Source organism: Myxocyprinus asiaticus, chromosome 16 (assembly GCF_019703515.2).
Source record: "Myxocyprinus asiaticus isolate MX2 ecotype Aquarium Trade chromosome 16, UBuf_Myxa_2, whole genome shotgun sequence".
Lineage (NCBI taxonomy): Eukaryota > Metazoa > Chordata > Actinopteri > Cypriniformes > Catostomidae > Myxocyprinus > Myxocyprinus asiaticus.
The window spans coordinates 32,480,957-32,609,563 of NC_059359.1; the positions used below are offsets into that span (position 1 = coordinate 32,480,957).

A 128,607-nucleotide genomic window follows, 5' to 3' on the forward strand; every position below is an offset into this window, starting at 1 on the left:
TACTACATTTCCACAATGGCATCTGAAACTGAAAACTATTGATTTTAAATTATGCTGCATCCAAGCCGCTAGGTGTCAGTGTAAGTCCAAGATGACACAAAGACTTAAGTTACTGAGTGCACCTTTAATAACAATATTCCATCAGTTGAAAGGCAAAATATGAACATATTAAATGTCAGTGACGTAATGGAGGCCTTGTTTGGCAAGCGTAAAGAATTAGTTACGGAATAGAACAAGTTATTATTCTGTTTATATTTACAGAATACAAGTAGTTTGTACAACAATTATTGAGTAAAATAAACTTATTCAGATGCAGCAGTGTGTGTGTGTGTGTGTGTGTATGGCTGACCATGACATGTAACCAGATGTATCGTAAGAGCCAGAACTGTATCTGGTTTTGGCAGCTTCTTGAATCCAATATTATGTCATAATTCATAATGGATTTCACATGAACTCTAATGCAACTAAAAGTTCTAAAATGCACATCTCAAAGAAAACATTCATGGTTGTTCGAATTCTAACTCCAGCTTTGTTTAAACCACATTTTGTCCCAGGTTTGAAGAGTTTGAAGAGTTGAAGGTTTTGAGGAATGATCATTGAATATGGAGCAAGGAAACAGATTGGCTGTTTTATCTTAACAGAATGTTCCATCTTCACTTTACTTTAAAGTGCCTGCAGGGATGGAAATTTTGAAATGCTGAAATGCAGCCTTGTATAATAACATATGCCATCTCCCCAACAAAGCTCATTGTTTGGCTCAAAAAGGTGGTCTACCACAGTCCACAAGCAAAGACAATTCAAGGGAAACTGCACTGTATCCTAGTATAACTGATGTCAATGCAACTGTGTCAGTGGACACTATGAGGTCATCTATAAAATCTGAAGCCAGCTGAAATTCCATTTTCCCAGAAATTTCATAAGCAATCAGGAAAAAATAAAAGCTGAGGACTTGCAAGTTATCTTAAAACTTCAAGTGTTTATAAAACAAAGGATATTATGATACTGTTACTATAAAGAAAGTATCATTGTGAAATTCTTTTAAGTGGAACAATGTAGCCATTGCATAATAATTAACCTAACAAACTGACTGACAACATTTCTGAGTAGTTTACAGTATGACTGCAGTGGTGAGGACATGATGCCATGTGCGTCGTAGTCCTATATTTCCCGCTGCCAACAAGGGAAGGCCAGTATTTGTAATAGTTATATGTCTGAACATTATGATCTCATTTAAGTCCTTAACGGGGTCTGGGGATTTGTTATTGGTAGCGTTAGGAGATCAAATTACACTTTGAGGAGCTTTGGAATATGCAAAGTATTCAAAACCAGTGCCTTTACCCTATCAATCATCACAGAGATGAAAAAAGCCATTCTCAGAAGTTTTATTGGACCATGAGACTGCTATTTAAAGGGATATTTCACTCAAAAATGAAAATTCTGTCATAATTTACTGATTTTACTCACCCTCATTTTGTTCCAAACCCATAGGACTTTCTTTCCTTCATAGAACATAAAAGGAAATGTTAGGCAAAATGTTAGCTTCAGTCACCATTCACTTTTAGCGCATCTTTTTCCCATACAATGAAAGTGAATGGTGACTAAACCTCTCAGCCCTTACCATTCTGCTTAAAATCTCTTTTGTGTTCCATGGAGAAAAAAAGGTCATATGGGTCTGGAACAACATAAATACATAACTTCAGTTGCCAGAAAACATTTGCATCATTATCAAATTTAGGCCAACTACTTCCTGCTGATGCCACATGCAAAGTGTATAAATTATCTGCAAATAAAGAAAACATCCAGATTCTTTGTTTGTTTCTGAGATACTTAAATGCAAAATTTACTTTTGGAATAGAGGACTTAAAACATTAGTGAGCATGAGTATCTGTATTGCATCAAAAATCATAAAGCCTCAGGTTGATGGCTGACCATCTAATCAAATTTGATCATTAAAGAAAATATATTGAAGGATAACAGAACTGAAGGTAAGACTGAAGGCCATAAGTTCTGGAGAGCCTCAAAACAGAGTGAGTCAGTGATGTAATGCTTTCACAGACATGTCCCACAGTGTGTTCCAACACTACTGGAAAAAGCATGCCGATCGGGGCGCACAGCTGCCCATGCTGCACTCTGCTGTGGTGAGTAAATGGGGCCCAACCCAGTGAGGTTCCCTTACACAGTACCGGGCATGACACCAGCACTGATGACTTCTGCCAAGTGCCAACAAATGTGAACAGGAAATCATGGAAAAACAGAGGAGGAGGGAGAGCGGGAGAGAGAGAGAGAGATGAAGCACATGGATGTTAACGCGAGTAAAAGGAAAGAAAGCAGCCATAATGTTCTCCTCATCACTGGAGCTCTCTATTACTGAGAGAGAAACACAGTTGTGATCAGGTCATCTGCTACCACACTGCTATTTAAGGCCTTTATGCCTCAAGAAGTTAATTTATATGTGGCTTACTGTATGGGATAAGATATGGATTTTTTACTTTACATTCTGCAGTTATGCATACTATGCAAACATGACAACGCTTTGAACAGAGTGACAAGCTTGATCATACAAACCAGCAGTGATGTCTAAAGGGCTTGTTAAATGTTAAGTAAAATAAGTTAGTCATCACCAATAGCTGGTGTGTGTGGTGAGTGTACTGGCACTTAACATGCCCTGCTATATGATGTTTGCATTATTATTTTTAGTTTTTTTTTGTTTTTTTTTTTTTTTTTTTATTATTCTTTTTTCTTTTCTTTGTTTTTTTTTTTCTTTTATCAGTAGCAAAAAAAAAAAAAAAAAAAAATACCAAAAAAAAAAAAAAAAAAATTGGTATTGCCATTATTTTTGGACATGGTAGGCCTGTTATACAACGTTTTGTTTCTGGACATGTACCACGGTTTTGTTTGTTAGTTTGCATATCCATACTAGTAGCTTATCATGGGATTCAAGGTCCTTATGCAAATTTCATGGTACATAAATCTTTTAATCATTCAGTAACACGGTGTATATCAAAGTACTATAGTACTGTCATCTGATACCGTACTTTTATTTTAGGATTGTCTTGCCTTACTATGTAGTAAAAGCGGTTTTCTTACTCGCATTAAGGAACAGTAGCCTACAGTTTTTAATTTCATACTGCCATCATGTGGACATCTAATGCACTGCATTGTACTTCCTAAAAACAGTTATTTACAGTTACCTCACATTTAGCAAATACTTTTTATTTCAATTAGAATCATCATATGTTACACAGAAGAGATCATGATGAGATACACATGCAAAAACACAACATAAGACATTATACACTTAAAAAATTAATAAATAAAATGAAACTTGGATCTCTTGGATAGATCATAAAAACTTTACATTTGATCATGTCTATTTAATTGGCCCTACTTGTTTCCTAATTTTAAAGAGTGTAGAAAGGCTATTTACAATTTGCCAGATTCCTCAATTTTGGGCTTGTCACCCACCCAAACGTTTTAATTTCCCCACTATAATACATTTATAAAAAGTGTTCTATAATTTATAAAAATGTATAAATAGTTTTCTTTAAAAACAAAAATTCTATTTTTTTTTAAATTTCCTAAGAAAAAAATTAAATAAAAAAAATCATATTTACAATTCAATTTTTTAATTTTTTTATTCGTATTTATGTGTACAGGTGAGCACACCACTGTCAAAGGTGCAGAGTGAAAATTTAAAGATCAGAAATTTGATAGATTTTAAGATTTTATTATTGTGATCTCAGAGTAGCCTAGTTTAGGGTAGCATTACCAAATTAATTTTTAACATTTAACATTTTAATTCTTTCTTTCTTTCTTTATTTCTTTTAGAAATTGTAATTTTATTGGCTGCTAGCTAACTCTGTCCAAATCCAAGGCTTATCCAACTTTTACTCCAAAACGTTAGAAGTGCCATTACCATCACACACAAACAGGCACACACGCAGAACTAGAGTATCTTATTTAATATCAACAGGTATGACGTGTGTGCTAGTGGACCCTCCTCTCTCTCCTACTGCGCTCTCACCCTGTGCTACTCCAGCTGCTGCTGCCACTGTCTGTCGTGCAGTGCGTGCGTGTGCGAGTGAGCGCGTGCGTGCGTGCAATCTCTTTTCCGCTTGCCCTGCGCTGCTGCTATTCAATGTAGCAAAGACCATGACAGGCATCGCGGCCGCCTCCTTCTTTTCCAACATCTGCCAGTTCGGGGGCTGCGGACTGCACTTCGAGTCGCTGGCCGAGCTCATCGTGCACATCGAGGATAACCACATCGGTAAGTGCGCTCGCGGAAACACAATCTGTGCCGCTGTTGCTCGCGCAGCAATGGCCGGGCTCGCGCGCACTTCCTGCGTCGCCGCGGCGCTGTTGCTAGGTGTGGTGAAGCGATGAAACGAAGCGCTTCGTTTTGCTCGATCTCATGACGCTTGTACGTGTCGACTGCACAACTCATTCGGGGTTCGTTATGTCCCTTCAAAATAGTACTTGATCTGAACGTGTAAACAAACGCGGTAGTATTACATTGTTGTTATTTTCTGCGCAAGGCCCGCACAGACACAGAGCTGCTGCTGCGCTCATGGAGATGTATGTTCATTTCATCCACTCGGAGCAGCTCATAAACACTTAATGCATGGTTAGATCAGACCTGTCTGCAATTAAAGTCCCAAAGAAGTTGATTCAAAACGTGTTACAGTAGCTAATGCAGCATAAAAGCTTTCCTGAGATAGCTAAAGGAGACGTGTTCATGGAGATGTCACTGATCATGATTATTATGTGTTATAATAACATAATAACAATATGCTATGATCATGATATAACATGTAGGTACACCTACACTAATAGGTTAAATGGCCATATGCACACAATTCAGAGCAGTTGCATATCAAAATCAGGTGACTGTGAAAGTGTTTGTATGTATTCGAATATTAATAGAATGTTACCTAGCCTAAATGTGACACTATGATGGATTCAGTTTAGATATTATCAGCTGTCATACCTCTTCTCCCAAAAAATTACAATATTACAGATCTGATGTTTTCTCAGGTGTTTAAAACAGGTTAAATTGCTCAACTCAGGCACAGTATGGTGGCATTTTAATTTGTCAATGCATGATACTCTTAACATTACAGTATTGTTGATAAGTTCTTGTCTTGTGGATTGGTCTACTTTTTGTGCAAGTTGTGCGAGCTGATTTGGACTGCAGCACAGGTGGTTACATTTAGACATGCCCACTTGTAGTTGTTTAATATTTCGGTTTTGGAGTGAATTTTTGCACTCTATGTAAATAGCACCTGCCACACTGTGTGGATATTTGCACTCAAATAGTCTGGTTGAAACACAGAAATGGAAGACTAACTGCACTCCTAAGTGTCACTGCAATGGTGTAGTGTGTTAAGATGGTTGTGGATGTGCTTTTTTTGTGTGCGGACATCCCGGGTTCGATTCTCCCTTTTGTCCCACTTTTTCCCATCCTGTTTCCTGTCTCCACTCTTAATATTTCCTTTAATACTTCTAATAATAAATAAATAATAATTCAAAGGTTGATTTCCTCACAGTGATTTGTTCACAGTGACGGTCGAAGAGATGAGAGAAAGGTTAAAATTAACCATGGTTTTACTATAGTAATATTGTAGTACCCATGTGTTTTGGCGGAAGCCATAGCTTTAATGCAATTCGTTATGGTGTTACTACAGTAATATGGTGTCAATATAGTAACCATGTTTAATTTTGTGGGTACTATGATTTTACTACAAAATACCATGGTGATACTATGTTATTGTAGTAAAACCATGGTACATTTTTGTAAGGGAAGGTTAGAGTTAGGTTTAGGGGTTGGTGTAGGGTGTCTGTGGGACTCTAAATAAACACAACAAACATTCTGCAGTAATACTGTATGTTAGTATTTAATTAGGGGTGCAAATAGCATCTAACACTATATGCACTCAGTGCAAAGATGCTATTTGTTGCTATTTACACTTAGTGCAAAGAGCCTCTGCCTTAATATTTACAGGTGCAGGTCATAGGGTTGCCCTGGAGCCTAACAGGGCCTGATTTGTTGTCATTCTAAGGAGGAGGTCACTCTGGGTTCAGGAATCCCTTTGAGTCCCAGCCTGCAGAAATCTTATCCTATATAACAGATGCATAGATAGGATCAAGGCTCTCTGTTTTGTTTTTCTGTATCACTATAGTGCTTAGGTTATTTTAAATGAAGAAATAACTGCATCGGTTTGTGCTTGTAAATGTGTGATAAATGAAATGGGTTTTGCTGGGTTACTCATAGGATTGCCATTAAAGGGATAGTTCACCCAAATATGAAAATTCTCTTATCTTTTGTTCACCATCATGTTGGTTCATACCCGTATAACTTTTTATTTCTCTGTGGTACACAAAAGGAGATGTTAGGCAGAATGACAGCCTCAGTCACCATTCACTTTTATTGTATGAAGAAAAGATGCAATGAAAGTGAATGGTGACTGAGGCTGTCTGACCCTAACATCATCTGTTTTTCTTTCCCACAGAAGTAAGCAAGCCATAAGGGTTTGGGACAACATGGGGGTAAGTACAGTAAATGATGACAGAAAAGGTATTGCATACCTTTTTGTCATGATCAAAATGCTCTCTGTAGGAGGTCATGATATCTGCGTATTTCAGTATGGTGGCCTAGTCTCTATATGGATATCTCAGTCAAGAGGACTAGATTTGGAATCTGTGCTGCTGTAATTTAACACCACGGCTACCTGTCCAATAGACTCTGGAAAGAGCCTGCATGGAAAGGATTTGTAAGGAGAAACCTGACTTCTAAAGACAAAGCGCCCCCCTCTTTTCCCCACTGTCTGACATTCCTGGTTAGCTCAGCTGGCCTTTGGGAGGGAGATCAGTGAGTAGCTGTCTGGAGAGCTGGTGGAAACCACCAGTCCAGTCGACAATTCTTGCCTGAGGCAGTTTTTGCCATGCATACACACTCAAAACTCATTACTAATCAGTGTAGAGACAACTATAAATAATCCATATGTAGGTTGATTTTCACAAAGTGTAAGTACTGTCTTTGTGGCTAAATCAAAGCTTACTCTGCTTGTTTGAGTATCCCGACCAGCTTAACATAGCAAAAATGGCTCAACCAGTTATGACAAAAGCAGAAGCTTTGTGTGAACAAATTACTAAAATGGGATGACCAAACCGAAACCAGAAGCTACAATGTACTATTTAAAAGCACAAAAATTTGCAGCCTGATCTAATGAAATTTACGTGACAATGGCAACATTTTTGTAAACCAAAATGATGTGCTTCATTACACATTTGGCTGCAGTTTCCCAGGGAAATGTCCAGCGGGGGGCGCCAAAAGCAAGTAAAATGATGTTGTAATCAGACAAGGTTTTTAAAGAGGCCCTATTATGCTTTTTTGGATTTTACCTTTCCTTTAGTGTGTAATATAGCGGTTTGTATGTAAAAGGTCTGCAAAGTTACAAAGCACAATGTCCATGCCAAAGGGAGTTACTCTCTCCCACAGAAAACACTGCTCCTGAACTGCCTGAAACGCCTAGTTTGCAGTCCAGCCATTACTTCCGTGACATAGCTACGTCACTATATAACACATTTGCATAATGCCCACCTAAGGGCTACTTTGGCCCACCCTCAAACAAAGGTAGTTATAGCCGAGGCCAGGATGAGTTGGGTTAGTGTTGTCGCCATGTCGAGAAGATGCTGTTTTCTTCACTGCGAAAGCAAAACCTCTTTGTATGGATTTCCAATGGCAGACGAATTGAAGTATCAGTGGTTAAAATTAATTTTTACCACAATTCCTCAGCAGTACAACCACAACCACAACAATAACAAAATTGTTGATCTCAAGAGTCTTTATCAGTGGTAAAGTGAGGAGGTTTACTTATAATTACAAGTTGTAATGTTACGGCCCTTATCCACGGTAGTTCACGGCTAACTTGCTCACTATCTCCCTAATGCCCCCGGTAATGTCCAACCGGGAGTAAGACTCTGTTCTCCGTTCATAGTTCTGGTGACAAAAGTTTGGCTACACCCATTCCAGCAAAAGATGACTAACTTAGATGCACTACGTGTCTTTTACTTGAAGCTTTGTAAGGTTCACGATAATCAACAGTGTACTTGGTCCCGAGTTACACTAACGGTGTTTCGTGATGTAGAGAAATGACAAAGTTATAACATCACATCTGCAATGTAAGAAAGCTACAAAATAAAAACTTAACACTGTGAAACGTCCTGCTCAAGTCGTGCTTGCGAAGGTGGTTTGGGTCGTTCTGCTTGTTCTTCCAAACGTTCATGATCGGACTCGGGCTCTAACTGGTACAGCAAAACCGATGCCACTGTTACCATTTTTACAATAGTGTTTACAGAGCTGCTCACTAAGCTTTGGGGAGCTGAAACTCAGTTATGGTAAGGGGCGTTACATTTCCGACACATGCTCTAAGTGGTTGACCAGTCACAACAGACTGGGCCAGCTGACCAATCAGAGCAGACTGGGCTTTTCGGAAAGGGGGGCTTTAAAAAGGCAGGAGCTAAAACAGCATTTCAGACAGAGGGTGAAAAGAGGTGCTGCAGCAATGTGCAGTATGAGAAAAATAATGTGTTTTTTGAACATTAAAGCATGTAAACCTGTTCTAGTAGACCCCCAAATTAAAATTATGAACCTGTAAATTATCATAATATGGGCTCTTTAATGAGTAAAATGTACTTCCCTAACCTGAAACTTTAACCTAAACCTTACAAATAGTGTCTTAAAAGATAAATGAGAGGTGAACAAAATAGACTCACCACGATGTCATAATTTTCGTACCGGTGCGTATCTGCGTTCAAAACTGGTTATACTGGTAATACCGTTGGTTGGACACACAGTTGTGCTATGGTGTAATTTTCGTTGCTCATTAGCCTACACAATAATACAAGGCAGCTTGATTTCAAACTTGAGCAGTGATTTTTTTTAGTGGGGTCACTTCATTCCCTGCCGTTTTAGACGCAGTGCTTGTTGCGCAAATGCACAAATAGCCTTTTTTTTTTTTGCCACATTTGCCAGCAGGGTATAACGTGGCTCAATGTCTTTCCACGGGAGATATCACTCTTTTATGGGAATTCGTTCATTCCGATAATGGTCTTCTTGCCGCCGAACATGGCCTTGAGCTAAAACAACGCAAGATGCAACAAGCAGAATACAGGTGTATCGAGATGCGTTTTGAAGTTCTTTTTTAAATGACAAGGTTTCAGCTGTCAAAGAGGTCCAACTAGAACATAATTACATTGGAAAGTAATTGAAAAACACCACTGATGGATGCAAATATGCGTTCGTTGTGAACAGTCACAACAAATATAATGAAAAATGCTACGACCAGGGAGAAAGAAAAAAATTCTATCCAAGTTTCCTTCTAATAAACACTACCTTTCCCAAAAGAACGAATCAATGTAGCAAGTATTTTTTTCCATTAAGGGTTTTCTTCCCCGTAATTAATATGCCATTTTTAAAACCCAACGAAAAGCGCTCTCCATTTAAAATTGGGTTCATCCGTCTATAGTATTTGACTAACGTGCTAAAATGGTGTCACTAAAAATAAATGTGTTTTTATTTTATTTTTTGTAGAAAACTCTGTACATGAAAGTAGTGTATTTCTCCTTATATTACAGTTTTTTAAAAGTGCTGCAGTTTTTCCTCAGCCATTTGAGTCTCTCTCTGTCTTCCATCATCAATATATGTTTACTGGTGTTTTGGAATCACAAAGATGGAAAACAATTATAATGCACTCGAATGCTGTATTTTGGATTCAATATTTGACAAAATTCTTTTGATGGAAACATGACAGAAGACGTGCGCAGAATGGCTTTGATCTTACTTGATCTTCCCTCCGCAGCCGCTGCGGTCATGCAGAATCTGTGTTATCTCACACAACTCACCAATAGTTGAACCTGATGCAAGTATGCACCTGGATGCATCTCACGCTGAAGTTGGCTGTGTTTCATCTAAATTTATTTACATTTGTGACAGTTTGGGTGCGTATGAGTTGCTAAAACACAGGGCAAACCCCATCCCGCCTCGCACAGTTGTTGCTGTCAACTAAAAGTATTGACATGTCGATAAAGAACATCTGGCTTTCAGTGCGTTCATTAAAGGTGCAGTATGTAACAATTTTCATGCCAATATGTGAACGGCTTGTAACGCAACTTAAAAAATGTGCCCTTCCCGGACTTCCTAGGTTGCCTATTAAAGCCTGTAGACTGATTTTCATGCGAAGGGAGCAGGTCGCTTTTGCCGGGAAAATCCAAAGGATGTGACATTTATGGGCGCACCAGAGATCCTTGCCTCAGTGCTTCTCTTCTGCTATTCAACAGTGACAACAAACTGCAACACTAGGTAATGTTATCTTAGAGGTGGAATCCAGTAAACGTCCGGCTCCCAGCACAACACCGACTCCTACACAAACTCAGAGTAAGCCAAAAAAAAAAAAAAACATTTATCTACTGAATCCCGTCTGGCTAAGCGGGAACATGTTCGTGGTCAAGTGAAAACTAGAGTGAACATCGGCAGGACATTTGATTCCTGGAGGGACCTGCGTTCGGTTTTGGGGATCAGAACCGACCCTGAATTGGCATTCCTCTTATTGGACAGGTAAGCTTACATAACTGCAAAGCATGTGAAATACAGTGCCATAAGGACTGATCTGTGTAATTTTAGCTAAACTACAATAACACATGAAATGAATGCTAGACAATGTTCAAGATAATGCAAAAAGCTCCATATAACTTGGTTATGCAGAAAATATATACATTCTATTATTATAAAACAATAGCGTATCGATATATCAAAATGACAGTTGTGATGGAATCACATCAATACTGAATTGTGTTAACATATTTATAATGTACAGTCTATTTTATAAACAACTACTGTCATCATCCACCAAATTTAGCTAACAGCTATTGATAAAGCTGGCTTGCTAGCAAACGCCGACATAGGCTATCATATAAATGCAGTCAATGTATCATGCAAAGAAAAGTGATTACTTCAAACTACAGTCTCACATAGTCAGACCAATATCCACACTTTGTTTTAGCCCTGTTCCAGCACTGGAGAGTCAAATATAATATACAGTCTCAAAGTTTGTAGTAAAACAATCATAACTGTAATTTTAATTATGCTGCCTCATCTGTCAGGATGATGCCGGTGATCACGTTCAGCTTCTGTACGTTACGTCATTGTTTTGGCCAGATGCTCGCTCGCTTGCATCCCTATTGAGTGTGTGCACAAGCACGAGCAACAGGTAGCTGGCTGCAGTTCACTTAACGGCCACAGGTGTCATTAATAACAAGGGTTTCTGAATCTTACATACTGCACCTTTAAGGTTTATTTATGAGTCGCAAACTCATTAGGTGACTTTATATAGGCAATTATATTCATTTGGCTATTGATATAGGAACTCCTGTCATTAAGTTTCTTTCATAATGTTTACCCATTTTACTGGTATAAAATTGCGCACCGATGTCGTCCTATGTACCGAGTATAACCGGCAACACCATATACTGTGGCAAGCCTAGAACAAAACAGACATCCTTACCCTAAATCAACACCTAAACCTAACAGATAGTGTCCTAAAAGCAAATGAGAGGAAAACAAAACAGATATCCTTGCCCTAAACCAATTCTTAAATCCTTACCCTTAAAAGCAAATTTGACATAAAAAACACATTTACTGAAACAACCACATCATATCGTGTCCCTTCTATGGCACTTTTGCTTCACTTTAAGTTTCATCCTTGGCTGGGCTCGAGACTGTGTCTCCAAGTCCAAAGTCCAACACTCTTTCGGGTTTACAGAGTAAAAGTGTTTTGATATAATAACATAGCAGTGTGTGAGTAATATAAAAAAAAAGTGTTTTAAAAGTGTTCCTAAACAGCCATAGTGCCCGTGATTAGTGTGAAAGTGAATGAAACGCACAGGTGTTATAGCACTTCTAGTGTTCATTTCACTAGGAAACTGCTTCAAAACATAGAAAGTTGCAAAGATTTAGTTATTGTAACATTCATTCTATGAGACTAGGTTGCAAATTTGACTTTATTTTATTTTTTTATGACGTTTAAGTTTTTGTGTGAAATTTAGTAAATATTATGCTGAAAGTGCATTTTTAGCAATTTCATGTAACAATCATTTACTGTCATATTAAATTTTTATTACTGTCATGATTAAATATTTCAGTTTGCTCTCTAGATATCGGCATATTCCGTTAAAACACCCATGTTGGTTGATCACTACAAACAGTGGCGGAAGTTTGGGGTGGGACTTTTAGTTTATCGGACCAGTGGCAAAGAATGTAAGCGTTTGGGAAACCTGTTTGAAAACAAACGTTCCTTTTGGCGACGCTAGTGGCGCAGAAACTATACACTTCAGCTTTAAATGTAGAGTTTCTGTATTATTACATGTAAGACTCATTTTCAGAATTATGTGGCCCTAAATTTTACAGATGAATGTAACAGGTTTTCTTTTTTTTTTTTTTTTTTTTACAATAACGTTTTTGATCATTTGGCTTTGATGTGATCTGGGTGTTTCCTGTGGTTTGATTGCTCAAAGTGCCAGATGCAGACCCTAAAGGCTTGTTTTCAAATGAGACATTTTACATGCATGTTTGTCAGGTCATTAAGATTTTACAGAAGATACAGTGAGGGAACACTATGCATACTTTGCATAGGCCTTTATAATCAACTTTTAAAATCCATCTGAATCACCTTAACATTATGATTGACTCAGTTCACAAGACACACTGAGATTGCAAATTTAATATTCACCTTTAAATGGCTGTGAACTAATCTAATCTGAACTAAACTAACAGTGAGGGAACACTATGCATACTTTGCATAGGCCTTTATAATCAACTTTTAAAATCCATCTGAATCACCTTAACATTATGATTGACTCAGTTCACAAGACACACTGAGATTGCAAATTTAATATTCACCTTTAAATGGCTGTGAACTAATCTAAATTCATCTACAGCCCTAATGCAGCATTAATAATCACATTGTGACTAGATGTTTATTGTATAGATAATGTCACTGTCTTCTGTTGTGTTTTCTTGTGAATTGACTCCCAACTAGCCAACAGAGAAGGATAAACACACTCTTTCTACACAACACCATATTACTTCATTAGTACATTAATACATGTGTTGTAGGTTTAAAGGAGACATTACATTTCAATGCAGGACAGACTTGGTGTCACTGATTTGATTTGCATGTTTGCTGTGATATTGATGTAAACCACAACTGCACAGGTCTGCTCAATATAAAAGTTGGTAAAGACTTGCATGTACTCATAGCTGATTGTGAGGACAGGCTTGTTTAAGTATGACACAAAAAATGGAGATCTGGTTGCCACAAAAGCACCACTCTAACCAAATGAAATGACCCAGAAAAACATTGAGTGGTGTTCCACTCAGCAGTCTTAAACCTGTCCTCCTGAAAACTGTTAGCTAGCCTTTGTCTGCCTGCCTTTGTTCAGTTTATTTTCACCAGATTATTTTTGTGCTGGGTAAAAATGCCCTCAGGACCATCATGTTTTCATACAAACTAAATGTGTCAGCACATTTTGTCTCAAATGGATGAGATGAATTAGAGGTTGATCAACTCCAGACAGCTGACTTGAGCTGAGCTTGTTTGAATACCTCCTCTGCTTTCTGATTGCATGTCTCAGATGTGTTCGGGGTGTTAGCTGAAGGAGAGCGTGGCTAAAGTGACTTATTGGGCAGTAATGAGGCAATTAGTGTCCCATGGAACCCCTCCCTCGCCCACAGCCCTGCTCTTGGCGAGGTGTGAAATCTGGCCTGGCCCCATGTAGCTCTGGGGGAAGCTAATTACAAAGTGGGATGGTGGATTTTGGCCTCTCTTCCTCCTCATCTGGGGAGCTGCTGCTAAAAACATTCTCTGCTTTGATTAACACCAGGCTAAACAAGGCTCACATTCTAGTGGGTGAGGTGGGTTCATTGACAGGCACTGTTGTGGTGTGTGACCAAAAGGGGGCGACGGCACACTATCAGAAAAGCTGCTTGAGGATTGAAGAGCTCCGGCGCTGAAATGGTGGCGATAAGGCTCATTGCATACAGCAAATGGGCTTGTGAAATTTTAAGGTTGTAATATTTTATCACCTTCAAATTTTATTCCATGTTCAAGTAAAGTCTTGTTTGTGGTTACAACGTTTTCTGGGGTTTGATTGTTACACGTTACGAAGGCAACAGAGTAAATATGGAGAAAAGAAGTAGGGGTGTGTCTGAACCTTTCACTGTTTGTACTTCTGTGTGTGGAGGTTCTTCACGGTCACGTGAAAACTGTGTAAGCAACGTGTTGTTCTTAAAAGATTCCTCCCAGTCCTTCGCTGGATGTGACAATTTATGTGATTCTTTTTCAATTTCCAGCTCTTAAAATTGTGCATTTAAAACTGCTAGACTGCAGCCTCCAAGGGTTTCACTTTAAAAGTGTTAGTCTGATGTTGACATGATTTAGGAAGTGGAATGGGTAATAGTGCTTAGAAATATTTTCATAACGACTTCAGCGTTTAACGTGCTTAAATCCTCTTGGTCATCAGAGACGTACAAATTTTTTTTTTACCCTATATGCCCATATGCTTTCCAGAGTTCTTTTTTAACAAACACTTGATCTTTAGTTCAAAAGTATCAGCACAGTGATTTAATAAAAAGTGCCATCGTATGGCTTTTAAAGGCTTTAGCTCCAGTGTGTTGGACAGAGGTCTTCTGCTTTCAAGATGTCGGTGCTACAGGGGTGATCTCCATGCCTCGGGACAATGAACCTCTCTCAGCTTCACTGCACAGAGCGCACACAGAGGGCTCCTGAAATGGCCTGGAAAAAAAATTCTCAACGGAAATAATAAATTTGAGCAGTGGTGACTGGTGCCCCCAGAGCTGCACCTGGTGGACCTAATTACCTCAAACCAACACCCCCCATCACCCCCCTGCCCCAATGTGCTCCATCCAAACCCTGACACAGCCCAGCTAATGACAGGAAGAGCTGATATTACCTGGATTAACCATGGCAGGGGGTTGACGCTGATTTCAAACGTGTGTGTCTGTATGGTTTGGATGTATATATGTGTGTGCTTTGATCTTCACATGTATTTGACCACCCATGAAGATTTCATGTGTAAATGAGCAGGTAAATGTCTTGAAATGTTGTGTCTTCTGATTGACATAATGCAGTAACACATTAAACTGTTTCCAAACAAGTCGGCACACACACAAAAAAAATGAAAATTGATAAATGCCATCTCTTCAGTGTTTTTTGCTGCGTCATGCAGGCTGGCCCCACCCACTGCAAAATTTAATAGGTTAAAAATCCGCTCCTCATAACTGTACATTAAACATCAAATATCTTCTGGCTGTGATTGTCACTTCACATAGTTTCATGTTCAGTGTTGACAGACAAATTGCTTGCCGCAAAATGTTAGGAAACAACTACTCTACTACACTATGTGGTTCTTGTGGGGTTTTTGTTGATGTACTCTTTGATGACTTATCTCTCCACGGTTCCATGAAGGGTCACATGCAACAGTTCTGCACATCATATACATATATCCCAATATTAGCAACATGGTTTCCCATAATGCATGTAGAAAAAAGAGGTGCAGTTTTTATTTTTATTTATCTAACCGTTTGGTAGAGTAAAAGGAGGATTGTGGGTGGGGAAAAAGAGTGAATGTGTGGGGAATACACTAATGACTAGATCTCCAGCTGACCTGAGGAATGCAGTCAATGGAAGACTTCACTGCACAAACAGACATTCACACAATCACACACTAAATGTCTTATCCCACAGGGCTGTTTCATGGCGCTTAATGGTGCATACTGCATAGTGTAGGGACCTCAAAGTCTTGCTCAGATCAATGCACTAAATCACACGGGCTGTCTCAATTCATTTTATTGTTTAATTTGGGCTTGGAAATTTAACATGTTAATTTCTGTGATTAATAGTTGAATATTTAACGTGTTAAAAAATTAACGCAATTAATGCAGTATCCTTTTAGGTTCACTTTCTGAAACTTCACTAATGTTTTTCCCCACTTCCTGTGACTAAAATTGGCATATTTAAATTTCAAGAAGGTTCACGGTCGACTCGACTGCATACTTATTTATTATGGGCATAATAAACACACGAGCGGATTTACTGTACAGAGAATGGAGACTTTACCCGCAAGTGATGAGCCAGGTGTAGGAGAGATACGGGCAAGCTGCCGTATCTCTTTGCATCGCCCAAAAATGCTCGTTCACTGTCATCTGAACCAGTGTCAAAGCGAAACCGCGCGAGAGAGACCCAGCGTGTGTAGTAATATTTTTGAGATTTTAAACTTCAGCAAGTTAAACATCATTCAGTTCATTTTATGCCTGTATGTTTAGTTTAATGCATTGGCAATGTACACTTAAGTTTATCTTGCCAATAAAGCATGATGTGAATTGAATCTGCCCATTTGATCCTATTATTATAAACGTCCACTGGAAAACGCAGAAGATTTTGCCCAAATTTTAATTACAGAATGTCCACTGATTTTATGGGATGTAAACATATACTTGTATCAGAGATTTGTACCTGAAAAAAAAATTCTCATTTACTCGGAACATTTTAGCATGTACATATTTAAATAATTAAAATTAGTGATGACTAAACAATTTTTTGCTAGTTCTTTGAGACAAGATATGGGTTTTTTAATGACTGATGCTGAATCTAGAGAGCAGGGTGGCCGATGGTCGGCATAATGCAAATATATACATAAAGAAATTTGATGATGACAAAATTGCTGAAACCAAACAAACGCTTATGTGACAAACTCTGTGGCCTTTTAAAACAATACAAGTTAAGCTCAATTAAAAGCATTTTTGGCATAAAGATTACCATAAAAATTATTTTGACTCGTCCGTTCTTTTCTTTAAAAAAAAATCGAGGGTACATTGAGGCATTTACTAATGGTGAATGGGTAAATTGCGGGTTTGAAGGCTGAAATGTGAAGCTTATAATTTTATAAAAGCACTTACATTTATTCTTCTGTTAAAACTTGTGTATTATTTTAGCTTTCAATTTATTTAAATAGTTGCTTTTTCAGTCGTTTTAGGGTTTTGGGGTTACATCATTATGGCAACAAAATTGTAAAATTGTCTGTAACTTTACACGTAAAAGGTTAGTAAGCAATTTTATCAAACTAAAATCATGTTTACATGCATATTGTTAATGTCTTGTGGCTGTACTTTTGAAACAGTATTGTAACGTTTACGGCTTTGGCCCCATTCGTTTCCATTATAAGTGCCTCACTGGAACCAACATTTTTGCTTTTTTTTAAAGAAAAGGAGGGATGAGTCGAAATTAAATTTTGTGGTTAACAACATTATGCCACAAATGCTGTCGACTGAGCTCAAATTTAACATTTAACCCAGAATATTCCTTTAAGCAGCCCTTCAACAGAATACAGCAAATTTGGCTCAACCAATGGCGTGAGTTTGGGGTGGGACTATCAGTTTTCTGAGGGGGTGTTCAGAAACATGTTTCTGAACCTGTTAATAATTAAAGATTCTGAGCTCATGCCCATAATCTAAAATTGACTTTTTTTTTTCTTCATTTCTTGGGTTTGGAATGTGGAAGTAAAATATTAATGGGTAACTTCTATAGGGGTGAATGGGAGTTACCATTTGCTGCAACAGCTAAAGAAAGAATCCACTATTGCAATTCAATGACTTTCCAAAAGAGGAGTGGATTACAACAGTCAGAAAAGAGAAATATGCCAAATTTACAGTCCCTCAAATGCTATTGCAGCAGTGGTGATTAGTTTTAGTAATTAATGCAAGGGTAATTTTATACAAAATATAATGTTATAAAATTAGACTAAATAATAAAAAAAATGTAAGTTTACTAGATTTACAGGACGTTGCTAAATAAGGCAGTAATGCATCATAGTTTTTAAAAAGGGTCCATTGGCAGATTAATCATTTGTTGCTATTATGTTTCACTCTCTGATATGACTGGAGATATATGCCTCTTACTCAACCTATCTATCTTTTTCTTTGCTCTTATCAAACTCTGAAAGACTGTGGTCTTATTCTGAGTCCTACCCTTAAGGTATAATGGAATAGAGTATGTGTGTGTGTATGAGATTGAGAGAGACCACCATGGTAGACCACCTATTTGTGTACTTGTGGACCACCTTTCCTCTGTAATGGGGTTCTGGTAGGCAGCAGCTCTGAGGCCCCGTGTGGCTTTAGGCCCTAAGAAACCTGGGCAGGGCCTCAAGATGCTTGCGTGTGATTTACGGAGTGCGTGTGCGACGATTGATCCATGTGTGTGTGACTGTGTGCAGTTCTTCTTGTTTCTCCACTTTTGGGTCATATGCATACATACAAAACTCCCTTTTTCTTGGCACAGGAACAGTGCAATGCCTAATGCATCTTGTTTGTGTTTGGCAGAAAGGTGTGGGGTCTTTCTCACAGTAGTTAAATCAATGCTAATGAAACACTTCAGCTGAGGCACAGACCGAGCTGAAAGCTTGAAACATCCTACCTGCCTCCAAAAGAAGACCTGCGTGCAGATGGCAACAGAAATGCCAACCCCATACTGGCCCAGTGCCTCATATACATATACTGCACTGTGAAGCAAGTGTGCGTTGCCATGGTGACAACCAGGCGGCAGCATCTGCATGCCTCTGTAATTATGAGGTGGCAGAGCCACAGTGTGTGTGATGCCACGTTGGCCGGATTCATAGTTCCTACACACACACACACGCTATGGGGTGCTGCACGGTTTCAGAGAGCGGAGACAAATATGGTTCGGGTTAAACAGGGCAGAAAGAAATGTGTTTACTCACAGCAGAGGCATAAAAAGAGGCATTGGGATGCGTCAGGGAGGGGGGAGGCTCATTAGATGAAACAGAGTTTTGGCAATGCTTGTGTTAATGGTTTTGGAGAATGCTCTAAGAGACAGGCATCTGAAAACTATTACCTTGGCAAAGCCGCTGGTATGCGGGCACAGACAACCACAGAGAGGACGTTATAGTTGCTGGGATGTTAAGGAGAGTTTCATGCTCACAGGCATGTGGGACATAGTTAAGGGATGTGTTTTGGGTCAGTTTGTGTTTAAATGGATCTTAAAATAACAGGAAGTGAGGAGACTAATCTAATAATGTAAGCACAGATTAAGCACACCATTTTAAGATACTTTCTCCTATCCCAGTTTAATATGCAGAGATCACTATAGGCAATCAATTTGTAGGTTCATTTTCGGGAGAAGTGTAAACACTACAGTATATAAACAATGCTTTCTTTGCTATTTTCGCCACAAGGTGGCAGTCTACTCCACATGGGTGCATTAGGGACGCGTCGTTACTGCATTTACCATAGAGAATCGACGCGGTTTCGACAGAACAGCCCAATATTAGATATCTTAACTTTTGAAGTCAGCTCTAATATGTACAACTAAAGACCTATGGAAAATATAAATCCATCCCTGCCATGGCTTGTGGGGCATTTGGAGTGGGATCTAAGTGTCTCTGGAGTGCAGAAAATGAGCCTTGTTCAGCAGAGAGTCTCCAGACATCTGGGAGAAATGTTACAGAGCTCGTTGAGTGTGGTGTGGTGTGACACTAACCAAATGGCTGTCTTGCATTTTACTAAACAGCTTTTAGATACATGCTCCCCTACCTCAGTCCACTCCCTCTCCCATACGCACAAAGGCTGATTTATTCTGTCATTAAGTAGAGTTTAATAAAGAAGAAGAAAAAAAAACTTGATTAATGGAGTTAATTGCCATCTGCAAGTGATTGTGGACGTGTTGTGTGGCAGAAGCTAGTATTGAGTTTGAAAGTCAGTGACTTGAACAATAAATGTCTTCCACAAACTCACGACTCAGTACAAAATTACAAACAGGTAAACAGCATTTCTTTCACATGAAGAGATTTGTTGTCATTTTTTTTTTTTTTCATTTTTTTTTTGTTTAGAGTGCATCAAAAGAAAACCTAAAGGGATAGTTCACCCAAAAATAAAATTATCTCATAATTTACTCACCCTCATGCCATCCCAGATGTGTGTGACTTTCTTTCTTCTGCAGAACACAATTTAATATGTTTAGAAGAATATCTCATCTCTGTGCTGTAGGTCCAATGCAAGTGAATCGTGGCCAGAACTTTGAAGATTCAAAAAGCACACAAAGGCAGCATAAAAGTAACCCAAAAGACTCCAGTGGTTAAATCAGTGTCTTCCAAAGTGATATGATTGTTGTGGGTGAGAAATCAGATCAATATTTAAGTCCTTTTTACTATAAATCTCCACTTTCACATTAACTTTTGTGTTTGGCGATTTGCATTCTCTGTTCATATCACCACCTACTGGGCAGGGAGGAGAATTTATTTAAATATTGATCTGTTTCTCACCCACACCTATCATATCACTTCTGAAGACATGGATTTAACCACTGTAGTCGTATGGATTACTTTTATGCTGCCTTTAATGCTTTTTGGACCTTCAAAGTTCTGGCCACCTTTCACTTGCATTGTATGGACCACCAGAGCTGAGATATTCTTCTAAAAGTTTTTGTTTGTGTTCAGCAGAAGAAAGAAAGTCATAAATATCTGGGATGGCAAGAGGGTGAGTAAATGATGTGAGAATTTTACATTTTGGGTGAACTATCCCTTTAAAGCCACATAGCAATCTTGGCTGTTCTTTTGTGGTGTGCTTGTTTTTGTCCTTCTCTGTCCAGTGAATTATCTGTCTCTCTGCTTTGTTTAGACACAGATCCTCGCATGTTGGAGAAACAGGAACTTCAGCAGCCCACATACGTCGCACTCAGCTACATTAACAGGTACATTTAGATTCTCAGTCAATCCCTGCATTCCAAATGGGATAAATCAGTCTCTGAAGGGCACTTTGAAGGGAAAACAATCATGATAGCCATGCTGTGAGATCTATTCAAACTGAATTTTAAATAAAAATGACTTGGAGGTAAAAGGTGAGTTCCAAATAAATTTTATTTTTTGAGCCCAACACCTTTCAGCCCTCCAAAGCTGACATAGTGGATTGTAAAGTCTTCTAAGGGAATAGGGCATAGGGATGATAACTTCTGAAATGAACGCACCCCAATTCACCTTGAGCCATTATCCTCTACCTCATTACATTGCTATATGTTTAAACAAACTTTATCCTGAAAGATTAATTGTTAACACTTTACAATAAGGTTCCATTCATTAACATTAGTTGATGTATTAGGTATCATGAACTAACAATGAACAATATATATACAGTACTGTGCAAAAGTTTTATGCACTTGGGAAAAATGTTGCATAGTGAGGATGTCTTCAAAAATAATGCCAGAAATAGTTTTCATTTATCAATTAATGTCATACAAAGTCCAGTATACATAAAAAAGCTAAATCAATATTCGGTGTGACCACCTTTGCCTTCAGAACAGCACCAATTCTCTTAGGTACACCTGGACACAGTTTTTCTTGGTTGTTGGCAGATAGGATGTTCCAAGCTTCTTGGAGAATTTTCCACAGTTCTTTTATCTATTTCGGCTGTCTCAATTGCTTCTGTCTCTTCTTGTAATCCCAGACTGACTCAATATTCAGTGGGGGGCTCTGTGGGGGCTATGACATCTGTTGCAGTGCTCTCTGCTCTTGTATTTGAATCTATTCTATTTGCAAAATAAATGTTTGGGAGTCTAAAATTTATATTTCCTATTGACACACTAAAGCTGAAAATATAAATAACCATCTTAAGACAAATGCTTTTGTGAAACATCTTATGTGCCTAAGACTTTTGCACAGTACTGTGTGTATATATATATATATATATATATATATATATATATATATATATATATATATATATATATATAGTGTATATTTACACACACTCTCTGGCCAAAAGAAAAAAGTCGCTGATTGGATTTAAATAATGGTTATGATCTTGGGTTGCTTCAGTTGGTCAGGTCTAGGCTCAGCAACGTTATGCAGCAATAAAATAAAGTCAGCTGAGTACCTGAATGTCCTGAATGACCAGGTTATCCCATCAATTGATTTTGTTTCTTCCCTGACATCATGGGCATATTCCAGGATGACAATGCCAAGATTCAATGGGCTCAAAATGTGAGAGAGTGGTTCAGGGAGCATGAAGAATAATTTTCACACATGAATAGGCCACCACAGAGTCCCAACCTTAACCCCATTGAAAGTCTTTGGGATGTGCTGGAGAAGACATTACGGAGTGGTTCGACTCTCCCATTATAAATACAAGATCTCGGCCAAACATTAATGCAACTTTGGATGGAAATAAATGTTTTTCTCCAGCACATCCCAAAGACTTTCAATGGGGTTAAGGTTGGGACTCTGTGGTGGCCTATTCATGTGTGAAAATTATTCTTCATGCTCCCTGAACCACTCTTTCACATTTTGAGCCCACTGAATCTTGGCTTTGTCATCCAATTGATGGGATAACCTGGTCATTCAGTACAGTCAGGTACCCAGCTGAGTTCATTTTATTGCCCCATAACGTTGCTGAGCCTAGACCTGACCAATTGAAGGAACCCCAGATTATAACCCATTATTTAAAAACAAACAGCCAGGCAGTATATATATATATATATATATATATATATATATATATATATATATATATATATATATATATAAAATGCTGGTGACCAAAAGTTTGGAATAATGTACAGATTTTGCTGTTTCGGAAGGAAATTGGTACTTTAATTCACCAAAGTGGCATTCAACTGATCACAGATATAGTCAGGACATTACTGATGTAAAAAACAACACCATCGCTATTTGAAAAAAGTCATTTTTGATCAAATCTAGACAGGCCCCATTTCCAGCAACCATCACTCCAACACCTTATCCTGGAGTAATCATGCTAAATTTCTAATTTGGTACTAGAAAATCACTTGCCATTATATCAAACACTGCTGAAAGATATTTCTAATTGATCTTGTTTTAAGGATTTTTAGATATTTTTACAGGAAAACAATACAAAAATTATGATCAAGAATACGATTTTTGCCCTAATATCGAAGGTCTTACCAGAAAAAAAGAAATTATTATCCAACGTGAATTTTCTTGATAAAAAAAAATATGGTTGTGCATGGTAACGTGCATGTAAAATGGCTAGAAATAGCATTTTATCTTAGCGTAAAGCTGACGCTATTTCTATTTCTTCTGCTCCAAACTTATTTCAAACTTACTTCTCTGTCTGCTTGTATGAATGTAACACATCATAAGAAAGTGTTTCACCGCTGTTCAAATGCACTTTGGATCGCATCATTTATATGTATAAATGTTTTCCATCTGAAAGGACTAAATATTAAATGAAACAAATGACAATAAAATGCAAAGTAATCTCTTCAGTAATCAAAATACTTTTTGAATGTAACTGTATTCTAATTACCAATTATTTAAATTGTAACTGTAGTGGAATACAGTTACTTATATTTTGTATTTTAAATATGTAATCCCATTACATGTATTCTGTTACTCCCCAACCCTATATATATATATATATATATATTACAGCATTTTGTTAATGTTAGTTAAAAAAAATACAGTTGTTCATTGTTAGTTCATATTGCATTAACTAATGTTAAGAAGCACAACTTTTGATTTTAAATTTATTACAGTATGTTGAAATTAACATTAACCAAGATTAATAAATGCTGTAAAAGTATTGTTCATTGTTAGTTTATGTTAACTAATGTAAACAAATGGAACCTTATTGTAAAGTGTTGCCGTTATATTCAGGTGTTACTATTACCATTACATTGCATTCATTCGTAAACATTACAATAACCATGACATTCTTTACATTTGTCCAATTAACTGAATTTAATAAAAATGTATAACTTTAAAACTTAAAAGTAAAGTGTTTAATTTCTGCGGCACTACTGTCACCAAACAAATTAGTTTTCACACAGGTTTCCCGACTTCCATTAATCAGAGGAAGAGACTACTCATGCTGTTTGTTGAGCCAATGTTGTTGTGTCGGGCTGATCAGGATGCTCAAACGATATTTTCAAAGTAAAAGTTTTGAAAGTGTCAAACGCGTGCTTACACTTGGGATAGTTGGGAAAATCAGCCTGGGAATTATTGTCAGCTACTTAAAGTTGGTTATTGATTATTAATTACAATTAAAAGAAAAATTCACCATGGTTTTGTGTATGCTAATCACACAGATTTTTTCAATTAAATAACAAATAGAAAAACAGGTAGTCAAGCATTTTTCTTAATTGGATTCAGTTGTTTGTAGAAAACATTCTTGTGTGGGATCTGGTCAGTTTAGGAAGCTATAATGAACTTAAAACCAGCATCCAAGTCTTCATATACACCGATCAGCCACAACATTAAAACCACCTGCCTAATATCGTGTAGGTCTCCTTCGTGCCACCAAAACAGCTCTGACCCGTTGAGGCATGGACTTCACAAGACCTCTGAAGGTGTCCTCTGGTATCTGGCACCAAGACGTTAGCAGCAGATCCTTTTTTCCCCAATTTGGAATGCCCAATTCCCAATGCGCTCTAAGTCCTCGGGTTGGCATAGTGACACGCTTCAGTCTGGGTGGCGGAGGACGAGTCTCAGTTGCCTCCGTGTCTGAGACCGTCAATCCGTGCATCTTATCACGTGGCTTGTTGAGCGCGTTACCACGGAGACATAGCGCGTATGGAGACTTCACGCTATTCTCTGCGGCATCCACGCACAACACACCACGTGCCCCACAGAGAGCGAGAATCACATTATAGCGACCACGAGGAGGTTACCTGATGTGACTCTACCCTCCCTAGCAACCAGGCCAATTTGGTTGCTTAGGAGACCAGGCTGGAATCACTCAGCATGCCCTGGATTCGAACTCACGACTCCAGGGGTGGTAGTCAGCGTCTTTACTCGCTGAGCTACCCAGGCCCCCAGCAGCAGATCCTTTAAGTCCTGTAAGTTGCGAGGTGGGGCCTCCATGGATCGGACTTGTTGGTCCAGCACATCCCATAAATGCTCAGTCGGATTGAGATCTGGTGAACTTGGAGGCCAAGTCAACACCTTGAACTCTTTGTCATGTTCCTCAAACTATTCCTGAACAATTTTTGCAGTGTGGCAGGGTGCATTATCCTGCTGAATCAGCCCACTGCCATCAGGGAATACCTTTGCTATGAAGGGGTGTACGTGGTCTGTAACAATCCAGTTAGGTAGGTGGTACATGTCAAAGTAACATCCACATGAATGCCAGGACCCAAGGTTTCCCAGCAGAACATTGCCCAGAGCATAACACTGCCTCCGCCGGCCTGCCTTCTTCCCATAGTTCATCCTGCTTCCATCTCTTCCTAAGGTAAACGACCATCCACATGATCTAAAAGAAAAAGAAGTGATTCATCAGACCAGGCCACCTTCTTCCATTCCTCCATTGTCCAGTTCTGATGCTCACGTGCCCATTATAGGCATTTTCGGCAGTGGTTTGAAGCTACGCAGCCCCATACACAGCAAGCTGTGATGCACTGTGTGTTCTGACATGGCCAGCATAAAGTTTTTCAGCAATTTGTGCTACATTAGCTCTTCTGTGGGATTGGACAAGAAGACGGACCAGCCTTCGCTCCTCACGCGCATTAATAAACCTTGGGCACCCATGACTCTGTCGCCGGTTCACCGGTTGTCCTTCCTCGGACCATTTTTGGTAGGTACTATCCACTGCAGACCGGGAACTACTAGAGAAAGAAGCCAGTTCCGGTGTTTTAAATGGATTTAATAGGCTGAATTGTGATGGAAATTCTTGTATAACGAAGAGGAGACACTTTTGTCTTACTCTGTCTGCTTTATGTGGCTTCTACTGGCGATCTGTTAATTCCACGGCAGGTTTAATAATGTCTGTGCGAACATTTCTGTTTTATTACATACATTTACTGACGGTTTTATAACGCAACAAAATAACTTTGACCGAAACGCGTGTTTTAATATAGGATAGACCACAATTGTATTTGCTGTGGTTTAATCTGTTTGAGTTAAGAGTCCTATCCTATTCAGTTCACTTTCATCTCTTTCTGTAGGTTTATGACAGATGCAGCACGGCGAGAGCATGAAACTCTGAAGAAGAAGGTCCAACCAAAGCTTTCACTCTCATTGACGGGCAGCCTTTCACGCAACAGTGTGGCCACACCCCCTCGCCACAACAGTGGCAACCTGACCCCGCCTGTCACCCCACCCATCACACCCTCGTCTTCATTCAGAAGCAGCACCCCCACAGGTACTCCCTCCAAACACACACACACTTCTTTATTCAGGGCATGTGCCTGAACAAGTACATGACTTACACACACAGACAATCTTACTAAAACATAGTAAGCATAAAACAAACCTTCCCAGTAATGGTTTGTTTTATGCTTACTATGTTTTAGTAAGATTAAGATTAATTCTGGGCAATAAACTCACGAAACCCGCAGTGCTTGTCTGATGTTCTGTTGCAATAGATAATCAAATAATCAAATTATTAGTCACTCACTTTTTTTGTTCTCTGGAACTGTTACTGCTGTTTCCCATGGCCTTTTCTAGAGCAACATGTGCTCTCTTTCTCCCACAATTAGAAGTTTTAGACATTTTATTTGTGTGGGTTTGGAACGCAAACTAAATTGTCTCCAAATTGCTGGTATCATACTATTACTGTTCATTAACCCTTTTTATGCTTTCCAGTTTCTTTCTCATAAAACAAAGCCAATGCTTTGCAGACTGGGCACAGTACTCTGATTCTTTCATACCCTCATAGGTGTTGGTGTTGCATGGGGGATAAATATATGGGATGGTAGCCGATAGATGGTTGGTTTGAGTCATCGGCATCATGCCCAAGTACCACTTGAGAAGACACTTGAAGAATTTCATCCAAAAATTAAAATTCTGTCATTATTTACTCACCTTCATTACGTTCCAAACTTGTATGATTTTATCTTACGATTTTATCTTCCCTTCCGCTGAAGCTTGCATTTAGCCCGTGTTTCAGTCTAGAATTCAAAAACAGCATTGATTTGCACATGCTAGGGCTGGGTAAAAATATTGATTTTCCAATGCATCGCGATCTTTGTTTAAACGATGTCAATATCGATTCTTAAATCCAAAGATCGATCTTTCACTCCATGTGGCAAACCTTTATAATGCAAGTAAATCACTCACATGTGCAACTAGATCTCATGCTATTCGACAAAAAATGTCTGTGATTAGCCACTGGCTAGTAAATGTTCACATTTCACTTACCAGTGATTGAGTAGTATAGTGGTGAGGAAGTTATTAGCGCAGAGGTCCTTTCACTGCATGTTGAGAGTAAAAGTTTGGTTTACATCGTTCTGTGTGTCCAAAAATGAGATCCACAGATCCATATGTCACTGCAAAATGTCTATTTTAACATCCTTTCGGTTCTTTATAGTCAGTTGTTGATTAAAAACAACAAAAAAGAAACATATAATTCACACTTATTCTACACTAAAGAAACCACGCACATCTTCTCACTTATATGTGCCCACTGGCTAATGCCGCTAGTCTTAAAGAGACAGTACCGATTAAGCATGTGTTCTACATATCAATGTAAATACTTGTAAATAGTACAAATTATGCAAGTAAACAATAAAAATTTAACAAATATATACGTATATGCATCATAATTTATGCAATTTTATGACATTAATTGGTGGAATAGACTGAATTTGAACAAAAGCTAAAATGTGACCAATTTGATGAAAAACTAATGATAAAATATAATTTTCAAATTGTACCTAGAAGGGTTGCCTAGAATTTATTTTATATGTGAGCAAAATGGACATTGGAACAGAAAAGTATCCATATGAATCGAATCAAATCAAGATCGAGAGCTGTATCAATACCCAACCCTAGCACATGTGCAGTAACCAAACATGATGTGCCATTGTTAATTCTGTGCACGGACGCAGGCTAGACGCAAGCTTTATCCCACTTTTTTAGCTGTTTTGTACTTTTGGAGTTTGACGGGTAATTACTATAGTTGCTAAAGGGAGACTGTCCCTGTAAAAAGCGTATTGTAAGCATCTATTAAATGATTCCTTGCTAAATGAGTACTTGCTACTTTCTCTCAGGTAGCGAGTATGATGAGGAGGAAGCGGAATACGAAGAGTCCGACAGTGACGAGTCGTGGACCACCGAAAGTGCCATTAGTTCTGAATCCATCCTAAGTTCTATGTGCATGAACGGAGGTGATGAAAAACCCTTCGCCTGTCCCGTCCCTGGATGCAAAAAGAGATACAAGGTACATACACTTAATTTATGGAGCACTAAAATGTGCCCTTAAAAAAATAGATTTGAGAAACCCTGGTAGCTAGAAAATCATCCAGCACAAAAGCCTGCTTATAAACCCAGATGTATTAGAACCATTATTTAAGGTATTTATTTAGGTTGTCATTTACCATAAAACAAGATTACAGCACATCTGTGTGTCCATGAACAATAGCAACCACCAGTTTCACAAATGTAATCAAGCAGTAAATGCTGGACTCTTAGTTTAGCTGTCAGAGAGTTTATTAATTCTAAGAGCTTTAATGGGGAGAAGGCTGGACACTTTAGAGAGTCAGTTGCATACATTTTAAACGCATACATGCAGTCCACAACAAGGCCTGTGTGTTTTATGAGATTTTCCACTGCCATCTGGTTCTGTGTGCTGAGATAAATGATGTGCAGCCTGTGAGAGCTGTGTTCAATAAGAAGGAGAGGAAATGGATGATGACAGCCATGAGGGTGTCTTTGCATGTTCAGATGTTCTGTTTGATGTGCGTGTGATTTGGGTTCAGTCAGTGTCTGGCCTTCACTGCTGTCTGACAGCTGAAAAAGCTGCATGTTTTATGTGTCACAAATTAAGACATTTCATATTGTATACCACACGATCAATGCTAATACATATTACAATGTCAATACAGTATAATACATAGGAGAGTGTCGAGTGCTAGTGATATTCATATAAATGGTAACACTTTACAACAAGGTTCCATTCGTTACCATTATACAATGAACAATATATTTTTCACAGTAATTAATAATCTTTGTTAATGCTAGTTAATAAAATACAATTGTTCATCGTTAGTTCATGTTAGTTTATAGTGCATTAACTAATGTTAACATATACAACTTTTGATTTTAAAAATGTATTACTATAAGTTAAAATTTACATAAACCAATATGCTGTAAGTTCATGTTAACTAATCATGTCAAACTAATCATTTAAGTCATGTTAAAAAATGGAACCTTATTGTAAAGTGTTACCAAATTAATGTAGCATTGTTAGTCAGTAGTGATGTTACATTACTGCTACATTTGTGAGTAGTTAGAATTGACCCTTTGCTAAGCCTTGACCCCCTTAGTGTTGCTAACTAAAGTTTTTCTAGTAGTTTTTGACTTCCTACTAGCTGTTTTATTTTATTTGGAACTTGACGGGCACCACGAAAAAGATAATTTCATTCATAACAAATAATTCCATATTATAAAATGTATATTGGTTGAGCCACATCCCAAAGGTGTTCTATTGGATTCAGATCCGGTGACTGGGAAGGCCACTGAAGAACAGTGAACTCATTGTCATGTTCATGAAACCAGTTTGAGACGAATTTTGCTTTGTGACATGGTGCATTATCATGTTGGAAGTAGCCAAAGATGGGTAAATTGTGGCCATGAAGGGATGTGCATGGTCACAACAATTCTCAAATAGGCTGTGGCATTCAAGCAATGATTTATTGGTATTAACGGGCCCAAAGTGTGCCAGTAAAACATTACCCACACCATTAAACCACCGCCACCAGCCTGGAATTTTGACACAAGGCAGGTTGGATCCGTGGATTCATGCTGTTGGCACCAAATTCTGACCCTACCATCTGTGTGCCTCAGCAGAAATTGAGATTCTACGTTTTTCCAGTCTTCAACTGTCCAGTTTTGGTGAGCCTGTGCCCACTGCAGCCTCAGCTGTTCATGGCTGACAGAAGTGAAACCAACGTGGTCTTCTGCTGTTGTGGCCCATCTGCCGCAAGGTTCGACATGTTGTGCATTCTGAGATGCTATATTCTGCTCACTACAATTGTACAGAGTGGTTATCTGAGTTACCGTAGACTTTCTATCAGCTCGAACCAGTCTGGCCATTCTCCGTTGACCTCTCTCATCAATAATGTGTTTCCATCTGCTGAACTGCTGCTCACTGGATTTTTTTTGTTTTTGGCACCATTCAGACTGTTGTGCGTGAAATCTCAGGAGATCAGCAGTTACAGAAATACTCAAACCAGCCCATCTGGCACCAACAATCATGCCACGGTTAAAATCACTGAGATCACATTTTTCCCCCATTCTGATGGTTGACTCCTGAACTATATCTGGATGATTTTATGCATTGCACTGCTGCCACACGATTGGCTGATAGATAATCACATGAACAAGTAGGTGTACAGGTGTTCCTAATAAAGTGCTCAGTGAGTGTATATCTACCTTGGAATAAACAGTATAGCAAAATCTCTGCTAGATGACATATTGCCACAGTTGCACATTATAAATAACATCATTCTGCCAAGGCTTAAGACAAACGTTTTGAAAGAAGCAATCAAGTTAATGGTAAATACCATCTGAATAAACGGTGAGATATGTTTTGTCATTATGCATTGTTATCTAAAAGGTTTCCAGAATGCCATTGAAGACTACCTCCAAAATGTGAAATAGAGCAAAGAAATATGCGAAAGAAAGGATTGGTCAGTTATGTTTTTAAGGCAGGGCTTAGCTTGTTTTGGATACGTGACAATTTTCTGTTCCTGAATTTCATCTTTGTTTCTTGTTTTTTTCTTTTAGAATGTGAATGGTATCAAGTACCATGCCAAGAATGGTCATCGCACCCAGATTCGTGTTCGTAAGCCCTTCAAGTGCCGTTGTGGGAAAAGCTACAAAAGCTCTCAGGGGCTTCGACACCACACTATCAACTTCCACCCACCCGTCTCTGCTGACATCATTCGCAAGATGCAGCAGTAGAGAGTGCCAATTTCTTCCTCCATATTCACACTTACACATATACATGTATATAAAATACAAAACACACACATACACCAATGCATGTATATAGAGTACAAACAGATCACCTCCATATCCTTCTTCACCAGCAGCTGTGGCTGTCCATTAACTCTGACCCATCTTATCCTAGTGTCCTATGTTTTTGGAGGACATCCAAAAAATATTTTCTCATTAATGTATATTACTCTTTCAAGAGTAAGACTCTTTCACCCCCCTTGTCATTCCACTCCTCTATTCCTCTTCTTCAAGAAAGACACCCTGTACCTCCATGAGGAAGATTTGGTTCTGCTTATTTTCATACTTCATACTCAAGACACTACACTCTGAATTTCATGCTTTAATTCTATTATTTTTTTTATTTCCTCTGCTTACATGTTATTAGAGTTCAATTTTGTATTTTTGCACATTCAGCTATCATTCTATTTTTCATTGTATTATTTTTAAGTAAGGTGCTTATTGTAAAATAATGATGGTATGCTTAAAGATAAGAGGATTGTGTGTTGTTTCGGTTAGAAAAGCTAACTGTAATTCACAGTTCTGAAGGAGAGTTTGCATATGGAACCAGCCTCACTCCAAACCGAGGAAAAGCTTAAGGATTCGGGCTCTTCAACTATGAGTTTGAACCAAAACCGAAAGACAGGAAAGGCTTAAAATGTCTGAATGTTTGTAATATCTACCCATAAATAAGCAACATTCATAGCTATAGATTGTGTATATAAATATATTCTATAAACTTCCATAGTCAGATCTAAAGTCTATAGTTTACTCCCAAGTATTTTGTATATTTCCATCTGAACTTCAGATTATTGATCGATTATGGATGTGCAGTTTTTTTGGTAGTGCTTTGGCCCTTTCGATTAATCTCGAAAATCTGAGTTATAGCACCAAGTGACTCTCAGGTGACAAATCGCCAGCATTTCAGAACCATTATCCTGCCCAATTTATCATACTATTTTAGAGTAGGCTGTTACACACTTCCCAGCTTCGCTGTGGCCGGAATGTTCTAGAAGCTCTGGAGTGTTCTAGAACTCCACAGCTATCTTCATACAATCTGGTGAAGTACCTTAAAGCACTTTGTAGTGACCAGTTGCCAACCCGTTTAGGGCATTTTGTATTGCCAACAAGTCTGTTGTTGTAGAATTCTGTCTGCAAGCCAGCTAAGAAATTCTAGGACTAACATGCAACTTTGGAGGTTACTGTTTCTACCATTTTCCCCCCCTTTGTTTCTTTATTTTTTCAAGCTAAGGGAATTTATTAGTTTTTTGCTATACCTCCAGTGTGCTTGTTAGTTATGAGTTTATTGAAACTGGTTGCCTTGAGTTGTGGTAGACCACAGCATTCCAGTACAGTAAACTTGTAGCTTCATGTGTAGCCAGGCATCTGTTCGAAAGCCTGATTCAGATTGTGTATTCACCCTGATTCTGACCTTTTTCTGGAGTTGTCCATGTGACCTTAATATATACCTCGAACCTCAAAAATTTTGAAAATCTGCCCTGTTCACTATTGAGAAGATATTTAAGAGATGATACCTAACCTTGCATCAGTATCTGCTTTGTTTTGCTTTGGACTTGTTATAAATGGTAAATGAAGGGGTGGTAAACATGAGAGTCACTCGAACCTCCAGAGGTCACAGCCAGATCAGGGCCTGCCAATCATTCATTATGACATCACTGCATGGACGTTAATGTTGTTATGGAATTGCAGTGTCAGTTTAGATTTTACATTGTGACAGTATTACACTGCCAGTACAGAGGGAAGTATTTGATATAATGTATTCTTAATGTATTGTTAACGTCTCTATGCGAGTGCTTTAAATTATATTTTCTTAAGTTTCTGGACAACGATGTTCTTACATGTAATGAAGTCAAGCACCAGAGGTTGTTTTGGAACTGGTGACATTTTCTGCAAAAAAAAAAAAAAAAAAAAAAAAAAAAAAAAAATGCTGCTTTGTAAATGTAACCTGGTTACATTTTAAACATAAAAATTGTATGTTTTAAGAACTTTGTGTATGTTGTTTTCTTGCCATATAGTCAGTGTTCTGGTGGATAAAGCAAATAATACAGATGGCTGATTCATACAAAACCTGTCATGAAAATGTACTTGTCAAATTTAACCCCAAAACAATACATTATATATACATATACATGAAAATAATGTCATGATGTTAAAAAATGTCATGATGTTCTTGACAGGTTTCTTGAGAATCACCTTGATTATCTTGCAAACTTTTTAAATGTAGAAAGTGTTTACTCCACATGACAAGTATGGCCATCATAAATATTGCTTCAAATGAAATCTTTATTGGTTTAGATCAGGTATATAAGACACACTCACAGAAGTAAAGACCTTATGTATTGAACTAGGGAAACTGAACAAAACCTTTTGTGATTCAGTGCACAGTAAACATGAGCATGCAACTCAATTAAAATTGATTTAAATAGATAAAGGAAAAACACTAACTCAAATAATTATTTGATTATCAAGGTTTGTCTTTAAAAGCTTATTCTAAAATAGATAATTTTATAATATTGAATCACCATCTTCGCTCTCATCGCATACATGCCCTAAAAGAAGCTGTGCTCTGCCTGCACAGAGTATAATAGGCGATACATGACTAAATCTATGGAGCCGTAGGACAGTTCTCATTCACTTGGAATTAAACAGTATCCCGTCTTCACCTTGCTTGTGTCTCAATAAAGAATCAGATACCTACAGGTGAATGCTTAAAGCTAGACATGCGGTTTATAGTGGCTGTTAAACAGAAATATAAATGAGCAGAATGTTGAGTGGAGGCGAATATTCTCTCTCTGCCAACGGCTTGACTAAAAGTTGAGGACGTTGCTGTCAAAGTGGGTAAGGACGTGTTTCTCGAAGAGCTGCTGGTCGCAGTCGAGAGGGAACTGTTCGCTGCACATGGGGCATATCTTCCAGTGGCTCTCAACGTGCTCCTCAAACTTAGACTGGTCATAGTGAGGAGGGAAGATCACTTCACACAGTGGACAGCGCTTCTGCTGCTCCCCACTGCTTGAACAGACCGAGAGAGAGAGAGAGAGAGAGAGAGAGACAGAGAGAGGTGTTAAACTGGGAGAAAACAGGATACATGGGTCCCAATTGTCTGTGATTGCTAGATGAGTTTTTAAAACAAACTACAGGAGACTGTACTAAAGATTTCCAGAGAGCGATTTCTAACCAATTAAACAGAATAAAGATTATTTAAAGATTATTGAAGCTATTAAATAAGATTGTATTATTTTCCATGACTTTTCCTGGGCCTCGTAATTACAATTTTCAAATTCCCTAATATTTCCAGGTGTTCCGTGTCCCTGGGAACCCAGAGGATGATATTAGAGTTTAAGAATAAAGCACAAAAGACTGTAAATGGGGATAAGGTAGAGTGTGTGAGCATAGTAAGGTGTTTGTGTGTGTGTTAATAAGCTGAAGTCTGATGATGCTGGACCAACAGGAGAATGAATGGCAGTAAAATAGCATCTGTGTGTGCAAGGCAATGTGGGTGGGCTGTTGAGCTTATTTACACCACATTTTATTTTCACAGCCTTTCCTATGATTCCTTTTTTCCTGTGTGAGAGATGTGCATGCATTGTTACCCGGACTCAAAGCAGAATGGCATCTGTCCATCACTGAGGAATTCTGTGGGGTCACTGGCTGTAGGCTGATCATTGGTTTGCTGGGGAGACAAGAGAAACAATAACTATTTCCTGTCAGTTAGAGTAGTAGAATTGTAACATTATAAGGCACAACCAATGGTGGGAAAACTACTTTGAAACTGTAGCTCCCCAAGCTACTAGCTACAAAAACTAAAGTCAAGCTATTCTTTTAAAAAAAGTAGTTAGCTACACTACAAACTACTAACAAAAAGTAGCTAACTACATTAACACAATTTAAACCTTTAAGCTCGGATGGGCTGGCAAGAATATATATATATATATTTTTTTTTTTTTTAAATATTAACAACTACAGTCTTGACCAACACAAAACAGGTATCGTTTTTAAAGCTTAGAAGCTGTACTTTACAATGCATGCATGTAGGCATTATGACCAAAACTGAAAAAGTGCTTTGAAATTTGCAGACAAATAAGAAGTGTTCCATTTTGATAATTTATTAAAAATGTTGCATTGTACATATCATTGTAATCGGTTAAAAATATCAAAATCATCCAACAGCCATGTGTCATATGTTGTTGGAAAGCTCTCAAAGAGCAGAATACAACCCTATTTGTTTTACTCACAAACAAAAATATATCGAGAAATAGCTAAGTATATGTCTTTGACATACATGTTTCTTTGACATACATTTGAACAGGTGTTGTTCATGTGCCATATGTTCACTTATAACTTCAAAAAAAATAGAGAGAACATAAAATATTACATACCATAACTTAGAGGAGGCCATTATCTTTAAAACGAGCCCACACACAAAGTAATCGTATGCATAGATCATTAGATAACCTAAACGAAGCACAATGTGCACACAGCATCTGGCTATCTGGCTTATTGCTATCTGGCTACAGACATGTTAGCTTTCCTGGATCAGATTATGTCATCGGAAATGCTGTAGCATCATGGAATACCAAACGAACTGAATTGGGTTCAGATTGCTCCAACCAGTGGTGATAGTCCTATATATCTGGGCAGAGAGTCATGTTATCAGTAACTCTAAAAACATATGGCCACCAGGAGATGGCGCCAAAAACATGACACAGACTCAATGATGACTCAGTTGGCACAGAATAAAAATCATTCTGTGAAATCTCATTACAAAAATAATGTCTGCATATTATGCAAACCTTTAGTCATTGTTGTGTTTGCATGTGTAATTTGTTCTTATGTACAGTTATTATGTTTTATGTATTTGGAGGGGCTTTAGAACACGAAGACATTTTTGGACACTAGGATAAATAATTTTTGTAATGTGACTTTTGATTGCTTTGTTGCATCGACACAAAATATTACTCAGTTACAGATGACATGATTGGAAACAAAACAAAAGCAGTTTTTCAGTGCCACCGTATTTACACCCTGAGATATATGATGTTAAATCAGAAAAATAAGAAAAAATGTAATTTTTGGCTCAAGTTATTTCTCCGATTTTTCAGCAGTTACTTAAGCTGAATCTCAGAATTTGCCAATCTATATCATTAAAAAAATTGAAAAAAAAAATAAAAAATTTGAAAAAAAAAAAAAAGATTAAAATATTTTTAGATATATAACAATTACATGATGTTATTTAATTCTGCTATCAGAAGTTACGATTGCTTAATTCAATAATATCACCTGATTTCATTTAATTTGGGTGATATTAAAAAAATAGTGTGACAACTGAACATAAATTTACTTGATATACACTAACAAAATTAGAAAACATCCTATTTCATATCACTAAATTATTTATAAACTGCAGCAATTAACTAAATAAGTCACTTTAAGTCTGCACAGGGCTTAAGTGAATCAGCGATTCATTTATGTGAACAAGAACCAACTCACTAAAATGAATCAAAGTTCCGGATGCTAAATATAAGGGATTCATTTATTTTAACCGCTTAATTAACATGAACTGTCCAAAAGAACCGATTGACCTAAATGACATAGATTTAGAGGATGGTTTAGATAAGCGTGTTTGATTACTCAGCTCCATTGCTGCATTTGCAATACAATGTGACAAATGTAACGTTTTGTGACGCTACAGCGTTACTTGTTGGAAAATGTAGCTTGTTACTGGAAAAGTTACACTATTGTGAAAATAGCTGAGCAACTGTCACACTACTGAAAAATGTAGTTTAGTAGCATCGCTACTTTCAGTAAACTACTCCCCAAAACTGGTCACAACATTATGTAATAATGTTGAGGAAGTCATAGCTTATTGATTAATGATCTGTGCAGCTTACACAAAGTTAAGATCCCATCTCTTGTGACTTTGAGCAAGGATCTTCACTTCAGGTTGGTTGAGTGGGACTGTCCCTGCAATAACTGTAAGCCCTATTCCCACCAAGTACGAATTTTCGGCATGAAAAATTGCAGAAAAATGAATTCAAGTATTTGAACTATTTTCAAATAATGTAAAAAATTAGGCATTAGAATTAGCTTAAACAGTGTCGATGAGGAAATTTGTTTGTGAATATTACATTTTTTCATACACTCTGTTGCATAGGCTTTAAGTCACTTTAGATGAAATGCAACTGACTAAAACTCTTACATGTTTTAATTCAGTGATTCCACTGTTTGTCAAGCAAGGCTAACAAGCCCAATTAGTAGCAGTGTGCAGTGGGTTAAGACTGTGAGCACTTCCTTACTGACTCTGCTCTGGGTAACCAGGGCTTTAATAATGCCAGCTAAGCTAAGCCCTGCCAGATGCCAACACAGCAGAGCACAGAGAGAGAAGAAAAGGAGATGTAAGACAGAGAGTTGAAGAAGAGTTTAGGTCCATCTGCATCTGATGCGATTAAAATCCTGATCCCACCTCTATATCACCTCTAATGTGGAGGCAGCTGTAATGAACTCACAGTGGTTTGTGGCTCTTCTGGTTCCTCCAATCCATCAGGGCGACTGAGGTTACGGGAAGGCTGTATGCAGACCACATTGCTGTCCCAGGATGGAGGCCCAACAGGGGGCAGTCGGGGCATCTGGTCATCAGAGAACTCTCCATCGGCTCCATCTATCAGGAAAGGAAACACTTTAATGCCTTAGCATCTGGAATGATACAATGACTTAAGAAAAACCCTGTAGCTCAAACAAATATGTGACAAACCAGGAGTGCATTCACGGCTTGAAGAACACATTTCTACTTGTGTTCTTTAATTTACAATGCGTGTAGGCATTATGACCAAAACTAAACAAGTGCTTTGAAATTTGCAGACAAATAAGAAGTTTTCCGTTTTGAGAATTTATAAAAATTTGTGCACTGTACGTATTGTTGTAATCGGTAAAAACATCAAACACATCAAATAGCCATGTGTCATATGTAATTGGAAAGCTCTCAAAGAGTAGAATACAACCAGCCTATTTGTTTTACTCACAGACAAAAATATAGCAAGTACATGTAAAATAGTTGTTGCTTATAAGCTGCATTTTCACTTCTAAATTCATGAAAAATAAACAGAACATAAAATATCACATACCTTTACTTAGAGAAGAGGATTGTTAAAATGAGCCCACACACAATGTAATTGGATTCATAGATCATTAGATAATCTACACGAAGCACAATGTGCACAGCGCATAATGTGCTATCTGGCTAAAAACTCGTTAGCTTTGGATCGGATGACTTCATTAGAAATTATGTAGTACATTGTCCAGCGTCATGGAATGCTAAACCAATCGTATTAGGATTCAGATTACTGCAACCAGAGGTGAAAGTCATCCAAATATGGACAGAGAGGACCATTCACTCTAATTACATATGGCCACCAGGAGAAGGTGCCAAGTTCATGACACAGAATGGAACTGAGTGAGCTATCGTTACTCATGCCTGCATGTTTTGGAGTGAAAGCATACCTTTGTAATTAGTTCTTATGTAAAATTATTATGTTTTATTTGTTTGGAGAGGCTTTTGGACACTTGGAGACATTTATGGACACTAGGATAAATAATTTTTGTAATGCTATAACTTTTGATAGCTTTGTCGTATCAACACAAAATTTTACTCGGTCATGACTGGGAACAAAAAAAAAGTGAAAGTTTTTTAGAGCTACATTATTTACACCCTGAGATATATAATGTAAATCAGAAAAATAAGAAAAAAAAATAATTTTTGGCTCAAGTTTTTTGTGTGATTTTTCAGCATTTGTGTCTCACATAATTTATCATAATCTATATCATTAAAAAAAATTAAGTTTTCTTTAAAATTATACCAAACAACTTTGGGTTTTTTTGTTGTTTTTTTTTTTTTTTTGTAGTTTTATAAGCCTTTAATTTTGGGCATTCCACTGAAAATAGAAATCTTTAAAAACAACTTCAGACCTTAAAGGTTTAAACAATGCTCATAATTAAAACAGTGGGGAACACAGTAGGGTTTACTCCAGGGTTTCTTCTTTGACATTTCTATTTGGGATGTGCAGAACTAAATGTTTTTTTTAATCAACTAGTTAGAAGGTGCCTGAAAAACTAGTTGACTAATCTGTCTCAAGAAAGCCCTGTATAATTGAGCTGGTTTCAGGTTTCCCTCACACCGATTGGGTGCTTCTTAAGGGACGTATACATATGATGCATTCTTGCGTTTAAAAAATAGCTAGAAGCAGTGCAACAGAACGGAACAAAATGCAAGGGTCTTGAGACTCTTCATTTGTAACTTGACTATTCATCTTAAAAATGCAATGCTCTTATTTCTTCCATCGTTTATACATATTTTTCTTCATTCAGGTCAAAGAGATGAATCAAATCAATAGATATAGGTATATAGATACCTCTGGAGTCAGCAGAAGAGTATGGGTTATCAAACATCAGATCAGCCGGGCGCTGGGGCACCAGCAGGGGAGATGGGTCATCCTGAGGATAAGGCATGGGGTACTGCAAGAAAACTGACTGCACATCCAGGTTGCCATCTTTCTTTCCATTTTCTTCCTCCCTGCTGACACTCCTCTGCAACTCCTAATGCGACACACAGAAAACATTGTTTAGTGTTGGCTTGGTCAAAGCCTGTTTTAGAACGGTTGTCAAAACCAATAGTTAACAACCTGATCCACACAATTCAACTGCAAATTAAATGTAAAGTAATTAAAGCAAAGCTAAACTGGGTGAAATTGGCACAGATGAGACAAAACTGAGAGAAAAGCCTAATTTAAGGCCAGGCATGATGTATTGACAATAATCAGGTCCCATTTTTCCATTCCTTCATTCCTCCTTTCCTCCATCTTTGAGTCCAGACAATACATCACTCACTACATCGAGAAGTGGCAGCAACGAAGAGTTACTCGCCACCCTCACACAAACAGTTTAATTAGGCCCTTCATTAAAACTCCTCTGCCTGTTCAAAGGGAGGCAGATCTCTGACTTTTATTGAAGTCTTCTGCAGGCGCCAATTTAATTTAGTCTCAACCTCAAATTGGGTCATTTTGCTTCTCGAGCGTCGAGTTTTGTGTTGTACCTCCACTATGCATCCCTCTCTGTGGTCCAGGGTAATTGAATGGAAAATAAGGACCCACTTGCACTGCTCACCAATTAGAGATATATGTTAAACCCAAACCAGATCCTAAGAATAAAAAACAAGCAACGAAAACAACAGCGCTTTTAGATGCCATGCAGAGATGAAAATGAAAGCACGCACCCCTTCCAGTTTCTCTTTTTCTTTGGTCAACGCAACAAGACTGTCCTTCAGCTCCTTCATTTCCCGGCCTTTCTCTGCTATCTGGCTCTGTAATATAAAAATTCAATTAATATTGAGATTTATTTGTCAAAAACATGAATTAAAAAGTAAATATATAAGAAATCGTCTTGCAAAAGCTTGCCACTTTGTTCTGGAATGAGAAAAAAAATGTATGTGCAAGGTACAATGTGTGGTCATTATTGCAAAATGAACCTAATGGTTGGGGTTTTGTATCACCCAAAAGGGCTATATTTTGCAAAATATCTCGCTTATTACACAACAACTTCAGGATATGAAAACATAATTTCATGGACATGAAATATTGTGTTCAAATTATTTTACTATGCAAAAGGAAAGATCAGAGAGAGCTATGTAGTAGACAACTCTCAATTATACAGTTAAGTGGTCATACAAAAATGAAGAATGCAGCAATTGACTAATCAGAATCAAGTATTCCAGGGAGCCGAGAAATAATGACATTCATTCACTAAAAACATGAATAAAGAAATAAAATAAGTCATCTTGAAAAAAAAATAAAAATCTAGACCATTGCAACAGATGCTGTGGGATAAATCTATAAACCAAGTGATTTCAATGAATTATTTGCCTGTCAGTAAAAAAAAGCAACAAGATGGCTTCTCTATCACTCATTTACATCTAGCTTGGCATGACTCCACTTGAGTCATTCAAAGAAACAGTAAACTCTAGCCCGAAAACTACCACTGATCTGCACATGACCCTACTACTTAAACAGAACCGAGTCCAGTGCTCTGTCTCCTGCTGCGCAGGGAGGCAGCCTGCAGATGCATTATCCTGTCTTGATCCCAGGACTTCCAACTGTCCTTCCTCCACTGTCTCCATGTCTCATGTAAACAGCAGTAAAAGTCAGTCTCCTCAGTGACACACTCATAAACCAGTACTGTCAAGTGTGTTTGTGCTAAGGCAATGATATCGGGTTTGAGTCAGAGCAGCTGTAAACAGTGTGAAGAGAAAACGGTACTAAGGTCGTCCTGGATCTGTTATCAGAACATCTGAAGGACTGCTTATCTGTGATCACGTTTCCCCCATATGTACAAATCAGAGTCTTTTTGAACAAAAACGTACAACAGTTAAAATAAAAACAGCACAGCTACCATTTGTGTAGTTCCAGATTTGAGCGACTGACTTTACTTAAGCATTTCCCAGCTAATTTTAATTCTGTAATATTCTGCATTTCAAAATGATACGGCATGTTCCATTAGAAATTAAATGTCAAAATACTGAGACGTGTGTGTTACATCCTAGGTTGTTGAAGTGGAGCAGTTAAAAAATAAGAGAGATTGGTAACATCTAGGGATGCACCGATCACGATTTTTCATGGCCGATTCCGATTGCTGATTTTTACAAGCAAATGGGCCGATTCCGATAGCCGATTTTTATCTTTGTTTAAGCAACAGACAAGAAAGAATGAAAGAGTTCATCAAAAAGATGTTTATTAACAGGCCAAACTGGCCTTAAATAAAAAATAAATATCTGTAGCTATGTGAAATTATAGGCAACAACTGCATATTAAGCACTAGTGGTGCACCGATCAGGAAATTTGAGGCCGATACGATTTCCTATTTTTTTAACACTAAGTTTCTTATGTCTTATGTCTAAACCTGCAGATTCATCTGAATAATGGCATGTCTGAAAATTTTAATTCATAAATACTTCTGTATTTCAGACAACTTTAGTTTAAAAAAGAAACATCATCTTTGCAATAGCGTAAAAGCAATGAATCATGCACAATAACACCAGGAAGTGATCTATTTTGATTTAAAGTTGACTTCAAAGCTGGCTATATTTCAGACAAACAATGCAGTCTTAAGGGCTGTTCACAACAATGCACTTTTGCATCTGTCTGCGCTGTTTTTCAATCCACGGATGTCTTTGACCGTTCCACCACATTTTTTGCAGCAGCAGCAGAAGCAGCATCTTGCGCTGGAGTGCTGTTTTTTTAGAAGCAGTGTGTAAAGTTAGCAGGAACTTTAACAACTGTATTCCGTTCTATTCACTGTGCTGAGTTTAGCTTTTCTTGCCTCCTGAGACCAGAGCATGACTGCTGTGTGCATTTTCCATTTCCCTTTTTGATTTGCAACTGGACACACATAATAAGCATGCAAAAAAAATGTTTTTCCTAAAAATGTATGTCCACATACAGTATGTGGACAGCACGACTAAGTTGTAAAATTATGAATAATACCAAGCTATAGAAAGTCAGATTTGTTTATTATGTTTTCATAAGTGTTGGTTATTCAGGAGTATTGGTTATTCATGTTTTTGAGATGCTACAGACATCACAGCTGATTTTCTGTAAAGCTGCTTTGGAACAATGTGTATTGGGAAAAGCACAAAATATATATATATACAAATAAAAATTATTTGACTTGGTTTGACTTTTATGTTGCAATGTATTTTTTTCTACTTTGGCAATAAAACCTCAATGTTCTCTCTTTGCACTGTCAAACAAACAAGTGATAGCCAGCGCTGAAGCATTTTACCTATCAGAAATTAGCATAAAATATTCTGATACAAGTAATGGCCAGCATTATCCAATCACTGCCGACCATGTTAAAATAAAATTACACATTATAAATTCTGAATCTACGTACTGATTACAATTGTCCCATGACTGCCAAACATGTTGAGTGGTTCCTGATAGGAAGGATTGAATGCACTTGGCTTCAAAGGAAAGCAATAGGATGCTCCCTTGCTCCCTATTTAGGGAATGACTTAACCTCCAGTGTGCTGTCTGTCTCTCACAACAGTTTGAAATGCACCATATTCTCATCCTAACTTCATATAAAGGCTATGAAAGCAAAAAAAAAAATAATAAATTCTCAATGTGAAAATGCACAATATAGGATTTCTAATAAAAACCTGGTGCTATTGTACACATTGGTGCACATTGTGTTAAGCAGCGTGGCGTTTCGCGATAAATCGCAAACATTTTCAAAATGGCATATTGGATGACCCTAGAGACTCTAATCTTTTGACTCAAACAGGTTTCAGTGTAAAAATGTAATTTGTTTTCTTATCAGATGTAGTTTTGTTGCCGTTTCTCCCAAAGACAAACTCCACTGTGATCAGTGCCATGTTATTTTGTCATAAGACTCCATACATCAAAAGTCTAACCTTTTACTCTTGTCTCTTGTACTGAAATCAGTCGGTTTAAATTAAATTAAATTATGCATTGCGTATAGCGAAGCCAAATTAAAATGTCCACGCATGTGTACGCGGGGTCGCATGAGGTAAAGAATGCATTCGGTCTGAACGGCCCCTAAGACCTGATGAAAAATTACATCTGACTGAACAGTGGTCACTTAAACTCCTAACACTTGTACTGGTTTTGGTTGTCATCTGACTTTTATTGTGTCACTCAAACAACAATGACATTCAAACTGCTGACATAAATGTTCTCTGTGGTATTGTAAAACAATACAGCATGTAAATCACAAATGTGCTTTAAACCTGTCCTGCGCAACCTGGCCCATAAGATTAAAGGGAACCAAATGTTTAACCCGGGTGTGATTGGAGGGTAATATTCTGCACCAGCAGGTGGTGCTGACCTTATAGCGATCCTCCTCAGCAGCCAGCTGCATTCTCAGACTCTCATTGGTCTTTATCTGCTCCTTCAGTTTCACCTCCATCTTTGTGAGCTCATCAGTCATCATGCTGCAACGCTCTCTCTCCTCCTGCAGGGAAGTATGCTAAGAATTAATATACTAAGCAGATCCAGTATGTCAGAGAAAGAAAGAGAAAGCTACTTACACTAAGCATCTGTTTGCATTTCCGGTATTTGTCATTTTTGTCTGGCTCCTTGCTTGCTGTTTTCAGCTTGCACTGGATGATGGCATCTAGCACTGCATCTGATGTACCTGGGCTTCCTGTTAGCAGTCCAAGGAACACAACAGTATGTCAATATAATGTCATGAGACTAGGTTGAAAATAAAGCTCCAAAATGCCCTCCAACTAATATTACACCCGACTCTACAACCTGAACTGGTACACATTTAGTATAAACTTACCTGGTGCAGATGATTCTGGACTGGCAGACAAAGAACCAGTTGCTGTTTCAGACCCTGGACTTCTCTTCACCTGAGACAAAACAAAATGGTTGGCTGAGTTGAAAAACAAGCAAACAACTAATAAAACAAGTCTCTCAGGGTGGAACAACTGTACAGTTGCAAAGTATGGTGAAAAGAAATCTGAATGCGAGGGGCGTTCACTCACTCCTTGCTGCTCACTGAGCTTGGTCACTTGTTTCTGTAGCTTCTGGCATTCCTTATATTTGTCTTTATAGTGTTCAGCAGCCATCTGCAGTCTGAGCCGTAGATCTTCAACCTCCCTTTGCAGTTCTGTTACAGTAGACCCTTCTAATTCCTTACAATGTTGAGAAAGTGATTATTCAGTAATTGTCAAAACAACAGGGAGAACAGTTCATAACATTCATTAGTAACAGAGTTATATGTTGTAAACACAATGGGAACTGGGCCTGGTTGCAAAAAACCTCTTAGGTTAAGAATACCCATAGTGACAATACACTTACAATTATAACTAACGTTTTCTTAACTTAAAGGTGCTGTAAGTGATTTTTTCATGGAAAGGTAGGCAACAAAAATGTCCTGTTCCTGAAAAATATTAATGAAATAAGTGTCCTGAGATATCTCACCGGTCTCTGTGACAGCTCTAGACTCTGTAAACAGCAAACAAAAATGTGTCCGCAGTCCACAGACAATGACGCTTTCTGTCTGTCCATCATTTTGTATGTTTTCATAGTTGTTGCAGCGAATGATTGAGGCAAAATGCATTTTTATGCCATGTTGTTCATAACAGTTGTCAGTTGAAGGCGCTATTTTGCAGCTGTTGTTTTTAACAACCGTTTCTGCTCTCAATAAAGCTTATTTTGGTATCTTTGGAGTTTGGAGTTTTGGAAAGAGGGGGCATGGCTAATTCAGCGGCTCAGACTTGTGGAAGCAGAACAGATGAAATCGCTTACATCACCTTTAAAGGGTGACTAAAAAACTAAAACTAAAATTTAATGAATACATTTTCATTAAATGAAATAAAAAATAACAAAAGTAACATGACTGGAAAAACTCAAACTGAACTAAAATACATTTTAATGACTCCAAAATTAAAATAATTAAAAAATGACCAGTGAATTATTGTTAGTTTTTGATGCACAGTAAATGCAATTTAAAAACTTTACAACGTGTCTTCATTATACTAGATCACAATAAATCTAATCAGCCCTCAGAAAATTAACGGTGGTAAACATATTTAAATGATTAGTAGACGCAGCCCTGAAATACTAAAACTAAACTAAAACTAACAATCACGGAGTTAAAATTAACAAAAGCGAAACTACTTTAAAAATGAAATAAAAACAAATTACAATTTAAAAACTATAATAACACTGATATCGAATGGACTAATTCCCTGAACACTCTGGGCTTTCTTGACTAAGGCATACTGGACTTATGTAAGAGGTTTAATCCTGTCCTGGTCATTAAGTCATACAGGTGGGCATCTCTTTACCGCCTCCTGCTGGGTTGAGTTTTTCATCTCCTCCAGCTGCTTTTCCAGGTGGCTGCACTCAGCGCGAGCTTCAGCCTGTCCCTTCTTTAAGGATTCAGCCTCCAGACGGACACGGTAAAGCTCAGCCATGCTTCGATCACGAGCGTTAGAAGAGTCACGCAGCTCAGCTGACAGCATGTTCACCTGCTGCTGCGTAGCCTGCAACTGTTCCTCTTTCTGCCTGAGCTGCTCCCGAAGAGCTTTACTTTCCCCCTAACAAACACACACAAATTTACAGTTACTGTATGTGACTACAAACATATACTCACATACAAATACGAACACTATCACTACTGAAGACAATGGCAAACATAAACCATCAACCGTTTACCAATCCATGTTTATTTATTTATTTTTTATATAGGGGGGAGGCAAGGCAGACATAAACTCGCATCATCAAAGTATGTGCGTTTACCACTAGACAATGGCTCTGACTATAATGTGTTTTGAATTGAGATATATCACTGAAATTTATGAGATCTGTCAGTACCGAGGGTGAACTGCTGGCCAGTAGCTGACGATGCTGTTTGTCTTTATCTGCCAGACAGGCCTTGACTCTTGTGAGCTCCTCCTTCAGCTGAGCAATGGTGTTCTCCATGTTTTCTGAGCAATGCTGTTCTCCTTGTTCCTCACACTGCAGTAAAAAAATGTTCCTTAATGTTCTTTAGCTACTTGGGAAGACAGTGTGTTATCTAGGGTATAGACTTATTCCCTGAACATTATGGGCTTTCTTGTTAAGACATTCTGGACTTAAGCTATAATGGACTTATGTGTTTATGTAAGTGGTGTAATCCTGGCCTGGTCATTTTTCCATGAAAATCAGGGGTGTAACAGTTCACATTTCTCACGGTTCGGTTTGTATCACGGTTTTAGGGTCACGGTTTCGGTATGGTTTGGTATTTATATTCAGGTAAAAAAATATTACTGCCAAATCCAAAGTAAAAATATTCTGGTAACAGAGACTTCAAGAGATTTGCTCTCACTACAAATCACAATGGTTTTACTACAGTAACCATAGTTTAAACATTGTATTTGTAGTAAAATCATAGTAAATCACAAAATTAACATGGTTTCTGTCATGGTTACAATACTATAGTAAAATCAAGGTTACTATATGGAAACTATAGTATTACTGTATCAAAACTATGATTTCTGCCAAGAAACAATGGTGACAGCAGTCATTGTTACTTCAGTCATGGCTACTACAATATTACAATAGTAAATCCATGGTTACTATATGGCTACCACAGGATTACTACATAAAACCATACATAAAACCATGGTTAATTCTACCAAACCATGATTTCTGCTAAGAAAACCATGGTGACAACCGTCATGGTTATTATAGTCATGGTTACTACAATATTACTATAGTAAAACCATGGTTCATTGTTTGGGTCCTTACTCCACACCCTCTCTAATTACTAACTCAATATTTTAACTTAATTCCTGCATTATAATGCTACATGCATCAACATAAAGTGCATTTCAAACTCAACTCAACGTCTAGCCAACATTCATAATCTGTACATCACTATAGAAGAAATAAACGTGCTATTAATTTATGGATGTGAATAACATGACTCGAGTATTTTAATAATGCGTGGAAATCCCACATCTTCATCAACGGAGAAAGGGCAACATAACTTTGGCTATGAACACACCAAGCGCTTTAGCTCTTGTTTCATGTCTGTCCAAACTAGCACCGAGTGCCTGCTTAAAGACGGAAGGGAGTGTGTCTGTGTGTGTGAAGTTTCGGGCTCACCTGCGGCTCTGTGCGCACCATGCGCTATGTATCCTCGGGTGATGTCAGCGTAAATAGCTAATCAAATATCGATGTATTACCAGTATACGGCACTCGCGTCAAACAATGTCTGCAAACAGTGCCTGTTTTAAACATTTTTTGACCATCGATGTTGTAATAGACTGCATAAACAAAAGGTTCCCAGACAGGAGACTTAAATGACACAGGGGCTTCTCTCTTGCGGCTTGTTTTCTCCGCTTGCCATTTTGCCAATGCGTGCAGAACTGTGATGTCATCAACTGATTTAACATACTAACAGTGAATAGGACAGCTTCTCTCTGTAGAAAGTTGACCCATGTGAAACACAGGTGGAGTGTGTCCATCTACAGAGCCATACAAATGTATTAACGGAGGTTACAACTGACCATGTCTATTTGGTGCTTTATATTCTTTGTCAAACTGTATGATCCAGATGCGTTATTAAAATAGAGATAAATCACGGTGCAAATGCTTACCAAACCGTGGTTGGCGAACCGAACCATTTTTTTTACCGAGAACCATTACACCCCTAATAAACATAATAAAAAAGTCAAACATGTGGGCATCACTTTACCGCCTTCTGCTGGATTGACTTTTTCATCTCTTCTAGCTGCTTTTCCAGGTGGCTGCACTGAGCTTGGGCCTCTGCCTGTCCCTTTTTGAATGACTCAACCTCCAGACGGACACGGTAAAGCTCAGCCATGCTTCTGTCATGGGCGCTGGAGTAGTCGCGCAACTGTTCTTCTTTCCGCCTGAGCTGCTCCCTAAGAGCCAGGCTTTCCTTCTGACAAATGCACGCACATAAAATTACAAAAATTATGAACTTATGAATCAGGAAATGATGTGAATCAGGAAATAATGCAAGCCAAACTTGAACTTTCGTCGCCCACATGAGCAACATGTCTCAACGTGTCGGACCATGTACGTTAACAACTAGGCCACGGTTAAGGCCATAATAATGTGTTTTGAACTGAGATATATCACTACAATATATGAGATGTATGTTAAGCAGAAGTTCTTTGTGTGTATACCGAGGGTGAACTGTTGGCCAGTAGCTGGTGGTGCTGTTTGTCTTTCTCTGCCAGACATGCTTTGAATCTGGTGAGCTCCTCCTTCAGCTGAGCGATGGTGTTCTCCTTATTCACATCCACTGACTTCAGCATCTGCAGTTCAGCACTCAGCTTAGTGTTTTCCAGCTCCCGGTTCTTCAGGTGAATCTGTGCACACAAACGAACCAAGATAATTCAAATAGACTGTCCATCTCTCTCTTTGTAGCTTTGCTGTGCAATAACCTGGGCACAAGGCACATAAAACTAGCAGTGCATCAAAGCCAATCCAGATCCCGGATGTGCCCCCAATTCTTCACATACATCTCTACAAAGAGGAGTATTTCCCCCTGGTAAGGAAGTATGCGAGCTTAACCTAATTATAATGCAGCAGTAAGAGTCCAGTGACTCTGCTCCACCCCCACCCTTCTCTTTCTCTGCCCCTGGCAGCTGCTATGAAGTGTGGGCCTGCTGTGTTTCCGTGGCTACAGCCCAGCATTAATGGCCAGTTCCTGTGCCCATCACAAGAATGAAGGGATAGAAGAGTGAGTGATGGAGAGTGAGAATTACATAGTGTGAGTTAGAGTAATTAGGAAAAGAGCAACTGTTGTTCAGATTCAACAAAGGTCTGTATTCCACATCTTCGCTGATAAATGTATAAGCCTTTTTAATAAAGAAAGCTCAAAGCTGGCATTTTATTTTAGATCAAATAAACAGATAAAAAAAAGATGAGAGAGATATAGAGGCAAGGAGAGCATTTATTCAACTGTGAGGGTGCAGTTTCAATTCTTTTGAGAAACCAACAGTGATATGCTTATAAGATAGTGAGCGAGAGGCATTACCTTATAAAGCTCCTTCTCATCTTTCTCATTCTTCAGCTGACACTCAAGAGCCTCTTTCTCCAAGGTCAACTTCTTCACTCGATCCTTCAGGCTGTCAAATCAGAACAGATCAGTCATTCAGCCACACTATCATCAGCAAGCAATGAACATATCCAGAAAACATCAAATAAACAGTGGTCAAAGTTCTCAAATGAAGCAATGGATATTCTAATGGAGTCTTCTAGTCTAATCTGAAGATATGATATCTTCTTATCTTCTGATGTAATCTAAAGACATATAAAACAGTTCCATGGTTTGTTATTGTAAGTGAAGGAGTTGAGTCTGATTGGCTGTTTGTGGCTGTAATGTCACTAGGGTAAGAAATCGCACCAGTCTAGTTCAGTCTCCTTCTGCAGGCCTTTCTGGGTGACTCCGATCAGATCTTCCTCTAACTGCAACAGTCGAGCAGTACTCTCCTCCATTCTTCTTTTCACCACTTCTCTCTCCTCCTGCAAGCTCTGGGCAGAGAGATGTAACTCCTGTGTACCCACACACACACACACACACAAATAAACAGATAAGAGAGGAAACTCAAGAGCCATATAGAGTGATTCCTTTGGTCATAAGCATGTTGTATTCACAGCTATGTTCAGCTGCAGAAAGCATGGGAGTAGTTGCAGAATAGATTGTTGGATCTTGTGTTACGGTTGTGTGTGGTCTCTGAGAATCTGCAAACATTTTCTGGGAAAGTAGGTCTCCAAATCCCACTCCAGTCTCTTCTGCAGTACCACTTCATGTGCAGAATTTTTAGAATTATTTTAGCAGCACATAAAAAAAAACATATAAAAGTGCGGTCATAAAATTAACAGCCAGGAACGGGTGTGTTTGTTTTCATCTTTAAACCAGTTTTGCCTGAGAGCTGATACTTTTATATTTTATGAACACTGCCACTTAAAATATACAAATGGCAATGATGCTAATGATAGTCATGTAAAGCTGTGAAGTATGATTATTATATTCTGTTATGTAGAGAGCCTTCAGAGAGACTCTCACTAGGGGGTGCTGACAGCCTGTGTACTCAATATTCTAAAACCATTTGAATGTCAACTGTAAAAGATAGAGGAAGATTTGCTGACTTCATGAAATAAATGATGCTAATGTGTATAAAGGTGCTCTCTTTTTTCCAGGTCTTATATCCAAAATATTATCAAGTCAAGTCAGGGCAAAAAAACCTGGACATTTTTCTCTTCTATTTGACTCAAACCATTTTATTTTTCTCTCTCACCTGCACATCTTTTCTGAGCTGAGCGCTGCCCTCTTGCTCCTGCTCATATTCTTTTTGTAGTCTGTTCTTCTCCTCAATCAGTTCTTCCTTCTCTTTCTGCAGCAGGTCCAGGTTGTCCAAGAGCTCCTTCTTTTCCTGTTGAATTTGCTCAATTTTTTGCTGGGAGAGAAAAAATAAATAAATGTGTCAAGCCTTACATAGCAAAACTGATAATAAGTCTAATTTCTGCATGTGTGTGCTCCAACATGTTTATAAATTAAACAACATATCTCATCACCTCCAGGTAACTGGCCTTGGTGGTGACAACCAGGATGTCCGATCCACCTTCATCCTCCATTGTCATGAGTTCTTCCTCTGTGGGGCTGTTGGCACGGAACTGGAATGGAGTGCTGGCTCCACGGATCTCTCCTTTATGTGTCACATAGCAGAACTGGTAGAACTCGCCATCGTCATTTGGGACATAGTAACCTGCAGAGTCCCCAAGAATCAGAATTTAGACAATACCCCTAACTTTGCAGGAAAACAAGCAGCTAATACTTTCCCAAAGGTACTGAAGCATCACTCAAATGATGAACATATTTTGTAGGACTAATAAACAAACTTTGTGATATGCTCATATCCATTCATTTTATTTCAATTGTATATTTTCATAATCAACTATAAGGAAACCTGGCTCATGCCATATAAACCCTCTATAATCCCTCACAAAGATTCCAGTATGTGACCTGAACCAATCCAGTAAAACTGGCCCATCACAACTACAGCCTTCTAATAGAAGGCAGCAGTGTTTCCTATTTAACTGCATCCGTCATTACTTATTTAAAGCTCTAAACACACTTTGAGGGTCCTTCTCTCTGGCAGTGCATTCACTGAAGAAATGGTTGTATGAAACCCATTTCAAAAAAATTTATTTTACCTTGGAAGACCACAGATCTGTTGACTGCGGTTCCCTCAGTGTAGTTGTCTGGAAGAGGTGACCACAGGAACGTGTAGTAGTCACGAGCAGTACTCCAGCCAACCTGTGAGAAAGAAAGAGACTTAAGCATATTTGACTTAAAGGGAGGGATATTTCACTCAAAAATGAAAATTCTCTCATCATTTACTCACCCTCATGCCATCCCAGATGTGTATGACTTTCTTTCTTCTGCAGAACACATGAAGATTTTTAGAAGAATATTTAAGCTTTGCTGGTCCTTACAATGCAAGTGAATGGTGACCAGAACTTTGTGCTCCAAAAATCTTTCACTAAAGAGAAAGTGTAGATTTATGGTAAAAAAGGACAAGAATATTTATCTGTTTCTCACCCACACCTATCATTTCACTTCTGAAGAAATTTATTTAACCACTGGAGTCGCATGGATTACTTTTATATGGCTTTTATGTGATTTTTGGAGCTTCAAAAGGTCTGATCACCATTCACTTGCATTGTAAGAACCAACAGAGATGAGATATTCTTGTAAATATATTTGTCTGTGTTCAGCAGAAGAAAGTCATCCAAATCTGGGATGGCATGAGGGTGAGTAAATGATGAGAGAATTGTCAGTATTTATACTGTATATAATGTACAACATACACTGACTGTTGTAATCATGTTTTTTTGGCAGAAACCATATTTTGGGTACAATTATCCATTTTACTTCAGTACTATGGTACCTCAAAACTTGTTACTGAGTTGTTACAATGGTTTCACTACAATTGTTTAAATTATGGCTTCTGTAGTAAAACCATAGTTAATTTTCATTAGGAATGCACTGATATGGACACTTTGGGCAACCAATAGCTGCTAATTAATTTTATATTATGACCAACAACTAATATAATGGTTGATATTATAAATCCTTACTGTTCTATATGACATTCTAAATCTATATTGTGGTAAAAAAAATAAAAAATAAATAAATAAATAAAAAAACACTTTTCCTACACTTTTTGACCAATGAATTTCCACCACTTTTCCCAGTCAATCATGTTCAAGGATTTTTAAAAGTCATTCAAAATTCTGACTGATTTGTTAATGTATCATTCAGACCAGTTTGCAAATCGGTTTAACTAATTCCTTGAAAAGAACTGACTCAAAAGAACAATTTGCTCAGAAAACAGAAATCACTATAGCCAAGTTTTACTCCACACAAGAGCAAAATCCATAATTTTTTTATTTTATTTTTATTTCCATGACTTTTCCAGCCAGGAAAACAAAATTGTAAAATTCCCTGATATTTCCAGGTTTTCCATGACCATGAGAACACTGACTAAAGCTCTGATCTAGAATTTTTTAATCTATAACTTCTCAAGTTAAATCAGGCATCAAATTATTATAATGTACGGTAGAAACAATAAAGACGGTACAGATGTTACAGATATGGTTACACTTAAATATATTGCATTGTGTGATTAACCACTTTTATACTTATTCCTCTTAAGTAAAAAAAGAAAAAAAGAAAAAAAAAAAAGAAGAAAACATTCAAGACAAAATGGAGCAGTTTTGGGCAAATCTCAAGCTATAAATTTGTTAAGATTTAAGTGTTTTGTCCCACATACACAGACTAATAGAATGTCTGTAAATGCTTCTTCAGGCTGTTGTGGTCTTGACCATTGCCTGAACACTGGCCCAGTGGAAAGCCTCTGAGATGAAAGTGTAAAAACACAGACTGAGCAGCTTTTATGGGGGCAAGTGAAACTCAGCCTCTCTGGCTTCCACGTGTTTCTCACCAAAGCCTCATGAATATGTTCGGTTGAGGGAGCATGGCTACAACTCAGCCTTAACAGGAAGAAGAAAATAGGTGAAAATTTTATTCATACTTCAGAATGGAAACCGAGATGTAATTATATGAATTTTATGTGTTGTTAACTGATGGTTGATGAGGGGAGTACAGAAAATACATCCATAATTTCAGCTCTCTGTCATAAAACTGTCAAACAAAATCACACTCACATCGGGCTGGCTGCGTTTGTGAACATACAGCAGCACACATGCTAAATAAGCCTACTACCGGCTATTGGCATCTACAGGGGAAATCTATAGCACCCTGGAAGTGACATTTGGTCACACATACACACACACACACACAGAGAGAGAGAGAGAGAGAGTGAAAAATGGCAACTCGTGCAACACAATCAAATAAGAAAGCTGTTTGGCTTGTTTGTTTGAACCATACAGCTGTCTTCTAGGTCTACAATAATATTAGTGTTGCAGAAATTCCCTGATTGTACAAGAAAGTTGCCCGAGGTGCTGGAGTTGTAAAGAACAGGAAGTCATTAAAGGCATGGCCCATACGGAGTGTCATTACTGCCTGGACCAAACTCCACTCATTAGAGATGTTTGGGGTGAAGGAGGGCGAAAATTAAGCCCCTGCATGTCTCTCATTTAGGTCTGTAGAGGGAACGGCAACCAGGAGAAAAGACGGATGATCACCAGGCATGAGAAACTACACAAGATCGTTATAGAACAGTCTGCCATTATGCCATCATAGCATAATGAATTGAGTAGTGTTCACAGGTTAAAAATAGAGGAAAATGAGTAATAATTATTACATACATTTCAACCAAAACATTTTACAAAAATAAATTTCTTAGGTTTTCAATTATAAACCAATAGATATACTGTTCAAAATTAAGACAAAATTTATTTGAACACTTTGTCCATGTCCATAGTTACTAGGGCTGGGTTTTGATACAGATTTCCTTATTAGATTTGATTACAAATTTCAATTGAATTCCAATTTATTTCGGAATATTTCTGTTATAATGTCTATTTTGCCTACATGTGAAAGAAATTCTCTCAACTAATGCTGTCAATTATACAGGTGACTTCTAACCTGGTACATTATGAAAATATTAATTTTACAATTTTTATTTTATCATTAGTTTTTCATCATTTTGGTCACATAAAATTAACACATTTCATGTATTCCAAAATGTATTCCATCAATAAATATGATGTATTGAAACTGCATACATATTACACACAAATATATGTTACATGTTTATTGTTAACTAAGGATGGGTAAAAATATTGATTTTCTGATGCATCGCGATCCTCGTTTGAACGATCTGGATGCTGATTCTTAAATTTCAAGATTGATCTTTTACTCTCTTTGCAGTGGAGGGTCACGCATAGAGGAAATTCATTCGTATTAACAACCAAATTTCACACTATGCGTAGTATGCGACTTAAATGTATATTGGCAACTGGCTGGTTCAGATTTCACTCACTAGTGATTGTGTAGTATAGTGGTGGAGTACTCAGCAGTGAGTCCCTTTCACTGCATGTTAAGAGTAAAAGTTGTTCCGTGTGTCTAAAGATGTAATCCACGCAACCCATTTGTCATTGAATAATGTCTCTTTTAATACCCTTTCTGTTCTTTACGGTCAGTTGTTGATCAAAAACAACAAAAAAGAAACATTTAATTCTAATCACACGTAGCACAGATGAGATAAAGCTGTTTAGTCTCTCTCGTTAATATGCGCTTACAGAGGCCGTTTACAGAAATGCCATCTTTCTGAAAGAGACAGCATAGTTTAACACGTGTTCAACAAATCAATGTAAATACTACAAATTATTAGGGATGCACCACTTTTGCTCTTCCAATCCGATTCCGATATCTGAAATCTCAGTATCGGCCGTTACCGATCCCGATATGACACCAGTGTTAATTTTTGCATAATCAGTTTAGAATATCTTTACATTATTGTGTTGAACTAATTATGGGTACTCTATAATAAGAAACACAAACCTCTAACTACACATTACTTCAATATAAATGTATAGTTTATCAAGAAAAACTTTATTGTTAACTAGTATACTGGATAATGTAGCAGCAAAATTAACAGTAATTCAAGCATAAGTCTTAGTAGAAAAGAAGCCAGTTTTCTTTGCAAAAAATTTCCAACTTGTATCTGGACTTTAAAGAATTCAGCTTTCTTTTTTGTTCAATTTAGTTACAAGACATCAGTTCACTTTTCATTCATACAGTTATTTACTGGAGCCCATTCAACTTAAATATTGTTATAATTATAAAAGATAATAATAATAAATTATTATTATTATTATTATTATTATTATTATTATTGCCTTTTAGAATTTTAAATACAACAGTAATATATTTCAATTATGTACCTTTAACTTTAAAACCCTCACGCTTCTATTTTGACATTCTAAACTCTCCAGGAAGTCCTGTATGTGTCTGTTTGTAGACAAGTTCACAGTAGATTAATTTGCTTCTCATTCAAATTCTGGTAAAATGCACCTCCAGTGCCATTCTAAATGCATATTATAAGTGAACCGAACTATTGAGCATCTACATCTGAGATGCTGTTCTTGAGTAGCGCTCAAATATTGCGCACCATGTGAAGGCTGAAAATAGCTGCGAGTGCATCACCAGCCTGTGCGTTGTGCTTGTGTGTGTGTGTGTGTGTGTGTGTGTGTGTCAACAGAACAGCACCATTCATTAATGTGATGGCGCTGCACATGTAAATTATATATTTACTTATTAAACAGCCTTTTGTGATTCACAGAGCTATTCCACGTCTTCAAGTGGCTTTGAATAAAATGCACGAGGCATATGAACTACTTTAATTGTGTTTTTTTTTTTATGTCATTTTTGGAGCTTGAAGGTAATGAACATGACTAACACAGTATCGGATTTGGATCGGGCTCATTGGACCGATACCCGATCTGTTTGAAAACGACAGTATCGGATCCGATACCTATCAAGGTATCGGATCGGTGCATTCCTACAAATTATGTTACAAAAACAAAAAACAAACATGTAACACAAAATAATAAATGCAATATATGATCATATGTATTGATTGAATACATGGATTTTTTTTTTCATTTTTAAAAGCTAAAATGTGACCAAAATGAAAAACCAGTAAAAATATAATTAATAAAATGTATATTTTTGTTAGAAGGTCCCCTGTATAATTAACAGCATTAGTCGGGAAAGAATTTCTTTCATTTGTAAGCAAAAGGGACATTATAACTTAAATATACCCAAATGAATCGATACTGTATCGAAACTGTAATCAAATCGAGAGCCTGTGAATCGGAATCAAATCTGGAAATCTGTATAGGGCTGGGCCCTATTGTTTACATGCATGATTTGTATTATTTGCAAATATTTACACTGATATGTGAACAAGTGCTAAAACAGTATTGTCTCTTTAAGAATAGCAGCAGTTCTTTTTAGTCTCAACATGCAGTAAAAGGATCTCGGTTCTGAACTTCTTCACTAATCTACTAAATCCCTTGAGAATGAAATCTGAAAGTTTATCAGCCAGTGGCTAATCAAAAGACATTTTTAGTTGCATAGCGCGAAATTTGGTCGCAAATACAAATGATTTACACTCATTGTAAAGGGTTGATCTTGGGGCCATTCAAATGAAAATTACCATTAATCAAAAAATTTATATTTTTACACAGCCCTAATAGTTAATGGGATAAACTACACCTGTGGTAACTCTGCTGGGACATCTGTGTGAACTTGAGGGACGCTAAATTCTTACAACCACAAAAAACATCCTTGGGACCAGGGCAGGGTTGCACCAGCTGTGCGTAAGTTCTCACGTAAGTTAGGACGTAAAGTTCACACTAAGGGCTTAGTAACTACTAGTTAGTTTGTAACTAAGTCAGTGCTTAATTTGGTTGCACCACCTGTTCTTAAGGCAAGACTTAACTAGTAGGTCATACCCTCTCCGTAAAGTAATGCGTAGTCGCATAATATGATGTTTACTTGTATTGATCCAATAAACAGCCTTCAAATTTGTACACAGAAGTGTTGAAAAGCTGTGTATTTCAGTTTTATCTTGTTACTGTTGATGTTCAAACCTTGTTTGCTCACGTAACTGTCAGCTGTAATAAATTATATCCCCATTAAAATACGATACGTAATAAAAGTACATATGATAAATAGTATATTTGCCCTGTGTAAATAACAATAATAGGAACTGTATCTAAAATAAATGAGGTGATAAATAAATAATAATACAACAAGCTGGCAAAATTGACATTTATTCATTTTAATATCTTATATATTTAGCATATGTTGACACTTGACACCAAGCGACACTGAAAACGGCACCGTTAGATCGGTTTTTCATGCTGAATAGCTGCTTAAAAGTAAGTTTTTTTCTCTCTCTCTCTCTCTCTCTCTCTCTCTCTCGTAAATGTAAACGAGTGTAAATGCCAACATCATCATATATGTCGAAAGGATTGAAGCCTGTCACGCAAAACATGAGCTCATTGATGTCATTAAATGAGTCTGCTTTTTTATTCCATCAGTTACTCCTGGTCGGAGGCTTCCGTAAATATTTCGTTTATATGTAGGGTTACGTCCTATTTAAGTTTAATGGTGCAACGCTCAAATATTTAGTAGTGCGTAAATTGTGACTTAGTGCCCATTTACGTAACAACTAGGCTAAGTTGTAACGTACGTATAGCTGGTGCAACTGGCCCCATTTGGTTAAATATATTATATATATATAATATAATTGTTTAAAAACGGTTATGAAAGTAAAGTCTGTTCAGAGAAAAGGTCTAGCTTAATTCGTTTTCAGATGGCACTTGGTTTGATATCTTGTTTTTTTTAATCTAATGCAATGACATTCATACATTTTTAAATGTGGCTTAAATGTCCACACACTTTCTGGGGGCATTGTATATAACAAGAATTAAAAAAAATAAAATAAAAAAAAAACTCCACAGAGAAAAACAGAAGAACCCAGTGTTTGTGAGAAAGTACCTTAGTCCCTGATTCTAAATGACGCACTGATTTGGCCCATGATTCTGTCTGAGCTGGCTGCATGCAGCATTGGGTACAGCGGGTCTATATATTAGGGTGCAGTACAGAGAACAACTCCTGTTATGACAGGATAATTATAAAGCAGTGTTCACTTCTCCACAGTGAGTCTGATAGCGTGTCCTGACAATCCAAACATGACGTTCATACACAGCTTTTTCAGTTAGACTCTCTGTAAATATTCCAACTTTAAAGAGCCACAGGCAGCGTGCCTGCTCGAACAAGAAACAACAGTCCTCATTTAAAGAGGCACTTCTTCAGAGCCTTTAAAATGCCCCTATGGAGAGGAGAGATTCAGTTGCCTGGTAATCTGATGTCATCACAGAAAAGGCTATGGCTGAAATATAACGGTGAGTAAGAGGGGACGTAGGCCTGAGCAATATAAGGGTTTCCCATTGCTGATCCAGAATTACTCTATATTAAGATTTTCTGATTTCAAAAAATGTGTTCAAGCATTCTCATTTAAAACATGTAACACCGTCTTCGCTTTCATAATGTTGCCAGACCATTGCGGTTCAGGTAGGATCAGTTAATCTCCTAAACACTAGGTGGCAATAATAGCCTTTTGACTACCTCCCACTACAGCAGAGCTCCAGGCAAGTGAGTCATGGAACAGGTCTTGCAATTTTTTGGTGTTTGGCACGGCTGCCTTTTGTCTGTCAACACAGACAGAGCCATGTTAAGATTTATGATCTTGTGCCCTTCATCGCCAGAGGTTATTCTGTGTCTCTGGGTGCAGACAAATGTGTGTCAGTCCGTCAACTCTTTTTGGAGGAATATGCCTTGCCTTCAGGGTACATGAAGGCACTGCCATCAAATAGCATGTCAGACTACATGACAATGAGGGGAGTGTTATGAGGAAGAGGGCATGGCCGTATAGCGAGATAAAGAGGACACGTTGCATGTGTGTCTGTGTTTGTTTTAAGTTAATTTTGACATTAAAACTTTGTTTACTGTTCAGCCGGTTCCCGACTCCTCCTTGCCCGACCTTGAACTGTTACACAGCTTAATATGCAGAGACAACTATTAGTAAACCATTTATCTGTTAATTTTCTCAAAAACTGTAAACACTGTTTCTGTCGCGCTATGAAAATTGCTCTGTTTGTTTTGAGTGACCCGTTTAAACCCACCCCAACAACATTACTCAACCAATGGCATGAGTTGGGGGGCGGAAATAACTTTTGGTTTGACAAACGGCAGACGGGGGGTGTATTCAAAAAGCTGTTTTTTGTAATTCCATTTGGTGGCACTTAGGGATGGGACAATATTTCGAATGTCGATACATCACAAACAAAAAAAATGAGGAAGCATTTTGGCATAACTTGATATTTCGAAATGTGCAACTTTGTTTTCTGTCCATGGTTTTATAAATTAAATGAAAAGTCAAACATCATAATCTCTATTTACAGGGTTCACACAAGGTGCTTGAACTGCTTAAAGTGCTTGAATTTAGCTTTTAGAAATTTAAGTACTGGAATACATGGGAAATCACCTTGTCTTGATGAAAAGTGCTTGAGATTAAAATGGATCGTTTCCTCCGTGTAATGTGTAAAGATGAGGTGCACTCCACTTTCATTGAATAATGTGTCTTAATATCCTTTCTGTTTTTACAGTCAGATAAAAAAGTCAAAAGAAATATTATTTTTAATCTCACAAAGCATGAATGCGCTAAATAATCATTGATGTTCCCTGAACCATCTGTAACGCTGAGCCACTCGTTAACCCTTAAAGTTACAGTACCTTTTTAGCATTTCTTATACAAATGAATGTAAACTCAAATGTTTTTACTTGTAAATTGTACACATTATTTCAAACAGTGATAGCTCATATCATTATTATATATACCATTTCATGATCTAATATTAATTAATAGAATGTAGAATTTTTGTATTTTTACAAAATTAAAAAGTGATTATAATACTGATGACACACAAAAGATTAAAAACTAAAATATTCACTCTCACACACTTTTTTCAGGACAGGTTCTGTTCAGTTCTATTGCTTGTTCTGCACCTGATCAGCCTGAATGTTGCCCACTATTTTTGAAAGCTTATTTGTCTTTTCTTACACAGAGAGGTATATGAGCAACTCTTATTATTTAAACTTTGAGAATTTTATATTGTGTATTAAAGACCTTTTTTTATTTTTATGAGAAATGAGTATATTGCTCAAACATGGTTTTCTGAAAATAAATAAATTTCTGTTATATTTTGTAGTTTAAGTATTAGTATATCGAATTGAGATTATATCGAATCGTGAACCTCATATCGTATATCGAGCCAAACAGTGAGATAACTATATAGTCCCATCCCTAGTGGCGCTAGTTTGACAGGAATTACATACTTCAGCTTTAACTTGCTACTAAAAACAAATACAACCTCGCAAACTCAAAAAAGCCAATTCGAAAATATATTTCAGTGAACTCTTTCCGTTTTTGTGCAATATGAATCAGTCGGTCCGTGGACTATGAAATATTTTAACCCACCATCCAGATATTTAAAAGTTTAACCCATTTCTCATTTTGTCCATTGTAATCTTTTAATCAAGAACATTGGCCACAACGTGATAAGAGCTGCTAAGAAGCAGAAGCCTTCCTGACAGCCAGCTGTAAATCTTCTTTATCAGACTCGCTCTAGCGCGCGCGCGCGCGCACACACACACACACACACACACACGCACACACACACACACACACAGACACAGAGTAAAAGGTTCTGAAACGCCACTTTGATCTGGTTGGATCCTAACCCAGACACTGAACCCTGACAGTGGTGATCGCTCTCCCCTTCCACCAACCTACAGCAGATCTCTTTTTCCCTGTCATATGTTGTTCTCTTTTATTTCCTCTCATGGTACAGTCCACATCCATAATTTTGTAAAAGCTGCTTGTTTTATATCCTCTCATCCAGCAGTGGGGAACTCCAGAAAGCAAACAGAGCCAAAACGCCCCACTTAAACTGCCAACCCACGTATTTCATTCCCGCACACAGTCATATCCACACTTGCATTCACAGCTACACTCCAGCTTGACCCACCGCTTTGTGCCAACAACCTTCTACAATGCGAGTAAATCACTCGCATATGCGACCAAATTTCACGCTAGGCGACTAAAAAAATTTCCTTAATTAGCCAATGGCTAGTAAATTGCTGATTTCACTCGCCTATGATTGAGTTAGAGGAAAAGAATAAGTTCAATGCCTGCTCAGTCCGCTTTATGCACCGTCACTTGGCTGAGAGTGTCCTCTGTCACTTTCTCTCACATATGCACACTCAAAGTGAGAGAGAGAGAGAGGCTTACACATGCCATGTAAAGAGAATTAACGCGCTAGATCTAAATGGTTTTCTTTATTTATTGTGCTGTTTTTTGTTGTTTTTAATTATCCGTTAATGTTTTAAATTCAGTAAATGACTGAAAATGTTCATTTGATGCAATGTGCTGTGCAAACCCCTTCCCAATGAGTGTTATCCTTTTAACTGTATTAATATAAATAGTAACAATATAAAATGTAATTAAAATATTTAACAATTAATATAATATAAAAGTATAACACTTGCTGGACAACGTGCTTTTTACGGCACTCAACACGCACGCAAACACCCGCGCATTTGTCTGCTTTTACAAAGATGGATGCAAAAAAGCGATTCCAGTCTGAGCAGAAAATGCTTGATAATTATTTTTTTCAAGCGCAACGAAAATTAAAGAGTCTAGTTCTGTGCAGACAGAAGACGGTGAATGCGCCGGTGAACTGTGGTGGAAAAGATTGTGCATTCTGAATCAAAAAGTGTCGTGGAAAAGCAAAAGTTCCAGACTCATTGGCTGTCGGACTTTGATTGGCTTTTGTATGATGAGGAGGAAGATGTGACGACATGCAGGTACTGCAGTAGAAAACCTAGCTTAGCTGGTAAAACGGACTTCGTATCAGGGTCGCACAGTTTCAAACATGAAAATCTCACAGCGCACTCAAACAGCAAACGACATACATCATGCCGTGAAAGTGTGATGGCTTCAAGCGATCTGCGATCGCAAATGGGTTTCAAACTCAAAATAAAATGAGCTTTCTGTGAAAATGAATACAGCATATTATATTGCAAAGGAGTAATTGAGTTTCACTAAGATGAAGCCACTAATTCTGCTGCAGAAAAAAATGGTCTGGACATTTCCCCAACGTATGATAACGATGTCCATTGCGCTGAACTCATTTCAAACAGTGCCGCAGATTTACAGGATATAGGGGCAGATAAAGTGAAAGAGTCCAACTACATATCAGTCATGATTGATGGTGCAACAGATTCTTCTGTGACTGAAAATGAACCTATCTATGTCAGGTATTTACATGATGGGTTGCCAGTAAATCATTTCGTCGCTGTCACAGAGCTGTCACATGCTCATGCTGTGTCTGACTGCATTCAATCCTCAATGTCAAAATTTGGATTAGATGACTGGAAGCAAAAGCTTGTTGGATTTTGTGCTGATGGTGCAAATGTGGACATGGGCCAAACAGCTGGTGTTGTTGCAAAACTGAGAGTGGACAATCCAAAACTGATAGACATTCACTGTATGGCTCACAGGCTGGAGCTGGCACTTCTTGGGGTTTTGAATGTCAAAACTGAAAGTGAGCTTAGTGAGTCGTGTAAATGACACCTTGCACTTGATTTGGAAAACCTAACATTTCAGCCCAAAGAGCCAAAGAGAACTTAAGACAGTTTGTGAAGAACTTGAATCTAGGTTCTACAAACCAAAGTCAGTGAAAGGAACACATTGGGTGCCTCATTTAGACAGGGAACTGATGGTCTTCTTGAAAGGAAAAGATGATCTTGTGAGCCAAGCTGGGCAGTATGCAGCTGTTGCCATTCACATGGAGAATTTGGCCCAAACCAGTCACAATGCTGACATTGCTGGTAGAGGAAAAAGGGTTTTCAAAACTCTGAAGGATCTGCAGTTTGTTGCATTTTGTCATTTCCTGAATCATGAGATAGCAACATTAAGTCAGACTCTACAGAAGGCAGACCTCATCCTACCAAGTGCTGTTGCTGCAATTGAGAGCTGTTTGACCAGTCTTGACTACATGAAAACCAAACCTCTCCCAGATGATATGCTGGAAACTTTCATCACACAATGTCTGTAAAGGCAAGCTCCTGCAAACTCATACCACAACTTTTCAGGGCACTGACTTGGGAGGGGAAAGAGACAGTTTGATGGACAATCTGAGACAACAGATGAAGCATGCTTGTTCAGCCTGTGACAAACAACTTGAACTACTGTACGGCAACAAGGAGCTGAATTTCCTCACTTAATGGTTCAGAGAGAAGCTTGTTCAATCTGAATGTCAAGTTGAAGAAATCCCTGGGGAATGGAGACGCTTGAAAAGGCGAGTGTCTAATGATCTTCATGGCAAGTCCTACCTGGACCTGTACCATACACTGCTGCTGAAGCAACCCTACAGAGATGAGATGCAAAACATTCATCATCTTGTTCAGATTCTTCTTGTTCTGCCAATCAGCTCTGCCAACTGCAAAAGAGCCTTCAGTGCCCAAAAGAGAATAAAATCAGATGTCCGCACCGCAGCGGTCTCACATGCTCACGCCTTTCTGACCTGTTCCTCATTTCAACAGAAGGCCCAGAGCTTCAGCAGTATGACCCATCACCAGCTGTGGAGAGGTGGCTGAAGTCAAGTTGCAAGAGAAAGCCATTTGCTAAGAAATGTTAGACTAAATCCATATGCAACCATAAAGAATAATTCAGACATATAAAGTATGTTTTGTTTAATATATATATTTATTTTTTTTTCAGTTGTATTGTTCATGCATTCCATGTAAAAAGTCTGGTGAGTAAAATAAAAAATGTACTAGCCAATGGCGACTCGAGCTTCATTGTGTCCGTAGAGCGCTGGCCAACATAGTGGAATTTAAGTACCAGAGGGTTGTAATATTTTATATAGTTAGGTGTTTTTCTTTGCCGTGCAAACTGCCAAGATCTTTAACAAATACTCAAGCCACATTCTGTTATACAAGCCAGTAGTAAATGTTCATGCTCACTTGATGAAAACAAAAATTGTAAGAAGGTGACTGAGATTTTCCTGGATATGATTCACTGTTTTCCCTGAATAACATGAACAAGACATACTTACCCCATCAGTTTAAGTAGTCACAGCACATTTTCTTCAGGTTTAAAAATACATTTCTTGATGAGCTCTCCATAAAAGCATCTGCCACAAAAAACATAGCAGGCGATCATCTTAATGGCTGGCAGAGAAAAGAGAAGTGACCGGGCTACAGCCTTATTTGAAACTTACATCAAATATGCATACCCATTTGGGTTACTCTATATAACAGCAGTTATATGTTCTAAAATAATGCCTACAAAAAATCAGTCTCTCCGAGTCAGACCAGAGTGAAATCTGGTTCTGAAAAACATTTACAGCAGGAAACATTTAAGTGACCAGCAGTAAATCCAACATTATGTTAAGAACCAGAAATGACAACTCCCCACATATAATTCTGCAAGCCATATATTATGCATATTGTGGAATAAAGACATGAAAATGGATGTCTAGCATTAACATTGCACATTGCAGGGGAGTCATGTGACGCCATATGAGGATCGGACATGTAAACGGCAAGCTCAGCGCACTTTGCTAGTTTTAATGATATAAACTGGTGAGATTCGATACACTCTGTTTCATAGCTGTTCTAGGAGGACAGTATGTCGAAGAATTAAAAATCCTTGGGCTGTGAAGACATTAAAAGACACTTACGTGCTCAAGCTGATACCCCCGAGAGGGCCAGGGAGTTGATTTGGTCGGAGAGATGCGGGAAATGCGGCGAGAGTTACTGGGCATGTCAGCAATGCTGACGAAGGTCGTTGCTGACTTGGAGGATCTTGCTGTTATACGTCGATCAATCACTGCCATGGAGGTGAAATTCTCTGAGATGGTTACAAGTGTGGGGGATGTCGAGAAACGGATTGATTATCTGGAGTCATCGGAGAGGGAATTATCTGCTAATCCGCTAGCAACCAAGGTGGATTTGGAGTGTGTCTGGGAGAAGTTGGAGGACATGGAGAACCGCAGCCGGTGGAAAAACGTCCGTACTGTTGGAATTCTTGAGGCCGAAGAGGTTCGGGATATGGTGAAATTCCTGGATGGGCTCCTTCCGAATCTGCTCGACATAACAGGCCATAAGATGGAAATCGAGCGAGCTCACAGGGTTCCGGCATGGTGATCCACGGAGGGAGACAGGCCCGATCAATTCTGGCCAAATTTCGGATAATCCGATAAAGATCTTGTGTTATGCGAGGAGTAAAGGAAGGCTTTCTTGGAAAACCACAGCATTTTCTTGTTCCCAGACTTTGCGAATGCGACAAGAAATCCCGCTCCGATATTACATTTCTCTGTAGTATACTTGGTTCCAAGCACATACACAGGTGGTAGCTACAGTGGCCAGAGCAACTGCCCCTTTGCCCACATGGGCTGAGGTGCCTCTCTGGGTGAAATATAGATCATAGGCTGGCATTTATTAAATTATCAAATGATTAGAAATGTACACGCCTGAAATTATGTGATTGTATTGTTGTGTTTTTGTATATAAAATCTCGCTGTTTATTTTGGACTGGTTTAAAACTGCTATTAGATAATCAGGTCTACCAGACCTTCCTTATCATTTGTAATCAGTCAAACATTTCTCTGTTAGCACATATGCCACTGAACATCTTCAAATTAAAAAAAATGTCAGTTCTAAATTCTTTATTTACTTTAAACAAGTCATCAAACATGCCTCTACAAGTGATACAACATATGTGCGTTGGCACAGAAACTCACATTCACACAAATTTGCGCTTTTCAGTTTAAACTGGACCCAAGTGATACAACCGACCCAGAAAACCACAATCTTTTCAACTTTAAAATTTGTTCAAGTCCTTTTTGGCAATAACAAAAACATGGAATGGTATCAGGAAAAATAATGCAAGTAAAAGTGAAATTCATAATTGTTTTTCAGTTGTCTCCATTGATTATATTGTAGATTTGATACATTAATATGTTTCTGATTTAATGCTATCAGACTTTGGATCTGTAAATTAAAATGAACAATTTCTCATCCTAATTTTGTGTTCAGTTTTAAAGGGTTTATTAAGTTATCCAGAAAAGAGCAGTAAATGTTTTTATCTTTTTCAGTGTTGATGCTTTATTAATATTCCCTACAATTTTATAGGTACGAATCATATGCAATCTAAAGGACTGTGGTTATTTATATAATAATTATTATATTAGTGGATACCATGTGCCCCCTTTGTTTTTCCTTGATATTTTTAAAGCAGCATAAAGTGAATCTGGACATTATATGCATCAAATTATCATGTCTTGTGCATGCGCTTTTTATATGTACAGCAAGGTTTAACCATGGATTTAACAAATAAAAAATATTTGTCCTGCATAAAGTGAGATTTTGTCCAATATATATATTAGATGAAATCATGTTTAATGATCCTAAAACAAATACAAATTATTTAATTCACAAATTACACTGCCTTTGTTTAAGAAAAGTTTTTTTTTTTCTAATGTACAATCATTTATAGATTTTATAAGGATTTTCCTCTGCGCATGAATGCAGCAAGCTATGTCGAATATGTTATCTGCAAACACTAATCTAGAGTCTAGAAAAGCTAGACGTTAAAATAGTGTCAAAAATTTTGGCTAACCGATTAAATTATGACATCTCTTATACATATAGATTAGGTGGGTTTTATATGGGGCCATAGCTCTTCTGATAACATCAGGCATTTCATCAATATCATGTGATCAGTGGCGAATGATCAGACTCCGGTCGCTGCTCTCACTTGACACCGAAAAGGCTTTTGATATATGGTAGAATGGGATTATCTTTTTAAGATTTTGGAAATGTACAGGTTTGCGAATACTTTTATTGGATGGATTAAGTTACTTTATAGACACCCGGTAGCAGTGGTACAAACAAATGGATTAATTTCAGATTATTTTACTCTGAATAGGGGCACTCGGCAGGGTTGCCTTCTTTCCCCATTATTGTTCTGTCTTGCCCTGGAACCATTAGCAGCCACGAAAGAAAGGAGGATGATTTTCCAGGGGTGGTGGCGGGAGGTGTGGCGCATAAGCTTTTGCTTTATGCAGATGATATTTTATTATTCGTCTCCGACCCCCCTAGATCTATGCCTTGCCTCCACAGAATTATTCATTCCTTTTCTATTAACAGAGTTAACTGGTCTAAATCCAAAGCTTTGGCTCTGACAGCATACTGCATGGTAACGGCTTTTCAGCCGGGTGCCTTCCAGTGGCCCAAACAAAGCATTAAGCATTTGGGTATTTTATTCCCGACAAATTTGTGTGATTTAGAGTTCATTTTGACCCTTTAATAAAAAGGTTTTCGAGCGATGTGGGCAGGTGGGCTTCATTACATTTTTCTATAATTGGGAAGGTTAATGTTATTAAAATGAACTGTATTCTAAAATTCAACTACCTGCTACATTCTCTCCCTATAGATGTCCCCCTCTCTTATTTCAAGCTATTTGATACCATAGTGAAGTCCTTCATTTGGAATGGTAAACGTCCCAGATTACATTTCAGTAAGTTGCATCTATATATCCTACCCAAGACTGTGTTTTATTACTATGCATTCTCAGACATTTGGCTCATTGGTCGCTTCCACCTGAGAGAGCCCCTCCCTGGTTTTGTATTGAACAGGAAGTTCTTGCCCCTATTTCGCCATTGCAAAGCCTTTCTATCAAACTAATCGGAGAAGTTAAGTTACACCCCATTATCTCGCATTTGCACTCGGTATGGACAAAAGTGTACAGAGTGTTTAATTCGGAAATTTATTTAAATATAGCCTCGAGCATATGGCTGAACCCAAAATTATGTATTAATAAGTCCCCTTTCTGCTGGACAGAGTGGATTGAGAGGGAGATTAATACGCTCAGTGACCTATATGAGAGTGGAGTGTTGAGATCCTTTGAAAATATGGTTCAACATTTTGGGATTCCCAGATCTCAGTTCTTTAGGTATTTACAGCTGCGCCACATGCTTTGTACTATTTTTGGGAGTAGCATACACCCCCCTAAAGTGGCAGATACTCTGGGAGTGGTGATTACTGCTTTTGTATACACACACACACACACACACACACACACACACACACAACCGGTCAAAAGTTTTGAAATATTTGACTGTAATGTTTCTCATGATCTTAAAAATCTTTTGATCTGAAGGCATATGCTTAAATGTTTGAAATTAGTTTTGTAGACAAAAATATGATTGTGCCAACATATTAATTTATTTCATTATAAAACTAAAATTTTATTTAAAAAAAAAAAAAGTTTTTGAAATTGATGACTTGGACCAAATAATAAAGAAAAGCAGCCAATAAGTGCCCAACACAGATGGGAACTCCTTCGATACTATTTAAAAAGCATCCCTCTCTCTCTTCCCTCCGGCAGTCTGGACCCCCTTTTTTATCCCCCTCCAGCTCTCACTGAAACACAGAACAGCTGTTAGAGATAATTTCCCACAAATGTCAATCCTTACCGTTCTCCTTCTCCCGGCCTCGCTCTCCACAGACGTTGCTCGGCCCACCCACATCACCAAATTCATATTAAGTGCATTAATTTTGTGGTGTCTGTGGTGTTGAGTCGCATGCTCTGCCCTACCCCAAAGATTTGGGGCGTTTTTCAAACTGCATTTTTGCGCCCTTGAATGGCACTTCAGGAAGGGGATGCCACTCGAAGTGTCATTCCAAACTAAAGTAGGAAAGTTAATTTTTTCACAAAGGGCCCTTTCACAAGACTTTTAGTGAAGGATACACTACCGATCAAAAGTTTTGAAACACTTGACTGAAATGTTTCTCATGATCTTAAAAATCTTTTGATCTGAAGGCGTATGCTTAAATGTTTGACATTAGTTTTGTAGACAAAAATATATTTGTGCCACCATATTACATTTATTTCATTATAAAACTAAAATTTTATAAAAATAAAAAATAAAAGTTTTTGAAATTGATGACTTGGACCAAATAATAAAGAAAAGCAGCCAATAAGTACCCAACATAGATGGGAACTCCTTCAATACTGTTTAAAAAGCATCCCAGGGTGATACCTCAAGAAGTTGGTTGAGAAAATGTCAAGAGTACATGACTGCAAATTCTAGGCAAAGGGTGACTACTTTGAAGATGCTAAAATATAACACAGTTTTGATTTATTTTGGATTTTGTTTAGTCACAACATGGTCTGACTTGGAGAGACTGCTTTTTTGTAGGTCATAGTTTTGATGACTTTACTATTATTCTAAAATGTGAACAAAAATTATAATAAAGAATGAGTAAGTGTTTCAAAATTTTTGACCGGTAGTGTATATATTTAAAAATAAAAACAATTTGTGTATACTCATGTGTGACCTCAGGGATGTTTGTTGGGGGTCAGGTGGGGTTGAGGATTGGGAGGGGGAGGGGTAATAGTGGGGGTTAAATGTTGATTCTGTGAATATATGCTTTGCTTTTCTTTGTCAATTTTGTGAATCAAAAAAAAGTGTTAATCAGAACATTGCACACTGTAGCAAGTTTATAGTTTTGGGGGGTTTTTTTCTCCTCTTTTCTCCCCAATTTGGAATGCCCAATTCCCAATGTGCTCTAGGTCCTCGTGGTGGCATAGTGACTCGCCTCAATCCGGGTGGCGGAGGACGAATCTCAGTTGCCTCGTCTGAGACCGTCAATCTGCACATCTTATCACGTGGCTTGTTGAGCGCGTTACCATAGAGATATAGCATGTGTGGAGGCTTCACTCTATTTTCCGTGGCATCCATGCACAACTCACCACGCACCCCACCGAGAGCAAGACACACATTATAGCAACCACGACACTACCCTCCCTAGCAATGGCCAATTTGGTTGCTTAGGAGACCAGGATGGAGTCACTCAGCATACCCTGGATTTGAACTCGCGACTCCAGGGGTGGTAGTCAACAACTTACTTTAAGCAACTTACAATCACTATCTTAAAGAACAGCCCTCCAGAGCGACCTGTTCTTACTGGCATAGTTCACCCAAAAACAAAAATTCTGTCATCATCTATTGACCATCATGTCTTTTAAAATGTGACATTTTTCATTCCATGGAACACAAAACTCATAAGAGAAAAATAAACTGTTTCTCAGCTTCATTGGTTTGTGTGTATAAATGCCAGGTTTGAATGTGCACAAGCTAAGGAAGTCTTATACCTGGAGAGAGCTATCCTTTAGCATTTGGATTTATATCAAGGGCAGACACTTGGCTGGCACATGCATCACCAGAAATACACTATGCGGCTTGGCTCCTGACATCTTTGCTTCATGGGCACTTACGGTGCGTTCATATCATGTTGGAACTACCGTAAGAGATTCTGGGTGGTAAAAACAGTTCACATCTTCGTCAAAGTTACTAGTTGGAAACTCTGAATTCTATGAAAGCTCCAACTTTACAGTCATGATGTCATGTAAAAAGAACCAAAATGGCAGTGGACTCAACAGATAAAGGTACTTTAAATATACTTCTATTTAATGTGCCATTTTATTTTAGCCACTGTTACTTGGAGAACTTTCCTTGTTCTTAAACATTTTGAACATATAGAGGTGCTTTAATAAAATTAATGTAGTGATTAACTAAATATTTTTCAATCATCAAAAAAACAAGCCGCACATAGATCCATTTTGGCATTGAGTGTAGACAGTAATAAAAAAACAATTCCAAAGACGTGCACAGCTCTGTGCAGAATCCAAGCTGTCATCTCGTAATTACAGTAATTCCAACACAACATGAATGCAGCATTAGTTCCAGGTTTTTTTTATTTTATTTTTTTGCCAGTCACCTGAGACATAAATGCCATGTGACTGCTCACTCTATATTTGAACTAGTTAAGAGAAGAAAAAATTATTGGGTACTATAATATAATGTCATTTTTGTAATTGCTTGCAAAAAATGGCTCAATGCAGAGCGATGTTTTTTTTTTTTATCATATGGCTTAAGAAGATATGGAATATAGTGCACAAGTCGTACAGCCTACTTTTGTGGAATTTTGTTGTCTTAGAAAAGGACATCCTACTAAATATCTCCTTTTGGGTTATTTGAACCGGTAACTTTACCACCCCAGATCATTACAGGCACAATGTTGTTGTTGCATAGCAAGAAACAGAAAATGCACAAGTTAAGTGAAGTTAAATTTTTTTATTTAGATATCTTTTTTTGGGGGGGGTAGACCCTGTCTACGCAATGAAAAGAATTGAACAGAACATGGAGAGTGGAGGCAAAATTAAAGACAGTATTACCTTGAATATGCCAACCCAGTCCTTGGGATGTGGTTTTATGAACTGTGTGAGGGTGTAATGGCACTCTAATGCTGAGTGGGGGAGATAACTCTTCCCCATATTCTGGAAGATGACATGGGCAAAATTTGACGTTTCCATTGCACTGCTTGCTACTGTCCCCTCCAGGAATAAAGCCATCTGTCTATCAGAAACTGCCTCTGTGGGAAAACAAGACCAATAAGAGAAGTGAATAAGAGGAGACATATCATATCATATAGTCCAGACTATAACAGACTCTACAGTTTTAACATTTGTACTTGGTCAAAGACTGTAAACACAGAACAAGCACCTTGCAAAGGTAATTTTCATCCTCATTGCATGTTGCTATGCATCTCCTGATAATTGCTGGATAACATACAGTTTTACAACTAAACAATTTAGTGTGGATCATTTCCATTTAGTGTAATCATCCCTACTAAAGAACATACCCGCAACCTTCTTGCAATTAACATCTCCATCATTGAAATTTACAATAGGCTGTCCACAGTGTTAATGTTTGGATCTTGGAAGTGTTTATATGAATGAAGATTAAACCCATTAGGACACGTCAATTTGATTGCAGAATTACATGGAATACCAGTCGGCCGTTCTATATACTGTATATCTATTAGTAATAGTCCCCTCAGTGTTTTAAATAAAGACTCTTAATAATAACAAATGGATAAATATATATGCACAGTTCAGTTTACTGCACTTATTTCAGCCCATGAAACTGGATCAATGTTTACTCAAGGATGCCACGGTGTGAGATTTTGATGGTTAGATTACTGTCTGAGAAAAAACAAAATCACGGTTAACTGGTTTTACGATTACTTGCAAATGTTCTTATTATGCAACAACACTGAGGCCAAATAGGCATATCATATCACAATTAAACGTGTTTGTGGATGTGTTTCTTAGGGATATATAGATGCTAAGCCAGTGTTTCCCAACCGCTGTGCTGCGGCACAGTAGTGTGCCGTGACAGGTTGTCAGGTGTTCCGTGGAAAATGATAAATTTTTTCCCAATAAATAAATAAATAAATAAATAAAAATAAATGTACTTGAGCATTGCTACAAATAAGAATATAGGCAAATTTGTTGTTTTATCATCACCCAATATGCGCTCTAGCTATCTGTGACATCGCGTTCCTACGTGACTTGGGTGTTTCCCAAATAAGAATTTCACACATTGAGTGGCCACGCTTCTAAGACCTACAGAAAACATGGACAAATTCTTGAAAAGAAAAACTACCGACCCTGAACCGGAACCTGGACTCTCTAGCAGTGGGGATATAAGAAAGAAAGCAAAAACGCTGAGCTCGAGAAAATACAGTGACAGTTATCTGTCATATGGGTTCACTTTCACCGGGGATCCCTTGGCAGCACTCCCCTTATACTTGGTCTGTGGAGAAAAACTCTCTAACCATGCAACGGTTCCTAGCAAGCTTAAACGCCATCTACAAACAAAACACCCATCACTCATTGAAAAAGACCAACTATTTTGTGTGTTTCAGAGATCAAACAGAGAAACTTTGATGAGAAAGAGTACCACAGTGTCTGAAAAAGCGCTCGAAGCTAGCTACCTGGTTTCTGAGGTAGTGGCAAAGTTGAAACTGTGAAAACAATGTTGGGTCCAAATACTGTCAAAGAAATAGCAAAAGTGCCCTTTTAAAACAATTCAATCGCCAGACGCATTGATGATATGTCCACTGACATTGAGAGTGTTGTACTGGAAAAAATAATAACTAGTGGAAAATTTGCACTTCAGGTTGATGAATCAACAGACTTAAGTGGACATGCCCAGCTGTTAGCAAACGTGCACTTTGTGGATGGTGAAATCATCGGAGAGATTTTTTTTATTTTTTGCAAAGAGTTGCCATCAAAAACAACAGGAGAGGAAATATTTCGGGTGACATCCAATTATACCGAACAAGGAGGACTAAAATGGGAAAACTGTGTAAGTGTGTGTACCGATGGAGCAGCATCTATGACTGGGCCTACCAAGGGATTCATCAGCAGGGTCAAAGAGAAAAATCCAAATGCTGTGGTCACGCACTGATTTTTGCATCACGAGGCACTTGTTGCCAAGACATTACCAAAGGAACTTTCGGATGTGTTGGATAGTGCAGTGCGGATTGTCAACTTCGTAAAAACAAGACCTTTGAAAAGCCGCCTATTCGCCACCTTATGTGAGGAGATGGGGGCAGACCATCAGACTTTATTGCTTCATACGGAGGTCCGATGGCTGTCCCGTGGTAAAGTTTTGTCGTGCGTGTATGAACTGAGGGAAGAACTGAAAATGTTCTTAACAGCAGAAAAATAGCAGTACACATTGCTGTTGGAAGATGAGGAATGGTGTGCAAGGCTAGCATACATGGCGGACATTTTTGCACACCTCAATGAACTGAACATACGAATGCAAGGAAAAAATGCGAATTTGCTAACTAACACAGACAAATTGCATGGATTCAGATCAAAGCTTGCTTTTTGGCGACAACATGTGGAAAGAGGCTCTCTTGAAATGTTTCCCCTTGCCCAAACTGGACATTCAGACAGCACTGCGGCATTATGTGAGGTCATTTCTAAGCATCTAAAAACTCTTGAAGAAAACTTTTATTTTTATTTCCCCTCAACTTCATCTGAAGCCTTTGACTGGGTGCGAGACCCATTTAGCTCATCTGCAATGGATAACGTAAATGGACTGTCATTGCAGCAACAAGAGCAACTCACTGAAATGAGACAGGACCGTGGTTTGAAAATTACATTCAGTGACCTACCTTTGGACAGTTTCTGGTTGACTGCGGCCAACAAGTATCCAGTCACTGCAGACAGTGCAATCTCAGTGTTGCTATCATTTTCCACAACCTACCTATGTGAGCTCAGCTTTTCTAGTCTGACTTACATAAAGAACAAAAACAGAGAAAGACTCAGAGCAGTTGACCTCCATGTGTCATTGTCATCAATTCCAGCCAGGATATCATCTTTGTGTTCATCAAAACAAGCTCAAGTTTCACATAAAAATAGTACTCACATTTAAACATAATATGCCATTTTAACATGCCATTTGAAGCACTGCAATGCATGTTTGGGCAATTTTGTTATATTTTAGTGCTTAATGTGATTTTTTACTTATCAAAACTGTGTCGTGGCAGAAAAAAGGTTGGGAAACACTGGGCTAAGCCATATTATAGGAAAACTGTTAAATACACAACAAATAGAGACTCTCCAACATAGGGCACAACAGCGCTTATGTGCCCTATCAGCAAGAATCAGAATCAGCAAACAGGCTCCATGAAAATACTGTCCTTTAATCTGTCCACAACACCTCATAAATTAATCTGTGTGGACTTTAACAGAAACATTGCTTACAGCAGGCGATTTAAAGTCCGATAATGACTAAAATTTACATTTATTGTTGAATGCTGTGAATTTGTACACAAGCAATGCTTTAAATAATGAGGATGATTTAAGACAACTCCTCAAAGCTTACCAGGCTGGTAGTAACTACACACAAATACGTTGCACACTATGTGAATTCTTAAACATTCCAAAAACTCAATGCATCTCCTTAAAATCACTACAACTAAAAATAATAAACTCACTAGTTTGTTGTTGCAAAACCTTTGTTAGAGCACTCTATATTTGAAATACAGTAATTGAATGTATTGTAATTTAAATTCTTACTAGTAAAAAAATAAATTAAAGAGCTCTCAAAATGCAATGCTTTCTAGTAAAAATTAAACTGTAGATCTCTGTAATTTTAACTGAATTTTTACTAGTAAGAATTCCAGAGCTCTCCAATTTGAATGCTTTCTAGCAATTTTGTAACTGGTATTCTTACTAATGTAGCTTTTAGAGCTAACAAAGATTACATGGAGGCAGGATTACAACTTGAGACCATGCAGTCGTGTTTTATTAACACTCAGATCTGCGCATCAGTAACAACCCTCTTTTTTCATGCGCACACTCAGAACTTCTTAAAGGGGAATGTACCCCACATGTGCATGTGTATCAGTGGTGTGTGAATTATGTTTATGAATCAGTAACGTGTGGGTTACTTGTATCCACCCCTACACAGGTCCCCACAGATTTCACCAACACCTGCAACATCAGTTTAGTCGGAGCTCGGACCTCTCGTCTGGATCGAGTGCCTTGCTGTGAGCATGTGCCATCTTAAACCCCCTTGGCAGTCTGGAACTTCTGCCTGGATTCTTCTCTATTGTTTGCGGCCGGATGGCCTCTCTTAGGAGCCACAGCCAGAACAATCGGCTGATCTAATTCCCCGTGGGTGGTTTTTAGGTGATCAGCAGTGAACCTTTCAGGACGGCCCCCAATGTCAACCAGGAACGTTTTGACTCCAGCCTCCAGAACTCAAAATGGGCCATCGTGTAGAGGCCGCAATGAATGTCGGTGAGTGTCATGGCGAATGAATACAAACTCAGCCGCAGAGTATCCCGGAGTATCCAAGCAGCCGTTAGTCCATGTTGAGATGTAGGAACAGGTTTAGAAGTATTGATTCTGTCCAAGAGGGCAGAGCATTCAGAAGACATGCTCCAGGGCACTGTGCTGTCCGGGATGAAATCCCCCTGCATCCGAAGAGTCTGCCCATAAACCAACTCCGCTGAGGAAGCTTGCAGATCCTCCTTAGAAGCTGTTCACTGGCCTAGCAGGACCCAAGGTAGATGCTCAACCCATCTGTCGTCTCTCATACTGGCCCTAAGTGCAGCTTTAAGTGAGCGATGAAAATGTTCGCAAAAGGTCATTGGCCTGCGGGTGGAATGCCTTGGTATGGTGAAGCTGCACTCCAAGGGTTCGAGCCACCTCTGCCCACAACTCGGATGTAATCTGAGGGCCACGATCCGAAGATATGTCAGATGGTGTGCCGAAACGAGCAACCCAGATGTCAATAAAGGTCCGTGCCTACGGCCACCTTGTGGTTCTGTCCACAATAGTCAGTAGGTGGGTAAACCCTACAGGAGGGCTGCAGAGGACCCACCAGGTCGATGTTAACATGGTCAAAACGTCACTCTGGTACTTCAAAAGTATCCAGTGATGCCTTGACGTGCCGGTGGTACCACAGGGTGCAGGTGGCCTCTGGAGACATCACGCATCAGCTTAGCTCCTGCCTCTTTAACATGTTTTCAAACTCAAGATAGTTGTTCTATAGGCCTGCACCTCATGGTTGGATCGTTGGTCAGCTGCTAAACAGGCAAAGTCAATACCCAAGTGCACTGCTTGTACGGCGGCCCTGGACAGGCAGTCCGCCACAGCATTAAGTTTTCCTTCAATGTGTCTGATGTCGGTTGTGAACTCAGATATGAAGGCCAAGTGGCATTGCTGTCGGGCTGACCAGAACTCAGTAGCTTTAGACATGGCATGAACCAAGGGCATGTGATCTACGAATGCCGTGAAAAAAATGTTCCTCTAAAAAGAAACTAAAATGCCTTACTGCCAGGTACAGCACGAGCAACTCTCTGTAAAATTTAGTGTACTTCAGTTTGTTAGGGTGAAGCTGTCGACTAAAAACAAATGCAAGAGGACGCCAGACGCCGTCTATGTCATGCACAGCGCCCACAGTACAATCCGAGGCGTCAGTCATGATGGCAATGGGGGCATCTGGAATCGGATGAAACAGCATGGTTGCTTGTGCTAAGGCAAGTTTCATGCCCTCGAATGATTTAGTCATCTCCTCTGACCAGGTGATCTGTTTATTCATGCTGTTCCCCTTGAGGGCCCCGTAGAAAGGACGCATTAGTGCCACTGCCCGCGGAATGAAACAGTGGTAAAAATGTACCATGCCCAAAAACTCCTGTAAAGCCTTGGCTGTTCAGGGGGCAAGGAACTCTGTAATGGCCTCAACTTTAGAGGGCAGCGGAACCGCCCCTTCGCTTGTAATCCGATGGCTGAGAAAATAAATGGCCAGCAGGCCAAATTGGCACTTAACAGGATTAATTATCAAACCATTCTGGCTGAGGCGAACGAACAGCGATTGCAGATGGGCCAGGTGCTCTTTCATGGATGCACTAGTGACTAATATGTTGTCCAACTACACAAATAAGAAATCCAGGCCCCGTAGGACCGATTCCATCATGCGCTGGAACGTTTGCGCAATGTTTTTAAGGCCAAAGGGCATCCGCAAGAATTCAAAAAGGCCAAATGATGTTATCACAGCAGATTTTGGAATGTCTTCGGGGTAAACTGGCACCTGATGGTATCTGCGAATAAGGTCCACTTTTGAGAAAATATTTTTCCCCAGCAGGCGAGCAGAAAAATCCTGAATGTGTGGAACTAAGTATCAGCCAGGGGTAGTGATGTCATTAAGGCGTCGACAGTCTCCACATGGTCTTCGGGACCATGTAAAGGGGTGAGGCCCTAGGACTGTTAGAGCATCGCACTATACCGCAGTTTTTCCATGTTAGCAAATTCAGCCTTGGCCTTGGAGTCAAGTCAACGGGCCCGGGCACAAACTGGCAGCCCAGATGTGGAGATATGATGTAGGACTCCATGACTGGTCACTGCTGTGGAGAAGGTGGGTTTAATGAGGTTAGGAAATTCACCCAGCAGCCGGGCGAACTCGCACCCTTCTGTCAAAGCGCTGGATAGGGTAGTCGTAGGAAAAGTGCTCCTTGAACAGGGTAAGACATTGAAACATCAACCAACAGTCTATTAGTAAAACGCTGTCCATTGAAACAAAGTGGCACCAGGCATTTCCCATATGTGCGTATTTTGCATTGATTAGCTGCCTCGAGCGATGGACCGAATTTGCCCAAGCGTCTGTCAACTGCCGATGCGGACACAACACTAACCTGAGCCCACGTATCACACAGGAAATGTCGGCCAGATAATGAGTCTGTGATGAACAGTAAGAAAACAGTGTTGTTAGCGACTATGCTACTGATTGTCTGCCTAATGCGGGTCTGCTGAAAATGCATGGAGGGCAGCACTTTTTGGCTTTCGCCCCAAAATGGGCATGAAAGTAACACAATGCTTGCTCAGCTGATTGCCGCATGGCAGGGGCCAGTTGCTCATCCGAGCGCCTTGCTGCAGCTCTCATAATGGGTCACACAGACATAGTCCTTGACTCAGCTGCCATATGCTTTTGTGACACCGCTTGATATTCATCTGCCAGCTGTGCCAGTTCCCTGTAATCCCTCACTGCCGTATTAGCAAGAGCTGTGCGAATGCTCTCTGGTAACTGTTGTAAGAACAACTCTTTAAATAGAAAGCATGGCTTGTGCTCACCTAGCAGCGCTAGCATGTGGTCCATTAACTCAGACGGGCATGACTCCCCGAGGCTGGGCAGGGAGAGAAAACGGCATTCTCTTTCAGTCTCTAATAAACTATAAGTCTTTAACCCATGCGCCTTCAGCATAGTATATTTATCCCACTCCGGGGGATTTTCCAGAATACTTATTGCTCGAGCAGCCATGGAGCTGCAGAGGGCTGCGACGACATAATAATATCTCGTGTCATCGCCGGTGATGTCCCATAATGCAAACTGGGCCTCGGCTTGAGCAAACCACACAGTCACTTGTTGCTCCTAAAATTCCGGCAGCTTCAGAAATACAGCATTCTTTGACATCACAAATAAGTCATTTGTGCTGCATCTAGGTCACCAATATAGCTTTTAGAGCTAACAAAGATTACACAGAGGCAGAATTACAACCTGAGACCATGCAGTCGTGCTTTATTAACACTCAGAACTGCGCATCAGGAACAAGCGCACACTCAGAACCTCTTAAAGGGGAACGTACCTATGTGAATGTGTGTCGGTGGTGTGTGAATTATGTTTATGAATCAGTAATATGGGTTACTTGTATCTACCCCTTCACTAGTAACAATTCAATTAAAGAGCTCTCCAATTGGAATGCTTTCTAGTACAAAATTCAACCATAGAGCTCTGTAATTGGAATTCTTACTAGTAAACATTCAATTAAAGAGCTCTTTGATTTGAATGCTTTTTAATAAAAAAATCAACTACAGAGCTCTGTAACTGGAATTCTTACTAATAACAATTCAATTAAAGAGCTCCCCAATTAGAATGCTTTCTAGTAAATATTCAACTATAGAGCTCTGTAATTGGAATTAGTAAAAATGCAATTATGATGAATAACACTGGGAACATTAAAAGATAATTTAGCCTTCCATAGGATGTGTACTTTTATATGACTTCTGTCTGCATGTTTCATCTGTCGACTTCAGTAACCCTTAAAGGCCAAAGTATACTTTGCACGTCCGCGTTGCTGATCGCTTCACGCACAGTATGTGTGACGCAAATTTCATCATCAAGCTGTCAGAAAAGGTGACTCAGAAAGGCGACACGGTCGGCCGGGTGCGCTCCGGAAAACGAATAATACCTGGGTCTTAAGTCATTCAAATGCTCCCAAACAGCCGATTTTAAGTAACTTTTTTGGTGGATATACGAGTCTGGTATATCGAGTTCATATGTAGCCCCAGTTACATGAATCATGTAAATTGAAAGCTCACATTCAGTCTGTGATAACTAGCCAAGCACCATGCAGACACCATGTGTAACCATAGTAACAGCTGCAATAACCAATCAGGCACAAGCACAAGAGATTTCCACATTAGGCTTACAGTGAAAAACTTTTAAATATATATATGTTTATGTGTGTATATACACACACACACACACACACACACACACACACAGTATTTTGCCACATGTAAATAAAACATTCCATGGTTTTTAACCGTAGATTCTAAATTCTTACAGTTAAATTAACCGTGGCATTTTTAATCGCGGTTAATAGTGAAACCTTATAATTGCAACATCCCTAATATCACCACGAGCATTAGACTTAACCTCTAAAAAATGTACTAATTGTTTTTTCAGGCTTGACAAACACATTCTCTATGTCTCATGCACACATGGTGATGACTCAGTAAGCATTGGAGAGAAATGGCCGATAACTGTCAAGGGATTTTCTCTGTGCTTGTGAATAGTCAACACTAACCAAAGTGATAAGGCAGAGTCAGCTGTTTTGTAATCATGGTAGTACACAAATTACTTTTTATCAGTACAGGAGGTCAACTAAAGGGTATGGATATGTTTAATTTGTTTGGTGTTTGGGCAGAGGTCTATCATTTCTGGGGAAAATATGCATGGCAAATTATTAGAAATCCTTAACTAAACTGTCATACAGTTGAAGTCAGAAGTTTACATACAACTTAGCCAAATACATTTAAACTCAGTTTTTCACAATCCCTGACATTTAATCTTAGAAAACATTCCCTGTCTTAGGTCAGTTAGGTTCACTACTTTATTTTAAGAATGTGAAATGTCAGAATAATAGTAGAGAGAATTATTTATTTCAGCTTTTATATCTTTCATCACTTTCGCAGAGGGTCAGATGTTTACATGCACTTTGTTAGTATTTGGTAGCATTGCCTTTAAATTGTTTAACTTGGGCCAAACATTTTGGGTAGCCTTTCACAAGCTTCTCACAATAAGTTGCTGGAATTTTAGCCCATTCCTCCAGACAGAACTGGTGTAACTTAGTCAGGTTTGTGGGCCTCCAGTTCTGCCCACAAATTTTCTATCGGACTGAGGTCAGGGCTTTGTGATGGCCGCTCCAATACCTTGAATTTGTGGTCCTTAAGCCATTTTGCCACAACTTCAGAGGTATGCTTGGGGTCACTGTCCATTTGGAGGACCCATTTGCAACCGAGATTTAACTTCCTGGCTGATTTTTTGAGATGTTGCTTCAATAAATCCACATAATTTTCCTTCCTCATGATGCCATCTATTTTGTGAAGTGCATCAGTCACTCCTGCAGCAAAGCACCCCCACAACATGATGCTATCCCCATGCTTCACGGTTGGGATGGTGATCTTTGACTTGCAAGCCTCACCCTTTTCCCTTCAAACATAACGATGGTCATTATGGCCAAACAGTTCAATTTTTGTCTCATCAGACCAGAGGACATTTCTCCAAAAAGTAGGATCTTTGTCCCCATGTCCTCTTGCAAACTGTAGTCTGGCTTTTTATTGCGGTTTTGGAGCAGTGGCTACTTCCTTACTGAGCAGCCTTTCAGGTTATGTCAATATAGGACTCGTTTTACTGTGGATATAGATACTTGTCTACCTGTTTCCTCCAGCATCTTCACAAGGTCCTTTGCTGTAGTTCTGGGATTGATCTGCACTTTTCGCACCAAACTATGTTAATCTCTAGGAGAGAGAATGCTTCTCCTTCCTGAGTGGTATGATGGCTGCATGGTCCCATGGTGTTTATACTTGTGTACTATTATTTGTACAGATGAACATGTTACCTTCAGGCATTTGGAAATTGCTCCCAAGGATGAACCAGACTTGTGGAGGTCCACAATTTGTTTTCTGAGGTCTTGGCTGATTCCTTTTGATTTCCCCATGATGTCAAGCAAAGAGCCACAGAGTTTGAAGGTAGGCCTTAAAATACATCCAAGCTACACCTCCAATTGTCTCCAATTAGCCTATCTGAAGCTAACTGGCTAATTGTCTAAAGGCTTGACATCATTTTCTGGAATTTTCCAAGCTGCTTAAAGGCACAGTTAACTTAGTGTATGTAAACTTCTGACCCACTGGAATTGTGATATAGTCAATTAAAAGTTAAACAATCTGTCTGTAAACAATCATTGGAAAAATTACTCATGTCATGCACAAAGTAGATGTCCTAAATGACTTTCCAAAACTATAATTTGCTAATATTAAATCTGTGGAGTGGTTAAAAAATGTGTTTTAATGGCTACAACCTAAGTGTATGTAAACTTCTGACTTCAACGGTATATGTTCTGTCACACTGCAGCTTTCCCCCCTTCTTTTAATCTAACGAAACACAACTTCAGCACTTTGATGTACATCTACATGTAGTTATTTTGCAGACGCTTTTATCCAAAGCGACTTACAAATGAGGAACATAGCAAGCAATTTGTCATACAAAAGTCAACAATATCTGCAGTATCACCAAGTTCTCGGAGTAGCTAAAGCAGTGTAGAAGCTAGCACAGACGAGGCGGATAAAGAAGGGCTGCTGTTTATTTCATTATTAATCAGTAAGTGTAAATAGTGTAGATTGGTTAAGTGCGCGCGGAACAGATGTGTTTTCAGCTGGTCTGATGTGTGATAATACAACAGTGCGAGTACAGCAGGCAAAGCAGGAAATTCCTGACCTCGAAGAGACTCGCGTCACGTTCAAGAACTGCTGAGTTCTACAAAAACAAAACTTATTCACCGTTTCAGATAGGAAAGTGAAATGTCCGATAACCGTACATAAAACTGAAAAACCTCCCCCGTCATTTTGCTTTTTTAATGATTATTATAATGGAAAATATTATTCCCTTTATCACATCGTCGCATTTGACTTGTACAAATGGTTCGCGCTTTCATATTTTAACCCAGTAACAATAAAAAGGCATTTATTGAGGCTATTTATTAAGAACTTCCGCCACACTAATTTCCCTGATAATTCAAAGGTCATCTCTCCAAAAATAAAAATGATCCTTGGCACACCACTTCGCCATACTAATCGATATGTGACATTTAATAATTCAGCAACGTATTCATCAGTTATTCGTTTATAGCATTGTCGAAATACTAACACTTCAGTTTTCTATATAAACAAATGCGTTTCGAACAGGCCGAAGTTAGCAGCACGGACATTTCTGACAACGTAACTTCAGAGTGTTAATCACACTATAACGAGAAAAACTGAGTATAGTTTTATACATTATGTCTTACACTATATACTGTATATATTCAATATACGTCCCCCGTATCTAGTCGGTATACATCAAGTTTTCTATCTTAGCTAAGCTAGTGGTGTCTATGTAGCTTGCTAGCAGGTTTAGCGTATTTTAGCAATCTAGCTAAACAATAACAAACCAAAACATCACGAGAATTACAGCTTATTGACTCTTGCCATTCAATCGATCTTCAGTCGTCCTAAAACTACAACATATTTGGCCTTTTTTTCTCTAAAAACACACATCAGTAATATCCTACGTATCTTAAATTGAGGCCGCGAGATAAGTGTAACCCTCATCATGCTCCTTATTTCACTGAACAGAGCTCAAAATTATATAAAATGTCAGTAACATGAAGTCTTAGTTTATATGACATACGTACACACAAAGTAAACAAAATAGACGACACAATACCTTATTTTCATGTTGAAGTATCAGGAAAAACCCCAGCGCTGTTATTGACGCACTTTCCAGTCTCAGCACAACTATATTCCCGTCTGTCTGTCTGCGTGTCCGTGTGTGAGTGGTTTCCCGTAACAACACAATAACAACAACACACATCACATCCGCCACAACACTCACTCATGCCTTCGTCGAGGTTTTATTTTACACTCATGAGGGCTATGGCCAATGTATATCTCATGTTTTGCAAGGTAGTATATTGTCACTTGCAACATTTGTACGGTATTTTAAAATGCTTTCTGGTTATACTGTGTAAAGGAACAACATAGCATATTTAGTTTGTTGCGCGTGCTCCAGTTGCTGTGTAGAAAATTAAATAAATACCAAAATAAATGTTGAATCATCTTGCAGTTGGCTATCTAAATCAAGAATGGTTAAAAGAAACAAAACTTTTATTTTTTATTAATAAAAAGTCCAGGTGAATTAAATGGCAAGCAGACTAAATAAATGCTGTTTCACCGTGCACTCTCAAATTAATCAGTTGTTTTCAGAGACTTTAAGGATGTCCCGCCTTCCGTTGAATGTCGTTGGATGAAGAGTTCCGGATTGAATAAGACGTATGGACGAAACATGTGTCAATCATCGATCACCCAATGCCGTCACCGTAAGTCGAAGGTCAATAGCAAAGCAGCATGGCCGCTCTGTTAAGAGGGTCGCGGTGGCTAGTCAAAACGTGGCATAATAACCATGTCAGCGCCGTGCAAGGTAATGTGTTTCCAACATTATCTTAAAATGTGATGTTTCTCTTTGCTTACTGTACTTTGCATGCCTATTTTCCTTGCAGCAAGTTAAAGTAATAAGCAATAAGCGCTAGACAAGCCACAAGGCTAAAGTCACAGGCGTGTCATTGGTCAGTTCCTGAGACACAAATAGACACTTAACTGTCACTTGTTGCCATTGAATTGAGTTGTTGTTAGTTATTAAATCGTTTCAATTGCTAACAAGTATTCCCCTATTACTTAATCAAGTTAATTAACCAGATTGCGAGTTGTAAAGGAACAAAGCAATTTCTGACCAAGCATTTGTCAATTACGTTTCTGTGGTAATCAACATTATGCTACAAATGCTGTCGATTGATCTTAACTTGTACTGCACCCGGAATATTCCTTTAAGATTACCCACCTATACACTCCCACTCTGTAGTGTACACCATATTCTGATTATTCTATTCTGAGACAGCTTTGTTGTTTAAAGACATTCTGTTTAAGTCTTTCATTTCTCTTTTTAGTCTCAATCAGGTCCATGGCCTCTAAAACCCATGTGGGCTTCATTGGTCTGGGGAACATGGGAAACCCAATGGCAAAAAACCTCATAAAACATGGATATCCAGTGATAGCCTCCGATGTATTTCCAGAGTCCTGCAAAGAGCTACAGGAGCTTGGAGCTCAGGTCAGGATAACAGTCATAACACTAAACAGGGTCACATCTGACCTTGATGCCTTGTATGATCGATTTAATCTTGTTTTTAAATTCACATGATAGAGAAGCCTTATATTTGAATGGGTGGCACACATTTGTTTGCATTTTTGCCACAATCTTTATTTCTTGTTGTCCGTGTTCTTAGATCCTGGACAACCCTGCGGATGTGGCGGACAAGGCTGATCGCATCATCACAATGCTTCCCTCTAGCCCCAATGTTATAGATGTGTATACCGGGCCAAATGGCATTTTGAAGTAAGGATCTCTTTCCTGTACAGTTTATAGTCTTGATTATTTCAAAACTGGCCATTCCAACATCAGCTTAATCCCAGACTAGTTTAACTTCCGAGTTTAGACAAATTCTAAGTCAAATGCCAGCATACATTCATCCACACTTAAAGGGATAGTTTACCAAAAAGTAAAAATTTGGTAATCATTCTGCCTAACATCTCCTATTGTGTTTCATGGACAAAAAAACGACATAGCCTATGGGTTTGGAAAAACATGAGAGTGAATAAATTGACAGAGTTGTTATTTCTGGGATAACTATCCCTTTAAAAGAATAGTTCACCCAAAAAATAAAAATTCACTATTCATTTTACTCACCCTAATGCCATCCCAGATGTTTATAACTTTCTTTCTTCTGCAGAACACAAACGAAGATCTTTAGAAGAATATTTCAGCTCTGTAGGACTGTATAATGCAAGTGAATGGTGACCAAAACTTTGAAGCTCTTATAAGCACATAAAGACAGAATAAAATTAATCCATAAGATTTAAGTGGTTTAAGGATTCTCAGTGGGTGAGAACAGTCCAAAATGTAACTCCTTTTTCACTGTACATCTTGCCATTGCAGTCTCTAAGCTCGATCACACTTCCTAGTGTTTAAAAAAAATGCGCAGAGCCCAGTATGGTCATAGGAAGTGTAATTGAGCTTGAAATCATGATAGTCAAGGAGACTGCAGATGTCAAGATTTAACGTGAATGGAGTTTTATTTTGGTCTGTTCTCACCCAAAATTGATTGGATCACTTCAGAAAACTTAAATCAAACCACTGTAGTCATATGGGTTACTTTTATGCTGCTTTTATGTGCTTCAAAGTTTTGGTCACCATTCACTTGCATTGTATGGACCTACAGAGCTGAAATATTCTTCTAAAAATCTTAATTTGAGTTCTGCAGAAGAGAGAAAGTCATACACATCTGGGTTGGCATGAGGGAATGCTAAGAGAACTTTTATTGTTGGGTGAACATCTTCCTATACATTTAGAAAAGAACTCTCAGGAACATGCAGATAGAAAATTACATAACTACAACATTAGTTTTAAAAAAAACTGATATCTTTGCAGGAAAGTGAAGAAAGGAGCTTTACTCATTGATTCCAGCACTATTGATCCAGCTGTTTCAAAGGAGATGGCAGCTGCTGCAGAGAAAATGGGGGCTGTTTTAATGGATGCCCCAGTGTCTGGAGGTGAGAGCTGGAATTGAATGTGATGACAAGGTTTCTCACTGCTTAAACAACTCAATGTGAAGGGCAAGCAAATAACTGACGAAGTGTGCTGAAAGCGTGAACTTTAAACCTGAACAGTTGGAAACGTCATACCATTTTATATGCACTAGCTGTAAACAAACTACATATGTAAGTGTAGACAAAAATGAAAGACAGTTTTTTAGTGCATGTTTTAAAGGTTACATAAATCATGCCCATAGTCTCAATTACAAAACTAGTAACTACAAATGTCTTAAAGAAACTTTGGCCCCAGTTCAAGCAATGTGGTTTTCGCAATCACGGGTTTTATTTGTCCTTGCTGTACTGAAAGCAAACTTGCATGACAGTAATGAAGTTCGCCATGCTGAATATTTTAAAGGAACCCATGAATTGTCAACTATCGCTGTTTCTGCCGGTTACATTGACAAGGAAAACCCAGGCCAAAAAAGCATCTCTAGGTTCACAAAGTTAAAGATCAGGATGCAGCAGTTATACCTTTGAGAGACTTTATTTTATTCTCTGTATTTCCTCTCTTTCAGTCTGCAGTGGGTGATTTGCAGGTTTGTTGATAGGAATGAGTTTTATGACCTGCCTCGTCTTGTCCATTTTCTTAATCCAACCATTGGTGTGGACTCCTTGAGTTATATACGAAATCAAAAGCCAACATCTGGGAATTGATCCTATGACCTCCTATAGTGGAGATGGAGAGTGCTCAAAATCAGGGGTTCTAATGTATCCGACATCTTTTAGAAACCTCTACATAGGATAAAGCTGTGCCAGATTTACCTGAGGTCTAGATTTTGAACAACAAACACTCATAATGACAAAGTGTCTTCTGCTCTTTCTTCAGCTTTTTTCTGGCTTAATTTGTCACATAGGCGCCTCTGTGCTGATTATTTTATTTATTTTTTTCTCCCCAATTTGGAATGCCCAATGCGCTCTAACTCCTCATGGTGGCATAGTGACTCGCCTCAATCCGGGTGGTGGAGGACGAATCTCAGTTGCCTCCGCGTCTGAGACCATCAATCCGCTCATCTTATCACGTGGCTTGTTGAGCGCGTTACCGCGGAGACATAGCGCACGTGGAGGCTTCATGCTATTCTCCGCAGCATCCACGCACAACTCACAACGTGCCAAACCAAGAGTGAGAACCACACATTATAGCGACCACAAGGAGGTTAACCCATGTGACTCTACCCTTCCTTGCAACCGGGCCAATTTGGTTGCTTAGGAGACCTGGCTGGAGTCACTTAGCATGCCCTGGATTGTGCTGATTGTTTGTATTTGTCTGTGGTTACATTTCTAACCCAGCATGAGGAGAGTAGATTCTGAATCTGTGCAGAGCTATGTTCGCTCTCAATTCAGAATTACGGACACACTTATGCTACCTTTCACGTGCACACATTGGTTTCATCCTATGCCATTATCGAGCATGTAGACAGACGAAGTTTTTCAGTGTTCAGAGAAGAAGCCCTCTGTACACAGAAGAAGAAAGCAACAGAAGAAATAATAAATCATGGTGTTATAGTTTCATTGGTAACACTTTACAATAAGGTTCTATTTGTTAACATTAGTTAATCCATTAGATATCATGAATGAGCAATGGACAGTATATTTTATACAGCATTTATTAATCTTTGTTAATATTAGTTATTAAACACAATTGTTCATTGTTAGTTCATGTTAGTTCATAATGCATTAACTAATGTTAACATACTGTATACGACTTTTGATTTAAAACATTTTTCACTGTTGAAATTAACAAACTATAATAAATGCTGTAAAAGTATTGTTCATTGTTAGTTAGTGTTAACTAATATTATTAACTAATGTTAACAAATGGAACTTTATTGTAAAGTGTTACCATTTAATTTCACCACACACAGTTTAGCCTGCAGTTTGAATATATACCGTCACTCACTCACATATGCATAAACTTACACCCTTAACCAACTCTCTCTGTTTGCTGTCCCCCCCTTTTAACCTAATAAGACCTATTTTCTTTGAGCTCCTCAGCTGTTTTATGACCTAGTCTAGTAGATTAACAGAGATTTATGCATTTTCTTCCCTTCCCACTGCACTGGATCAGCGGATTTCAAAAAGTGTCCAATACCTCCCACTGACCTAAAACCCATAATAAATTCATATATTAAAAACAAATGGCAAACTGAGTGGGATCAATGCACCATGAGCAAACTCCATGAAATCAGCCCTATTGTTGGCAAAAGAAACGTTTCTCTGTTTTCAAATCGCTGGGACCAGATCGTCTACACCTGCTGTTGAATAGGTCACTCCAGGATGACACAAGTTTTTAATATTAGGAGAAGATTCACCAACATGTACCTTCTGCCAGAATCCATTATCCTTGAAACATGTTTTATTAGACTGTACTGGTCTTAACCCTGTGAGAAACCTTTTTTATTCAGTCAGCACTCTGGAAGAAATTTTTAACAAAGTCAAACCCCACGCAATTTGAGAGTTTTTAGGAAAAATAGATTTTAAAAACCTTTTATAGAATTCCTTACACATTTCTCACCATGGAAATAGCTATAGAAGCTGGCATGGCGTTAAAAACAAACAAACCCACTGCACTGTATTAAAGCTATCCAGCTCTCGACACCGATCTTGGTTGGGCAGTGTAGAGCTCAAGGGTATTTAACATTGGAGTCATTGCTCCAATGCTTTTGTGTGTTTGAATTTTTTCAGCTCCATTTGGCAAAATTGGGTATTTAAAACTGATTTGCCAAAATAGATGTTTTTGCAATTGTGGGTCTCATTCAAACAAACTTATGCAGATTTTTTGTTACTCTATATTGTTGGTCCAGGGTTTTACTGGTAATAGCAATGGTATCAAAACTGTTAATTTTCCATTAACTTGGCAAAGCCTGGACATCCACCAGAATGGAATGCTTGGATGCCCACATTATTCTGCAATATTTTCTACCATATAGAATGATCAGATTGTGTTAAATATGTACACATGTACTGTTCCTCTCTTATAAAGGCTTGGCTGAGGTGTGATAACTGTTGTAGTGTAACAAGAAATGTTTAACTCAGTCAGCAACCAGTTAGCGCTTTATGGTGATTCTCCTTTTTAATCAGGAAGTTGTTCCCTCTGGTCTTTGGGCACATAAAAAACAATGTGCTTCTAGTTTGCTGTCCTTAATTTGTTGCCTCTCCCAATTCATATGCGTCAGTGGGGTTTGGCTATCGTACCATTGGACCCGCTCTTGGTTTGTGAAACAGCCATAAGAAATCCACAGACCTGCTAATTCTCTTTACTTACACCCTCCAGACATATTCTCAGCTTTATGTTAGCGCCTGTAATGGAGGTTTAATGAAACGTGAGCCACAACAAACTTGCTCTGACGTCAGCTTGTCTGTGTTCACAGCAGATGGTGAAGTGCTTGTGTATTTTTAGGAGTTTCCCCTACATGTGTAATTATGGTACTGTGAAGGTGCTACATTTTGAAGACACATGGTCTTATCCTCTCATTGATTTGTTCATGATATGCAGAGAAACTGTTGGAAGTTTTTACTTATTTAGACTTGAAACAGGTAACTGATGATTGAGGGTTTCAGTAACCCAGTCATTCAGTCACTGTTTCATGCCTGTGGTTGCTCATTCTCTGATTTGGTCACTTATTTACTGACACGCATTCATTTGCCATTTACGAAACTCAACTTCCATTGTTATGGTTATTGTGGTCTCCTGCGGAATTTGAACTTGTCTGTTACCTTTTATGTGCATTATGTTCCTGATACAATAGAATGATCTGCATTTTTTCCTTTTTCAGGTGTTGGTGCTGCCACTTCAGGTAAGCTCACCTTTATGGTGGGTGGGCCAGAGGAGGAGTTCAATGCAGCCAAAGAGCTTCTAAGCTGTATGGGGGCTAATGTAGTATACTGCGGCCAGATTGGCACCGGACAGGTACGAATAGAATGAGTGTTTAAGAATGTAAAGCCATTCTTCAAAAGATGCTAATTTATTCCTGGACATCATTTGTCGGCTTTGTTTGTAGGCAGCTAAAATCTGCAACAATATGCTGCTGGCCATTGGAATGATCGGAACGGCAGAGACCATGAATTTAGGAATCAGGTGCAGTGTCTCCATAATTAAATAATAAAGTCATATACTTTGGCTTTAAAATGTATTTGGACACTTTTAAAGCCACACATAAATAAGAATGTTTTGCATTGTAAAATAAAAAAAAATACATTTTTGCCTTTAAAACAGTACCAATTCTTCTTGGTGCACTTGCCGATGTTCTTTAAGGTTGTTGACAGTTGGCTTGTTCCAGCATCACTGAAAACTTGCCACAGTTCTTCTATGTATTTAAGCTGCCTCAGTTGCTTCTGTCTCTTCATGTAATCCCAGACTGACTCAATGATGTTGAGATCTGGGCTCTGTGGGGGCCATTCCATCTGTTGCAGGGCTCCCTGTTCTTCTATTTTATTCTATTTTCAAAAGGAATGTTTGGGTGTACACGCTTCAAATGCGCCCATATCGGGCTCACTGTCAATGGAGTATATTTTGTAGGGCTAAAATGCCTGACTAAATACATTTTGGGGCCATGTTGTGTGGTAAATTATTTAATGTCTGATTTAAATAGATCCTGTTGCTTGAATAACAAAATGAACAGCGCAGGTTTTGGTTAAACTCTGTAGTCTTTTTGCACCTTTTGAAAGACTTAATCGCTTAGTTTCACTGATACAACTTTTTGAAGCTTTTACTTCTTTCATGTTATTTTCTATTTTTTGCCTTGCATACTCAGCGTTTTAAAAAAAATAGGTTTCTCTGTGCGCTGACAGGTTAGGGCTTGACCCGAAACTTTTGGCCAAGATCTTGAACATGAGCTCTGGCCGCTGCTGGTCAAGTGATACATATAACCCTGTGCCGGGAGTGATGGAGGGAGTGCCCTCAGCAAACAACTACCAGGGCGGCTTCGGAACCACATTAATGGCCAAGGTTTGCTTTGCCATCTATACAGTTGTGTTTCTTCCTTGGTTTCATACAGTTCTTTTTTGGGGGGGAGGGGTGGGCTTGTAGAATATTACCAGTTTATAGCATGTGATGGATTAAACAATCCTCGCTATCTGTAATTGTCATTTATTGTCAGGATCTGGGACTTGCACAGAATACAGCAACCAACACAAAGACGCCAGTGCCGTTGGGCTCTCTGGCCCATCAGATTTACCGGATGATGTGTGCACGTGGCTATGCCAGCAAAGACTTCTCCTCGGTCTTCCAGTTCCTCAGAGAGGAGGAGGGCCAGTAGAAGGCAACAATCTTTGCCCAATCCACAGACTTGCCCAGCAGCGCCTGCATTGTAAAACATTGACCCAACAGCAAGATACATTGGCATGTAGGTGCTTGGGAGCTGGTATCATCTGATAAGTAAATGAAAGAACATGTGAATACATGCATTGATTTGATGATAGTTGGGCTGTTTGTGTAGGGTTTATTTGACAGGCTGTGATCTGTTGAAATCATGTTACTTATGTGGGCTTACCCATGTACAAGTAGTAATCAACCTATTGTTAGATGCTGTGAATTTTGAGAATGTTTTTTGTGTGTCTGACTGTTTGTTGTGTTTGTAGACTAACAAAAAATTGTCATTATGATCATACAGCATTTGTCATAGTACTTGTTTGAGGAAAGGCTTAAAGATACAGCGTGGCTCTATTCACAAACGCTGACCATCTCAGCCATGATACTCCTTAAATCTTTCTTTTTGTTAACAGATTTGCACAAAAAAATAATAAAAATAAAGTGTTTTTCTTTTATATGTTCTTTTGTTCTTATATTTCTTGTTCAATACGAGTTAAGCTCAGTCGACAGCATTTGTGGCATAATGTTGATTACCACAATTTATTTCAATCTATCCTTCTTTTTTTTTTTTTTTTTAAAGCAAAAATCCGGTTTACAGAGAGGCACAATGGAAGTGAATGGGGCCAATCTGTAAAATTAAAATACTGTTTTAAAAGTAAAGCCACAAGACTTGAACAATATGCTTTTTAACATGATTTTACTGTGATAAAATCACTTACCTTTTCTGTGTACATTTATTTCCAATTTTACTACTTTGTTGCCATGACGATGTAACACTGTAAACCCTAAAATGACCGTAAAAACTATTTAAACAACGTTGCAGCTCTAATAATACACAGAAGTTTTAACAGAAAAAATAATGTAAGTGCTTTTATAACATTGTAAGCTTCACATTTCTGCCTTTTTAAAATCCTCAAAAAATTGGAACCTAGATTTTTGCTTTTTTTTTTTTTTTAAGGAGGGACGAGTCAAAAAAAAATATTTTTGTGGTAATCAACATGACGCCATTATGCTGTCAATTGAGCTAAACTTGTATTGAACCAGGAATATTTCTTTAATTTGGGGTCTGTTGGTTCATAGTTGCAGTTGGCAGTCACATTTTGTTATTGGTGTTGGATCTACATGCCATATGTGTAAATTTAAAAACCTAGAAATTAAAGCAGGAAATCTCTGTCAAAGAACCATGACTTGTTAATGTGTGCATTCTTCATGTAACACTAATGTAACAGCTTCTATTGTCCATACATCTTAATGCCTCTAAGAACCTTCCAGTCTACCAGTTTTTTTCCCAGCCTGATGGAGTTCTCCAGTTCAGAATTGCAACACAGCCTAAATCTTTACAGTCCCATCCCTCTCATCCAGGTCAAAAAGTGGAATGTCTCTGATACTTCATCTTTATAAAACCTCACCTTGATTTCAATGGCTAAATGGAGTCAACTGATCTTTTTCTCATTGAGTGAACTGAAATATTGCAGTCCCACGTTCACACTGTTGAAGTTTAGCATTTCTTTGGAAGGTCGGGAACCTGTTAAAAAAAAAAAATGTATATATACCCGTAACTTATAATTAGATCTGTTTGTGTGACCCATCTTGCTTCTGTCACAGTTCCATGCAGTGAGTAAGAAGATACACATTGTAAGTGGCATAATTGTCTTCTGTTTTCATTCTCTGGCCTCTTTACTATTCCATTTGCTCTTTCTTTCCTCTTCTCACCCTTTCAAATTCTCTCTCTCCTCATTGTCTCAAGTGTCTCTCTTGCAGCCTTTCTCTTCTTCATCTTCTGGTCACACTCACTCTTGCTCTCTCGGTTTCCAAATCGAGTTTAAATGTAGTCAGCAGTATGTTTCGGATCTACCCACCAAAGAGAGGCCATAATGCTAGGTCACATGATCACAGTACAAACCCATAAAAAGTCCATTAAGCAGGAGGCCTTAGTGCTGTGTTGTTATCTAGTTGGCAGGTCTTACAAACAGAGGACCATGGGGTGTAGCTAGACTACAGACGACCCAAATCACGGTATTCCTTTCCGGTTTGTCCCATTTAGTGTGTGAGATTCTCTGGTTCCATCTGGAAACCTAAAAAAAACAAAACAAAAAAAAAAAAAAACAACATCTCTATCAACCTTTTCTCAGAGGTTGAGAAGTTGAAACATTTAGCCTTCCAAGTGGTGTTCCTTTTTGACCCTGAATTATTTGTCTAATTTTTTTTTTTCTCTACTGATATTAGCTCGTCACCTAGCAGTAACAGCCATTTCAGATTGGGATGATTTTGACAAATGTGATAATACTGCTCAAACACCAAACTCCTTAATGCAAAGTTGTTGACCACAGCGTTTGCTGATACTTCCCGTGTTGACTGTTAAATCTTACATTTCTAATTAATTATTTTTGGAATTTGCAAGTAGCATCAGGGGTTTAAAGTTGAACTGTCCGTCAAATGTTTATTATTAAACATGTCTCAGCATGTTTAATAATAAACATGAACGTGTCACAGAGACGAGGTCACATGTGATCTCTGAATAATTTAATATCGTTTAACTCTGCGCTTTTTCTTCTCTAAAGTTCAGACATAATACTGTAAACGTCATCAAGAATGATAACTGTCTTGATTAAGAAACGTCACAAGTTACGTACGCTATTTTGTTTCTGCTTAATTATGTTTTCTAAAATTACAAATTGCGATAATACAGATAAAGACACCCCCCCCCCCCCAATCAAAAGCAAACCCCTCCTTTATTTATCTTCGGTTGTGTTGCGTCATGCTCCATAAAGAAATGGCCGAGTTCAATTACAACTCAAACCCTGTTTAACGAATTCTTTTGATTTCACTGTCTTTTTTTCATGTGGAAGAAATAGGTAGGTAATGTCGGTTGGTCCATCAGATAGTTAGCCCATTTCATTGTGTGGACCTTGACACGAGCTCCAGGTGTGGTTGAAATATGTGTAACACATTTTCATCCTCTATGGTGTAATAGCAGGTTGTTAGGTTTAACTACCTAAAGAGATACAGCATGCCAACGAGCTGTATTTTCAGAGCAGACAGGTTTGATAACTAGGAAAATAGAATTGAAATAGACATTTAGCTTAGGCTTATATTTAGTAACATAAACAGCTGAAATTTTTTTCGAAACCCTTTAATACATTACTGTATAGGCAAGCTCTACCACTAATCAATTTACTTAATCACTTAGTCTATTAAAATCCTTTGATTTAGGTTAATATTTTCTTTTGCATTTAATTGTATAATAAGTGACAGTCTAAAATGGAAATATTTAGGAAATTTTAGAGCGTAAAAATGGAAATATTTAGGCTACGTTTTTCGCTGCTATAGATACATATATCGTGAAAACGAATAAACCAAACTGCTCGGAAGGACAAACGCGGAATTATGCTTGGGGCGGGTTTGGACTTTGTATCATGATCTGTCTATTAAAAACATTCTAGAATAACTGATTCAAACATTAATGTGATCCTTACTTAAATATAAAATACAATCTGACCAACAAATAAAAAAATAAAATAAAATAAATCACTTTTTTTTTATTCGTTAGGGTTAACATTTCTTAATTCTGTTAAAGGTGCTTGTCGGCATTTTATCAGCATCAAAAGTAAATAGGGAGTCATAAATCCACAGTAACTTTCCCAATAAACTGGACATCAGGTTTCTGCTCTTAAAGTAAAAATATTTACATTTAAGTTCTTATCAGATGATTTCATTCCAAAGGAACTTATAATAAAGTGCACGATACAACAAAGTCAGCTAGATTTTTGTTTATTTTATTTTTTTATTTTATTACTGTTAGACTGAGAATAAAGTCAGCATGGAGTAGACTAGTCTAATCAATCACGTAAGATTTAGTCTGAGTTATTTGAATCACAGGGTGAGGGTTATATGAATTATTCACACAGTTGTTACGGTTTTAATTAATTTTCTGTGCGTGATTTTCAAATTAAAGGCAATGAACAATTATGGTTACTAGGCACTCGATTAATAGGTAGACCTGTATGCATTTAAATGGACCTGGTCAAAAATAATTCACAAAAGTGCATGCAAAAAACGCCACTCTTTATATAAATTATGCAACATTTTTTACAAATATTTTTGACAATACCTCAAATACATTTCAAAAGAATCTCAATTCAGTATCACGTCAAAGCTTGAGTACACACTATATATAGGCTACTTCATATGTTGTTATACCTGAATATTGTATAAAAATAAAAAATAAAAAAAAACAAGAAAAAAAAACGGAAAAATAATTTTAGACATAGCTATTGTTCATAGTAATTGTCATTTCAAATTACATTTATACAAAAAACATTATTATTAATAATTTATTAATAATAAGAACAGGCTATTTCGGCAATCAGTTATTATGCTACTGTACACATTCTTTAGAGAGGTGAAGCCTACTGTGTTCTTGTTTAAATGTTGCGTTCAGAATAAACAACTCATGGGCTAGTCTTTCAAATACACCTTCAATTTGTGTATAACGTGGAACACCAGCACCGACTTTGCCTTTGGTGTGTTCGCAGAACAGGGGGCGAAAATACCTGTTTTTGACTCTGAACTTGAAATTAAAATAGTGTGAAATTGCACTCTCTTAAATAGGCTAAATCGCTCAGCTCCAACTCATTGCTCTGTTTTTGAGAGAACATTTTAAGCTTCTGGTTATCTGTATCAAGCTTATTTCAGATAATCAGAATTATACTGACGCGTTTATCGAATGTTTTGGGTTCATGTGGGGATTTCAATGGTAGTAACATTGATTTGAGAATCAGTGTTACTGTCTGTTTCGATTACTCGCCTTCAGACATCTTACAAACGTGCCAGTAGTGCCTCTAAATGTTCTCTTTAATTAAATACATTTAAAATAATCTGATTATAACTTGGTTACTAAACTAGGATTACTCCTACTTCTATTACAGTTAAACTTAGTGTAGGCTTAACATAGGCTACCCAGTTTCTACTATAGGAGAATGTGCAATCTGGAGGAAAGAAACAGGAATGACAGAAGACCATGGATAAATCGTCGGCTCTCCTAAAATGGTGCCTTCGAGGCAAGTATTTTTACTCATATGTCTAGCGCACTAAACATGCAATTCTCACACCTGTCTCCACGTTGACTTTCTGTTTCTGCTATTGTGAATGGGACAGACTGCACTGAACGTTAATAGCTCGAGAAACCTTAAAAAAGATCAAACAGGGACTTGGCGCCTAACGTGCCTGTGTTTCACAGCGACATTATTTCCTGTGTGTTCTGCTGAATAGAGCATGTTTCAAGCGGTCGCCCCGCGGTTACTCAGACTTCACTGATTCCTTAATATTCTTCTGTCGTTTATCCTTCCTTATTTTGCTCCCAAATAAACAGCTTTTCGACTTATTTGGAACCTATTGTCATCTTAGGCCCATTTCTTCCAAAAGGGTTATGGATAAAGCCTTTAGCCTGTTCTGTTGAGAATTACTTTACTTTCTTATTCCCAGAGAACCCCTATACTGTAGTGTTAAGTAATTTCCTATTATTTAGGGTTAGGGGTATTAACCTATTATCCATTAAAAAAAAAAAAACCTCCTTATTCGAATTACAATTTAAACCCAGAAGACAGACATTGTTGAAGATGACTGATATTATTCAGCCTAATGGTTACACTTTGTGAGCTGTAGAAAGGGACTTGGGAATTTAAAGGATCAGTCCAAAATGAAGGGATCCCTAATTTAATAGCAACAAGAAAACTTTACACATTTTCTGTTGGAATATATTCTGTCAAATTTGAAATGTAAGACTATATGGACCAAACTAAATACCATGTCATCAGATAATATTTCTCATCATAGCTGGTCATATTTGTCGCATTTATGCTTATTTAGGAGGGTTACATTTGTTTACAAATTTGAAATACATTTATTATGCAATGATTTCATTTCATTTTAAAGATGGGGCTTTTGAAACAACAACAACAACAATAATAATAATGCTAAATAGACCATGCCCGTATATTGCCTTTGTTTCACACTATAATTACTTCATGACCTCCGTGCTAACGCACCAATAACGACAACTGTAATGGAAACAAGATCAAGAGAGTCTCATGCTGAATCGGTGGCATCACAAGCAGTGTAATACCTTAAAAGTATTGGTGCTCCTGTTTACAATACAGCCGGAGATGTGTGGTCGTTTCCTGCCTGCCGGTCTAGCCTTCAATGACAACAAGGGCCCTGGCTAGACTGCAACTTTCAACTTGACCTTGGCCTCCAGCCGTGTGTAACTCATAACTAAAAGAGTCTTGGCAAATTGTGGGCTGGAACTCTATCTGTATAGTATAATAAAACGGTGGTACTTTCATAATGTGACGTGTTGTATTTGACTATTTCATGGGCTCGAAATGGTCGACGATTCAACTGTGATTTTTTTCTTTCTTTTTCTCCTGAGAGACAAATCATCAGTAAACGTCAGTATTTTATTTTAATTATTTATTTAAATCTGATTTAGAAAAATGGGAAGGGAAACAGAATTGTGAGACTGAATACATTATTTTTTACTATATATATATATATATATATATATATATATATATATATATATATATATATATATATATATATATATAAAAATAAAAATGAATGTTTTAGGATACAGGATATCGATCATGGGTTTGAAACGCCATAATTCTTTAAAAAGTTACGCTATCCGTTTCCGTATTTTTTTATTTAATTTATTTTACTGTTATCTTATTTTCATCTTGTATTATTGAACTATATATATATATATATATATATACGAATGTGCAATTAGTCTTACTGTTAAGTTAAATATAATATGGAGAGAGGTTGCCATCTGTGCGCAGTGGAATGCCACTTGGGTTCCCCTCTTGGATAAAACTTAACACCGGAATATTTATAGCTATTTTTGACCAAATCCCTCCACTTTGTTTCAGTTCTGTGCGGTATATTTGTCTTGCTTGATCGGCGTTATCTCCAGTTTAGACGTTTATCAGCCTCTTTGCATGTCACGTGCCTCAGCTCGTCCAATAATAGTTGGATCTTGACGCGCACAGGGCGCATGGGTATCTGTTACTCCACAGATCCACGGCTTCTCTCTCAGTCTTGGGGAATTCTAAAAGAGCTGGCAGGCTCCATGTAGGGCGTGCTATGACAGCGTCTTTACTCCTCCATTCCCGCTGGATTGACCCGGTGATGTTTCTCTATGACAACGGCTTGGATGATATGAACAAAAACATGGAAGGATTTGTAGGAGGAAATTTTGCTGCGAATCAGTGCAGGAATCTTATTGCCCACCCGTCTTCTTTGGCCCCGAGCACAAACTACACGTCGAGTGAGGTACCAGGGTCGGGCATGGGAGAAACTGTCAAACAATGTAGTCCCTGTTCAGCCGTGCAGAATTCTCCCGGTGCTTCTTTGCCCTATGGATATTTCGGTGGCAGTTACTACCCGTGTAGGGTGCCCAAGCCCTGCACGCAGCCCACCTCTTATGGGGAAAAATACATGGACTCGTCTGTTTCTGGAGAGGAGTTCCCTTCTCGGGCTAAGGAATTTGCCTTCTACCAGGGTTACTCGTCCGGTCCTTACCAGCCTGTACCGAGTTACCTTGATGTACCGGTCGTACCTGCGCTGAGCGCCTCTGCGGAACCCAGACACGAGTCTCTTCTGCCTGTTGAGACTTACCAACCCTGGGCGATCACGAACGGATGGAGCAGTCCGGTGTACTGCCCAAAAGACCAAACACAGTCCAACACCCTTTGGAAATCGTCCATTCAAGGTAAAACAGCCAAATTTCCTTCCAGTTTCATTTTTCGCCATTATGAGGAAAATTAACCCATGCACTAGATCATGGACTCCATTCACAAAATGGAGAAATTTGCTATTTGCGTAAAGTTAATTCCTACTAATAGCAAAATATTTGAAACCGAAACACGGTACCATATGAGTAACCTTATTCAACACACAAAATCACGTCATTTATGTCAAGATTTATTGCATGTAACCATGCATTGTCTTCAGTTGGCCTACGCTTAATTTGGTTTTATTTGCTGGTTTAGATAGTTCTGACATTGGGTATTAACATTTCTGTATACCTTTTTCCTTTTACAACTAAATGTATTTTGGTTTTCATCTGACCCTTAGATAGTGTGTCGGGTACCGATGGAGCCTCAGTTCGTCGAGGGAGAAAGAAGCGGGTTCCCTACACCAAGGTTCAATTAAAGGAACTTGAACGAGAATATGCCACAAATAAGTTCATCACTAAGGACAAACGAAGAAGGATATCTGCTCACACAAACCTGACCGAACGACAAGTGACCATCTGGTTTCAAAACAGGCGGGTGAAAGAGAAGAAAGTGGTCAACAAGTACAAGGGCATCAGTTAAAACTGAAATATACTACCAAAAGGGTATACATGGAAGGACCGTAAACATTATTTATTCTGAAATACATTCCGTCATCTGTTCCATTTCAAGAGACAGTGCGGAGATGCGCGGGAGTGACAATATACTGATACAAGGCGAAGAAACTGCTCAAAACAACATATTCACCACTTCTTTTTTATTCAGTTTTATCTATGACGTCTGTGAGAGAAAGACGTGAGAGGAATGTTGACAAAACTATTTTCAGAGAAAGTCACTGAAGCAGACAAAACCATGGCAATTGATGTATTTGTATTTTATTTGATTATTGACACCACATTTCCACGTAGAAAACACAACTGTACATTTGAGACTGTGGATTTGCCTGCAACGCTGATCGAGGAGGCGAGAATGTAAATTCTTGTAAACTAAATTTGAACCAAGCCATGATAGATGAACCTACGGGGTTTTTTTTTTTAACCACATAAGCATATTTGTAAATAAAAGCCCCTTCCAGACACCTTGCGAAATGTACAAATTCTCATGTGTTACTGCAGATAATATGCAAATAAAACTTCCCATACTAAGTGATTTGTACCCAGATTTGTATCTTTTTAATTACTCAAAATGTTCCCGCATAGTCCTTATCAAAATAGTCTGGACAAATGATTCGTTTTAATATAAAGTAGGCATAATTCCAATTAATTCTCTATTGCCAGCCAAGAGTAAATTGGGGTGTGGGGGGGGAATATGATTTTTTAAATGTGTTGTCTAATTCTGTTTTACCAAATCACAGACGGTAAAATAAATTCCTAGTGAAAAATCCAGAATAAAATGTCCTTCCAACAATCATTTTCCATGAGCTTCATGGTGCTGCCATCTAGTGGCACAAGTAACACTTTGCAGTGACTTCCAGCCCCGGTTAATTTTTCTCTCCCCTAAGTATTGCAGAAAAATCAGATATCCGCAAATGCTAGACTTCTTTGTTTGTATATCTATTAATATATCTATTGATATTAACTTGAGGAAAAGTGACTTATATGTCAGTGTATCTTTATCTGTGATACACCAATAAAGACATTTGTCCCTTTCTCACACACAAGCTTTTTAATGTTTTTATTTATTTACTTTGCCAACAAGGTATAAACACAGTATGTAGCTTGATGTTCTAGGCATGTATTCTCTTCTCCGTGAATGATTTTCTCACGATATTCAGTTTGCTTATGGCCTAAACACAGCCAAAGTAAGGGTGTTCCCAATTTAGCTTTAGTAGAACTGCTCCAATTTATGTCTTTGTTTCATGTCTCATGCATTTAGTCAATAAAACAACATGAAAAATTTTTAACAGTTTAATTTGAAAATTACTTTAAATACTTACATTAAATACAATAGCAAAAATATATAACTTGTGGTAGATATAAGACAAACAATAAATAAATAACATTTACAGTCTTTTGTTTTTAAACGTCTTGATGAAATCAACGAATCATTTATTATTCGTGAAAACCACGAATAATTAAAGAGATCAAAGTGACGATGAAACCTGGAAATTAAGTAGGCTATAACCTGCACAAAACAGACACTGAATGAGCAGGTATTTCACGTAAGCCTTGGGTTAGTTATTTTCCTGTCAAATAAAAAAGAAAGAAGCACCAACAAAATTAGTGACGAATAACATTTGTTGTTATATAATAATAATAATAATAATATAACAATCTGTATTCTTTATTCTTTAGAAATTAGTAGGTACAATATTCGTATATTTTGATATAGGCCTATGATATAATATTATATATGTATTATTCTGATATAATAATAACAATCATAATAATATTCATAATAAATGTACTTGTACCTAACAAAAGCATTCTCAAATTTTAAGTCTCGGTGAAAATGAAAATTCCTCAAACTAAATTCAATTCAAGACACCGTTTTGTCTCTATGAGAATTTTAAAATTAAAGCATTATTTAAAAATAAATGCAGAATCTAATGAAAGAATCCAATTTATTTTGGCTTATGTCGCATTTTCCCAAATCAATTCTACTAATAGGCCATATCGTTTAATAACAATGTAACAACGTGAAAACATTTTCATTTTATACAGTTTCACTTGTAATCTTTGTGACTCTTTGTGTTACTTTGAAAAGGGGGAAGAAAAAAAAATCATTAAAGCCAAAGTTTTGTTTTTAAGCTTGTGTGCTTGTTGGCTGATACAATTGCATCAATAAAATTGGTAGCTAATGAAATGTCATGGTTAATAAGTTAACACAATTGCAGCCCACTGATTTTTCTCATGTCTAAAATACCGTTAGATTTACAGAAAATCTGTCTTGTAATGGTACGAATAATTTTATTTGTCACTTTTATGTAGTCTTTAGAATTGCGTCAAAACTAAATAACCATATTAAGGCTCAGTGGAATCTAAAAGGCAGCCTATGAGCTGCTGTCTCAGAAAATGTCTGAGCAGACGGAAAGTATGGAGAGAAGTATACGGACGGGATCCTCATTTAGCTTCTTAGCGAATAGAAAGGCATTTCGACCCAGGCTGTGCTGCCACCCAAAGGTACAAAGGGAAATGGCATTTTAGTAAACGGTCGCAGGTTGGCGCAGTTGGCAAATTGGGGATGATCTACGGAAGTTTAATTCAGAGACTTTGTGTGTATAACATTGCTCCATATTATTTTAACTTCATCTGATCGGACAAATGAAAGATTGAAATGCTAAGACGAATATAGCCTTCATATCAGAATATGGCGTTAGCTAATGCCTGAATACACATTATAGGGATAATAAGAAGTATTTGAAACAATACGATGATGCTGTCATTGTTTCCAAGCTACTATGACATCATTTGCAAGCTAAACACCACAGTTAATACGCAAAGCATCAACATTTCAACGAATACGATGGTGGTCTTCTATTACTATTGTAGTAACTGCAAACGGCTAAAAGTAATTTGTTTTAAAAGGACATAGGTAAGCTGTGATTTATTTGTAAACAATGTATTAGACAGTTATAACATTAATTTTACTGCGCTGAATATTTCATAATTTTCCCTTTTGCTTACAGATGCATTAAAATATATCTTAACTGCTTTTCTAATATATATATATATATATATATATATATATATATATATATATATATATATATGTATATATATATTATTATTATTATTATTATTATTATTATTATTTGGTAAGCTAAAAATGTCCGTTATAGATACTACAACATTAGCACAACACGATTTTGTATCTAATCACCATTTAGCAGTGTTTCATGTCAGAAAATGCGGTACAAAGGAGATGAATTAAAACATTACAACGTTTACTTATTATTTTTTGCTACTTTTAGCATTTTTTAGCATATCAACCGAGATTAATCACAGTTGTTACTTAGAATTATAATTCACTCTTTCGTTTCCCTTACAGGTCTGAACTTCTGACATATTTTTTTCCTAAAAATAAAAAATAAAATAAAAATGCACAGGACAGTGTGGCCTGAAAATTAATACCCAGCAAACTTAAGAGGGCAAGTGCAAGGCAAAGGTTGGGTTTGGGCTTCCTCATTTTTGCCCCCGCTCTTTTTCTCCAGCTGCAGTGACTGGGATCGAAACACAAAAGAAGTGAAATCTTTTCTTTTCGTCCCTTTATTTATTTATTGTATGGAAATTTACATTATCTGACACTTACTAAAAGTGTTCTGTTTTTGTGCCTCTAATTTTACCATGGTCTCCAAGTAGCTTATACTGACAAATAATGCACGGCCCAGAATAAGTTTATAATAGAAGAATCGTAAGCTATGCCACATAGAAAAATTAAAAGTGGGACCTGCACTGCGACAAAATACATATAGTGAAAAGACAATTACCAACCCTTGATATTAATATCACATTTTCAGGTTCTTTCACATCAAAATTACGTTCTTGTTTCTCTTTTAATGCTAATTACAAACAAATGCAATTAGTGTACATTTAGTGCAGGGTATTAAGTTCAGTGGAAGTATCGTTTGTGTAATATATTGCAAGGTTTTAAATGAATTTGTCGGATTGCACAGGCATTAAATATATTTAGTGCATTGTTTCTATTACAATGACTTCTAAAAACTATGCAAATGTGAATATTGTAAACACAAATTATCCATAATTATATTTTGTATACAATTATTCCAGTTGAAAGCAAATTGTAGATTTTTCTTTTCACATTTGATTGTAATTGTAATTATAGTGTTGGGAAATTCATGTGCCCATAGTAGAATTTTGCGCGATCTTTTACACGACAATTGAACGATTTAAAATTTTAACAGAGATGATAAATGAAATCAAAAGCCACGTACTGCTTTACACAATTAATTGGAAAATAAATAAGCATTTAACACGGAACAAATCTCATCTGTTGTTAGTAGTATCTATGACGTGATGACAAATTGGCCTGGACTGTACCAATTACTGTGCTTCTCAAGAAAGAAGTGTTAACTTGAGCCAGCGCGAAAAGTTATCGGTCATTTGTTTAAATCCTACCCACCCTTTTTCGGACTGAATCATACAACAATTGTGCAGTCCAAAGTTTCTCGAAATAATTACAATTACTTGTGGAAACCATTAAACCTCATCCGGGGTGCGTTTTGGCCTATTTGGAAACTCCCACTTACTATGTGCAAGTGACCCTCACCCTCCCCCCGAACTTGAGGTCTAGCTCAGACACTCTCAAATATGCCAGAACTACATTTTGAAATGTAAGATGTTTGTATGTAGAGTTACGTGGGCCTGTATGATAAAGTTACACACAATGGCATTTGTACTATAGACCCTTAAAAGTGCAATCATATTAATTACTGACCCAAACATGCATAATGGACCTTCCGTCTATATGCATTTTATCTCATGGATTTGAATCTGAAAGAAGTGTGCTAAAAACGTGACTCTCACCCGATTCACTCATGGGGTCGTTGTCTCTCTTTAATCTACTGTTACCCGTGACTTCAGGTCTCATTGAAGTTCACGAATTCCAAGTAGGTGGCGTCTCATGATCACTCTACGACGGCCATGGCTTGTCTGAGCTGACAATGGCTGGAGCAAGATACCAAGAGCACCATAAAACTACGTCTGTCCAGGACTGGTTTTTAGTTTGCGTTGCCACCCAGCACAAGATTAGGCTACTCTTTAAATAGTCCTAATACCAGAAATAGTATGGATAACGGTGCGTGTTCATCGTGGAACATGCCAGCCTTAAATTTGTGTGATTTTTTTTTATACTTCATTGTTAGGTTTAGTTGTCAAATCTACTTTATCGTGTTCTCTCCTTTTTCCTCACAGTCAACTTATGCATTTGTAAATTTTCGGCCATTGTTCACTGTGGAGGCCAAAGTAATTCGAAGGAGGGCATAAAACCAAGTTAAAACTTTATGGGCCTTAACTTTGTTTTCAAGCCGCTTCACTACATGACAATAGTAAGACAAACCCGTGACATAGCAATTCTGCCGTGGTCTTGCCTAGCCTAACTAAATACATTCAATGATTTTTTTGATTTCCTGGTTACGAGAATTTAAATGCAGCCCTATAACCTATTTAGGTGTTATTTCGAGTAATTGTGTAAAAAAAATAAATAACATATAGCTAGTTTAAGCTGCAGGTTTGAAACAAATAATAAAAGGCGCTAAAAACATACAAAGGTCGGTTGAAAGACGTCAAAAGAACGTGTGCACCTATAGGGCGAAACGTATAAGCTTACTTCTGTAGTTATTCATAATCATATTAAAATTTATATTCATACAAAAACCCTCCAAATTAATTGTTATTTTTGTGTTATTAGAACTTCTAACTAAGCGCCACATTGTAGCCTACAACCCACTATTTATAAGGCGCGTCAACACACACTCACGGCGAAATCGTCAGGATTCGTGCGACTTTTCTAAATTGGGCTAATTTGTACGATCGGGTTGGGCGCTTTCACATATATTGCATTTATATAATTTGTGGCTGTAGTTCAAACTCGTAATGTTAAGGTCTACGTAAACTGTAAAAAGGTATTAAGACATCTTGTTAATTTCGTCTCTCTTTTAAAGTGAAACCCTTCTAAAGGGTTTAAAATGGGGAAACGCGTATTATATTCTTTAGACTCCGCGAGACACCCGCCAATTGGTCTAGTGGCATAAAAGGCTTTCTTTTTAAATTAAGCTTATTATTATTATTATTATTATTATTCTGAATTTACTTTCGTGAAATAAAGACATATAAGAGGCCAGAAAGGTAATTCTATTTTTCCACAAAGCCAAACCATAGTTTCAATTAGCTTATCAAATGCAATTAACAATTAACATTGAGCGATATCATTTACGAATTCAAATTCTAAGCGTTCGGCGATTTGCCTATTGCAGTTACAGATCCATGGGGTCTTTGTGACCAAATCCATGAAGACCATAAGCCAAGGTATGCTAGTAAGGCGTGTTGGCTATTGGGCATGCGGATGGCTTTGTCCATCAATCCAAAGTGTGGAGATAACCAACTGCAGTCCACTGGCACAAGTTCGTCAATGAAAGTATCGCTCACTCCTCTACTTGAACATTTGCACATGTTGGCATACAATATACTAAGAGGTACTAAGAGGTACATGTCAATTTCTACCCTTGGTCACATGACTGGCGCTCTCTGGAATGGATGGAGATGGATCTCCACGTCAGCTCACGTCTCAGAATTTCTGCTCCGCGGAACTGCTTCAAAGCCACTGAAGCTGAAGCAGTCCTGTACAACGATGCGAGGCAGTACTATGGTTGTGGCGTGCCCAACCAAGTGTCATAATGGATTTTGATGAGCGGGTACCCGTTGGGTCTAACATGTATTTGCCCAGCTGTACTTATTACGTGTCTGGAACGGAATTCTCCAGTCTTCCTCCTTTTCTGCCCCAGACCCCGTCTTCATGCCCCATGACATACTCATACTCCACGTCCAATTTGCCACAGGTTCAGACCGTTAGAGAGGTCTCTTTCAGGGACTATGCCATTGACACGTCCAGCAAGTGGCACTCCAGGGGCAATCTGCCACACTGCTACGCGACAGAAGACATGGTGCACAGGGACTGCATGTCCAATCCTGGAACTTTGGGGGACATGTTATCGAAAAACAACTCGGTTTTTTACCACTCTAACACGAGCCACACACCCAACATGTTTGGCAGCGTAGGGAGGAACGGAGTGCTGCCCCAAGCATTCGATCAGTTTTTCGAGTCAGCGTACGGGGACGTGGAAAGTCAGTCGAGCGACCATCCAGTGGACAGAGCAACCAGCAAAGCGCCTCCGCATGCTGAATCAGGGAGCGACAGTTGTCGGGGAACGGATGAGACCGAGCGGTGCGAAGAGACGAGCAGCCCCGAGTCATCTTCCGGTAACAACGAACAGAAATTCAACAACAACAACAACACCAACACCAACAGCAGTACGTATAAAAGACGCGCAGCAGTTATGTGAGAAAGTTTCTCATCTGACGTGCTGTTGTTAAAGGTTTTATATGCTGTTTTATAAGCATATAAGGTTTATGGAGGGCCCTGTATATTTACCCTAACAAAACTTTGTTATAAACGCAAGATCACGTGCTCGAAGTTGAAATTGGCCGTGAATGATAGGCCATTTCCCTTTAAGTCCTTAAAAGTCTGTGTTGCAGTACCTCATCACAGGTTGGGCTATTCATTAATGACGATTAACAGCAACCCTATTTAATTCTGTGCCCTTTTATTAAATTCTGTGCTAATTGTTTACTTCCGAATGCACGTCAGGGAATTTTAAACATTTAATAGGTATTGTTTTGAATGTTCTCTGCTAAAAAATAAAATAAAATGGTAAATCTTCTCTTTTTTTGTTTTTGTTTTTTTGTTTTGTTTTTTGTAGAATTTATTTTATCTTTGTGGTTAAAGACATTTTTACATATGGCATTTTTGCCTCCGTTAAAAGAAGTGGGCTATTTCAGCATTGTGACTCGATGTATAATTAAATTATGAACTGAATTGCTAAACAGTAGTATTATTGTTATTATTATTTTACTCATTACAGTCGCCTACTAGGCTATTAAGCCAACCGCAAGAGTCTGGGGCAGAAATATGGAAAACGGCATAAACTACTCAAACTTGTTAGTCTTTTTAAAATGTCTTTGCTATATATACGGTTAAAGGCGAAACCGTTTGACAGTCTTTCTTCTTTATATTTCAGCCGGACAGAAGACACGGAAAAAGAGGTGCCCTTACACCAAGTATCAGATCAGAGAGCTGGAGAGAGAATTTTTCTTCAGTGTTTACATTAACAAAGAAAAAAGGCTACAGCTCTCCAGAATGCTCAACCTCACCGACCGTCAAGTCAAAATATGGTTTCAAAACAGAAGGATGAAAGAAAAGAAACTAAACAGAGACCGTTTGCAGTATTACACCACGAACACTCTGCTTTAGACTGTCATTACCGGGAAATCGTTTATGCGAGATGGTTAATTTCAAGTTCGTCGATGCACATCCCGGCAGGCTGCTGCGGGACGAGATGTGACCTTCATTCCTCTGACAGACTTTTTCATCGATATGAACATCAATTAATATTCAATATAATCGTTACCCTTTGAAATTAAGACACATTTGTTGGTGTTATTGTTATTATTATATGGTCATTAGTTCTCCATTGTATTAAGTGTTACAGGGTTTATTATTATTATTATTATTATTATTATTATTATTATTTTCTGACCAAGATCTGTAACTTTTACGCATATGTGTTATATAAGTAAGCACTAAGTATTCTTAAATCTATTTTGGTGGCAAAATGTTGTGGCGAGACAAATACTATAGGCTAGAAGGTGAATTTTAAACTGTCAATACTGTTTCTTATATGTGGTTTATATTATTAGACTACTTTTCTTTTTCTTTTTTTCTCGTGTTTTTAGAAAATAACGCACCCTTCATTAGTATAAGCCTTTAAGCTTACTGGGGACTAGACGTGTCTTACGCGCTAAATTCTCGTATACTTGAATTGTGTAAACTTTCAATGGGTGTATATTTGGTATTCGGCCTCTTTACTGTACTGCGCATTCTCCAGTAAAATCGACACTTGCTTATAGAAATGTCGTCGAAATCAAAGATATTCCTATTTATTTTGGGTGAGACAATAAAGGTTCTATAGTGAACGTTAAGGCAAAGGCACTAACTGAACCCGCATGGACATTACTTGAGAGTTGAGACCTCTAAAAACCCAAATCAAAAGAATATTTTCTACTTGAGTTCTTTGACTCTCCACATTTTCTGTTGAGACCTTATATTGATGTTGCAGGAGCTCATTCATGTTTATGATAATCTTTCGTGTTTATAACATTTCTTCAGTGTTATATAAATCAGTCTCTTGAAACTTCTTGTGTTTTCTCTCTTTTTCCTGGAGTAGGATCAAATGTTTGATGGATCTTCCGTTATATTGCCTCAACGCGTTTTCTTTGATACAAGGATCAAGTGGTTGCAGTTATTAATGCCTAGTATCCATTACGGAACTGCCCAAAAAATGGCGGTGTATGTCTCCATGAATCAAACGGCCTTTCAACAAACTGTTCAATGTCTACAAGTCAATGTAGGTTTCATATTATATAGCTATTTCCAAAGTTGTATATGCCTCACAACTTCTAGACAAAACGTTGAAAAATAATTCAACTCAGAAAACTAGCTTTTGTCTTGAAAATGAAAAAGAAACAGTCTGTTGGTGCTTCCTATCATTGTACAGTTTCACTGTATCGATATATGTCAAATCTGATTTCGCTTATGCCACTCAGAAGTCTAATAAATAAAGGCGACCATAAGCTAATAACAACTGCTTTACGTGACGGCTCTGATGGTTCGCGCATCCTTTGAGGCTCGCTGGAATTTCGCCCTAATTACGGCACATCCCCCAGTTGCTGCAGCAACTCGGTCATAAAACCCGTCTTAGTCTGGAGCATTTGTAGAATTGGAGTGAGGTGCCATAAACCGTCTGAGAACCAAGGTTATTAACTGTGACTAAGAGCTAGAAAACAACGGCTAGAACCATTGAAAGCTTGTGTTCACGGACTTTTCCGCTATCATTTGTCTCAGAGTCCCATCATGGCACTACGGCTGGATTGCTCACTATTTCTCTGCTCTGACGATTTATTTTGTGTCCACTGGGCGGCGCACTTTAGATCAATGTCATTGCCGTGTATCTAAAATCCCTTCTGAAACATATTTACTTGGTGTACTGGCAAAGGACAACGTCTTCGTGATTATACAAGACGCGCTTTCAGGTAAATAGCCGAACGAGTTATTTTTGTAAGTATTGGGTTTATTTATTTTTATAGATAAAAATGCCATGTTGAAAACGTACCCTACACCTATAGTCTACAATTAATAATGTAGCCTATGCTTGGTCTACAAAAAGCTTTATTTGCAAAGCAGTAGGCCCACCACTGGCAGTAGTTTTATCAATCCCAGTGTAATGCCTTTTTGTTTCTGACAGTTGCCAAAGACACGAAACTATTGGAAAAGTAGATGACAGCCGGTTCTACATGGCCTCACTGCAGGTTTTGGAAATATATTTTTATTCCAAAAGGGTTTTTTTGCAGGCTATATAAAAATCTGAATTATTGTAAAAAAAAAAAAAAAAAAAAAAAAAAAAAATGGTTATTGTGATGTGTAATATGAAAATCAAAACTTAGTCTATATTGCCTAAATTCCATTAACTTTTTCAATCAGCGCCCGTCTTCTAATTCCCTGTTTCAAAATAAAGTATAGCTTACGAATGTTATTCCAAAAATATTGAAACGATAAATAAATGGCAGACAATATATGCAATATCTTTGCTCTTATTTGAATAAACGATCCCACGTGAATAAAAACATTTATGATTACTGATGCAAAGACAACTTGGCGTTAAAGAAAAATCACAGAAAAGAAAATTATTTGCAGTTTTCAATAGCCTAGCTATTTTAACCCGAGTCCTCCATTACAGTGATTGTGCTATTAGAACAAACCTTGCTCGCTAACAAAACATTTCAATCGCAATGTTAAATTCCATATGATACAACTTCTACTTATGCCACTTACAAGAAAAATATTGCTTTGGACAGATATATCCTTGGAGAACTGTTGTTTGAATGCGTATTGGAAAGAAAGCTCAGACTGACTGCAATAAATGGTCAGATAAAAACGTCAAAACTATTCATATTGTTTACAACATAACTTTAAGCCATTTGGGCTGATAAAACTAAATGCAAAAGTAATTACAATTTGAGAGAGAAATTTGGAATGATATTGTATGCCATTCAACAACATCCATAGCAGTAGCAGAACATGACATCAAATAGGCTGCTTTTTAACAAGGCTAAATTAAAATATCCCCGGGACATCAGCAGAAAATAAAAAGGTAACCGCATACAATTGTATTTAAATTGCTTTTGTCGGATGATTGCATTATTATGCTGTTAGGGTTAAATTTATTCATATTTGTTTAACTAGCTTTTAAATACTAATTGAATTAAATGATCTAATTAAATATTGTATTGTAATTACATAGGTTTTATATATATATATATAAAATTCATGATCGTGGCAAATGGAATATTGTCCCTTTTAATACACCATATACAGTGGTTTTGAAAAGCATAAAGCCGCCATTCGTTTTGAACTTGAGTGTAGTAAATAAATTGTTTTGACCCACCACATGCATGGAAACCAGACTGTAACTCACTGTTTATGTGCTTAAAGGGCTGTTGGGGCAATTATATTGTATCATAAAGGTTTATTATTTTAGCACTTGCTCTCCTATTCGATACCTTGTTGCTTTTTGGTTTTATATACATGGTTCATGGCTTTGCTGCTCTGTGGCAGTGTCACTGTTAACGAAGCAAGTGGTCATAAACATCACACAGTTCATATTATAAATTGTTTTTATTCGTTGTAGTTTCATAAATGACTGATCGAGTTTATAAAAATTTGACTTTTTTTTCTTCTTATAAATCTAGTAGCCTGAAAAGGATATGGGACACAAGGGTTACGTGCGCACAGAGGGAGGAGTCATCTGTGCTTGTTGCCATTTAATTGGCTGTTAGCTCACACTGAGTTGTATAGTTATCAGTAATTATATTCAGCATGTTTTGCACAAGAAATGTCATCCAGAAAGGGCAATCTTCTTCCACCGTCAAATTATACCACAAAGATGTCATGCTCCGATAGTCCATCTGGAAATTCGTTTCTGGTCGACTCCTTGATCCATGGAAGGGCCGAGGGAAGTGGGCACTACTACCAAAACAGCGGAGTCTACTTGCAGCCGACCTCCGAATATTCTTACGGACTATCTAACTGTGGCTATTTTCCTGGACTCAAAAGGAGTGAGAACAATTCCCAAAATGTAATACCCGCATGTGGCCCATATCAAGGCATGGAAGCATGGCTGGAGACGTCTAGGTCCTGTCGCATCGAACAGCCTAACAACCAAATTACCCCACGGTCGTTCTCGCCCACCATTAAAGAGGAAAACTCTTACTGCTTATACGAGTCTGAGAAGTGCCCAAAAGATACAGTTACAGATGATATATCGTACTCTCGACTGACACCAAACTCATGCCCATCCAGCAATAATAACGGCTGTGTTCCGGTGCCTGGTTACTTCCGCCTATCTCAGACATGCACCACATCTAAAGGTTTTCCAGACAACCAGTCTATATCGCCTCACGTTGCTCCTCAAGATACTACTCGATTTGACAGCTCTCTTTCAGCCATACCAGCAGAAACGAGCAGGGAAGAGAGCGATGAGCCCTCCTCATGCACCCCATGCGCCCCGGGAAGAAACAAGGAGCTAAGGGGGTCCACCGGCACCGCTTCATCTCCCGAACCACCGGACAGTCCAGAAAAGACGATACATGTTACTAAAGGTTAGTTTTATTGCCCAGTCATAGGGACCAAAGAAAGATTGTCCTCCTCTAGAGAAATTAACGCCTTCGCGCGCAATATATAGGCTATATCCCTGATATTTGAAGAGCTTCACATCTTTATATTGTATTACAGTAATCTTTCAAATAGCAATGTAAAGACACAATAAGGCTTTAGCCTGGCCAGGTTTGGCAGTACAATCGTGGTGCAGCACGATCAAACCAATTCATGACCAAAATGCTGTCTGTAGTCTCTTACACATAGCACAACATTCATTCGAGTCAACTGCAATGCGTAAACTAATCTGACCATGCGGTTCCAAAAGGTTGCACATTTTTTAAATGACCATATCAAGCTCATTGAAAACATATTTCTCGAGATGTCTAATTTGAAAAAAGCGCACTATTTAATACTCCTAATTTGGCCAATATTAAATCTGCAGTTCAGACACTTCCTCTCCGCAAATCTCACACATAGCACACCATTCGTTCGAGTCAAATGCCAATACCAGTAAGAAAACGCGTTTACAGTTTCCCATAAAGGATTATAATAATTATAATATATTACATTAAAATCTTGTAGCCTACATCATATTGCCCAAGAGAACAAATAGAACAAACGCGCACCTATAATAACCCTGGACTATGCACATTGTCTGTATATCTCATGCAAGTGTTCATAAGATGTTTATTATTCTGCTGTTTATGAGACCTTGAGATCTGTAATTATCTTATGTGAGCTATACAATGTTCTTTTTTAGATGCATCTGTGAAATGGAGAGTTGGTTTTGTTACAATGTAATCCAAACAGTATTCAGTTCATACATTTTACAGATAAAAACGGGCAGTTTTTAAGCGATGCCAATTGCTGCAATTGTCTTCACACAAAAAATAACAATAATAATAAATAATAAAAACAACAACAAAAACTTTCAATGTGGATTAATAGATCTAATAAATTCATACTATTATTATGGCTAAGTGATACTACTACACCCCATGTACTTACTGTGTAATTATGGATGTTTTACAATTAATTAACATTGACACATGAAAAGTAATACTCAATATTTATTTGATAAATCTTTGAAATGGGGACTAACTTTTGGACTAATATCTTCTCAAATTTTCAGCAGGAGATTCCAAAAATGACAACACGGCTAACTGGCTGACAGCGAAGAGTGGCCGTAAGAAGCGTTGCCCCTACACCAAACATCAGACTCTAGAGCTGGAGAAAGAGTTCCTCTTCAACATGTACTTGACACGAGAGCGTCGCCTGGAGATCAGCCGCAGCGTTCACCTCACGGACAGACAAGTCAAAATATGGTTTCAGAACCGTCGAATGAAGCTGAAGAAGATGAGTCGAGAAAACCGAATCCGAGAGCTGTCGACCAACTTCAGTTTTTCATGAAGCCTCTGGTTCCAGATCTCTGGCGCCCTCCTTCATCAGCTGCAGTGGTAGTCTTCTTACAACAAAGAGTCTCTGTAGGTGTGTGTGCATACGTGACTTGTGCAAGATACTATTGATAACTTATTGTGTCTCGTATACTGTTGAAGTTTTTATCTGTTTATGTAAAATTTTATTTGACATCCCTGTCGTCATAACATGTCATGGTTATTTATAAACTGTCAAGGGTACCTCACTGTAAATGTAAGCGAGGGAAATATCGAATGCTGAAGGTGTTTATTGGAATTTGTTGTAAATAGCATTCAGAAAATATTGTACATTTATTGTATATAACTACGATATTTGCATGTTGTAATAATAACTATAATGAAACCATAAAAAAGACAAAAAAATATTAATAATAATACTTTTCTTCTTAAGTATGAAATAGTCATGTATTTGCTGTTCTAAGCATAAGTGGAAAATTCCGGTTCTTAAAATGTAGAAATGTGTATAGTTATAAACACGATGCTTCATATTTTATTTTAACAGCATTTAAAGGCAAAATCTTTCTGAAGACACAGGTCGAAACGTGATGGACTCCTCTGCAAATTCATTATACGTGGCAGAACTAAATAAAGGCATGTACGTAAAAAGTCGTTATAGCCTACTTTAAACACTAAGTTCTTGTTATTTGAAACACTCTTGATTTCCGGAGAGTTTGGGGAAGTGTTGATTGTAATTTTGCTGACTGTAAAAGTAAATGATTTCTTTTATCCTGTGTTATCCATGAAGGGTCATGCTAAAAACATCATTCCAATCATTGCTATCCCAATTACCCAATTCAAGTCCTGTCAACTTCAAATTTGATCCGATGGACATTGCAGTATATTTCTTTAATAGCAAACAAATTATGTATAGATGACAAAAATCACTGTCATAAGTAAACGTTGGTAAAATCACATGTCAGAGTGGACAAAACTGAATTTGTATTGTACGTGTTTGCTTGTGCAACACAATGTCGAGAAAATAAATGGGATTAAACTATGGAGTTGCCTTTTCTCTTATGTTCTTCTCAAGAAAGAAACAAAGAAGACTGCTGCGTGATTTAGGTAGTTTCATGTTGTTGGGCTCCAATTTACATCTCCACAACACGAAACTGTCTTAATTGCCTCGCAGTGAGATTCAACACAACACCGAAACATTGCTACGAAGTTTGAGAAGTGTTCAGAGAAGTATATGGTATCTGAAACATCAAAAGGGTCAGCAACACTCAGCAATATATCAATGATTCAAGCAAATCTGAATCTTCAAATCTTAATGCAATGCATCGTTGAAATAAACTCTTCAGGTCAGTTTAGAAAGTAAATGTTGGAAATGTTTCGTGGAGTGTAGGTGGAGATAGCAAGGCCTCGGTTACGATCAATGCACTTTGGCCAAAGCCGCGTGCGCATCTGAGACTGAGAGCACGCCCACATTGCCGGATGCGTCTGCTGGGCCGGAGAAGAAACACAAAGGCTTTATTGGCCATATTCAGACCAGACAGCCAAGTTACAGCCCGAAGAAAAACAGAGTTATAGCCCCTGTTATAAACAAAGTCTGTTGAAGTAGCCAGAAAGCCCCTCTTCCTGGAGGACAAGATCACAGCAAAGCTCAATTGCGTTTTTCTATATTGGCCTATAATTGTATATGTAAAATAGCGGACAGTCAAAATGCCTTTATGTGGCACGTACATCTAAAACGTGCTTCATGTGGTAGCGTCTACATGAACTGATTTTATTCAAATCAAAATATTATTTCACATCTCTGAATAAGCTTGAATACATAAGGTTACACCAACAAAACTCATTTTAAGCGTTAGATCAGGTATAAGGTAACAACTGCAGGTTACCACTTTATAGGCCACATTTTATATTATATATATGCCATATATTCCATTACTTATTTTTCTAAAATTGTAATTTATCGAATATTTAAATATATTTTGTTATCTGATTTTCAAAAACCGTGTATTGTTAATGTTCCAATCACTTACAATATTGCCATTTGTAGTAGCCTAAGATGCAGCGTTTATGCTCATCCATTTAATCACACATATAGGCCAATGTGTTCAAAAATACTAACTTTGTAATAATGAAGAACATCATCACCATTTCAGTGAATGTGTGGGATAATTATAAAATACAAATATTTATGTAATCACAAGCTTGTCGATGTAGTAGTATATCGTTCCCCAATCTTCTTCTTTTTTTGCGTTATTTTGCAAATTAACTTTTTGCATTGTAGATCAGACTCTCAGTAAAAAGGTTTATTTGATTTTATTATTATATTAATTCATTCATTTATTTTAATTCATTCGTTTAATATGGTTTTTTGTCATCTAAATGTTGTAAGGACAGCATATGTTTCCTACAATAAGATTTGTTTCATTATCAACCGCATAGTTCACGTTCTGATTTGGTTGAGCTTGTCTGTACATCACTGTATGCTTTGCCGTGGAGCAGACTGAAAGCTTGAGCACGTTGCTGGATGACTGGTCACTTAGCAGGTCATATCTCAACCATCCAATGGCACTTATTGCCATATAAAGTATACATATGGCTCACGTAAAGATCCTCTTTATGTCTGAACTACTTCTTCTGCTTGCGTTTGCTGCACGAAATCCATGTATTCCTTATAGCTTTATCTTTGGGTTTGCAATTTTATTTTATAAAGAAACTTGCTCTGTCTTAAGCAGGGTGGGTGATCTTAGACTTCACGGCAATGATTGTGAAAAATGCTAGTTATTCAAGAGGTTTTAAATGGACAGCAGTAGGCTAGGCAATTATAAGCTACTCCATTAACATTTGGATCAAGAAATTCTACAGTGATGCTTACCAAATATCCGTTTTTGTTAAGCATAAGATTAACAACACGAATAAAATCAAATCCACCTTCATAAAAGCCTATGGCTTTGCCATTAAAAATATGACTTGTAAAATGGTGGCCATTTAACAGTGCGCACTGGTTAGGCTTTCCCTTTATCTCCCACAGTCACGTGTCTCCCACACCCAATCCAATCTCTGCAATGGTTCAACTTATTCAGAGGTCTGTAGTTCACCGTGAAGTCGAGTAGTTACTCGATTTCCACGGATTCTGAATTTGTGTCCGTTTCATTGTGGGTGTATACGTTCGGCTGGGACTCTCTTTGCTTGTTTTTGTTATGTCGACATTGGGGACACTGAGTTACTACGCTGATTCACACATTCCACACGAGAATGATGATCATTTGGCACCGAGGTTCTCATCCGTACCCGTGGTCGAACAGCAGGCTCGAGAGCTGACTCTACCTGAATATGGCGAGCAGGAGCCGTACACTTTTCAGGCCAAATCATCTATTTTCGGCGCCTCGTGGAGTCCCGTGCCTGTGCAGCCCCCAGGCAGTGCATCTTTTGCATACCACCCATATATCCACCATCCATGTTCAACAGGAGAACCAGATGGAGCACCCGTGCGTCCCTGGGCTTTGGAACCGCTATCTGCGTCCCTGTCTTTCACGGGATTATCCTCTGATATGCACCATGATATAAAACTTGAACCATTGATCGGGAATGGCGAGTGCACACTCCTAGTGCCCGAGGCTGACAACAACAACACGACCCCAGCAGAGAGGAAGGTTCCGGACGATGCGGTTTCCAGCAAATCACAAGATGGAAAAACTTCGGCAGAGACGAAGCTAGATCTAGACCCACGTAAGTGCTCAGTTTATAGGCTAACAGAATGTGATATGCTGTATTGTCTTCAGTAGGCATATTTATAGCATAACGGGTTAACAGCTATAAAAAATAAGAATCAGTAGGCCTATATTTTTATAAAAATGATGACCCATAATAAGTGCTTTGTTAGCAACGCCGAATTGATAGCCAACTATACAGCATTTGAGTAAACACAACAATGTAGTAAACAACACTATATTATATATATTTAATAGGTCAACAGGCTAGAATGTCTTTTGATCTTCCCATCTTTTCTTTTCTTTTTTTTTTTTTTTTTTTTTTTGGGAGGCAATAATCTGCATTTGCATATGTTTTGGTGTTTTAGTGGAAGAGTCCAGTCCAGTAATTCAATTTATGCCTAAATATTTGCCATCATTATGGACTATACTGCCATTTACGTATAGGCTATCATCCAAACCTTGTCATAATGTTAAGAGACAAGTGTGGATTTAGTCACATTGCACTGGATTTTATGTCATTATTAAAGACGCACAACTGTTATCATAAAACAGACTGGATTATCTTTTTTTAATTTTTTAATTTTTAGAAAGTTATTTTCGTTAATACAGTAAGTCCCTTGTTTTCCCTCATTCACTGATGTCTAAATTGTCAGGATGAGGGAAAAAATATAGCTTGTACATAAAAATGTCGATCATTTCAAATCTTCCAGGAGCTCTGTCATGTTCTCCGTGATTTTTGTTTTTCCAGTTACAGGAATAAAATATAATTCAGCCTACTTTAATCTGTGGTGAAGTAGCCTAATTATATTAAGATATTACTTTCTTCCGAATTGTGGGCTGATCATAAAATGGCCGCAGTTTCCCCCCCAACTGGCAACATGACTAGCTTTTTCTCTCCGACCCTTCTTGCAGATAACCCTGCGTCCAACTGGCTGCATGCGAAGTCCACTAGGAAAAAGCGCTGTCCTTACACAAAGCATCAAACTCTCGAGCTGGAAAAAGAATTTCTGTTTAATATGTACCTCTCGCGTGACCGTAGATATGAAGTGGCAAGACTCCTAAATCTCACCGAGAGACAAGTCAAAATTTGGTTCCAAAACCGTAGGATGAAGATGAAGAGATGCAATAAAGATCGCCCAAAAGACATTTAAATCAAGGAAAGCTGTAAATGTGCACTGCAATGGATGAAGTGATTTCGTTAGAACCCAGTGTGTTTGTAAATAAGCCTGTATTTTCCCTCATGCATCACCACCACCACCACAACAACAACAGTAGATTATTATTGATAGTAGACTACATATTATAGATAGCATACTTTCCATTTTGTAATATGGTAGATTGACATTGCACAAACATTTGATATGAGAGTATGCTTGTGTGTATATATGGTTGTGTCATTGTGTACAGCTTGTTGTTAATTCTCTTATTTAGTTTGCTTGTTGTAGGCCTTGTTATTCGCATTGTGTACATTTGAAATGTGTTATAAGATTTTAAAATCCAGTTCACGATTTCAGGGAAATGGTTCTGCTATGGCATATTGATGATTTGCATGAAATTCATTGTTTGTTTGTTTTTTTAGATTTTTATTTTTTTATTTTTTTAGAAAAGATAAAAATACATAGCCTATTTGTAGCGCAATGTATCAATGTTTAATGTGACTACCTAGGTGTATTTGAACTACCTATGTATTATGATTTATTAATTTATTTTTTGTTATACGTCATTAAGGTACTTCAGTGAATTTTGTACAATTATTGTGCTTGCAATGTAATGTGAATACATAGAAACTGTGCATAAACGCAAATACCTCAAATCAACAGTGTTAGTCGTTATCAAATGAATTGTGTACATGACAAATACATTTCTGATAAGTAGTACATGTCTTTAAGACTCAACATCCGTCAATCAAATGGTCTTTGGGCTGTATGTAGCCTATCAAATTACAACTCAAAATATTACGGGTTTGATAACCTTCGCTGTTGAATTAAATGATATTGTAATGAGAAATTGTCACTAATATTTCCAGTCCTTTGTTTCAGCGCAATACTGAACATAAACTTCCTGATTCAAGCATGGCACAGCACATCTTTTACACATCTCACATGTTTTCGCGCTCGTTATCATTTGATCTCACAACCCTGTTTAGTGTCCTATTAACGGTCCGGATGCCGTTTCTCCACATAAATAAAGCTTAGTATGATTCTGTTGGACAGGCCTGCACATTCTATTTGTGCCCTGCCCCTGCAAACGATATTAGTGGCCGTGCGGCAATAAACCACAATCACAGTCTTAACTGTTTATGGGGTGCAAAGCGATTGAGGGCGGACCTGAAACGACTTTTTGGACGCCCCACATCTATATCAAAACAATTATAGTAACACAGATTAGAATTAGTTGATTCCTCTATTTTTCATTTTATTATTATTTTTTACATAAATACACAAATAACATGGCAAGAAAATAAAGGCCATCTTTCACACACACACACACACACACACACACACACACACACACACACACACACACACGGTTTACTTCTGCTCGGTTGCAGTGATGGACCAATCTTCAAAGGCTCTATACCACAGACAGTATCGTAAAACGGGGCTCAGCCACACTGTCTGGTTTTTCTCTGCTAATTAATTTATTACTCACCAGCAACAATTAAAACGTCGGAGAACTGATGACCTATTTGCTGTCTCTTCATGCATGAAGTGGCAACGGAAGCAAACCTACAGACGCATTGTAGTTTTTCTTGCAGTGTCCAATATTTTTGCTTTCTTGCCTTTTTAGCAATGTGAATTTAAACTTTACATGTAACGAATGTGCAATAAATTAACTATTTTTCAAAGTGAATATGCACATTTAACAATGGATAACAAGCCTTTGAATCCTGAAAAAATATGCACAAATCTCAAATGTGCTCTCGTTTTGGCTAATTGGCATATGACCAAGGAATCTAAATATTTCCCTTTTGGTAAAGTTGATATATGTGATGGTTGTTGAGCCAATTGAGTTACTACCATCAGTATCCAGCAGGTGGAGACAGCGGTTTGTTCGAATCTTTCAAGCGACGATTCCTTTTCCTCACTAAAGTAGGATAATAAGGGCCAGCTACAAACAAGGCCTATTTATTTATGTAAATGTGACATTTCAGCTAAAAAGTGTCTTAAATGGTGAATATCAACAAACGTGAATTAGACTGGTTAGACCAATATAAAACCCTGATTTCTGTTTATTTTATTTTATTTTATAACAGAGGCTAAGACTTAGTTTGACCCTACAGGCAAGACTTTCACTTCGCAACAATAATATACACTGATCAGCCACAACATTAAAACCACTGACAGGTGAAGTGAATAAAATTTATTATCTTGTTACAATGGCACCTGTCAAGGGGTGGGATATATTAGGCAGCAAGTGAACAGTCAGTTCTGGAATTTCATTTGTTGGAAGCAGGAAAAATGGACAAGTATAAGGATCTGAGTGACTTTGACAAGGGCCAAATTGAGATGGCTAGATGACTGGGTCAGAGCACGTCCAAAACGGCAGGTCTTGTGGGGTGTTCCCGGTATGCAGTGGTTAGTACCTACCAAAAGTGGTCCAAGGAAGGACAACCAGTGAACCGGCGACATGGGTGCCCACGGCTCATTGATGTGCGTGTGGAGCGAAGGCTAGCCCGTCTGGTCCAATACCACAGAAGAGCTACTGTATCACAAACTGCTGAAAAAATGTAATGCTGGCCATGACAGAAAAGTGTCAGAACACACAGTGCATTGCAGCTTGCTGCGTATGGAGCTGCGTAGCCGCAGACCGGTCAGTGTGCCCATGCTGACCCCTGTCCACCACCAAAAGCACCTACAATGGGCACGTGACCGTCAAAACTGGACCGTGGAGCAATGGAAGAAGGTGGCCTGGTCTGATGAATCGCATTTTCTTTTAAATCATGTGGACGGCTGGGTGCATGTGCGTCGTTTACCTGGGGAAGAGATGGCAGCAGGATGCACAATGGAAAGAAGGCAGGCTGGCGGAGGCAGTGTGATGCTCTGGGCTATGTTCTGCTGGGAAACCTTGAGTCCTGGCATTCATGTGGATGTTACTTTGACACTTACCACCTACCTAAAGATTGTTGCAGACCACGTACACCCCTTCATGGCAACAGTATTCCCTGATGGCAGTGGCCTCTTTCAGCAGGATAATGCGGCCTGCCACACTGCAAATTGTTCAGAAACGGTTTGAGGAACATGACAAAGAGTTCAAGGTGTTGACTTGGCCTCCAAATACCCCAGATCTCAATCCGATTGAGCACCTGTGGGATGTGCTGGACCAACAAGTCTGATCCATGGAGGCCCCACCTCGCAACATACAGGACTTAAAAGGATCTGTTGCTAACATCTTGAGCCAGATACCACAGGACACCTTCAGAGTTCTTGTGGAGTCCATGCCTCCAAGGGTCAGAGCTGTTTTAGCAGCACGAGGGGGACCTACACGATATTAGAATCAGAATCAGAATAAGCTTTATTGCCAAGTATGCTTACACATACAAGGAATTTGTCTTGGTGACAGGAGCTTCCAGTGTACAACAATACAAAAACAATACAAAAACAGCAGCAATACATAGATAATAATAAAAACTAAAAACTAATTATACACATACGTACAGACACACACATACACATAGGCAGGTGATTTTAATGTTGAGTGGCTAATCGGTGTATAGCCTAATGCTTCATTCATAGGTAGCCTACATGCATGTAGCCTAATTTCACACGTTACTCTTACAGACAACATAAACCATTTTGAACGCTTCCATCTTTGCCTCAATAGAGGATATATTCTATTGAAACGTACCACAGATTAACGTTTGGAAAATTATTTATTAAATTGCATTCCAATAAAGTTATAACACTGCGCTTGAATGCCACATTGAACTGAGATGCCATATTCTCTGTTTGACCTCTCTGACGTTACTTGAAAGTACACAAGTTATCACGCCATGTAGTTTGCCCCTGCTATTCCACCAATAAATCACAATAAATCATAAGATCACGTTTTATTGTAGACTATTTACTTACAGTATGCTTAAATAAGAAGCATGCACACTAATTCCAGAATACTGCATCTCACTCTCTTATAATGATCGTAGCTAAAGTTGTATAATATGGGACAACTCGTTACCCAAACCAGCACCAGCTATCGTTACAAAGAGGCACTTTAAAGGAGCTGTCAGGTCCTAAAGTGCTGAACAGAGATGTGCACTTCCAAAGAGTGTGATGTTCCTTGTTCGAAGATAGGACACCTTCAGATAAGGCATATAAGCCTAAATAATAGCATATAGCTAATAGCAATGCTCCATGCCCGTACAGAGGGACAGTTGCTCTGCAAAAAGGTTATCTATCTTGTGTGCATTGTAACACTATGTTGTATGTATCGGTTATAATGGCATGGTTTGGTGGAGTGCACCATATGTTTAAACTTTAGAGGTTAATAATAATTGTGACTATTGTGCAGTGATGCACACAACTGAAGTACGACTCGTATCTGCCCTTAATGGAGTCGGGTTACAGTAAATAAGGGTAAGAGAGTAGGCGTGCTCTAGGTTTTAGATGCGAGACATTCATTTTCCTACCACCAATAAAACCACCAAAACGTGAAATTTGTGTTTACTTCTGGAGGATAATAATCAAATTTGGCTCAAACTCTGTTGGCTATGGATGACAGTATGTATGCATCTTATTGTCTTCAGATAGGTGCTTACAGATTAACAAACGCAAATAATAATAATAATAATAATAATAATAATAATAATAATAATAATAAAATCAGATTTCAGTGTAGGCCTATATCGTTTAAAACTAAATTACACATTTTAAATTGCGTAAAGTGTAGATTGTAATAACCAAAGTAGTATAATGCATCATGTTGTTTATATTGTGTCGTATATCAAGCTGAAGGAGTGATCTGGGGCTCTCGTTAATACAAGAACGTTTAAAGATGCTACAACAAAGATTTTGGGATACCAGGCCATTGTTTATAGTCACTTTACTCCACTAAATTGTGGTGGAAAAGGGTAAAGATCCATTTGCGTATCACGTTGAGGTATTAGGCTCTGAGGCCTTATATTATTCTTTAAAATAAAGAAGATACAACGTTGATCTACGCGTTTCTGGCAGCAGGCAGGTAAGCAGAATGGAGGCAATGTTAAGCGAGCTTTCCGTATAAACCACGTTGTACTTTTAAACGCTTTTGTTTAGAAACCATATATCTTGTTGAAAGTCCGCCAATGATAATTTGACACAGTATTTTTTAATCCTTAACCCATGATTAAGAAACATGAAAAGAGGCTGCATCTTGATATCTCATTATTGTGGATATGTTACCGGTAGCATATCTGTGACACACCAGTCATGGGTCATATTTTTTTATTAAAATAATAGTATTTCACTTCATAGTTCTTTATAGTTTTATTAATAATAATATGGTCCAGCCTGAGTCAAACACAGACATTTTCGCTTTCTGTTGCAAGAGACTTCTGACGTGCCCCCATGATCAGCACCTGGTTATACTGCAGGTTTAGTGATCTGGCCAGAACGTAACATTATGTGTAGCCATTGGTCCATAGTGGATCACTTCCCCTGATAATTTGCAGTCAACTGATCAATCAAATTGATAGACAGTTTTCCAGGCAGGTAAAATAGTAGCCAATAGGTAAATCGATTGGCCTATATGCATTTGATTTTGTTTTGAAAGTGATATACTGATGAAGAGAATCCTTTCACACACTATAACCCTCATAACTGGGTAAAAACACTAAATCACAGTCCAGTGTCTAATGGGAGTCTAAATAAATGACTGTTACTAATCAATATGTTCTTATGTGACCAATCTTTACGCATCCACAAAATGCACAGTGGAGTTATTTGTTGCTTTACTGTCTTGTTTAGCTTGATCAACTGATCAAAAGGTTAAATAATAAAATGATAATGTCGGTGAGTTAGGGGATACAGTCTTCTTATTGTGCAGGCTATACTCTCAAAACGTCATATCCTGAATAAAACTGCATGATTCTTGTATATGCCCGGAAATGACATACACCTACATCCGAACAATAGGAGCTTGGAGCTCGTTTACGACCCAGTGCGATGTGTGTGGGTAGAGGGTCATCCATCAAACGCCACTGTTGCCAGAGCTACTGCCGCTACTGCCCTCTCAGACATCATAAACACCCCATATACACCTCTCGCGCATTCATTTACAAAGCTCACTGCATGGGAGAAATACAAGGTAAATTCCTATTTGTTTATTTTTTACATAAACAAATGGTTGTAGACGTTGTTGCTGGCCGAAGAAGCATCATATATACAAACTGTATATATACAAATGATTCATCTGATCATTTCTCATTAATATATTGTTATAGGCCCTACCGATATTCAAAAAGATATATTCAGTGCCGGCTTAATGTTCCCTTTTCCGTATCTGCACATCTATATATGTTACTACAGAGGCCTCTGAATCCATGGAAATCAACTGAATTCATACCACTATAAATAAATAAATTCACTCAACAAATTTAAAACAACAAAAACCTGAGAAAAACAATTAGGTACTGTTTGAAAATAAATAGCGAAATAAATAAATACGGCCAGTAGCAAATTTACTTTTTATAAACATTGTTAATATGAAAAAGCGTTTTGCGTTTTCCATGTTTGCACTATTACAATTAATTGCCAGCTTGAGTTTTAGCCTACAACACCATCACCACCACCACCAATAATAATAATAATAATAAAAGAAACACGTGTGGTTATTTCTTGAAATGCATATTTAGTAATGCTTAAGCTTTATACCTAGTACACTGATCGCTTCATTTTTAACTAACTGAATCTTCTGCTCAGTGACCGTCAGCATTCATATTATTAAATCCAACAGACGGTCAGCGAGGCGGTCCATTGTGCCAGACGCATCAGAAAACATATTGTGCTGGAACCTCTACTCAGCACGAGGACGAAATGATTCAATATCTCAGTTAAAACGACACTTATTTAATTCATAAGCTATTTTTTCCCCCATTCAGGAGATATCGGCTTTCAAAATCAACAACGGAGAATGTTTCCATTAACATTTTGTTGCCAGTCATGAACTAGGCCTGAAATGTCGAGATTTTCAGTCTGATGCATTTATTCCACATCAAAATGATTTACAGTCAGACACAGAGTCTCAATAAGACTGAGCTCAGTGTTATTATATACGAGTGGCCTCGAGAATTTTGCTGATATAGAAAATCAAGATTGTGTTGGAAAGATGGTGAAATCTTGAATTAATTAAAAATGTATAATGAACAAATATGAAGGGGAAAAAACAACAAAAACAACTCCGATACCATTTAAAAACAAAAACCACAAACTCATTTTGGCTCCTTTTCGTGTAAATGTATTTATACATTTGCAGATACATAACATTGATAGTTAGACTGCCAATTTGCAATAAAGCATGTTTCATTTAACGCAATATAATACAATTGGATACTCACATATTCATTCGGTCAGGCCTGACAAACGAGAATAATTACAATGCATTGTAAATATGAATTATTATTTCAATCGAGAAATTAACATATGATAAATATTACATTTAACACATGCGTAAAGATACATCCTTGATAAGTTACGATGCTCAGCTCGTGAGAAACGATGAGAAATTTTCGTTCGTGTTGGAAATGTGTAGGAAGGAGTGGGTATATTTGAAGAATGCCGACACCCACGTTCTTCTACACACAATAGCTCCCGTGTTGCTGGAAAACACACCGTTTCTCTCTTACAATTAGTAAGTAATCCTATTCATTTCCAAACCTTCGATAAAAGCTGAATTTCCAAAAAACGAAAATATAGAAGAAACGAATTTTTGGTCCGAAACAACGCTGGTCCATTAACAACACATCCGGTATGAAATTATGAACGAGGACAATCCTTTAGTTGAAAAACATCAATTTTGTAAAATTTCATTTATAAGATGGGGAACTCTTAACCATGAGTACTACGTTGTTCTCTTCTTCCTGGTCACATATGATCTAAGGGAGTGTTAGATGCTTTAAATGTGTTCTTAGGGCACGAAGCTGTCAGACCTTTTGGCTGTAAGATTGATAGCGTGCAGGCTTCCAGGGCTCTTTGTTTAGAATATAAGCAATAAAGTGCTCGAGGCCTACTCCGTCTTAGCTGAAGACTTCTGAGGGCAAAATAGAAGGAGCATTCTTAAACGTTCAAGATTATTTGGGATTTATAATTTTTGTTTGTTTGTTTGCCTGTGAGTCTGTAAAGCATCATGCATTTTGAAGGTCAATTCAAGTAATAGTGTGTAGTAGCTGTTTTTATTATTTAGATGTTAAAGTAGCCTACATTACTATTTTGTCTGAATGTACAAATAAGTATAGCTGTGTTTAGATGTTGTCATAATAATACATTCTTTATGGAAAATAAACAATGTTATTCGCACTCCTTGAGCAACTCCTCTCTGAAGAAAGAAATCTTTAATTTCTACATCTTTCATCTGAATGCATGTAGTTGGGTAGTTTCAAAAGTTCAGTCCTTAATACATCCATATGCTAAAACCAAACTAATTTTACATGGCATAATGCATTAGTGTGCGCGCTTAAGTGCTTTAAAAGAATATGTCCGCGCGCAATGTGTGCGCGCGCGTACCGGCTCACGCGCTTTCGCTCGTGCATCCCACAAATGAGAGCGCGCATTCTCTAAGGAGTAGTAAACCCCAA

The 128,607-nt window shown here is 38.0% G+C and overlaps 7 protein-coding genes across 11 annotated transcripts; 6 read left to right on the forward strand and 1 right to left on the reverse strand.

Annotated features, from left to right (window-relative positions):
• The first annotated feature begins 4,031 nt into the window (after positions 1-4,031).
• Positions 4,032-33,056, forward strand: jazf1b (JAZF zinc finger 1b). The gene is made up of 5 exons (XM_051720480.1): positions 4,032-4,267; positions 20,765-20,837; positions 26,061-26,257; positions 28,107-28,276; positions 30,844-33,056. Exons 1-5 carry the CDS (start codon positions 4,153-4,155, stop codon positions 31,018-31,020), a joined length of 732 nt encoding a protein of 243 aa, XP_051576440.1. The 5' UTR covers positions 4,032-4,152; the 3' UTR covers positions 31,021-33,056.
• Positions 33,057-33,337: 281 nt separating this feature from the next.
• tax1bp1b (Tax1 (human T-cell leukemia virus type I) binding protein 1b) lies at positions 33,338-84,341 on the reverse strand. Of its 4 annotated transcripts, none has more exons than XM_051720475.1 (20): positions 84,204-84,341; positions 72,029-72,225; positions 51,828-51,930; positions 51,189-51,379; positions 50,912-51,070; positions 50,017-50,165; positions 49,648-49,738; positions 48,791-48,976; positions 48,334-48,543; positions 46,467-46,610; positions 45,938-46,189; positions 44,630-44,779; positions 44,425-44,494; positions 44,168-44,283; positions 43,966-44,091; positions 40,337-40,423; positions 39,477-39,660; positions 37,578-37,729; positions 34,665-34,744; positions 33,338-34,080 (listed from the first exon to the last, which is right to left on the reverse strand). In XM_051720475.1, exons 2-20 carry the CDS (start codon positions 72,203-72,205, stop codon positions 33,882-33,884), a joined length of 2,826 nt encoding a protein of 941 aa, XP_051576435.1. In that variant the 5' UTR covers positions 72,206-72,225; positions 84,204-84,341; the 3' UTR covers positions 33,338-33,881. The 4 variants fall into 4 exon arrangements, with proteins under 4 accessions (XP_051576435.1, XP_051576434.1, XP_051576437.1 ...); XM_051720474.1 differs by having other exon boundaries at positions 33,338-34,083; XM_051720477.1 differs by lacking the exons at positions 46,467-46,610; positions 48,334-48,543.
• A 453-nt stretch (positions 84,342-84,794) lies between these two features.
• LOC127453781 (3-hydroxyisobutyrate dehydrogenase, mitochondrial-like) lies at positions 84,795-93,671 on the forward strand. The gene is made up of 8 exons (XM_051720479.1): positions 84,795-84,956; positions 85,480-85,640; positions 85,816-85,925; positions 87,018-87,139; positions 90,955-91,088; positions 91,180-91,256; positions 91,970-92,126; positions 92,278-93,671. The coding sequence occupies exons 1-8, from the start codon at positions 84,884-84,886 to the stop codon at positions 92,434-92,436; spliced, it is 993 nt and encodes a 330-aa protein (XP_051576439.1). The 5' UTR covers positions 84,795-84,883; the 3' UTR covers positions 92,437-93,671.
• Positions 93,672-99,603: 5,932 nt separating this feature from the next.
• LOC127454150 (homeobox protein Hox-A13b-like) lies at positions 99,604-101,562 on the forward strand. The gene is made up of 2 exons (XM_051721140.1): positions 99,604-100,266; positions 100,632-101,562. The coding sequence occupies exons 1-2, from the start codon at positions 99,639-99,641 to the stop codon at positions 100,871-100,873; spliced, it is 870 nt and encodes a 289-aa protein (XP_051577100.1). The 5' UTR covers positions 99,604-99,638; the 3' UTR covers positions 100,874-101,562.
• Positions 101,563-107,645: 6,083 nt separating this feature from the next.
• On the forward strand, positions 107,646-109,279 carry LOC127454115 (homeobox protein Hox-A11b-like). The gene is made up of 2 exons (XM_051721087.1): positions 107,646-108,279; positions 109,047-109,279. The coding sequence occupies exons 1-2, from the start codon at positions 107,646-107,648 to the stop codon at positions 109,277-109,279; spliced, it is 867 nt and encodes a 288-aa protein (XP_051577047.1).
• Positions 109,280-112,892: 3,613 nt separating this feature from the next.
• LOC127454114 (homeobox protein Hox-A10b) lies at positions 112,893-116,147 on the forward strand. 2 transcript variants are annotated; one of them, XM_051721084.1, is made up of 2 exons: positions 112,893-113,742; positions 114,873-116,147. In XM_051721084.1, the coding sequence occupies exons 1-2, from the start codon at positions 112,977-112,979 to the stop codon at positions 115,148-115,150; spliced, it is 1,044 nt and encodes a 347-aa protein (XP_051577044.1). In that variant the 5' UTR covers positions 112,893-112,976; the 3' UTR covers positions 115,151-116,147. The 2 variants fall into 2 exon arrangements, with proteins under 2 accessions (XP_051577044.1, XP_051577045.1); XM_051721085.1 differs by having other exon boundaries at positions 114,876-116,147.
• Positions 116,148-118,259: 2,112 nt separating this feature from the next.
• On the forward strand, positions 118,260-120,564 carry LOC127454085 (homeobox protein Hox-A9b-like). The gene is made up of 2 exons (XM_051721038.1): positions 118,260-118,857; positions 119,754-120,564. Exons 1-2 carry the CDS (start codon positions 118,329-118,331, stop codon positions 119,990-119,992), a joined length of 768 nt encoding a protein of 255 aa, XP_051576998.1. The 5' UTR covers positions 118,260-118,328; the 3' UTR covers positions 119,993-120,564.
• Positions 120,565-128,607: the final 8,043 nt, after the last annotated feature.

Coding starts and splice junctions, on each gene's coding strand:
- jazf1b (XM_051720480.1), top strand. CDS start 4,153: ATGACAGGCATCGCGGCCGCCTCCTTCTTTTCCAACATCTGCCAGTTC. Junction 20,838..26,060: donor GCACTCAGCTACATTAACAG/GTACATTTAGAT, acceptor CTCTTTCTGTAG/GTTTATGACAGATGCAGCAC. Junction 26,258..28,106: donor CAGAAGCAGCACCCCCACAG/GTACTCCCTCCA, acceptor ACTTTCTCTCAG/GTAGCGAGTATGATGAGGAG.
- tax1bp1b (XM_051720474.1), bottom strand. CDS start 72,205: ATGGCTTTATTCCTGGAGGGGACAGTAGCAAGCAGTGCAATGGAAACG. Junction 51,071..51,188: donor CCAAGGCCAGTTACCTGGAG/GTGATGAGATAT, acceptor TTTCTCTCCCAG/CAAAAAATTGAGCAAATTCA. Junction 37,730..39,476: donor CTCTTCTGCTGACTCCAGAG/GTATCTATATAC, acceptor CTTTCCTGATAG/ATGGAGCCGATGGAGAGTTC.
- LOC127453781 (XM_051720479.1), top strand. CDS start 84,884: ATGGCCGCTCTGTTAAGAGGGTCGCGGTGGCTAGTCAAAACGTGGCAT. Junction 91,257..91,969: donor ACCATGAATTTAGGAATCAG/GTGCAGTGTCTC, acceptor GTGCGCTGACAG/GTTAGGGCTTGACCCGAAAC. Junction 92,127..92,277: donor GAACCACATTAATGGCCAAG/GTTTGCTTTGCC, acceptor ATTTATTGTCAG/GATCTGGGACTTGCACAGAA.
- LOC127454150 (XM_051721140.1), top strand. CDS start 99,639: ATGACAGCGTCTTTACTCCTCCATTCCCGCTGGATTGACCCGGTGATG. Junction 100,267..100,631: donor TTGGAAATCGTCCATTCAAG/GTAAAACAGCCA, acceptor TCTGACCCTTAG/ATAGTGTGTCGGGTACCGAT.
- LOC127454115 (XM_051721087.1), top strand. CDS start 107,646: ATGGATTTTGATGAGCGGGTACCCGTTGGGTCTAACATGTATTTGCCC. Junction 108,280..109,046: donor CAACACCAACACCAACAGCA/GTACGTATAAAA, acceptor TTTATATTTCAG/CCGGACAGAAGACACGGAAA.
- LOC127454114 (XM_051721084.1), top strand. CDS start 112,977: ATGTCATCCAGAAAGGGCAATCTTCTTCCACCGTCAAATTATACCACA. Junction 113,743..114,872: donor GACGATACATGTTACTAAAG/GTTAGTTTTATT, acceptor TCAAATTTTCAG/CAGGAGATTCCAAAAATGAC.
- LOC127454085 (XM_051721038.1), top strand. CDS start 118,329: ATGTCGACATTGGGGACACTGAGTTACTACGCTGATTCACACATTCCA. Junction 118,858..119,753: donor GAAGCTAGATCTAGACCCAC/GTAAGTGCTCAG, acceptor CCCTTCTTGCAG/ATAACCCTGCGTCCAACTGG.